The 144,179-nt window shown below is 44.2% G+C and overlaps 1 protein-coding gene across 2 annotated transcripts; it reads right to left on the minus strand.

The window, feature by feature from the left end:
- Window positions 1-357: 357 nt before the first annotated feature.
- SNAP25 (synaptosome associated protein 25) lies at window positions 358-75,289 on the minus strand. Of its 2 annotated transcripts, none has more exons than XM_081906606.1 (8): window positions 75,138-75,289; window positions 23,107-23,243; window positions 21,333-21,374; window positions 15,941-15,989; window positions 9,644-9,761; window positions 5,195-5,320; window positions 4,250-4,394; window positions 358-2,030 (listed from the first exon to the last, which is right to left on the minus strand). In XM_081906606.1, the coding sequence occupies exons 2-8, from the start codon at window positions 23,176-23,178 to the stop codon at window positions 1,962-1,964; spliced, it is 621 nt and encodes a 206-aa protein (XP_081762732.1). In that variant the 5' UTR covers window positions 23,179-23,243; window positions 75,138-75,289; the 3' UTR covers window positions 358-1,961. The 2 variants fall into 2 exon arrangements, with proteins under 2 accessions (XP_081762732.1, XP_081762731.1); XM_081906605.1 differs by lacking the exon at window positions 9,644-9,761 and adding an exon at window positions 9,374-9,491 and having other exon boundaries at window positions 75,138-75,281.
- Between the last annotated feature and the right edge of the window lie 68,890 nt (window positions 75,290-144,179).

Here is a 144,179-nt window from a genome sequence, read left to right on the forward strand (position 1 = left end):
TTAAAAGAAGCACCTTGCATCTGGCAAGACATCTCCTGGCACACTCTAGGGGAGAATCCACGGACATGGCGAGGAGCCCAGGGTAGCAGCATCTCCCTCTCTCTTTCTACCCTCACAAGAAGGAGAACTGAAATATCCTAGGGCTGCAGGAACGCCACAGATCTGCAGGGCAGGGCTATTTTCTCTGCTCGCCTCAAACACAAAATTTACATTGCGTTTCGGGAGGCAGGCTGCTTGCTCAGAATCACCTGGGCCACCTGATCAGCACAGAATCCCTTTTGTTTCCTGATGGGTGGGAAATAACAAGGTATGGGCAGCAAAGAGCCAACAAAAAACAGATTAAGAAAAAAGCCTTCAGAGGGTCTATAATTTTTAATATTTTTAAACTAGCTACAAAATGTCAATCACGTCACAAACTGACAGGAGACAGAAGGAATTTCATAGTACATGCGGCAACTATATTTAATCTCACAGTTTTATCTAGATTTTCATTCATGTAGGTTATTTTTTGTTTTTTGTTTTTTTAATTAATAACAGCTACTAAACATCGCAGTGATTTTGGTGTGCATAGCTCTAGATAAGCAAACAGAGAACTCTACCAATAACAAACCACATTGGGGAAGGGGAGAGAAATGGAAAGAGAGAGAGAGAGAGTAGCTAGAAAGATAGAGAGAGCCTTATAAAAATTACATTTCTCTGCAACATTTCATATGATAGCCATTCCCTCCCCCCCGAAAAAAGATAGTCTTTGAAAGCAGCAGACAAACTATATATATTACACTTATTTCTTATTTGTTGATGCTTTTTTCTTCATTTTTAAATATCTTTTTTGTCCTTGACAATAGTATCAGCCAAACATTTAATTTGCTGGCAATGGTTAAATGAGTGCCAAATCCATCTCTTTTTGAAATTAAAAGTAAGGGGAAAAAAGAAAAAGGGAAAAGAAAAGAAATGAACATGGCTCATAACTATATATATTTATATTTATATTTATAATATAATATAATATATATATATATTGACAAGAAGAAATAAATGGCACTACTGCAAACTTGCTGGTATTATAACATAGTCCTGACAGTGTCCCAATACGGAGCATGCTAATTTTAATTTTTTTCTTTTTGTTGTTGTTGATGTTGCTACTGCCATGGAAAAGTCTCACTTAAGTTAAGGAGTCTAAAAGTCTATTTCTCATGCAATAAATGCATAAAATCACGTCACTTTTTATTTATTAGTATCATTATTTTTTAGTGCAATGCTTGTTATAACTTATAGAATTCCACACTGTCTAATCAATGAACTTATAACGACCAATGGAGAGAGCGATGGAGAACCGAGAAAGAGAGAGAAAGAGAGAAAAACACCAAATTCTTAAGTGCTTAAACGACATGACACCCAAAGAAAATACTCTTGCGGGTGGCTCTGTGGAATGTTAACAGTTTTACAAGAACAATACTGTATAGTTAAAAGTTTAACAGCACGTTGAGCATTCCTACATTTGTTTGTCATTCAGCAAAAAACATCATAAAGTTGTTGTTGTCGTTGTTGCTGTTTAAAAAAACCTCACCAACCAAAAACAGACAGACAGAAAGAAATGCGGGGAGAGGGAGAGGGGAGGGAGGGGGCAATAGAAATCCAACAAATATATCGAACGTTGTCATGAGCTATAGCCATCGAATCAGTACTATATACAACCTTTGGAAAGGAAGAGATCTGGAAGATAATAATTTACAAGTATCGTTTTGGGAAAGCTGACAACCTACACAGGACAACATTTACAACTGGGATATGGGCTGGGCTGGGAGAGCAGAAAGAGAGGGGTGGGGTGGTTGTTGTTGTGTGTGGGGTTTTTTTGATATGTGCATGTGTGCAAACCTAGTTGGTAAATACCATGAGAAAAAAGCATGAAAGTGCTGCCCTTGCGGACAGTGTTTAGAACGAGAATCAGCACAGGGGCACATCTAACCGCTGCCCAGCATTTTTGTTGCACGTTGATTAGCCTCATCAATCCTGGTTTTGTTGGAAACAGCCTAGATGGGAGAAAGAGAGAGAGAGATGTAATTGTGGAATAGGTGCAACTGAGTTGGCTGAAGTTTATCCTGAGTAATATTCCCGTCCAGTCTATCTGGGGATGACCCAGGTTGCTTAGAGTGCAGCTGGGCACACTAAAAGTTCAGTGCTGGCGAGAAACGAACAAACCACCATCTTTATTTGCTTAGAGCAGCCTTTCTCAACCTTGGGTTTCGAGAAATTGCTGGGCTACAACTATCATTCTTTTCCTTTTCCTTCTGTGATGAAACCCCTATTTGGGGACCTCCCTGGCTTTTTTCTGGCCCATGTAGGACTAGTCTGGATAGTTGGCCTTGGTGAAGATTTGACGTTTTCTCCCCCCAAACAGTTTTTGATCTGGGCTTCCACTGAAATGAGGCTGCATTTTAAGTAGTATTTTAATCTTGTTTTTAAGTTCTATTTTAATCAATTGTTTTTATACCTGATGTTAGCCGCCCTGAGCCCGGTCTTGGCCGGGGAGGGCAGAGTATAAAAATCAATCAATCATTTCTAGCTAGTGTCATGGACGATGGGAGTTATGGTTCGAGAACATCTGGGAACCAAGATGAGAGAGGGTCTGGAAACGAACCCTGGTGAGGAACAGTTGAGGGAGCTGAGTATGTTTAGCCTGGTACAGAGGAGATTGAGAGGAGATGTGATAGCCATCTTGAAATATCTCAAGGGCTGTCACATGGAAGATGGAGCAAGCTTGTTTTTCCCTGCTCTGCTTCAAGTTACAAGAACAGAGATTCCGACTAAACACCAGGAAGAACTTTCTGGCAGTAAGATGCTGTTTGACAGTGGAACAGGCTCCCTCAGAAGGTAGTGGACTCTCCTTCCTTGGAGGTTTTTAAGCAGAGGTTGGATCAGTCATGGATGCTTTACCTGACATTCCTACATTGCAGGGGTTTGGACTAGATGACCAACTCCACAATGCTATGATTCTTTGATTCTAGATACATGCAGAGTAGACAATAAAGCCAAATTCTCATTCAGATGAGCTGAACTTTCCACTACTGTGTGCATGTGTAAAAAGGTCTTCTGCAGTGACGAGGAGTTCCAGAACTTCAGGATAAAGCATGATGCATTTTATATTTGGATTGAAAGGGGCCATTCCAGTTCCCTTAACAAATGGTACAGCTGGGCATTGAAAAGCTAACGTTGCTGTACTTATTCTCGAGTCCGGTGAGGATCTGTCACTACATTCAGTTACTGGATAAAGAAAATTACCTAGCTGCAGAATTCATTCCCTGAAGGTGTGCATTTATGGCAGTCTCAATCTTACATTCCTATCTTTTGCGCATGGTGAGATACCTATTTTTTTCTGATTTTATCTTTTGATACCTAGTCCTATACGCATTATGGAGGAATTATCTTTTGAGGCAACCAAAGACTCTCCTTTATTGGAAGTTTCAAAGCAGATGTTGGATGGCCATCTGTCATGGATGTTTTAGCTGAGATTCCTGTCTTGTAGGAGGCTGAACTAGAGGACCTCAGTGTCCCTTTCAAGTCTACAGTTCTATGATCTGGGAATTTAAGGTTGAGAAAGGCTGACATAGAAGTATCTATCTAGACCAGAAACAAATTTCATGCAAATGCCATGAGGCTTATGCCTTGAAGCCTTTATATACTGCTAAAAAGGAAGTCCCTGCATGCATCAGTTTAGCATAGAAACTAAATGCTTTGCCCCAAAAGGTAAAGGTGAAGGTACCCCTGACCATTAGATCCAGTTGCAGATGACTCTGGGGTTGCGTGCTCATCTCACTCTATAGGCCGAGGGAGCTGGCGTTTGTCCACAGACAGCTTCCAGGTCATGTGGCCAGCATGACTAAGCCGCTTCTGACGAAACCAGAGCAGCGCACGGAAACGCTGTTTACCTTCCGCCAGAGTGGTACCTATTTATCTACTTGCACTTTGACGTGCTTTTGAACTGCTAGGTGGGCAGGAGCAGGGACCGAACAACAGGAGCTCACCCCGTCACGGGGATTTGAACCGCCGACCTTCTGATCGGCAAGCCCTAGGCTCTGTGGTTTAGACCACAGTGCCACCTGCATCCCTACAACCCCTACAACCCCACAAACTGGAGGGGAAATTAAACACACTCTTAGTTTTTATCCCAACATTTTGATCCAGAAAAGAAAAACTTATTATCATGCTCAGAACAAGGAATATAGGGTACGAACAGCAGGTCAGCCCTTACCTTCTCCATGATCCTGTCAATTTGGCGGTTCTGTGTGTCAATCTCATTGCCCATATCCAGGGCCATATGACGGAGATTTCCAATGATGCCACTGACCTGTTCCAGATTTTCATCCATCTCACCTTCTCGGGCATCATTTGTTACCCTGTCAAGTAGTAAGGAGTAAAGGTGATCTGAACTGTATCATAAAGCTACATATTCATCCCAAACTGCTAGACTTCTTTGCCTGTTCAGAGCAATGCACTTGATCGCTGCTTACTGTCAGAAAGTCATGAAACAGGTGCTCATTTCTAAGCCACGCAGGAAAGATTTTATCCTAAAGTGTCATATATACATCCTTAAAAGACTGAGATAGTAATTTGCCACGTTACCCGAAGCATTCGTAAGGATGACGGTACGTAACCCAAGTTCCACTGTACTCTTTTAGTACAGTACAGTGGTACCTCTGGTTACGTACTTAATTTGTTCCAGAGGTCTGTTCTTAACCTGAAACTGTTCTTAACCTGAAGCACCACTTTAGTTAATGGGGCTTCCCGCCGCTGCCGCACCACCATCACACGATTTCTGTTCTCATCCTGAAGCAAAGTTCTTAACCCGAGGTGCTATTTCTGGGTTAGTGGAGTCTGTAACCTGAAGTGTATGTAACCTGAAGCGTATGTAACCCGAGGTACCACTGTACCCTTTTACCCTTTTACAAGTCCACCAACCTGCGGGCCAATCTGAAGTTTTTTCAGAACCCCTCCCACATAGGACATAGGATGTCAGTGGAAATTTACAAAAGACTCGGACTCATTTGACTTGGATGTTGTCAACTTGGAGAATAAACAACAGTACAGCATCACCACAAACCCTCTCCGTAGGACCATATGGTCTGAATGCGCCAGTTACAGGAAAGAAAGAGGAGTAAGAATGGGTTAAAAATAAGATTCCCAGAACAAGCCTCACCTGCGGATAAATCCACCGCTGATAGCCATCTGTTCTCGCTCATCCACAACGCGTGCCGGCTGGCTGGCTACAACCCCATCTTGATTATTCCCCCAGGCTTTTTTATAAGCATCACTCGATTTAAGCCTATGCAAAAAGAGACGGTGAGTAACGAAGCAGAAACTGGGCGGAAGCAACTGCAAGAAATGTGACAATTGTTATTTCTTCAAGCTAAGAGCCGAGTCAAGCTATTGAGCATTTCATACAAGGGGGTGGGACGGGAGAGTCTGGTATACCGATATATCATACAACTGAACAAAAGGATTGATTTCATTTTCATCGTTTTGCTGCCACAACAACTGCGATGTTTAGAAATTTCATTTCCAATCAAGTTGCCTGCGATTGCCAAGTCAACAAGAATTTGGGCTTGCGTTTTTGTTGTTGTTTCGTTTTATTTTTTTTTTAAAGAAATGAAACGCAGCTAGAAAACCTGTATTTCATGACACATGGGATATTTGGACATATAACACAGAGAACATACGGCCGTACAGACATGAAGACAGAAACCACAGAGGGGAGTGTGTACATCACAGCGACAGATTAAGATTAAAAGACACACAGATCTGGTCTCTTGAACACAAAACCATGGCCAACTTGCTTTTTTATGTGTGGCACAATAAACCTCTGTTTCCGCCAAACTTGTCAGTGATTTCCAGTGAAATCAATCTTGGCTTGTTTGCCTTCTGGGGTCATATATGGCAATTTAGATTAGATATTTTAATAATATATCGGTATAGTACTTGGAAAGAATATACATCCAGAGTTGATGCACAAACCTTTGTCCACAGAGACAAAAAGTAAAATTAGTGGGATGAGTGCGGGAAAAATGAAGAAACAGATAAATAACTATAATACAAGCATGTGTAGCAGCTGAGCATCAGAAAGGGAAATTCTTCTAGATATAATTTTTTTTTCATGCACCAGGTACAGGCATGAATAAGAAAGTGAAGCATTCTCCATAAAGCACAGCTAACCCCAGTGGTTCAAACATTCTCTTAATGCACTAGCAGTAACAGCCTACTCAGCGAGTGGGACACAGGCAAAAATGGATCTTCAGCTATGTTGCAAATCTTAAAACGTTCAGCCCTGGAAAGCCACGTCTTGGAGAGCCACGTTGCGAATTCAATTGCACAGGGCAACTGAGGAGCCATCTTTGACTGAGTCACCACGGAGAAGTTAAAATCCAGGCATACCAGGAGGCGACAGATAATATTAGCATGCGCAGCATTCCTTTGGGTTGTTTCAGAACAAAAGCTATCCGAGATTACAAATTGGACATGATGGAAGCTCATTGTCAGAATTATTTCCCTTTCAGGAAGTCCCTCTTGGGGCTTTAAACCAAAGACAGCTATTACTTTTATTAATGAGGTATGTACAAGTCTGTGTTTTAAATATGAAGCTCTCCTATCTGAGGGAAGAAAGGAGAATTTGAAAATTTGGGATGCCGTTAGTAAGAAATGTCCATTATTGCTACTTCGTAATAGTGGCACGTATGATCTGAACACTGTTCAATGTTTTCCATTTGGCCATAGATTTCAAACAATGTGCTAATCAACAACACTGTTAATGAGTGCTGTATTTCATAAATTGTGTGAAGAAAGATATTTTAAGTTGAGTACTTTTGGAGACTGAGTGGACTAAATGAAGAATCCTTACTACAGTCAAACCTTGGTTCTCAAATGGCTCTGTTTTTTAATGTTTTGGCTACCGAAAGCTGAAAACCAGGAAGTAACTGCTCTGGTTTTTGAACGATTTTCAGAAGCCGAACGGGCTACATGGCTTCTCTTTTGAGTTTCCCTATTGTATTGAGACTTCCGCTTTCAGTTTTCGGTTGTTGAACGTTTCAGAAGTCAAATGGTTTTCCAGAACGGATTACGTTTGACAACCAAAGTTTGACTGTAGTTCCATAAACTGCCATTGGACTTAATAGCACAAACATATACTTGCTGACCCAGGTGTTAGTTTCATTGCCCTCAATGTCAACACAGGAATGAATCCCGTTGAACTCAGTGGGTCTTCTTTATGGGTAGACATGCATAGGACTGCATTGTTAAGTTAGAAGTAAGTTGCATTAAAATCAAGAGGCCTTACTTCTGAATAAATATAGTTAGGGTTGTGCTGTCCAGCTGAAATCCTAGGGATATTTGGTAGTAGGGCCCATAAGACTCATTAGGGTGTGCTTCTTAATAACCATACAGATGAACAGGCTGCATACTAGCAGGGATTGTTAGAAGAAGTTGCTGTGTTGCTTGATAAGCAATCCAGAAATTTTGTGTTGTATGCTGTTGGTTATCTTTGGTATAAAGTGGCTAACAAATGCTAATAATAATGCTAATAATGCTAATAATAATAATGCTAACAATAATAATAATAATAATAATAAATAATAATGACTGAACAGGTAAACAAACAATTCTACCAGCCTGAATGCTAGTTGGATTTTGTTAGTTCAGGTGACTTTTTTTAGCACAGTAATTGACACTTGAGATTAGAATTTCCTTCAGATTGTCAGGTCTGCTTAGGATAATAGACTCTTTCCCCCTTTCAACACACACATACACACACACACACACACACACACACACACACAACTTTACCCACTGGTTGACTCTCTTATCTATGCAAAAGGGTAGCCAGCATAAAGTTCAGCCATCCAAACTTTCTACTGCCATTGCAGATTTTGGTATCTCCTGTTTCAATATTCTCTTTAAGTTCTGCAAGGGCTCTGGCTGGTTTTTGCTGCTTGCTTTGAAGGACTGATCCAGCCTTGCACATCAGAACAAGAAATATACCTTCCCAGAAATGTTTGGCAATTTATTCACCCAGAGGAATTATTATTCACCCCAGGTGACTAGGCAAATAGCCTACTGTAAAGCTGGAGTAATGAAATGCTGAAACAGATTACAAACACACTTGAACACACTCAGTCACTCGCTAACATACACACCATTTGGGGCAGCTTACTTATTAACGTACTTTTAGTAATTGCTTCATGCAGTGTCAGTGCATACTAAGTCTGCTATCCATCAGGAAGCCTGTTCTTTCATGTCTACTGCCTCCCTCCAAAGTCCAGACATCACATTTTTTAATGCTGCATTTTCATTTTGTGACAATAACATGCAAGCAAACCCAGCACATTTCAACATTTCTGCTTGGTGTACACTACCCAATTGGGGAATGACAGTTAGCAAAATGGGTCTAGTTTTCCTGCCAATATATAAAAATAAATTTAAAAACTCCCCATTTCTTGGGATCGAGCAAGAAACTACGGCACGTCTCCAGACCTCGCAAAGAGAGATTATCTGATTAAATAGGATGTTGGTATTGTTTTTGGCCCCAAATGGTCATTTTATTCAATTTTGGAGCACAGCTCATGGTCAAGAAAGCATTCCCTTTAAAGCTTGAGAACGAGAGAGAAGTCAGTATTCTGAGATAGCGCCATAATTTTTGAAGCTTAGGTTATTACGACATAGTACACACTCTGTAAAATGTTGAAATCTTCATCATTTAAAAGTGTCCACAGTGAAGGTTTCATTGTGGTATGCCTGATTTTAAATGCAGCTACGGTGATCTCACTGTTTTGCCAAAGATTCCCAAACGTTAAACCCATAAGCCACTCGTGAACTCTGAGATGATGGCAAGTGGCTCTCAAATAGCTAACGAAGCCACCATGATCTCGACCTCGTCTAGTTCCCATGTCACACCAGTGACCATCCATGGAGGGGAAGGGCAATCTGCCACTTCTTCTCCACTGGGACTGATGTGAAGCCACAACCCCGCTCCCCCGTGTCAACATTCAAGTTTCCAGGTAGCTGCTTTTGGAAATAAATGGTTGGATCCATAGCGCTTGGGAATTTGGATGCTGACAGTGGGGAGAAGAGGAGGAACCTGGGAGGGTTTTATTTATTTTTTTCATAAAAGCAGGGCAAGAGTGGTTTGTCGGTCCCTAAAATTTGGGAACCTCTGGTCTACGCTATGAGATGAACGCATTGGAACCAGAATTGTTCTCTCTGCATGCCACATGCTCATCCTGCCCAGGTGCCTTAAGCAAGGATGAGCATCACAAGGCTTGCTAGCTTGCGGTCAGCCTTGGGTGCTCAAGATTTCAGGCAGGCAGGCAGGCAGGCAGGCAACACCTACTTGTTGCATGGACAGGCACAAAGACCACAGAATTTTCCTAGGTCCGTCAAATTCTTTTCTGCTTCTTTCATGTCCTTATTGATTTGGTCCATTCCCTCTTCGATGCGCTCCAGTTGTTCTGATTAAACACAAGTATTTTATCCCCACAGTATGAAGCAGATGGAAAGGGACAAAGAAAAGAAAAAAGACAAAAAAGAAAAGAAAACTTCAGACATTCACTCATGACAAAGAACTGGACATTGCAGAGCAGAGCTGGTACCCAGTACCTACTTGTTACAAGGACATATGAAAAGCCCACAGCATTTCCCTAAATCTTTTAAATTTTTCTCGGCCTCCTTCATGTCTTGGTTGATATGGTTCATGCCCTCTTCGACACGATCGAGTTGCTCTGGTCAGGACAAAGGGATGACAGTATGGAATGAATTGTACTTTTGTTTTATTTCACGGTTGCAGCTGTTTGTCTTCAACAGAACATGAAGAAATGATTTGATGGAGAAACTGAATCGTGATGGGGGCATTTCAATGCATTAATTGCAAATGATGCATTGAAGCAAAGATGGAAGCAAACCTAGAGGCTGAAGAGTGAGGCCCTTTGCTAATATGGTAAAGCACACGCACATTCACATACAATGAAAATAAAAATAAAATGAGATCTAGTCATTTGAACAAAATGTAAACGTGGAGGTGCTACCAAATACCTCAGTATCCAGAAACATAATACTATATATCCAGATACTAAGACATCAATGGCATCCAAGAGAAAGAAAGAAATGGGGTTATTACCTTGTATGTATGTACATTAATTACAAAAAAACTCCAACACAATTTAAATGGTGGCCTTCCATGGAAAATATCTACAGTACTTCCACTTATGAGTTTGATGGTGGTTGAAAATGTAATTGGTATGACTTGAGAGTTGGTGGGAAAGCAGACAGTTAATAATGGTATTAAGAATGGATATGAGGAGTTGAGTTAAGATCCATGTCTAGATACAAACTTTTTCAAAGACTGAGGCTCTTCAGATCTGATTTTTTGGCCGTGGTCCATCTCTAAAGAAGAGAAGACCATGGGTCTTATTCCTCTGTCCGTGACATTGTTATACTTCAGGAGTAACCCCACTGCAGTAGGAGGAACTACAAGAATCGGCAGACCTAGTTTGATGCCCAGAGAAGCGGATGAGAGGACTTCTATTTGCTCCAAAGTAGCTTCAGAGCAGATGGACTACATAAGGATACAAACTGTTGCATTTTCCTGTTCTTGACTAGCATAATTCCCTATTCTTGCTGCTTACCTCATTTTGCCATGACTTCCAGGACATGATTAGGCCAATGTAATTCCTTTTACTTCAGTGGAGTTACACCTGTTTTTTCATCATAACAGTTTAACATAACTATCCGGCCCATCACAGTGGATTCACATGCAAACAATAAATGACTTTCATGAACACCCACAGCCTGGTGCTTACTTAGGGTAGCACAAATTGCACCCCCCATTTTCTCAAGCAGGAGACAGTGGTTCCATGCCACTATTATATCTATAGCAGCAAAAATAACCCACTCCAATGTAATGATATGCACTGAGATTGCAGAAACAACCGTGCAGGACAATCTAAGCATGGGTAGAGTTGCCACCTTACTGACAATTTCACTCAAAGTAGACCCACTGAAATAAACGGCCCTAACTTAGGCATGGTCATGAATCTCAATGGGTCTACTGAGTAAAACTTGGTCAGACACCACCCTCTTAGTCAATTGTTTCAACACCAGTGTAGACCAAATCACTTTGCTGGCCTATCCCAAGTTGGTTCTCCTTAAGAGAACAATCTGATTCAGAGCCCAGCTTTCAAGCACAGTGTGTTAGCCAGTTATAGGAAAGAAACATTTTAATCCAAGGAGGAAAAATCATCGCAGCTACTCAGGGAAAAGAAATGAAATATTAGAATCCCGAAGCAAGTTCTATTCTTATTTTCTGCATTGGAACGAAAATATAGATGCATGTTTCAACAGATTAGCAGAAGAAAAGAAGAAATCGATTCACAAACAACAAATACAAGGCTGGTTCCTGAAGTTAAAGAGAAGAGAGAGAGAAAAGAATGTTTTGCATACTGTTTCAGAAAGCATTAATTGGATAGATTTGCATCAACAGCCTTACGGAACCAAATTCCTCCTTCGTTCCTACCCAAGACTGAACATAGGGTCTAATGCATGCAGAGCACCTGCTGGTCTAGGCTACATAAACTAGGACAGGGGTAGCTTATGTGGTGATCCCCAGATGTTCTGGATAACAACTGCCATCACTCCTGATCATTGGCCGTGCTGGCTGGCGTTGATGGGAGTGGTACTCTGCAGGGCACTATATTGTCTACTCCTGAACTAGGATGCACAGCTCATATCAGCCCCAAACCACATAGCCAGTTGTTAGTGATTATGAGAGTTTGAGTCTGGAGGCCTTAACTATCCATGGAACAGAGGAAGACATGAGAACATAAAGAGAAAACTCCATCCATGTTCATAGCGGAGGAAATCAAGGCCCCTGAGCTTTTACAAAGTCCTCCTCTGTACAATGAGCACTGGTAGACTGGTTTGTGGGAGAGGGGACAATAGTACTTTGTGACTCCTATACTGTCGTACCTTGGATCTCAAATGCCTTGGCTCACAAGCAAATCGGCTCCTGAACGACTGAGACCCGGAAGTGAGTGTTCTGGTTTTTGAATGTTCTTTTAGAAGCCCAACGTCCAATGGGGCTTCGATGGCTTCCGATTGGCTGCAGGAACTTCCTGCAGCCAATCGGAAGCTGTGCTTTAGTTTCTGAACGTTTTGGAAGTCAAATGGACTTCCATAATGGATTCTGTTCGACTTCCAAGGTACGACTGTAATAAGAATTTTGTTGTAATTGTGCTGTTTAGCTTATTTTTTAGGTGTTTTGCCAATAGCATGATTGGGACAGATTGCAATTGTTTTACTGATGATTTGTCAGTCGTTCTATACGATTTACATTGCATTTCCGATGTTCTGTTCTGTTACAGTTATTGCTTGCTTGCAAGCCGCTTTGCGATTCACATGAATGAAAAGCAGCGTAGAAATATAATGCGTAAAATCAAATAAAATCTAAGTTTCAGGGTCCTGGTTTGAGTGAGCTTGTGGAATGGGTGAGAGAACAAGAGAGGAAGAGTCAGGTACGTCAGGACAGAGTTTGCTTGCCACGAGGGCAGCTTTACATTGCTCTGCCCGTGCAAATCTTCCAGGAAGCCAGCTTAGTTAGCCGCAGGAGGATGACCTCAGTGTAGGGCAATGTTCAGGTGGCTTTGGAGTAGAAGCAGCAGCTGCCTGTTTCTATTTCAAGACTTGAGCAGCCGGCTAAGGGACAATTGCCAGGAGTAGAGAGAATGCGCAGGAAGAAAGCCTGATGCAACAGACAATTAATTTTGCCGCACAGAAAGGTGCTGTGGCTCATGCATGCCTGGAAACTCTCCTGCATGACTTCCATGTCCTTACTCACTTTAACATTATTCAATTACTAAGGCTAAGCTCTCTGTACATGCTCAGAGGCCTTTTGTTGTTTACTTTGTATGTTGTGGGGATGAGCCTAGGACTGAAAGTGTGTCCCAGAATTCAGCAAAACCAAGACCTGCTGCAAGTTAAGACCTAGTAAACTCCAATTAACCTAAAGCGCTTGGACTTAATCCAGTTTTGACCCCTAATATAACTCAATGTAACATAGCCACAGTGACTGAATTATATGTTTTTGGAATGGGAACCTATGGCTGCAGTACCGAACACACTTTTTACGGGATAAAATCTATTGATTAGTGGGACTTACGGTACTTCTGAGTAAATGTGTTTAGGACAGAACTGCATATTATGCTCTCTCTAGCACAGCTACACTAGTGGCCAAAATTGCGGAAACCTTTTGGGAAAAGTGCATTTCCGAGGTTTGATGGCTCATATCACCTGATTGGCTCTCTAAACACTCATGCTCATTCGCTACATTCACATGAAGGAAAGCTAATGCATATCAACCTAAGCAAGCTGTACTTCTTTTTCTGGTTATTTGGCTATAACCTTTGATAGAATACAGATAATTGAACAAACTTTGTTGCATTACATTCTTCATTAAATTATCTTTCCATTGATATATAATTTTATGGCATTACTCTAAAAGAAAATGGTGTTATGAGCCATCAAACCTCAGAATTACACTTTTCCCAAAAGGTTTCCACAATTTTGGCCACTAGTGTAGTCTTATCATTTTGGGCTTGGTTTTACTAACCATTGATAGGCAACCAAAGCATATAGAACTGAAACTGGATTTTTTTTCACCTGGACCAGAATTAGATACATGGGACATGCCAAAACGTCTCACGAAAACACACCCTTTAAATGTGCTTAACAACCCTTCTAATGGCGGATCGTGTCCTCCATCATGGAGGGCATGTGTTGCGGTGAGATCACCTAAACTGCCTCCCTGTTGTGGGGTGCGACTGTCTGGATAGCCACAACACCCCATTGGTTGCCCCTCGGTTGCTGGGGCAGAAATTTGGCCTGTTGGGTCATCTATTGGCTACTGAGGGGCTATTTAAGTTGCTGCACGTTGCTGGGAGCTTTCTCTTTCCTGCGACATGCATCGGATCACCCACCCTCCCACCCTATATTTAGGGCTGTTCTTTGGCCTTTCTATGCCTGTGTAGGGGTCGTCTGTTTTGGAGCAGGGGCCCGGTAGGAATTTTGCCATTTGGCTGATTGGCTGTTGCCATTTGGTTTCTGCCTACCGTGTAGCAAATCGTCACAACTTTGTAAGGTTGGCGGTTAGGCATTGGTTCAATGTTTTGTGGAGGGGACGTGGTTGGCTGTGCCTGCCTCTCCATCACTGCTGCTAGGGAATTCCGTTAAAGGAATCCAGAGGCTCTCCTTGCTTTTGTCCGAACCCTGTCCAGGGGCTAGGGCCACACCAGATCCCCTGGAAGCATCTGGGGTGAGCTGTGAGATGGAAGTCAGCTTCTTGCTCCCCTTTCTCTTACTGACATATGGTGGTGCCCAGTCTCAGTCCTGTTCCTGCCACTGTGCAGGTTCATGTAGTCTGCAACCAATGCCTAAGCAACCACTCACATGCTGTAATCAATTCAGTTGTGGCCAAAATTAATGCCAAAAACCTTAAACTAAATTCTGTGTCTATTGTGTCTTTATTTTGGGGATCTTCACATGCAACTGAATTCCTCAAGATATCAGCAAGAGAACCAAGAGGCTTCATGGAGGTGCTTTGTGATTTGCCATGTGGGCTACACACTCAGCACATCACGTCACTGCACTGATGACCTCAAAGGCACTTGCTTTCTATACCAGAAATAAACCCTTATTCTCCTATATAGCGCTTTCACTGAAGTTGACTCAGGAGGCTTCTGTCTTGCAAATTACTCGCAGCATCAAAGCAAACAGGTGCCTTATGAAAACCGGGCAGGGAAAAGGGGTATGGCACACAAAGGAATGTGATACTCTTTGTCATTTGCACGTTCCAATGATTCATATCAGAATCCTCTATATAACACCTAACAATCCTAAGTAACTTCTGCTGTCAGGGTCATCTGGGAAAAGATCACATGGCAAGGTTAACAAACGGTTTCATTAATCGGATCATCTGCCGAGGCATACATTGCTAAGGCACAAATGACAGGAGGGGTCCCCGAAGACAGCCAGAGGCCCAGCTGCTCCAACTGCACACAATAGGCAAATCACATTTTCCCCAAGTCGTATTTATCCAACCTGCACAACGCTTTTTTTAAAAAAAGTGATACAAATTTGGTTAAATAACATTGAAATCGGTGCGGTGATCACTTTCAAAATCTTGTCACCTGCCTCTGCAATATGGTTGCATGCTCTCTATAACCAGCTTTGCCCTTTAGGTCTCAATGCTCAATAGGAATTGAGTATCAAGATTACTTCTTAAATCCAGAGTTTAGAGAATTTGATCTCCCAGGTAACCTGTGCTTAGGAGTGAAACTGATGTTGAACTACTAAGCACCCTTGCTCAATTTAACTACTCTGGAGAGAGCTCTACTGAGCCAACAGCAAGGTGGATGTGCCCCATTCTGTTCAATGTTGTCCATGTTCCATGTGTGCAAAGGCTTATGTTTGTTGACTTCAAAGATGATAGGGCAACGTCAGGTTGTGCAGAGTTCTGTAGGCGCACTGCGGACTTATAGAGCTTTGGCTTACAGATCCTTTGTGTAGATAAGCATGGGCAAAATGGAAAGGCTACAGTCTTCAAACCACACACTCTAAAAAGCAGTGGGGTTATTTTGGAAATGTTGGGTTCAGGAATTCCTGTTGATTCTGATGAGTGCTGGGAAAAGACTTTTTCAACTTTCTGTCACTGGTAACCAGGTTCGTACATGCATGTGTTACTGATACCTTTAAAAGATATCTACAGTTAATCATTCACTTCATTGAAAAGATGCTTTTGACTTCTAATCTTTGTTGGAAGCTGCCCAGAGTGGCTTCGGTAACCCAGTCAGATGGGCGGGGCACAAATAATAAAATAATTATGATGATGATGTAAATTATCTGAACTTACCTCCTTGCTCATCCAACATAACCAAGGTCCTGATACCAGCATCTTTGCTCTACATTCCAGTAAGAATAAGAGGATGAAACGAAGAGACAGAGATAGAGAAAGAAAGAAATTAGTGGGAGAACAAGCAGCCCTAGATCTGGAAAAAAATTAGAAGCTCAAAGATCAACAGTGAAAGGAATGGCAAGGGATAAGGGAATCAACAGGAACCCATCACATGAGAGATGATGAAGCTGTCAGTTGCTTTCATTTAGTTTCTCATTTTTCCAGTCTTAAATTTACTTCTCCACATTTCTACATTTGCTTGCAATGTTTGTAAAAAAGAAGTCATTAGCATTTTAGTGAACATTTCCCAATATACACATTTTCAAATGCAATTTCGCCTAATATAGACATTTTTTCTTCAGTATTTCTATTTTCCCTAATATAATGCATTTCCGCATGTTATTGTCACTAATATATGCATTTTAATGCATATTTTACCTTGGCGTATGCGTATTTGAACACATTGCTCTGCTGGAGAACTCCATTACAAAATTCAGAAAAATGTGAATTTTGAGGGATTGCTGTGTTTGGGTTTGCATCTCGTTTTGGGGGAATGTGAATCAGGTAGGTTCAGCTTTACATGCTAAGTGAATCTAATTCCTCAATCGCATCCATTAACACTATGAAATAAATGGAAGATTCTCTATTGCATTAGTATTCATTGCAATACTTGACAGTTGGAGAAGGAGCAAAAGGAAAAGCGAGGCTCGTCTTAAAAAAACTGGATGTGTGAACCAAATTTTGGGGCTACCTACCAAATTTCTGCCACCTACCACTGACATGAGACCCTGCTTCAAGTTTTTAATATTCTGTTGGAACTCAGGCAGATGTGGGCAGGGTATAAATATTATTATTATTATTATTACTACTACTTCTGTATGCATATGTGGCCAGTCACTAAGGTAAAAAATGTTAAAGTTAAAGGACCCTGGACAGTTAAGTCCAGTCAAATTTCCATTGAACTCAATTAGTCTGTTCCGTTGGAGCACAGGATCAAATCTTTGATTACTCATAACTCGTGTAATGATGCTATTGTTGATGCGAGCAGCAATTTTGTCATGGAGTCAGTGGGTGATATTCTACAGGTAAAAAAAGGTAAAGGACCCCTGGACAGTTAAGTCCAGTCAAAGGCAACTATGGGGTTGCTGCGCTCATCTTGCTTTGAGGCCGAGGGAGCCAGCGTTTGTTCACAGACAGCTTTCTGGGTCATGTGGCCAGCATGACTGAAACGCTTCTGGTGCAACGGGACACCGTGACAGAAACCAGAGCGCACGGAAATGCCATTTACCTTCCCACCTCAGTGGTACCTATTTATCTACTTGCACTGGTGTGATTTCGAACTGCTAGTTTGGCAGAAGCTGGGACAGAGCAACAGGAGCTCACCCCATCAGGCGGATTCGAACCGCCAACCTTCCGACTGGCAAGCCCAAGAGGCTCAGTGGTTTAGACCATAGTGCCACTCGTGTCACGATAAGGGTAAATAAATACAATATTAAAAAACCAGAAATTAAGATTAAGGTGAAGGAAGGCAGAGGCAGGAATGTGGAAAAGAATAGTCTCTGCTTGAGTGAGAACCGGAAACAGAATCTGAACCTTGGTTAGTGAATGCCACACATAGCTTGACAGAGAATGGGCTTCACAAATACCCATGCTGAGTCAAACAGGGATAGGGAGTGGAGGATTTGACTGAACAGTCTCTTTTGAGGGAGGCAGAGTTTCCCCAAAAGTGAAGAGGCTGCGGGGACAGGGGAGCTCTCGGAAAAGTTATGAGAAGATTCTCTCTCTGAGATGTTATGGTTTCAGCTTGGTGGGTCAAAAGTTGTCTAAGCAAAGAGAAAGGCTTGAATCCTAAGAAGCAAAGTGGCGGCACCTACTGCAGGTTCTGGCAAGGTCTTGCAAGATCTCAACAAAATCAGTGTTGATGGTGGCACTGCTTCTCTGCCACCAGTGGAGACAGGGGGACAGTGGGGCACCCACAGGGGTACCACCTTGGGAGCTTCGGCCGCCCAAGGCAGCTGCTTCCCTCTGCCTGATGGGTGGGCCAGCCCTGCTAAGAAGAGCTCATGGATGGGGGATGGTAGAAGAGGACTTGTCCATCCCTTGTTCCCACCTGCTCATGGATATGAAAAGACCCTCCTGAACAGAATGGGCTGTGCAGCAAGAGATTGTGTGTGAGAAACCACTCCAAACACTTGTATGTCATCATGTCCCATAAGCACTCCTCAAGATCGAAAGGGAACATATCATGTCTGCTTGGAGGAACATAGCACACAGTCTAAAAGCAGGCAATTAAATACATTTCATTTCATTTACTCTGGGGTAGCAACCTTGTTTTGATTGAGGTAGGAGAGACATTAAACTACTAGGACAGCCTGACATTGCCAACAGTTAGAAGACACTAAAAGGATGTGTCAGTTGCCTAAGGACACAGGAATGGCTGCAGAACCATTTCTTAGGCATGAGTTACAATTTATTTTCTCAGTCCTGTGCCTCCCAGCTGTACAAGGAACTCCTTATTTACCATTTGCGTGTGTTGACACCATCCTGTAGCCCAGCCTTAACCACCTAGGTGCTCTCCATATGGTTTGGACTACTATGTTTTGGAGTTGTAGTCTAAAAGATCTGGAGAGCACCAGGTTAAAGGCTGGTGTAGCCCAATGGCCCATTAAAATATGGAAAGGTAATCACTTGGAAGGCAACCATCTCCCTCTAGATGCCACCCACTCCTGCTCATTTCTTGACTCCTGCAAAAAAATGGAGCCCCTTTTTAGAGAACCTTCCCCCATCATAAAGAAACCTTTTCATTTCCACTGGGGCATGCGAACATGGGAAAAAATCTTTGCCATAATGTGTGCATTTGTGTGTGTGTGTGTTTCAAGAGAGTCATGACTTCAGAGGAAAAGGTGATGTGCAGCACTAATTAGGCATATAGGAAGATTTCTTACATAATAATAATAATAATAATAATAATAATAATAATAATAATTTTTATTTATACCCTGCCCTCCACAGCCAAGGCTGGGCTTGGGGCAGCTAACAAGCAATAATAAAAACAAGTTGAATGAATACAACTTAAAATACAACATTAAAATATTGAAACATTAAAATATTAAAATGCAGCCTCATCATAGGAGGAGAAAAGAAAAAGAAAGAGGGGGAGGGAATCAAATTGGCTCCAAGCCAAAGGCCAGGTGGAACAACTCTGTCTTACAGGCCCTGCGGAAAGAAATCAGATCCTGCAGGGCCCTGGTCTCATGAGACAGAGCGTTCCACCAGGCCGAAGCCAGTGTTGAAAAGGCCCTGACTCTGGTTGAAGCTAATCTAAAGTCTGAAGCTAATCAGACTAATGACTCAATCTAGCTCATTATTGTCTACACCGAATGGAAGTGGCTCTCCATGGTTTCAAGCAGGGAATACTAACAGCCGCACCTAGAGGCACCAGGGTTCAAAGCAGACATCTTCTGCATTCAATGTTGATGCATGCAGACTCCTGAGCTATGGCCCTCCCAGTGGCCAATGAGCTTACTCTCTTAAGTAAATGTGCTCAGGACTGCAGCTTTATGCTAGGACAGTGCTGATCTTTGGGAGAAGATTTCATACATGCTTTCCCTACCCTCCCAATTGTTATCACTGCAAAAATAAACCCATCCCTAACACCAGTAGTTCACGACATTTCCCTTGATAGCTGTTCTTTTCTGAAAGCAGAATGCTTAAATGCCAAGCTGATTTATCATGAGAACTGGCCTTTTCCTTCATGTTTTTCTCCTCCAGACTTGGCCCAGAGGTCAAATGTTTCAATAGGAAAGGATGTCTGCTCCAGATTTGGTGACACTCACCTATATGTGAAACGTCCCTTCTTCCCCTTTGCAAAAGGCCTTCATTCTGCCCCAGTGCCCTGTTATAGATTTGCTTCATGATCACAGCCAAGACATCACCACCAACAGGGGAGAGGCTCAGTACTAGAGCAAATAGCTTGCACTGAGCTGGTATCTGGGCTCAGTCAATGGCATCTCCAGTAGGAAAGAGCAGAAAGCAGCTGATGGGCATGATCCTCATCTGAGAGCTGCTGGTGGGCAGAGTAGCTCAGGGGTCGTGAACCTTTTGGGCTCCATGCAGGCCAGGGTCTACTCTTGTGGCCCAAATTTGACGGGGCAGGAATGCCCACCTTGTTGCCAAGCAATTAGGAGTTTGGAAGTCTCAGGACTTCAAAACACTCTGCCCAGCCCAGGCACAGGGTATGTGACCACCAAATCCAGCTCTATTGCCTATCAGTTGATGAGCAGTAGTGCTGGAGCCTATTTTATGCACAATCTGGAGTGCACTTGTAGGCTTGGGTTGCATTTATTCTGGACAGCATAGCATTTCAAAGGGAGGGTGCAATGAGAGCTATCACCTCCATCCAGAAGTGACAGCATGGACAAAAAGAGCTCTGAATTCATGACTCACCACAGAGAAAGCCAACTTTGATACCTGTCAATCTGACGGATTCATACTGATGTCAAATTGAAAGTTGTTGGCTCTATCCATCTTAACAGGACAGCAGTAACACAACATTTCTGGTATTATGTATTCTTCTGCCACACCAAAAAGCAGCTGCAGGAAGCTTTCCGTTGTGTGGCATTGCAGCAATGACTCTCCGTCAGTTTTTTGTATGTTTATTTACAAGATAAATATCCAGAGCACGGCCCCTGCCTGCTTGCATTAACAGTAGCTGATCAGTTTGAATGATCATCCCTCCTCCAACAGGAAGGACGCCAAAATCCCACTTTTCTTCTCCTTCCCTTCCATTGTTCTCTGAGCTTCTCCAGTCTCCTAGTACAGAGACTAAACGGCTGGCCTGTCTCCTCCCCACTCCCAGAAGACACAGCATCAGACACTGGCTTATCTGCTGGCTGCCTGGCAATGCTCTGGCCGCCTTCTAACTCTCCCTCTCCTTGTGAGATAACATCTTCCCTGGGAAGGAGGGGGGCTGGGCTGCCCTTTCTAGACTCTGACAGCCAGCTTTCATCTGCAGAGTTGGCCTCTTGCTCGCTTAGCTTAGTTTCTGAGGCTGACTCTTCCGCTGCGCTTTGGGGGGTCACGTTCCTGACAATGAGCATGGAGGGGGAACCACCACCTGGCTTAATGTATGCTGGATGAGCATGTGCATGCACCAAAAACTGTAGAAGTGCTTTGAAAGAAAAACAAACCACTGCATTTAGAGAGGTCATTCCATAGATGGGACAATCTCCAGGAGGCAATGAGTGGGACCTTCGTCACCATGCGCATCATGGGCTTTGAGATGGGTCAACTCCTGCAAACCATTCAGCATTCCCGAGAAAACACTGAAGTTAAACCATTGATTCCTTACCTCTTCCACAAGTTGCAGCATACGACGAGTGCTTTCGAGTGACTGAGAAGGAAATGGGGGGGTGGGGACAGAGGAAGAGAGTTAGAATTGCTAAACAGTTTCAGCTCAGAAACATGCAGAGCATAAGTACATCAAAAATAAATAAATGATGACATCTGTCTTATTTTAATTTATTTACATGGGTCTCTCCCCCCCCCCACTTTATTTCCCCAACAACCCCATGACATAGGCTGAGCTAAGAGATAGTGATTGGCCCACAACCAGCCAGTGAGCTTTGTGAAGCAGGGCTTTGAATCTGGGTCCCTCTAGTCCTAGTCTAACACTATACCACTCTAACTCTTCTGATTGTTTTCCAACTATACCACACCAGACTATGGCTGCTTCAAGTGAAAAGGACAAGGTTCTTGTCCAGGTTCTAAGTAGAGGAAGTCATGAGAAACTTACAACCAAAAATTTGCAGGTTACTTGAGAGAAGCATTGGTGATAAATGTATCGCCAATGGGGGAGAAGCTTCATTCTAGAGTTCTTTGTGATGGCGGCATATCATGGACTAAACCCCACAAGGAGCAATATACCTTCAATGAGCAGTACATGTGTGGTTGCTTATTTAGATAATTTATGCCACCTTTCCCCACCCAAAATACTGCTCAAAGAGGCTGCCCAAAGAAACTTGTTAGATCTGTACCTAGCTAAATGCCCTAGCTTGTTTGTTGGTTGTAAAGCCTAGAACAGAGAAGAGGAACCTATAGTTCTCCAGATATTGGTGGACTACAATTCCCACCATCCCTGGTCACTGGCTATACTGGTTGGGGCTGATGGGAACTGAAGTCCAACAATTTCTAGAGGGCCACAGGTTCTTCTTTGCTTGCCGAGGTGCATCAATGAAAGGCACAGAAAAATGACTCAATGTGCACTTTCTGGTATGTATTAAACAAACAGAAGACACTTAAAAAATTAAGTCACCAGAGGCATTCTCCCTTCCTACATGAAGACTTCACAAAGTCAACAGCAGAATCTGGGAGAGGCCTTGTCGTTGGACAATATTTTGACCCCTCTGGAATTACTCTTCTGCATTCTTTCATGAGCTCATTTCACAGCTCATTAGTAGAGCACCTGGTTTTTCATGCAGAAGGCCCTGGGTTCAAACTCTTGCTTCTTTAGTTGGTGGGGAAGCCATGGCTCTCTGCTTGCTCTTGGACTCCAGCTCCCATCAGTCTCAGCCAGCATGGCCAATGGCCAGGGGCGGAGGAAGCCACTTGGGCACCTAGGGCAGCACGCCTGGGGCGGGGCGAGCTGCCCATAGGGGCGGGGCACACCACGGGGCCTCCGGAGTCTGCCTGCCTCCTCCCACTCAGCCGCCCTACAGCGGGGGGGGGGGAGGCAGCGGGCAGACCATTTGGGCAGCACGGAGCCTGCGTGTGCCCAAGCCACAGCCTCTCTCCCAGGAGAGATGCATGGCTCGGGCACGCTGCAGGCCCCATGGTGAGTGCCGCCTGGCATTTTGTCACCCCCTCAGTGGTGGCACCTGGGGCGGTCCGCACCCACCGGACCCCCTTCCTCTGCCCCTGCCAATGGCTAGGGATGGTGGAAGGTGTAGCCGCAGCTTTCTCATTTCTGAGTTCAGAACATCAAAATGATGGAGCTGAGAATGCAGGAACCAACAGAAAAAGTCTACATTTATCTGGGTGAGGATCTTAGCTTGCAGACAACAGGCTGCAGGAGGAGGCTGTGGTGTTTTTTTTCCTGCTTATCATTCCAGCCACATTTCCCTCACCTCATCGGTCATCTGGTCAGCACGCTGCTGCATTTCTTCCAACTCGTTGCGCATGTCAGCATCTTCGGCCATTTTGGCTGTGGGTGTGTGGGCTGGCCCTCTGCGTCAAGCAAATTTCCTTGGTCCTGCCACCAAGCCTAGAACACAAGAAAGAAAGAAAGAAAGAAAGAAAGAAAGAAAGAAAGAAAGAAAGAAAGAAAGAAAGAAAGAGGAATAAATTCAGTGAAGCGAAATCAAACCGGTTTCACTCTGGACATTTGCGTGCTATGATGATCATTTTGAAAAGCAACATTAGATTAGTGGCCTCACACAAACAATTCTCTTCTGGATTATATCCGTGCGTCAGTGCCAGGTAATTTCAAAGAACCCTCTTAGATTACTGCTCTCACCGTCAAATCATTTAACTGTGCCAGGCAATTCTTATGAGCTAGAGAACAGTCATAGATTGTTCCCAAGGTGATGTTGTTCTATTTCTGGGGTATTAGTCACCCTCTTCAATAGGAACCCAAATGTTTGCTTCCTTGGTGCAATCACGAAGAAGAACTGATTCATTTCTGTTTTCTAAAGACACCAAGTCAGCCTCCGTGGAGCTGCTAATCCGATGCAAAGTGACTGCAAGGAAAGATCTCACAAACAACGTTTTACCTCAGATGGTCAGAACTTTATCCAAAGTTGGTGACAGAATTAAAACAGCAATTTATAAGGAACAGAATGTACCACAAAGCCCCAGCTGTTCCCTTTCCCCAAGCTTCAAAACTTGAGTAGAAATGGTTGGACTGTGGGTTGGGTCTTTGTCCTGCATGAAAGTTGTCTTCACTGAAAGAAGAAATATAGGGACATGGCTTTCTCTGTTACCCCCTATGCCCTCAGGAAAGGATAAAGCAATGGAGCTTGATAACTTATTAAGTAATAATACTAATACTAATTTATACCCCACCCATCTGACTGAGTTTCCCCAGACTACTTCCAGTCCATGTCAGTCGCACATTTTAAAGTCTGTTCCACACACCCCATTCCATGTTATTGTGCAGATTTTTAGAAACTCTCAAATCCATGTGAAAATGTGCATTGAAAAAGGAGGTATGGAACAGGTCCATACACACTGGAATACAAGCTGAACATATTCCTTGAGCATCATTGCCATGCTTGCAAAGCTGGTTTCCATAATGCCATAATGCTTTCTGATCATGGATGTCGTACAGCACAAAATGTTCCCCACCTCACTTCACACTGAGGAAGAACTTCTGAGGAAAAGCAGCAAGGACACCCTTCTTTTTTCTATGACACACCATGGGAGGTCCCATAAATGGTGACATTTCACTATTGGCATAAACTGATGAAGCACACCTGTTGTCAGGGATTGTGCTGAGGAGGGCTGCACAGATGAGGAATGGTGGGAGTCTCCCCCTCACCCTGCTCCTGATCAGGATCTTGAATCTTCCCAGGGACAGTAGGACAATATAGATTTGGAACAGTGGCTTGCAAAGGGGCATAGTTCAGAAGACAGAAGTTGGGAAGAACTGGGTGGTGAACAGCTAGGAGAAGAACTGGGGCAGAGAGTTAACAGATGTACTTTCGCTGGAAAGCGCCCATCTGCTCAGCCCAAGGTCAAGGAGAGCAGATAAGGTGGCAGCACAGAAAGCACAGAGGTTGCAAGATCAGGTTGCCAGACGTAGAAGTGACGTGGGTGACTAGGGGGGAAGTGGGTGAAACCCTTAATTGGGAGCACCTTCATCCCTTGGAATGGATTCTTTGTTCTCTCGCTGTGATCATTAAAATTTCTAACTGGTAAGAGACTCCTTTCGCTTTGTTCTACTTATCTACATCTACTGCCAAAGCGTGGGGGGGGGGGGGAGCTGAGTCCTTGAACTGACACCTGTCTTCTATAAGGACTGAAGTCCATCAGTCATAATTTACAGCAGTTAAGGCTGACCCAGCTTTCAGAGAGCATCTAAACTACTTTGTTGTTGTTGTTTAGTCGTTTAGTCGTGTCCAACTCTTCGTGACCCCATGGACCAGAGCACGCCAGGCACTTCTGTCTTCCACTGCCTCCTGCAGTTTGGTCAAACTCATGCTGGTAGCTTCGAGAACACTGTCCAACCATCTCGTCCTCTGTCGTCCCCTTCTCCTTGTGCCCTCCTTCTTTCCCTACTTTAGTTGATAGGATGAACTTGGCATCAGGGAACTCCTCCGAAACCTGGGCCCCTTGACAGTGAGAGGATTTCAGTTTATGAAATCGCTTTTCCTCGATGACGCATCACCACTGTGGGAGAGAGGACTCTTCTCACTGACATGCATCTGTTAATTAAATCTGAACAAGAGGCAATTGCCTGGATGTTGACATAACCGCTATCTCGCAAACATGACAAACCAAACAAACCTTAAATAAGCCATCAAGCGTTATATCGGAGACTCAGATTGTCAAAACTGTATTCCACATGAATGTATTTTCAGTGTCTCCTCCACTTCAGAAATACAGTGGTACCTCAGATTAAGAACTTAATTCATTCCAGAGGTCTGTTCTTAACCTGAAACTGTTCTTAACCTGAGGTACCACTTTAGCTAATGGGGCCTCCCACTGCCGCTGCACCACCACCACCACGCAATTTCTGTTCTCATCCTTAAGGAAAGTTCTTAACCTGAGGTACTATTTCTGGGTTAGTGGAGTCTGTAACCTGAAGCGTCTGTAACCCGAGGTACCACTGTCGTTGTGCAGCAATCTGGCTGTTAACAGGAAGATTGACTTGGAAGTGAGGGGTAGGTAGAGATTGGGGGAGCATCTCGGGAACCCACCAGAATATGAAGAGGAAAAACAACCAGGAATGGCAATGAAGAGGGACTAGACATGTGCAGATGGGTGGAGCAAAAAAATGACAGACACAGAAATGGCCAGTGACAGAGTTGGCACACATGACATTTATGTGGAGGAATATCAGTTGTGGCTCCTGATCTCCTTGAGATCCAAGATGGCTTATTTATTTTTTAAATTTATAAATCGCCCTTCATCCAGAAATGGATTTCAGGGTGGTAAGCTTAGACATTTCAGATAAAAATAAAAATAAAAATAATTTATTATCTATACCCTACCCATCTGGCTGGGTTTACCCAGCCACTCTGGGCGGTTCCCAACAGATTAAAAACATCAAATATTAAAAACTTCCCTAAACAGGACTGCCTTCAGATGTCTTCTAAAAGTCAGATAGTTGTTCATTTCCTTGACATCTGATGGGAGAGCTTTCCACAGGGTGGCCACTACCACCGAGACGGCCCTCTGCTGGTTCCCTGTAACCTCACTTCTCACAGGGAGGAAACCGCCAGAAGGACCACAGAGCTGGACCTCAGTGTCTGGGCTGAACGATGGGGGTGGAGACGCTCCTTCAGGTATACTGGGCTGAGGTCATTTATACTGGGCTGCCCAGCCACTCTAGGCAGCTCCCGACAGGGCTGCCTTCAGATGTCTTCTAAAAGTCAGATAGTTGTTTATTTCCTTGACATCTGATGGGTGGGGGGTCCACATGGCGGGCGCCACCACCGAAAAGGCCCTCTGCCTGATTCCCTGTAATTTGGCTTCTCGCAGCGCAGAAGGCCCTCAGAGCTGGACCTCAGTGTCCAGGCTGGATAATGGGGATGGAGACACTCCTTCAGGTATACTGGGCTTAGGCCATTTAGGGCTTTAAAGGTCAGCACCAACACTTTGAACTGTGCTCAGATATGTAATAGGAGCCAATGTAGGTCTCTCAGGACTGGTGTTATATGGTCTCAGCAGCCACTCCCAGTCACCAGTCTAGCTGCCACATTCTGGATTAGTTGTAGTTTCCGGGTCACCTTCAAAGGTAGCCCCACGCAGAGCGCATTGCAGTAGTCCAAGCGGGAGATAACCAGAGCATGCACCAGTCTGGCGAGACAGTCCGCGGGCAGGTAGGGTCTCAGCTGGTAAACAGCTGCCCTGGACACAGAATTGACCTGCGCCTCCATGGACAACTGTGAGTCCAAAATGACTCCCAGGCTGCGTACCTGGTCCTTCAGGGGCACAGTTCTCCCATTCAGGACCAGGGAGATTGAAAATACATGATGTAGCTACAATAAAATTGAAAGGAATAAAGCCATTCAGGCAGCTAAAAAGTAGGTTTCAGGAGATGGGACAATAATATTTCCTAATATGCTATGAGAACTTATTTCTATGCTACTTCTGCAAGACAGGGCAAAATACAAGGACTACAGCCCAGGGCTATGCATCTCCTCTTCACAGTAAGCTGATATACTTTTTCACTCATTAAGATTCACGTTCTGCAGACCAATATCTTGCAAAAGTTACAGCAACTCCCGTAAGCTGCATCTTGGTGACTTATCTAACAGCAATTTATTTATTTAGCTGAAAGTTTTACCCCACCCTTCTAAGTGTCAAAACACACTCAAGGTGGCTTGGGACAACATAAAGTGCTTTTGTAACATAGTATAAAGGGGGGGGGAAGTAGGGGGATGCAGTAGTTTAAAGAAATAATAAAAACACAGTCTCATAAAATGAAAGCTTTCTAGAATAAATAGGGTTTCAGTAACAAGAGAAGAACATGTGAGGGACCTGCACTTCCTAGAGCAAAGTGTTTCATTCCTACATGGGGCAACCACTGAGAAGGCCCTGCCTATTTTCCACCCAGCTGTGCTTTGGAGAGACACCGAGAAAGGCCTGTTCTTTGGATCTTAGGGGAGCAGGCAGGATGGTATGGGATGAGGTGATCTTTAAAGCATCCTGCACCTAAGCTGTTTAGGTCTTCTTGTGGTAAGGATGGATCTGTGCAGGGAGAAATCAGCTCAGCTCACATTTTAATGAGAAGCAACCTAATTTTAACTCACTGAAAAACCGTGAAAACTGAATTACAGCTATCCTTTCCCATTTGCACTTCTCCACATTTTTGCTGTGCGGTGCTCCAGACAGAGAAATGTGCAGAAAATGCATACATTCATGAAAATATTCAAAAATATCACCATCTATTTACCAAATTTATGCAGCATTTCAGAGCATGATGCCATCAAAGGAGTGCATGAGATGCAAATAGAATAAAACACAAAAACACAGGGTCCTAAAAGAGTAGATTCATTTCAAAAAACTAAAAATGAATTGTTAGGGAAGTGTGTTAGCCAAAATGTGTATGTTAAAAGGTGTATATGAAAAGGTCTACATTAGTAGAGATTGTTGACAGCTTTGCACGAGGACTTTAAAAAATGCGAATTGATGCAGAAATGTAGCGAACTTAAGATCGGAACAAAGAGAAACTGAAATTGTCTTTTCCTATTTGGTTGGGATGCTATGTCACAGCTTATATGGTCTTGAATCTGCACAAGGAGTTATAAGAAAAACTGCTCCCTTTCCCTTATGGGGTATTCCAGAGCCCATATAGAGTCCTTACGTGGGTTCCCTATAGGTAGGAGAAAATAACAGGCCAACCAGAGTATATTGAGAAGCAAAGCGGCTAGTAAGCCTGATCTTTATTAAAGGAAATAAACTGTTGCAACAGAGTCCCCACTCACTACATGCAGGAGGGAGAACCCAGAACAATGGTGTGTGAGCCCCTATATAGACTTTTGAAATTGCTCCCTCTGTAACCCAAGACCACCCCCTCCAAAACATACATACACCACAGAAGGAGGAGGTCTGCAGCGGAAATTTGAGTGTTCTTCTCTCCTGTCTGCCGGGATACCTCATAATGCCTTACTTGGTTGCATTTTCTGGATAGCCTGGCCATTCCTTTGAGATGGTAAATACAGTGGTACCTTGGTTTTCAAATGCCTTGGTACTCAAATGCCTTGGTTCCCAAACACCGTAAACCCAGAAGTAAGTGTTCTGGTTTTCGAACATTTTTCTGAAGCTGAACATCCGATGCAGCTGTCGGCTATTGTTTCCGAGGCTCCTGCACCAATCAGAAGCTGCGCCTTGGTTTTCAAACATTTTGGGAGTCAAACGGACGTCTGGAGCAAATTAAGTTTGAGAACCAAGGTACCACTGTATTTGGCGCTTTTGTTTTTGCTATTTATTTTGCTTTTTTGCTTTTGAGGCTTTTTCACTTCATTTGTTTTTCTGACTGTGTGGAACCCAGTTCAGCTACTGATTGATTGATTGTGTGACTGCGGAAATGGATAAAAGCCCCACATCCAAACAATGACTATCATCTGTGCATGTAAGAAAAACAATTAATTTTAATTTTTATCGTATACAATACTGTCTTATTTATTTTATAGTACAGCACATTGATTATTGATTTGCTTTTGCTTTTTGTTAGATAGTCTTGTCAGATAGTGAAATTCATGTTAAGTTGCTGTTTTAGGGGTTGTTTTTAAAAGTCTGGAGCGGATTAATCCATTTTGCATTACTTTCTATGGGAAAGCACACCTTGGTTTTGGAACACTTTGGTTTTGGAACGGACTTCCGGAACGGATTAAGTTTGACCACTGTGGTTTAGTTCCTGAATTTCTTATGCATATTGATAGTTTGCTCAGCTTAACAGATACTTACCCGACTGTATTTGAAAAGGGAGGTGTAAGCCCCTACAGTCCAAAGAAGAGTTTGGATTTGATATCCCGCCTTTCACTCCCTTTAAGGAGTCTCAAAGCGGCTAACATTCTCCTTTCCCTTCCTCCCCCACAACAAACACTCTGTGAGGTGAGTGGGGCTGAGAGACTTCACAGAAGTGTGACTGGCCCAAGGTCACCCAGCAGCTGCATGTGGAGGAGCGGAGACGCGAACCCGGTTCCCCAGATTAGAGACTACCGCTCTTAACCACTACACCACACTGGCTTTCCAAAGACAATTGGAAAGCTTTTCCCATTTCCTTCCTCCTTGCAGAGAAATATTTGAGGTTGATTTGGGAGAGTCAAAATGGCTTCAGGATTGTTCTCCTGTACTGTTTCAGACACGTGGTTTATATGCTTGTGTAAGTGTGTTTGCCTTGTACGTTTATGCAGTACTTTTTTCTGGGGCTATGCAGGAGTACAAATACCCCTAAACATTTTGTTAATCATTGTACTTTTGTCCATTTACTGTATTTATTTTTCTCAATCTGAACTATAAAGTGGTGATTTTCTTGAGTCAAAATGAGAGTACCCCTAAACATTTTTTTTTAGAAAAAAGCACTGCATTTATGAATATTTATTTTATATTTGAGATTCTTATAACAGTTGTTGTCGTTGTTTAGTCGTTTAGTTGTGTACGACTCTTCATGACCCCCTGGACCAGAGCATGCCAGGCACTTCTGTCTTCTACTGCCTCCCGCAGTTTGGTCAAACTCATGCTGATAGCTTCGAGAACACTATTCAACCATCTCATCCTCTGTCATCCCCTTCTCCTTGTGCCCTCCATCTTTCCCAACATCTTTTCCAGGGAGTCTTCTCTTCTCATGAGGTGGCCAAAGTATTGGAGCCTCAGCTTCAGGATCTGTCCTTCCAGTGAACACCCAGGGCTGATTTCCTTCAGAATGGATAGGTTTGATCTTCTTGCAGTCCATGGGACTCTCAAGAGTCTCCTCCAGCACATAATTCAAAAGCATCAATTCTTCGGCGATCAGCCTTCTTTATGGTCCAGCTTTCACTTCCATACATCACTACTGGGAAAACCATAGCTTTTACTATACGAACCTTTGTTGGCAAGGTGATGTCTCTACTTTTTAAGATGCTGTCTTATAACAGAGGTTTTCCTTATTCCTAGAAGTGTAGCCTCCGATATGCTGTACCACCCACATCCAGCTCCTCAGGGGTCAGAACAGCTAAAGTGTTTTGTAATATGTGGATTGCTCTGACAAGGTCATCCGTGTTTGTAAAGCACCGCAAATGATTTCTTTAAGAAAAGGGGATTGTATACCAGTATTTAGTCATAATTAACGATGCCCCCCAGGAGGCCTGGCTCATCTTTATTTATAGAAACAGCAGAGCAATTCAACAAGGTTACTCATTTGCAAAAAGTACGTTGCACAGAAGAATAATTCCAGATTTCCAGCTACGGACCCTGCAGAATCTGCACAATTTGCTACTAATTGATATCTTTGCAATAAATTGTCTTAATTGCATACAATTAACGTTACAGCTGTGTTGTGGTGCATAGGCTAGAGAAGGGAGAGACAAAAAAATGTCTCAGGTAATGATTCTGAAGCTGTTTGATGCTCAGAGCCTCAGACAACCACTCATTGTAGCAGCTAGAAAAATAGTTTCTTGTAGCGTTAAGCCAAATATGAAGGAAGGATGGTGACAACATCTTTCAAGATCATTTCATCATCCATGAATTAAGCCCCCAGGTTTGGGATATTTTTAAAGTGCAGAGGGGTGTGAAAGTGTAGTGGAAATGGTTTATTGAATATTTACAGATAAATTGTAAACAGATAAGAACATTGGCAGGAATGGGGAAAATTTATAACTTATCTTAAAGACCATTGTAAACAGTTAAAATCATTAGTAGGATATCACTTGTAGTTTAAGGTTGGATTCTGGACATAATGGGAGATGTAAAAGATTTGGATTATCATAAAAGATGCAGGAGGAAATGATTAATAATAGGACCCAGAAAATGTTCAAACAAATATTTGTAAAACAAAACAAAACCCAGAAACCTTCTATCTAGGTATTTTGTCCACAGACATCCCAGGTGATAAGAAAAGGATATTTTTATATGCAACAGCAGCAGTGAGAATGTTGGTTGCCAGAGATTGGAAGGGAGAGAAAACCCCATTGAATGAGGAAGGCAGATAAAAATGTTTGAGTATTTGGAACTTGCAAAAATGACAGAAATATTCAGGAATCAAACAACCCAAAAGTTTACAAAGGGGTGGGAATGTTATAGAGGGTATTTTAAAAAAAACATTGTTCCCAACTAAAATCTTTATTTGCCTAGACTAATTTTCGCAAATTGCATGAGTGATAAATATTATATTAGATATAACATAGATGATGGTTAAGGTGATAAAGGACGCAGTCAGCACCAACACTTTGAATTGTGCTCAGAAACGTACTGGGAGTCAATGTAAGTCTTTCAAGGCCGGTGTTATGTGGTCTTGGCGGCTGCTCCCAGTCACCAGTCTAGCTGCTGCATTCTGGATTAGTTGTAGTTTCACCAGTTCTGCCACCAGGGCTAATTAATAGTTTAGCCAAGGGTGATTTGAAGTTTGTTTAGTCAAAATTGGTCGCTACTTTTCTGCTGAAGAAACAGAAATTCATTTTCCACTGGGAAATGAAGACTCTCCTCCCTGGAAGAGAGGGGAGTGGTTGTGGGCGGGAGCCGCTAGCAGGGGGCGTTAGCCCCCTGCCTCCCCCATTCACCTGGCTGACGCCCACGCCCATCGGCAGGCACCCAACCAGGTGCCTCCAAGGGGGTGTTTACAGCAGTCTAAATGCTGCGGCGCCAGCCCCTCCTTGGCCTCACTCTCCGTCGTTCCATCGCGAGTCACCCACCCTCCACTCCCTTTGAGCTCAGGGTCTTAGTTTTCCTTGGCCTTGCTATGGACCTTAGGTTGGTCGCCCTGGTTGTCTGGGGGGCCTGGTAGGAATTTTTCCATTTGGCATTAGGCCTTTTGGTTTTTTCGCCTACCTCGTAGCAATCGTCACAACTTTCGTGGTATTGGTGGGTAGGTTAGGCATTGGAATAATGTGTTGTGGTGTGTCGAAGGGCTAGGTGTGGCCATCACCTATGCCTTCAATTTTTTGGGTATTCCATTTACCTTATATCACGTGTCCTTGTGTATTCATTCCACATTGCGGGGGTCGGGTCCTCGAACCACAATATACAGTAATACCTCCGCTAACATCCGCCTTGTCTAGCATCCATTCCGGCGAACGTCCATGGCAAACCCGGAAGTACCAGAATGGGTTACTTCCGGGTTTGCCACTTGCATATGTGCAGAAGCGCTAAATTGCACTTCTCGCATGTGCAGAAGCACAAACCGTTCCACATGCATGCGCAGATGCGGCGCTTTGCCCTGTGTCCTTTTCGACTAGCGGCTGGGGCTCTGGAACAGATCCTGGTTGCAAAACAAGGTATGACTGTACAATGAAATGAAATGAATGTTTAAAATAACTTTTGAAAAACAAACAAACAAACATCAGCTTTCTTTTTGGGAATTATAGGGACAGAACTACCTAAACTGTGTAGAAACTTATTCATGTATGCGAGTACTGCGGCAAGAATGTTAAAGGTAAAGGTAAAGGTACCCCTGCCCGTACGGGCCAGTCTTGACAGACTCTGGGGTTGTGCGCCCATCTCACTTAAGAGGCCAGGGGCCAGCGCTGTCCGGAGACACTTCCGGGTCACATGGCCAGTGTGACATCGCTGCTCTGGCGAGCCAGAGCTGCACACGGAAACGCCGTTTACCTTCCCGCTGGTAAGCGGTCCCTATTTATCTACTTGCACCCGGAGGTGTTTTCGAACTGCTAGGTTGGCAGGCGCTGGGACCGAGCAGCGGGAGCGCACCCCGCAGCAGGGATTCGAACCGCCGACCTTTCGATCAGCAAGTCCTAGGCGCTGAGGCTTTAACCCACAGCGCCACCAAGAATGTTACTTGCCCCAAAACAAGAAGAAGTCGCAGCAAAGGAAAAATGGATACAAAATCCTATAGAATATGCAGAAATGGCGAAACTTACCAGAAGAATAAAAAATCAAGATAACAAACTTTTTTATAAAAGAATGGAAATGGTTTATTGAATATTTACAGATAAATTGTAAACAGATAAGAACACTGGCAGGATTATTGTAGTAACCTGCAGTTTCAGAAGAGTATATATTTAAAGAAGATGAATAAATGAGCAAATTAAGTTAATTTGGATATGCAGAAGATATTAAGAATAAATTTAAGGAACTGCAGAAAGAGGGGAAGGAAGTCAAGTTTTGAAATGTCAAAATGATTGTAAAACTAGTGAAATGAATAAACTTGAAAAGTATATATATTTTTTATAAAAGAAACATATGTTCAAGTGGGTGTGAAACTCATTTGCAAGTGATGTCGCCAAGTTGTCTTTACATGAGAAGAACAACCCATTGTCATGTGATACATAGAACCCTCAAGGATAGATTTTTGGAAGAGAGGTTACCTGAATTCTGGCTTCATGTTACCAGAATTACTGAGTTTCTACTGACCTTGCCGATGAAGCTACATTTGTGCTGCTGCCATTTGGTGGTACATATTTTTGCAAGACAGATTTTTCAGCAACGACTGCTGTGAAGATGAAATACAGCGGCAGGCTACATATCAATAATGATCTGAGACCATGGGCGACAGCCATCAAACCCTGCGTTGACCTACTTGTTGGCAAAACGCAAGCTCAGCTATCCCGCTGATACTTGCCCAAATGGGACTTCATTGTGATTTTTTTTAAAAAAAGAATATTTATAGTTGGTTATATATAACATTGCTTGTGTAACCATTTTTAGAATAAACCATTTTTAGATTAAATCAATTTTATAATAATATTTTATAGCTTACAAGGCAATATCCTGCAATTGGGTGATTGGGGTTCTGACATTCCCATCAAAATAAATGGCAAATAGCTTTGTCAGTGCTGTGCATATTTCTTTTTCTTTTCTTTTTTAGTGTTCTATACTATCATTCCTTCTCTCTTCTTTTTTTTTTTTTGCTGATAATAATTTTTATTAATTTTCAATTATAATCCAATAATAGCCTCATTATAATAATACCAATTAATAATACAATTAATAATACCAATCATTCAAATACCAAATTATATAATTTAGATAAGGTCACCCCCACATAATAATAATAATAATAATAATAATAATAATAATAATAATAATAATAATTTGTTATTTATACCCCGCACTCTGGGCGGCTTCTAACAAAACACTAAAATACAATAACCTATTAAACATTAAAAGCTTCCCTAAACAGGGCTGCCTTCAGATGTCTTCTAAAAGTTTGGTAGTTATTTTTCTCTTTGACATCTGGTGGGAGGGCGTTCCACAGGGCGGGTGCCACTACCGAGAAGGCCCTCTGTCTGATTCCCTGTAACTTGGCTTCTCGCAGTGAGGGAACCGCCAGAAGGCCCTCGGCGCTGGACCTCAGTGTCTGGGCAGAACGATGGAGGTGGAGATGCTCCTCAGGTATACTGGACTGAGGCCGTTTAGGGCTAGAATTGATGATTTTCTTTATTTCTGCATTCTAAAATCTTATTGATTTAAATTACATTACAGTCAGTGCTGTGCACATTTCAAGAAATTCCACATTAATAGGGACGGCAAGAAAATTGTTGCTCAGATGCCTCAAACTGATGGCTGGCAAAGACCTAAGGTGCACAGTTCATGGGACAATAAATCAACTGGCTTGAAATTTGGACTTGGGGGTTGCCATTCCGAAAAGGTTTGGAGCCACTTGGTTCAAAGAACTGCCCACCACAGCAGGAGTGAGGAACCTTGGCTGGCCAGATGTTGCTGAACTACATTTCCCATCAGCCCTAGCAAGCATGGCCAATGGACTGGGATGATGGGAGTTGTAATTCTGTAACATCAGGAGGGCCAAGGTTCCCCTATGCCTGCACTGCAGTGTAAGCTCCACCGTGGACTGTAGCCAAAGTTTAACAATGACCGCTCCCCGCTTAAAACAGGGGGCGCCCTTTGTGTGGACGCGTGCAGCCCCTAGATCTGGAGCGGCTCCAACAGCATAGGCTTGGCTTTGCCTTCCCTCAGGTGGGATACCTGGAGGTCTCTGCCTACCTCAGTCAGTTGTCCAATCCCACCTGGGGGAAGCGTTGCCAAGGAGACCAGGCCAGGTAGGGGAGGGATTACCTGCCCACACAATAGAGGGAGGATCTTACCTGGGAATCCTCACTTGGCTCCAGAGCTTCTCCCACCCTACCCACCCTCAGTTAATGTCTTATTTTGCAGGTTAACTTTTCTTCACAGGTTTTGCAGGTTAACTTTTCTTCACAGGTATGCGGGCGCTGCTACGTTAAGGTCGCTGTTAAAGGGCCGGAAAGGAATTTCCCTGCATTGGCAGGTTTCGCCTTTCCCGAAGCAAAACGTCACAACTTTGGCGGTATCAGGCCTTGGGCGGAATCCTTTTGTCCACCTTCCTCTTTGTGGCGGTGATACCAGGGTTCCCCGTTAAAGGGGTTTCTGAAGGGAGGCTTTGACCGTACGCCGAAAGGTCGTCATTGCTCTCCCCTGTGGCGGCGGTGTTACGGGGGTGGCTATCTCTGCTTGAACATATGTTCTCTACACTGGATAACCCTGATGCTCCCTAGGTCCCCGGCTGGGGACTGGGGAGGGAGAACGCCCAATGCCTGAGCCAAGGTCTACCCACATTTGAAATTTAATAAAGTTGTGGCCAATTTAATCCCATAGCACGTTGTCTTGAGTCGTTATTCCACATGACGGGGGGGACCGCGCGGGATCTGGGGACTCCACCTGTCCACACAATGAAAAAAATATTCAGATTACTGACTTCCCTAATCAGAATGACACAGTGAACATAAGCCAACGAAAGCTGTTTGCCTGTAATATCTTAAATAATGCTTAAATAATAGAATCATAAAATTATAGAGTTGGAAGGGACCCTGAGGATCGTTTAGTTCAACCTCAGGAGTCATTTGCCTAACATGGGGCTCAAACCCATGAGCTTGCGATTAAGAGGCTCATGCTCTACTAACTGAGCTATCCCAGTTAGATCTATCTGACTGAAATCAATGGGCTTGAGAAGATTGGAAAACGTTGCTTAAATATATGGGAAATGACTGCGTACAGCTGAAAACGCTGGATGCATTGAGACAAATTCAACAGCGTGAACAAGTTTTGATGGATGCAATAATGGAACACTGAGTGGTATATTTTTTGTAAAATATGCAGGGATCTATGATATGTAAAAGGAAGCAAGGAAAGAGAAGAAGGGAAGTCATTGATATCTTGAGGATGTAAAAGGAGTATTTTAAATTGTAAAACAGAAAACAATATCTATATATATGCAGTGCTTTTTTTCTGGGGGGATGCAGGGGTACACATACCCCCAAACATTTTGTGAATCTAAGTTTGGCCTCATTGAGGGGCATTATTTATTCTTGGGAGAAAAGCAATGACAAACCTAGACAGCATCTTAAAAAGTAGAGACATCACCTTGCCAACAAAGATCCGTATAGTAAAAGCTATGGTTTTCCCAGCAGTGATGAATGGCAGTGAGAGCTGGACCATAAAGAAGGCTGATTGCCGAAGAATTGATGCTTTTGAATTCTGGTGCTGGAGGAGACTCTTGAGAGTCCCATGGACTACAAGAAGAACAAACCTATCCATTCTGAAGGAAATCAGCCCTGAGTGCTCACTGGAAGGACAGATCCTGAAGCTGAGGCTCCAATACTTTGGCCACCTCATGAGAAGAGAAGACTCCCTGGAAAAGACCCTGATGTTGGGAAAGATGGAGGGCACAAGGAGAAGGGGACGACAGAGGACGAGATGGTTGGACAGCGTTCTGGAAACTACCAGCATGAGTTTGACCAAACTGCAGGAGGCAGTGGAAGACATGAGTGCCTGGCGTGCTCTGGTCCATGGGGTCACGAAGAGTCGGACACGACTAAATGACTAAGCAACAACAACAACATTTCAATATGAGTAGGAAAATGAGAGTACCCCTAAATATTTTTTTTTGAAAAAAAAGGCCTGTACACACACAGAGAGAGAGAGAGAGAGAGAGAGAGAGAGAGAGAGAGAGAGAGAGAGAGGTACCTTGGTTCTCGAACGTAATCTGTTCGGGAAGTCTGTTTGACTTTGAAAACCAGGGCGCAGCTTCCAATTGGCACAGGTGCCCCGGAAACAATAGCTGACAACCGCAACCGTTTCAGGTTTTCGGCATTCAGGAGCAAATTTGTTCATCAACTAAGCCATTCGAGAACCAAGGTTCCACTATATATGTAAATAAAGAAATCAACGGGATTGAAATAACCCTTAGTATTGGAGGGGAACCTGCTGTAGAATCTTACTCCACACATTAATTCTGAATCACACTAAAATTGCTGAGTTTCATCTGGTTCATACCAGATGGATCTACCCATAGATAGATGACCGTTCCCAAGTACAGTGGTACCTCAAGTTACAGACACTTCAGGTTACAGTCGCTTCAGGTTACAGACTCCGCTAACACAGAAATAGTACCTTGGGTTAAGAACTTTGCTTCAGGATGAGAACAGAAATTGTGCTCCGGCGGCGCAGCAGCAGCAGGAGGCCCCATTAGCTAAAGTGGTGCTTCCGGTTAAGAACAGTTTCAGGTTAAGAACGGATGTCCGGAACGAATTAGGTTCTTAACCCAAGGTACCACTGTACTGGAAAGAACTTCTAAATAGTGCTGCACGCCTTGCTCTCTGCAATTTTTCCTAGCTGGAAAGAGTTTTCAAGGAGCAGATGCCAAGCCACTGGGGGCAGAAACTAAGCCAGAGAGAAGATCCGGCGTTGGGAAATTCATTTCCCACCCTCAGGGTAGCTGTGGTGAAGTCCTATGGCTCAGAAATACTCAGAAGCACAATCATTTCTGTTCTGCTCAGTCTATCTGTGCAGAGATCCAAGGGAAAGTATAAGAAGTCTTTTCTTGGTGAGAAATATCCTTTGTTCACTTCTCCGTCTGTGGAACTACAGGCTGTGGGAAATTTAGGTCCTTCTTTTCCTTGTGTCTCTTCCTGGGGAATAAAAGGCTATGATGCACACCACCGTTCGAAGCCACGATTCCTTTTCTCCTCGGCTCAATAACCCCTGGTCAAATTCAACAAATAAATCTATGCAATGGATCCATGGTTCAAGCGCTAAGCCAGGGATAGCTAACCAGATGTTGCTGCAAAACTGTTTCCATCTCCTCTGACCCTTGGTCATGCTGGCTGATACTTATGGGAGTTGACATCAGGAGTGCCTCAGGTTAGCTCTCAAATGCTTGCTGCATCATACATATTAGGTCAGGTGCACAGCTCTTTTTAAAGAGCTCTGGGTTGGGCTGATGTCAATGTAATCTGACCTCTCCAAGCACAGGATCAAATCTTTGATTACTCATAACCCTTGCAATGATGCTATTATTGATGCAAGCAGCAATTTTATCATGGAGTCTACTGTAAAAGTAAAGGTAAAGGACCCCTGGACGGTTAAGTCCAGTCAAAGGCGACTATGGGGTTGCGGTGCTCATCTTGCTTTCAGGCTGAGGCAGCCGGTGTCTGTCCACAGACAGTTTTCCAGGTCATGTGGTCAGCATGACTAAATCGCTCCTGGCGCAATGGACCACCATGACGGAAACCAGAGCTCATGGAAATGCTGTTTACCTTCCTGCTGCAGCGGTACCTATTTATCTACTTGTACTGGCATGCTTTCAAACTGCTAGGTTGGCGCGAGCTGGGACAGAGCAATGGGAGCTCACCAAGTTGCGGGGATTCGAACCGCCAACCTTCCAATTGGCAAGCCCAAGAGCCTCAATGGTTTACACCCAGAGCCACCTGCGTTCCCTACAAAGGGCTTATCCAAACTTACTTTTCCTCAACTCTTTCCAGGTGCAGGTCGCGCTTTAAAGCTTTGCGTCTGAGTGCCCTTTTTTCCTTTTGCTCCAGAGTGTTCCCCTCAAAAGCCCACTCTTTAAAGCTCACTTGGCACAAACAGCAATCTGCAGGAATCCCAGTTTGACGTTTGCTCCAATTGAATGCTAAAGAGTGAGCTTTCATGGGGAAAGCTCAGGGCAACACACACACACACACAAAGCATACACTTTTAAGTGTGGACCCGCCTGGATAGAGCAGAGTGTGGATAAGCCATAGGTTTTAGTCAGAGTAGACTTGCTGAATATAATTAACCTAATTTAGGCTAGTTCATTAATTTCAGTGAGTCTACTATGAGTAAAACTCAGTTGGTCCACAGTCCAAATCCCAGTGTACCTTTTTTTAGCTCATGCAACTGGTTGGGAAGACCACAGAGCTCATCTGTTCTTACTTGATTCAAAGAATGCTCTGGCCCTCATTCCGCCCAATAGTTTTGGATGGGGATATTCTCACACAGCTGCATCAAATGTGTTCAAGGCCACTGAGATGTAATGCACTTGTAATGCGTATCCAAATGTGCAAATTTTTCAGTGTTGGTTGTATGTGCATTGAAGGCATCTTCCACCTGCAGGAAACGGGGTTATATCTGCAGCAGTTCCAATCTGTTCTCTCTCCTTGAAAACCCCCAGCAACAGCAAACCCCAAACTTTCCTGAATGTTGTATGTACACAGATAAGAGGGTTCAGGCAGAAGGATGCAACACACCCTAGATGCCCTGAATGTCTCATAATTGCTTTGTTTTTCTGCTTTTCTGCTTTTGTTTTTAGCATCCAAGTGTTTCAAATGTAGATAAACCTGCAACCTTACAACTATGTAAGGCAAACAACCATTATCGGGCCCATATTGCAGACACCAGACTGAGGCTGAGAGAAAGAGACTTGCAGAGAGTTCAGGACAATGGCAAGAGTCAGTGGCGTAGCTTGGGGGGTGCAGGGGGGGCCGGCTGCACCGGGCGCAACATCTGGGGGCACACTCGCAGCTCTCTGCCCCTACCTGGCTCACTCACTCACTCTCACTGCAGTGCTGGCTGTGCGAATCCGATCCAAGCCGCCGGGTTGCCGCCCACTGTGGAGGGGGTGGGTGCCAGGCGTGCGGTGCGGAGAGAGAGCGAGGGACTATCTGGGGGAGGGACAGTGCAGCGGCCGCCCAGCGCAGCACTGAGCGCGGGAGAGAACCACACCAGACCAGACCAGGCAGCAGCAAGAAGAAGCTGGCAGCGGCGGCAGGTTAGGGGTTAGGGGGCGCAAATTACTTGCCTTGCCCCGGGTGCTGACAACCCACGCCACGCCACTGGCAAGAGTCAAATCTGGAACTCCCTGAGTCATATGCTAAACTGGTTAGCATGTAGTGTTAAACTATGGCTCCATGTGGAAGAGCAGCATGCAGCTGCACCGAGTCAATGCAACGCTTGCTTCATTCTTCCCTTGATCCCATATGCCTCCGATTGTTTATTTTATGGCTTGGTCACAAAACAACGTACGCCATGTCCCCAGTGAAATTCTATAGAGGCTACTCATCAGTTTTCAGACTTCAGCCTAAGAACGAAAGGAAGTCAAACAAATACAGCCCAGCAATCGAGTGCTGCTCCTTTTATTATGAACTTGAAATTTGGATAGTATTCTATTAATGCTCAGTTTTATTCCTGCCCAGATGCCGTGCTGTTATTCCACAGTTTGTCTCTCTTCCCATAACAAAGGAAAACTAGAATTAACAATCTTGGCAGGGTAACCCAGCGGAAGTGTCCGCATGCCTTGCAGGAAAGTCAAATAAAGTACTGTAATTTTCCATAGCAAAACCAGCACAATGGACAGACAAGGTTCTCTTTTAAAAGTTCGGCCCCTTTCAAAGCATGCACACAGGGGCAGCATCAACAAGACAGAGCTGCCTTGGGGGTATTCTGTTAAAAGGCAGTGAAAACCAACTCAAATACATTTTAGCTCTGTTGCCTGAACAAACAGCGGATATTTTATTTGTGTGCTTTATTTGCCCCCGATGTTAAGTTTTGTTATTCTTTTCAAGTGCATGCGTTGCAAGCTAAGGCAGTGCTTGTTTTTTAAAACATCGTTATCAGCATCAGCATCAACAAGAACAAAACAGAGGCCTTGGTTATGTAAAAATATGATTAACTTCTACCCTGGTAATCTATTGTGGCATGGCAACCCAATCGCTGAGCAGTGGGAGATTCCAGGGTCTGTGTTTTCTTTTGGAGTACCAGAAACTGTGGTGTCTTGAGGATATATGGTTTATTCACACAAATATGCAACCCGAGCCAGTGATGGAGTGTTCACAGCATTAACGCTCCAAGTGGGTCCTGTTTCTCCCATAACTGTCTGCAGCCTTGGATTCAAACAGAAATCAAACGTTATGCTCTCTCTCCAGCTTGCTGCTTTCTCTCTCATTCACATCACAGCCCCCAAACTCTGGTTTTGTCTGTTAAGGGAGGGAGCCCCCATCCATTTGACATCTAACACCAAGCCCCTTAACCCTTTGTTCTCTTACTGGCCCATCGCCCAGGTGATTGGCTCATTAGAAAGCCAGCCTGGTTATATTTTAACACTGGATCCAGGAGTTAGAAGGGTATTGCAGACAGCCTACTCCCCACCCCATTCCCCCACTCATAACAAGATAATTCCAAATTGACAACAACAGAGAACTAGTATTCTGCTCTTGTATTTCACAGAACGGATGATTAACAGCTCTCCTTCTCTCTCTTTTCTAGTCTCCAATTCACTACCTGATGTTCTGGCAGTGTGCATCTCTTTATTCCTTCTCGGCCCTGAGTAAAAGCTAAGCAAACAAAATATCATTGCAGAATGGCTGCTGTATTTTTTTAATAAAATAAAAAATGCAGCGAAGAGAAGAAATCACCACCACCCTTTACGTTTTCTGAGCAGCGGAGACACTAATGTTATGATGTAAGCAGAAGGAGCTGCTGTCAGTGGAAGTATCTGATCTAGCATGCAAAATAATAATAATAATAATAATAAATTCACCAGGAGAAAACATGCACGCAGCCTTGCATATGAACACACACATGCTTGCGCATATACATGTGTGCAAACACACACATGTGCAAAGATGCACACACAGAGGAGGCTTTCCACTAACATCTGATGCATACCCACACATGTGTGCTAATGCATAATACTGGCTAACTGTGGTGTGTGTGTGTGTGTGTGTGTGTGGAGCTTAGGAATGGTAAACAGCCATGCAAGTCCCCGCCCACCCCTCCATGTTAACTGCTGTGCATAATGCGTGCATGGAACGCACACTCTGCCCTCACCATCTCCCTTCAGCCACCAGATATGACTGTGTTTTAATCGAGCCTTGTCATCTTATGAAGCCAACTGATCGAAGCAGCCTACAGTCATGACTAATAAGCAGGATCTGAGCGGCTCTGTGGCAAGCCCTGAGGCAAATGAGTAAGCACTAAAGGGGAGGGAGGGAGGAGGGAACAGGCAGCTTCCACCCCCTCGTGCCGCCTGCACAGAGGCCTGTCACATGGACCTTCTCCGTGAACTGTGAGGAGCAGCTCCCTGAATCCCTCTGGAAGGCGAGATCACATGCCAGACCTTTCACAGAGCTGATGTGCAGATCGGCAGACAAAGTCAGCCTGCAGAGTTTTTCCCCCAAGCTTTTTCCTAAATCCTGCAATCGTCCCGTCCCCCCACCACAACCAACTGAGTAATCGTTGGCTGACCCACACAAGTGTGTGTCTATTCTTGATGGCAGAGGCAAAACAGTGGTGCCCTCTGTGGGATAAATCCAGCTTCATTTAATCAGCATGCTTAATTCATGCATGACCATAGACTAAGTTGTCCTGCCAGGGTTAGCTAGGTCACACCTCCTCTCCTTGGGACAGGAAGGGTTACCAAACTCTTTGTTCTCCTACTTCCACCATGTGAATCCCACCAGTAAGGAGGTCTAATCTAGAGGCTCCAAGCTTAGACCGTGTGGCTTTAGGGAAGTCATCTTTGTGTTTCAAATAATTTAGAAACATTTACTGTTTTAGAACCTAAGTTCTACTGCCTGTCTTTTCTTGCTGCTGTATGGAAAAGCACATGATTCTGACCTTTGAGGAATTTGTAAGTAAACTTTTTTTTTTTAAAAAAAAAACTTACTAAATGGGTCATCTCTCTTTATGCTAAGGGAACTGGGGAAAATTGGGAGCAATTTAGAAGGGGATATTTTATGGATTTAACGGTAAATTAGGCTTTATGTTGCTGCATATTTTGTGATTTTAAAATAATCTCTGCTGGAGTTTTCTAACCTGGCTCTTGGCATCCGAGGATTTCCCCTTTTTGTTAACCCCTCCTAGAGGTGCTGCAATAAAACTACTAGCACACTTGCAAAGCTAAGCAGGGTCTGGTATGGTTTCAAATTGGATGGGAGACCATGTGCTGAGATTCCTGCATTGCAGCGTGTTGGACTAGATAACCCTCGAATCCCTTCCAGCTCTCAAGTTCTGCGATTCTGTGATATTACCCTAAAGTATTTTTCCCATTTAACCAAAATGCAAAAAACAACCCCCACTCCAGATGTGACATGGGATCACATTGGTTTGGTAGTCTACCCACCTGACTTGAAGTGGATCACCAGAAAGCAGAGGACTTGCATTTAGCACTGAATATAAACTGTCCTGAGTGTGCAAAGGAATATTTGGTAATGCACTTCTTATTGTTGCTGGGCAGTTGTAGTTTGAGGTGGTCTTTTTTTACTCTCTTTCCAGAGGCATCCCTCCACTCCCTTCCCTTTTGTATTTAACTGAACTCTCTCAAATACTCCTTTAAAATTAGGAGTTAGGCAGTTGAAACAATCTCAGGCTACCATTTCTAACCCCACTTAGCTGGGAATAAGCCCTGTTGAATTTAAGAGAGCTGGCATGGTGAGGATTGCACTATAAGTTATTAAATTGTTTTAGCGTTAGGCTCCATCTGCACTGTAGATTTTGAGCAGCGTCATGCCACCTTAAATAGTTACGGCTTCGCCCAAAGGATCTTGGGAACTGTAGTTTGCTAAGGGCGCTGAGGGTTGTGAGGAGACCTCCTACTCCCTCCGCCCATTTCTCAGAGTTGCCAGGAACAGCAATTGGGTTGCTAAACTGTACTGAGAACTGTTGCTCTGTAAGGGTAATAGGGGGACGCAGGTGGTGCTGTGGGTTAAACCACAGAGCCTAGGACTTGCCGATCAGAAGGTCGGCGGTTCGAATCCTCGCGACAGGGTGAGCTCCCGTTGCTCGGTCCCTGCTCCTGCCAACCTCGCAGTTCGAAAGCACGTCAAAGTGCAAGTAGATAAATAGGTACCACTCCAGCGGGAAGGTAAACGGCATTTCCGTGTGCTGCTCTGGTTCGCCAGAAGCGGCTTAGTCATGCTGGCCACATGACCTGGAAGCTGTATGCCAATAAAGTGAGATGAGTGCCGCAACTCCAGAGTTGGTCATGACTGGACCTAATGGTCAGGGGTCCCTTTACCTTTACCTTTAAACGACTCTCAGCACCCTTAACAAACTACAGTCAGCGGCGTACGAAGGGGAGGGGCGGGGGGCGGTCTGCCCTGTGTACCACCCTGGGGAGGGTTGACAAGATGGCTCACTGCCTCCCCCCCCCCAGCTGTAGAGCAGCCAAGGGTACGGGCTGCCGCATGTGTGCTATCTGTATGGGCGTCTCACGTACGCCGCCTGGCGGTTTGCCCCGCCCCTCGACGCCCCGTCCCGGGTGCCAGAGAGGCTTCCTCTGCCACTGACTACAGTTCCCAGGATCTTATTGGGTGAAAGCCATGACTCTTGAAAGTGTTATGATGCTGCTTAGTTATGAATCAGTTGGTGAAGACTGCATAAATTTGCCTATGTATCACACATCTGGAAAAGGGGAAAAGGGAAGTTCTTTGATTGTAGCTCTGTGCTGTGTCTTCCTTATCATTTCCCACCCCTTGACATCTGACTGGAATGGTCCCAAGAGCCTCAGAACCCTAGATAGTCAACACATTTGCCCAGTGCTTTTTTTCTAAAAAAAAATATATGTTTAGGGGTTCTCTCATTTTGACTCAAGAAAACCACCATTTTATAGTTCAAATCGGGAAAAATAAATACAGTAAATGGACAAAAGTACAAAGATTCACAAAATGTTTAGGGGATGCATACCCTTGCGACCCCCGTCCCTGGAAAAAAAACACTGTATTTGCTCATTCCATTAGTTGTTGGCCCAGGCAAAGTAAGCAAACATTCACCAACGTCAATGGTTCCCAACGTGATCATTAGACAGCAACGGCTTGACGTTGGAAATAAAATCCCTGGGTTCTCCAGGTGTGACTCGTTAAAGAAAAGGTACAAATGATTTGATTTAGGCTTGCCACCATCCCTTTTGGCAGGCATATTCATCCACTTGAAAGGCAAAATCATATAAGCATTCACGCCAATCCGTTAATTGGAGGTCAAATTGCTCCCGCGATAATGTTTCGGAGCCGAGGCCGACGACTGCATAAAAACCCGTAGCTTTGCTATTCATACACATTTGATAGCGTTTGACATTTGTAGGCTGACTAACAAATTATATTAGCCACAGGAGTGTTCAACAGAACCCCACAGACGCATACGTAATTCTTATTTGCTCGTTTCCAAAGCACGGTGCCGGTTCACTCCCCAATTTCTGGTCCTGAGCTACGGCACGCATCCTGCTCAGTAATGTTATTATGAAGAAGCCCCAAGAACCACACACCTGTGTTTTGTTAGCCCCAACATGCAAAATGAGCGAGGTCCCAACTAAAGAAGAATGGCAACTTAAGGTGATGGAATATGCACAGCTTGCAGATTTAACATACAGAATTAGAGAACAAGAAGAACATTTGTTTAGAGAGGATTGGAAAACGTTTATTGAATATATGGGGGGGGAATTGTGTTCACCTGAAAACATTGGCAGCACTAAGATAAATTCAACAGTGTAAATAACATTTGATGGCTATATTAATGGAATGTTGAGTATTAAACAGCCCTGTTTAGGGAAGTTTTTAATGACTGATGCTTTAATGTGTTTTTAATCTTTTGTTGGAAGCCACCCAGAGTGGCTGGGGAAACCCAGCCAGATGGGCTGGGCATAAATAATAATAATAATAATTATTATTATTATTATTATTATTATTATTATTATTATTATTAAATGGTTCAGTTTTTGTAAAATATGCAGGAATCTATGATATGCAAAATGAACCATGGAAAGAGAAGAAGGGAAGTCCAGGACGCTAAAGTGGTTGCACATGTCTGGTTTGGGAAGCCAGGATAGAAGAACGTGAACACCAAATTTCGTTTTCACCCCTCGGAGTACTTAACACAAACCAACACACAAACACACAACCTTTGTGTTTCCAGCGATTAAATCATAGCTTGGCAGGAGAGGATTTATCTTGTACTAATACAGGCATTGAACTTGCACCCCCCCCTGTCTCCCCGTGACCAATCAGCAAGGCTTCTAGGGCACCAGCATGTCGCGTGAGCAGCAGATTAATGGAAAGATGCAGCAAGCTAAATCCTTTCTGCTCAGACTGTTTCTATCCAAGGATCAAGCCCTTCCCCTCTGCAGAAGGTTTTATTGATTTCCTTCTTTAGGTTTGTTTTGCTGCTGTGTTTTGGTGCGGGTGCTGATACAGAACTACGGGAAGTGGCACAAGACGGGCTGATCTTGTCTTCCACCATCATAGGCTGAATAATGGATTCCATTAGTTAAAATCATTGGCAGGGATACAGTGACACTTGTAATGTGAAATGAACTTTGGAAATTATGAATCTATAACAGATAGATAACAGTAAAAGAGGGACGTGGGTGGTGCTGTGGGTTAAACCACAAAGCCTAGGGCTTGCCGATCAGAAGGTCAGCGGTTCGAATCCCTGCGACGGGGTGAGCTCCCGTTGCTCGGTCCCTGCTCCTGCCAACCTAGCAGTTCGAAATCACATCAAAGTGCAAGTAGATAAATAGGTACCAATCCGGTGGGAAGGTAAACGGGGTTTCCGTGCGCTGCTCTGGTTCGCCAGAAGTGGCTTAGTCATGCTGGCCACATGACCCGGAAGCTGTACGCCGGCTCCCTCAGCCAATAAAGCGAGATGAGCGCCGCAATCCCAGAGTTGGTCACGACTGGACCTAATGGTCAGGGGTCCCTTTACCTTTACTAACAGTAAAAGATGCAGAGAAAGAAAAAAGAATTTATTTTCTTTGGAAATGGAACCCATTGGAGGGAGGGGAGGAGTTACAAAGGTTTGAAAGAACCTTTTTATTTTAATGTTCTGAAACGGTTAAAATTATAATGTATAAATTTATGTGATATATATATATATATATATATATATATATATATATATATATGATCTTATTTCACAAAGCAATTGTCGGCAGAGCTCCCCGAGTTCCCGTTTGCTGCTGCAAACTTTGTAAAATGACAACACTCACCAGAAGTCCCTTTCCTCAAGAAATGAACTGTGTCTCCAAATTCTTGTTTATTATTTTAATTCTTCTACCCCTCCTGTATCAGTCTCTACAGCCACAGCAGGCATTACAGAAGGTCCCCCCTTCTATTATCTCCCGAGACAGGCGCATGCCCACAGCTTCTCCCCCCAGTCTTCAATGAAAACAAATACTCAAAGCAGCTTACAAAAGAAACCGGAACCCTATACAGAATACTAAAACCACAAAATGCAATCGTTAAAAGCAGCACTCATTAAGAGCGGCGGAAAAACAAGCATTACATTTCTCTATTAGCCTATACAGAATTGCACCCCCCCCCCATGAAAAGGGTAGGTTGGACTGCACACAAATGCTCCGTTGGCTACATTTGTTCTTATTTACATGGCTAGGAATCCAAAGTAACCTTCAGCGGAGCCACATTAGGCTCTTGTCATTAGGAATTAGAGGCACATTGGGCCCCAGGCCAAGAGCCATGTTAATAAAAGTGACTCCACAGCAACATATTAAAAAAGCGGTGGGGGCCAAAGGGGGAGGAATGACTCAGAGCCAGCAGCCATGCTCGAAAGCAAAAAAATAAAAAAATAAAAAAAATAAAAATGGCCTTAGTCACAAGGCTTTCTGAGTCTTGCTGACCACAAGGTGGCACTGAGGATGCCAAGCTTTGAATTCATCCTGCCTTATAAGGTGCTGGCCTGATGAGGCAGAGGATTTGACAAGACCACCGAGGAAACAGCATGCGGGCACAAATCAGCATCATCATAGCTACAATGCTACAGGGAGGCCTCTCTCAGAGAGCCGGGCTGCATTTCAAGGCAAGCATGAGTAAGACAAACGCTGCGTTTGACATCCACTGCGGTAAGCACAGAGGGGAACCAGACACCACTGCAGATTCCTGGAGAACGGTGTAAAAATTGATCTCTCTGGGTGACAAAGCACTTTGCGCCTTTCTGCCTGTCATCTGCAGGGCTCTGGCTCGAGAGCTCTAAGTTCTCAGAGAAAAAGAGGAATTTTGAGAAGAGCTGCTGTTTCTGCCGCCACAGTGGTCTCTCGCCCGTTGCCTGGCGTGATCCCTGGTGCGCTGTGGCCTCAAATGGAGTCAGGACTCTACAACGCCTCTACCCGCTCAATGCCACTAGCTTGCTGCAATGCAGGTTCACAGGACAAAACTCTGAGCAGGTGTTCTTCCTTTTGCTGCCAAACTCATCTCGTTACCTTCATGCGCCAAGGACTGAACCGCAGGTGGAGGCAGTGTCCTTTCTGTGTCATTATAAAGTGCAACACATCACTTTAGCCGGTGGCTTGCAAGCTGCAAAACCCTCTAGCTGGTTGGCACTTGGTACATCTCAGCAATGACCGCTCCCCACACATTAAATGTGGGGTGCCCTTTGCGTGGTCGTGCGCAGCCCTCTGGACCCTATGCAAAACAGGCTTGGCTTCGCCTTCCCCAGGTGAGATACCTGGAGGTCTCCGCCTACTTCAGCCAGCTGCCCAATCCTGCCTGGGAAGGCATTGCCAAGGTGATTAGGCCAGGTAGGCGGAGGGACCACCCTGCCCACACAATAGGGGGAGGATCTTACCTGCCTCCCCCAGGCCAGGGGGCAACAAAGCCCACTGACCTGGCCGACAGCAAGGTTGGTGTCAGAACATCCTTAACCCCACCCCAGCTCTGCCAAGTGAACTATTTCCTGTCAGGCTCTCTGGTGATTCACAATACAGTGGTACCTCGGGTTACATATGCTTCAGGTTACATATGCTTCAGGTTACAGATTCCGCTAACCCAGAAATAGTGCTTCAGGTTAAGAACTTTGCTTCATGCTCCAGCGTCACGGCGGCAGCAGGAGGCCCCATTAGCTAAAGTGGTGCTTCAGGTTAAGAACAGTTTCAGGTTTAGAACGGACCTCTGGAACGAATTAAGTACTTAACCCGAGGTACCACTGTAAGGCTATTTAAAACCAGAAATACAAACAACACATGCGCAATAACCAGAGTAAAACAGCACGGGAATAAATACCTACAATAGAGACGACAGCAGGGCAAAAAGACCTTAAACCCACTGAAATCCACACGGGGTCAGGCGTGCTGCTTTGGGGAGGGTGTTCTACAGTTGGGGTGCTACTACCAAGAAAACACTCTGTTTCTCATAGCCACCCATCATCATTTGGCGATAGCTCTCAGAGAAGCACGTGGTATAGGTATAGGCTTCAGCTCTAAGTAATTGTTAGCACAAACCATGGCTTAGTGTGATGCCTGAATCAAGCAAGCATGTCAACTTGGAAGCAAACAATTTGAAAATTGCAGCCTGTACTTCCCCCTCGACAGCCTTCTCCTTTCTAACAGCGAACCTGAATTCCCCATTCCCCCATGACACTCCCGCCAAGGGAAAATCCAACTGCAAGCTAACTGCTTGAAACTAATTGTTACGTTAACAATCTTTGCCTTGCTTTATTACCAGGCGGCAGGAGAACTATAAAACAAGCTGATTCATACAAGCTGAGTCTTTTTCTTTCATTGTTATTCTGCTATATGAGAGGTGAGGTGGGGGGATTGTGTGGGTGTGCATATAGAATCTACAGGTAGAAGCATAGAAACATGAGTAAAATAAGATTTTGGGGGGCGGGGACGGGAGCTGGGAGTTCAAGAAAGTGATGTTCATGTTCAGCTGTGCCTCTTTCACAAATCGATGGCTTCAGACAACCATTCATTGTACAGTTGTACCTTGGATCCTGAACGCCTTGCGAGTTGAACGTTTTGACTCCTGAACGCCACAAACCCGGAAGTGAGTGTTCCGGTTTGCGGTCGTTCTTTGGAACCCGAATGTCAGACGCTGGTTCTGATTGGCTGCAGGAGCTTCCTGAAGCCAATCAGAACCTGCACCTTGGTTTCCAAATGTTTTGGAAGTCGAACAGACTTCCAGAACGGATTCTGTTCTACTTCCGAGGTACAGCTGTAATTGCCGCATGATAGCTGAGCAGTGCACTCCTAAAGATGCCTACTCAGAAGTAAGGTCCCTCGAGTTCAATGGGGTTTCTTCCCAGGTTAACTGTGCATTGCAACCTTAACTTCCTTGGCCTGAAAAATCTTCTTGTGATGTTCCTTTTGTTTCTCCAAAAGTGGCAGCAACGAATGGGGAGTAGGCTCCAGTGTGAATGGCTGTGTTTAAAGATCCTCTGGATTTACCAGTGGATATCTAAATCCAGCTCCTAGGAAGGTTCTGTTTACTTCCATGCACCTTTGATGTGTTTGGGGCTGGTCTACTGCACTTTCAGTTTGGAAATAAAGTGGCCTTGCAATAACTTAAACACCCTCTGTTTGGCTATGAGCCAGGATTGGATGCATGGCCACTTCTGGAGAAAAGCAGTTTCTCCAACAGTCTGGCAACAAAGCTACACTATAAAGCATGGGCAGGCAACATGATGCTCTCCATATGCTTGTGCTCTCTAGCTCCCATCAGTCCCAGGCAGCATGATCAATGGTCAGGGATAACGGGAGCTGAGGTCCACTGGAGGGCACTGTATGGGCAATCTATCTGGAAGATAAATTGTATTTCGAGGAGTTAGTGATCTGACATGGTTGCCCTTACTGCCTCTGTTCCTTCCCCTTCTTATCTCTTGTTAAGTTCTTTGATGACATGAGAACAGCCTTTAATGCCCTAATCAGTTGGAAGGAAGGGGTAGTGCTTGGTGCCTTCTTTGATGTTGGACATTGTTTTGAGAAAGGGAGGCATTGGGAGGAGGTGACTAATGAATGATCTGCACATAGCCAGTAATGAATAATCTGCACATATCCAGTAATGAATGATCTGCATGTAGTCATTTGGGCAAGCAACATAGGCTAGCTATGCCTAACTTGGATGGTTTTGGGCGGAGTTAGGGAGAAGCTTGTGCACAGATCAATCGGTCGTGGGGCCATGCAAACTGTGGCTACCTGGGGGAAGTCACTTTGCCGCTTCTTGAGGGCTTCCAAGTGGCAGTTTGAAGCGCTTGCTTGGTATGTGTATATTGCTTGCTGTTTTTTTTTTTTTAAAAAAATTAATATTCTCACTCACTTGTGTTTTGTATGACTACTGAATCTCATTTTAAAAGAACCCTACCTGCCCGCAGACTGTCTCGCCAGAGTGGTGAATGCTCTAATTATCTCCCGCTTGGACCACTGCAATGTGCTCTACGTGGAGCTACCTTTGAAGGTGACCCGGAAACTACAACTAATCCAGAATGCGGCAGCTAGTCTGGTGACTGGGAGTGGCTGCTGAGACCACATAACACCGGTCCTGAAAGACTTAGATTGGCTCCCAGTACATTTCCAAGCACAATTCAAAGTGTTGGTGCTGACCTTTAAAGCCCTAAATGGCCTTGGCCCAGTATACCTGAAGGAGTGTCTCCATCCCCATTATCCAGCCTGGACACTGAGGTCCAGCTCCGAGGGCCTTCTGCACTGCGAGAAGCCAAATTACAGGGAATCAGGCAGAGGGCCTTTTCGGTGGTGGCGCCCGCCATGTGGAACCCCCACCCATCAGATGTCAAGGAAATAAACAACTATCTGACTTTTAGAAGACATCTGAAGGCAGCCCTGTTTAGGGAAGTTTTTAATGTTTGAAGTTTTATTCTGTTTAATATTCTGTCGGGAGCTGCCTAGAGTGGCTGGGGAAACCCAGCCAGATGGGCGGGCTATAAATGATGTGGGCAGCAGCAAACAGGTCTACCGAGGCTGGACACTGCAGCATCTTTCCCTAGAAATCAATAAATAGCAGGATTTTGCATATTTGGAATATGAAGATAGAATACAAGCTGCAGAGGAATTCTTGAGCTAGCCTACGTAAAACGACCTGGCCAAGCAAGGGCCATTAAGAAACAATACAGGGCCCTTGAGAGCCATTGGCAATGCAGGAGAACTGCCCTTCCCCTTTGCCCTGAGATGTGAACAGAGAATGGGGATTGGGAAGGCTGCCAGGCTAACTGGGTGTGAGGTGACTGGGAAAGGGAGTCTTGCTGGGGAGAAGGAGGAGGAAGAAAGACTGGGATCCAACTTGGACAGGCTGTGTGAGGACTATCTGGAAGATATGGCTTGGAATTCCATGGCTGCCCTGCTGTGGAGGGCAAGCCCCTCTTGAAATGTTCATGCTATGAGATCTGGACTCCCTCCATGCAGACTGAAGGTGTAAACAGGTGAATAAACCATATTTATTAAAGCTACAACAGTCTCTGTCATGTCCCAATTCTCTGAAGGAACCTAAACCCTGGAACCCCCTGGGATCTTGCTATTGCTTGGCAGAGAATGGAGGTGCCTCCCAACTTTTGTAACAATATGTATATATGTCAGGGGAATGGCTAGTACATGTTTTGAGACGCTCATGGTTTTATTTTTACTTTAAAAATATTCAGCAAAGCAGTGATTTTCCCTAGCAAATGTGCTAACCACCACCGCAGCAGAAAGCAAATCTCATCTTTATTCCCTTCGTCACGATACTGCTATGATTCAATTTATATGCAAAATTGTGCATGATTGGAGCATTTGTTTTCTTTTCATTCTCCCCCCCAAATAAAAAAAATCAAGATTGGCAAATGTTTTCTTTGCTAACTTGCTCTAAGAAATCAGGACTGTAGACACAGTTGCAAGGCATGAAACTGCACCACTGTTTTTAATGATCAAAAGCAGCTACCTTTTGGGGGGGGGGTTCATTTTTTTAATAACATTTTTATTGGTTTTACATAATTTTATACATTTTAACTTTGACCATTTCAAACATTAAAATAAAAGGTTCTTTTGAACCATCGAACCTCCTTCCCTCCCTCCATGGGTTCCATATTTAAGGGTTTCTGCATCTTTTACCATTATGCATCTTTTATATATCCATAGTTACTATAATTAGTTCCACATTAGAAGTGTCATTACATCCCTGCCAATGATTTTAACAGTTTACAGTGGCCTTTTAAGTAAATTAAGAATTTACTCCAGTCTTTTTAAAAATACTTGAACTTCCTGGTTCCTGATCTTCTCTGTCAGTTTCGCCATTTCTAAAAGCAGCTACCTTTTACTGAATCAGAGCAAGCATCCATCTTGTATAATACTGTATACACTGAATGGAGAGGGCTCTCTAGGGTTATCTTTCCCTGCCTGGAATGCCAGGGACTGAAGCATGCAAGCAGATGGTCTACCTCAGGGCTATGACTCTTCCCATAAATTCCCCTAGACTGTGGGTATTCTATCCTGGGAATGATAGATACGTCCAAGAGCTCTCCTGTCCTTGAGCATGGAGACAGAGGGCAGCACCATTGTATCAAAAGCACAAAATATTTATACTCTTGCATGCTGCCTTGCTGCAAATCTAACAGACTCTGGAACTCTGCTTTGGTGTCTCATTACCGATACTAGAATATAATCCTAGCTAATCACGATGCACAGAAGTAAACATCTCTCTTTATTTACAGTCAGGTGAAGTAATATTTAAAGAGATATAATCAACGGACAACTCAGATGACAAGAAACACCAGGAGTGAGGTTACAGGGAACCAGGCAGAGAGCCTTCTCAGTAGTGGCACCCTCCCTGTGGAACACCCTCCCTTCAGATGTGAGTGAGATAAAGAACTACGTAACTTTTGGAAGACATCTGAAGGCAGACATGTATCGGGAATTTTCTAATGTTCAGTGTTTTATTATGTTTCGATATATGCTGTAAACCGCCCAGAGTGGCTAGGGAAACCCAGCCAGATAGATGGGGTATAGTAATAGTAGCAGTAATAATAATAATAATAATAATAATAATAATAATAGTAATAATAATAATAATAATAATAATAATAATAATAATAATAATAATAGTAGTAATAATAATAATGGTGATTGTGAGGCAACCTAGCATTGGCCTCAGAAATATATGCACTCTGAATATATACTGCATTCTGAGTACATGTTCCAAAAAAACAGGTTATTTAGTCAGCAAACCCTACTCACAGAGGAGTAAGCACCACTGAATGCAACTGGACTTACTTCTGAGGAGACATGGTAAGGATTGCACTGCAACTCCTTTTAAATAATGCTGGAAAATCAGCTGCTTTTTAAATATTTAATGCTAACTGCCCTTTTGCAACACATGGATTGTGCAAGGATTTTCTGTCTGCTGCACAATCCAGCTCTAGAATGTTACAGTCGTAAGACAGAAATGCTGAATCCTCTTTCATTGCTGAAGACTGACAAAATGAGGTACGAGATTCAGTTGGGCCTCTGCCTAAGAAAGGGAGAAGTTGCTTCCTCTCACGCTTTGGCTTTGTGCTTTGTGCTTCATTTTGTTGTTATAAAACACTGCTTGGAATTTGGGCAGCCTTTTTTGGGGTGTCGACCATTTTGTGAAGCAGCATCTTGCGGAAGAGCTGACTGTCTCCTAAAGCTTCTCCTTCACCATCCTATTTGCACACTCTAGTATATGTGTAACACATAAATGGATATAATACTCTAGTACCTAAGTGCCATGATTCTTCTTCTTCATCAGGGGTGAAGTCAAAGATTCAGAGTGAAATTGCTCTCAGGGTGAGCCTCAGATGTGTATACTGAACCCAAAGCACTGGTGTATTACCCTCCTCTGATTCTGAAGACTGTAACTGAGCTCTGCCCCGTTAGATGAAGAGATTTCTCGCATGGAAAGCAGTGGTAGCTACTGAGACAGAGTTTCAGCTCTTCAGGTCCAGCTTGAGGATGCCTGGTGCTGAAACAACATTTGAGCCCTGCTCTTATGGAGTCTCTGCATGGAGCTGTCCAGGGTGCTACTGAAACCAGGCCAAGCCCTGCCTGCTGCTCAAAACAGAACACCAGGGAGCAATGCAATAATGCACATGTGTAGCTCTATTAGCTTATGTGCCGGCCAGACCACAAAGTGGCATCCAACAGCCACCAGGGAAGAAAGGGTGAGTAAAGATCTAATTCAGGAACAAGGGAGGAATGAAGATCTACATTGGGAGCAAGGTGGGGAATCAAATCAACCTTACCCAACAGTTGAAGTGGAAACCAACGGCTGTTGTGGAAGTGAAAGGCTCCTGTTTTGAATCACATCAGCCGGGTGCAGAGCCCAGGAGAACCCATTGTCAGTTTGCATTTCTTAGGGCAGAAAGTATTGATCTGATGTGTAGCGATCTTTCCTATTCTAATTAATTCAAGAGGGTTCTGGAAGCTTCTGGAAGCTTCTCTGTGTGAAAGAAGCAAGCAGAAGGTTCATGATGTTTCATGATCTGCTGCCCCTGTGGATCCTGCCACCTGAGGTAGCTGCCTCACCTTGCCCCATGGGTGGGCTAGTCATGTGCGCCAACATTACATGTTTGTACAGAACCCCCAGAGAGGAGATTAGCTTTCCCACAATACTCATCAAGAAATCTTATGAATACCAAACCAATTTCAAATTGAGCTGAACAGAGCTCATTCTTGGACTTCGAGTACCTTGACTTAACTACTCAGAGTTAACTACTTATAGTTAACTACAGTGGTACCTCAGGTTAAGTACTTAATTCGTTCCGGAGGTCTGTTCTTAACCTGAAACTGTTCTTAACCACTTTAGCTAATGGGGCCTCCTGCAGCTGCTGAGCTGCCAGAGCACGATTTCTGTTCTTATCCTGAAGCAAAGTTCTTAACCTGAGGTACTATTTCTGGGTTAGCGGAGTCTGTAACCTGAAGCGTATGTAACCCGAGGTACCACTGTAGCTATCAGATTTTGCTGTGCTGCATTTTATGTAACTCTGGGTGTACTAAGAATGTGAGGCAAAGTAAAGAAATAAAACATATTTGCAGGAGGAAAAATACAAAACCTATACATTTCTCAAAGGATTTTCACATGCAAACAACATTTCTAAGGTAAGTAACTAAGCAAGTAAATAAATAAATAGAATGGTATATGTTTGATATGACTCCCATTTGTAAACAAAGCAGTGCAGGGTTAAAACTTGGATATCTGCAGTCAATTCATAAGAAACCCAGAACATAAGGCAGTAATTATTTGTAGAAATTCAGCAATTAATTGTAAGCAGGTTACCTGTCTTGGGAACATGCTAATGGAATATCCATGAATGAAAAAGAGAGGCCACATTCCATTAGAAATGACTGGATGCAAATTATCATCCCACATAAACAGCTGAGTCATACTTCAAGTGTTTCTCTTTAGATGGTCAGACAGTTACTGAACTGCTGGTGAGTTGGTTGGCTCCCTGTGACATTCTGCTTGATATTTCATTTTCCGTGCTAAATAATTAGTGCAATTGAACCATTTCTGGCTTGATATGAGAAGTAAATAAATAAGGAAGTCTGAACATGCTAGCTCTTGCATATAATGTTGAAAATCAAGGCACTTCTTTTTTATGCATTATTTTCTAATGATTTCAAAAGTTTCTTTTCTGGGCTAGATCCTTAGGTTGGACCCAAATACAGAGGCTTTCTTAGACCATAAACAATGTGTACCATAATTATGGGTTGTTATTATTATCAGTATGGGTGCTCTTGGAGGTAACTGATTTTCTAGATCCATTTCAATTGGGATTTAGGCCTGGTTTTGGCACAGAAACTGCTTTGGTTGCCCTGGATTGTGATCTCTGTCAGGAGACAGGGCAAAGGTGTCCTTGTTAATTCTCCTTGACCTTTCAGCAGCTTTTGATACCATCAGCCATGGTATCCTTCTGTAGTGGCTGTCTGTGTTAGGGGTGGGTGGGACTGCTTTGTGGTGGTTCTGGTCCTACTTAGATTGTTGTTTCCATAGGGTGATGCTTGGGGAGTGCTTTCAGCCCTGTGGAACCTTCAGTGTGGGGTTCCTCAGGGTTTGAATCCCCACCAGCACCACCACGGTGTTTAAGTTTTGGAGTATGTTGTCAGCAATATGCTGATGACACAAACCTCTACTTCTCCTTTACAACTGCAACTGTGGCAGTGGGTGTGCTGGACTTTCCTCAAGAATGGACTGGATGAAAGCCAATAAATTGAAGCTCGATCCAGATAAGACAGGCACTTATAGTGGGTGGTTCTCTAGACTGGATAGACGCGAGGTTGCCTGCTCTTGATGAGGTTGCACTCCCTCTGAAGGAGCAGGTATGCAGCTTGGGAGTCCTTCTGGAGCCATCCTGTCACTGAAAGCTCAGGTGGCCTCTGTGTCATGGAGTGCCTTCCACCAGCTTTCACTGGTGGCCCAGCTATGCTCCTATCTGGACGCAGAAAGCCAGACTTCTGTTGTCTATGCTCTGCTAACCTCTAAGTTAGATTACTAGAATGTGTCTGCCTCTGAAGATAGTTCAGAAACTTCTGTTGGTGCAAAATTCAGCAACTGGGTTGATCACTGGACTAAGACATTTTGCGCATATAACACCAATCCTAGCCAACTGCACTGGCTGCCAATTAGTTTCCAGGCCCAATTCCAAGTGCTGGCTTTGACCTATAAAGCCTTAAATGGCTCAGGACCACAATACTTCAAGGGTAACCTCTCCCCATATGAACCGACCTACATCCTGCAATAATTATCAAAGGTCAATTTTCATGTGCCTCCTCCACAGGAGGTCTGGAGGGTGGCAACACAAGAATGAGCCCTTTCTGCCCTGACTCCTCATTTGTGGAATGTTCTCTTCAGGGGCAATTATTATTATTTTAAAAACCTTTCAAATATTTGCTGAGGATGCATCGTTTCAGCTGTATCATCTCAGAAATATTCCAGTCCCCTCTCATGAAACCCACTGAACATTTGCTCAAACATTCTACACCTTGAGTCAGTCCAAAACATTGATATGCTGCTGGCATGCTGTGAAAGTCTCCACCATGCATTTCAAATGCCACACCCAACTGTGTGACAATATTTACTGCTTTGTTCACAGGCCTGACTCTCTGATAAGATGCCATCTGAGCTGCCGTTAAAATACCCACCCTCTGCAAACATTGCTTTCCTGCAGGCATCTGGGCACATGCAAGCTGGTACCAGCTGTGCTGTTAGCTAACAACAGGAAAGCTGATTTGTGGGTGCTAGATTTGAAAAACGAAGAAACATTAAAGAGATGCAATAATTGGCCTACACATTCCCCACGCAAAATCTCTAGAGAGTTAGACTGCTGAGGGTTCATCACTGAACTGCTGGACCTGTTCAGAAGAACTAGATTTGGTGAGGTGGAGATAGAGGTCAAGAGGTTTCTTTCATCCTCTGTTGCACTAGACTCACAAACACTAAAGTTGTACAGGAGGAAGGAATTACAATGTCATTCACTCTTTGCACTGAGGTTGCCCCAAGGCCTGTGTTCTCCTACACACAAATGCATATAATTACACACACAGAGAAAGGAATGAACTGGGCTATACAAAGAGATTGCCATAGTGATTCCTGTGGTTGCAGTCTAGATGGAGTCAGTTTCATGGATAATTCTGGGTTTTCCTCTATAACTCACACTTACCAGATGGATGAAACATGCCAGAAAGTTTTACGCTAATGGGGTGAAGGGGGCTTAGAGCATACTAATCTTTGCGTCTTGCCAGTCAATGAACCATAGGTTGCAACCACCATGCAATGGCTTTACTTTATACTTCATCAAGTGCTCTCTCTATCTTCTTTTCATCGCACACAGGTGCTAATGTAAGAGAAAAACACTTGTCCACAATCATCTAAGGGGCATGTCAAAGTTCTTTGTAATCAAATCAGTTTCATATTGTTATAGATGTATGTCAAGGACCAAAGCACCTAAAAGGTTTTATTTGCGCAAAGTTTAGAATGTCTAAGATGGCCTGCCCACAGTTATTCATAACTTCCAGGCATGATTACCACAATGTGTTCTACATGGGGCTACCTCTGAAAAATGTTGGGAAATTTCAGTGGTTCTAGAATATGGCAGCCATAGGAGCCAACTCCTAGGGGCCCTTTGGCTCCCCCAATAAAATATTTGAGGAAGCTGCCTGCCCATTTGATGGGGCTTGCCATTCAAATGGTGTGCATGCACTGTGCCTTGTGATATGGGGCAGGTAAGGCACCATATTTTATACAAGTTGGCACCCCAAGTTGTTTGTCATGATGAACATATTCCACCGGTACTTAAAGATCTTCATTATCTTCAAGCTGGTTTATAGGCAAAAATCAAACGAAGTGCTTCACTTGATTTTTGGAGACCCAATTAAGGTACCCAAAAGACTCAGCCATGAGTTTCCAGTGGCTCACTCTGTCCCCACCGTTTTTGCTGAAACTATTAAACTTTGGCCGAAGGATTCCAGATCAATCATTTTTAGAGTAGCTTAGGAAGGTCAAATGATAAAGCTGAGAGAATGTTTGACAAAAAGCCAAATAGAATGAGAAATATGGAAGAAGAATTGAGGACGGAAAAAACCATAACTCCCATCCCAGTTAATCAATTTAGGACAAATAGATCTGCAGAAAGACTGTCAATAGATTCTGCATCTACCTTCATCACTGTAAATGGACTGTAATATTTTTTACACCTGACTTTATAATTCATTGCATTTCCTTTGCTACATTGTGCTAGATTGCATTTTCATAGTAGTATATACACACACAATTTTTTCTGGACCTCTTCACACATCTGGCAAAGTAGGCTGTTGCCCATGTAAGGCCAGCCAGAATACTCTTCAATATGCCATGAGACTACTTGCTATTTCTGGCTATCATAACAAGGTATCATTAGTTCTCTTGCTCATATCAGTAAGTGTCAAAGAGTGAGCTGGCAGGAAATCACACCGTTCAAAGTTGGAGTTAACTCTTTATTAACAAAAACACATTTTGCACAGGCTTGGCAGAATGTTAGGCCTAATGAGCACAGCACCTCATTCCTGTAGGGAGTGCTATTTTTCTAGAAAAAGAGGTGCCGGAACTCACCACAAACACCTCCTTTGTTCTCTTAGAATGGCAATAGTGCCCACCTGAGAGGTTCCAGAACTGAGTTCCGGCTGCAAAAAGCCCTGCTGAGGCTGAAAGTCCCTGTCTCCTCACAGTCATTTAAGTCCCCTCCTCTCAATGGCTTTCTCCTTGGCTCAGTATACCTGAAGGAGCATCTCCACCCCCATTGTTCAGCCCAGACACTGAGGTCCAGATCCAAGGGCCTTCTGGTGGTTCCCTCACTGTGAGAAGTGAAGCTACAGGGAACCAGGAAGAGGGCCTTCTTGGTAGTCCCATCAGATGTCAAGGAAATAAACAACTATCTGACTTTTGGAAGATATCTGAAGGCAGCTCTGTTTAGGGAAGTTTTCAATGTTTGATGTTTTATCATGTTTTTAATATTCTGTTGGGAGATACCCAGAGTGGCTGGAGAAAACCAACCAGATGGACAGTGTATAAATAAATTTATTATTATCATCATCATCATCATCATCATCATCATCATTATTATTATTCAAAACAAAAAAAATTCCTTCCAGTAGCACCTTAAAGACCAACTAAGTTAGTTCTTGGTATGAGCTTTCGTGTGCATGCACACTTCTTCAGATACACTGAAACAGAAGTCACCAGACCCTTCTATATAGTGAGAAGGTGGGGAGGGGTATTACTCAGAAGGGTGGTGGGAATGGGTGATTGGCAGATAGCTGTGATGAGCCTGTTGACGACTCTTAACGACTGCAATAGGTCTTACAGGAAAAAGCAAGGGGTGAGAAGCTGAAAAATGGCTTTGTCATGTATAATGAGATAAGAATCCAATGTCTTTGTTCAGACCAGGTCTCTCCATGGTTTTAAGTTTGGTAATAAGTTGCAATTCAGCAGCTACTGGAAGGAATTTTGTTTTGTTTTGACTATGGCAGACCAACACGGCTACCTATCTGTAACTATTATTATTATTATTATTATTATTATTATTATTATTATTATTATTAGCGCCCACATGCAGCCTGCTGCTGCTCTGATCGTTTCAGTCACCTTCTGGTTCTGGAAGACAGTGGGGAGAGGAGCTTGTCACAGCAGGAGGGGGATACATTTGTGACTCTTCACCAGCCTGACTCATATCTATGTCTTGTTCTTCCTCCTTTCCTACTTCAGCTTCTACCTCTGATTCTAGACTTCTCTCTGCCATGGACTCTCCCAGCTCACTAAGTCCTGTCTCTTCATCAGCTTCCAACACCTCCTCTTCCCAGTCTTCTCCCTCTGACTACTCATTGTTGTCCCACCGCCACTCCCTGGGTTCTGAGCCTTCTTCCCTTGGTGGTTCCCCAGCTGGTTCCTCCCAGCATTCCTCTGTGTCCAGCCAGTCATCATCCAAATCCAGAGCAAAATGAGAAAACTGATAATTATCAAAATATTGGCCTCATTTCCTGGGTCCCAAATATTTACTGGTATGTGTGTGTGAGAGGGTATCGGTATGCATGCAGTCTTTGTATATTAAATCTATATTAATAAATACATATCTACAGATCCATTGAATGCTACCAGCTTGTTCTGCAATGCACTCAGATTGGCCCTGCCATTAGACAGAGTAAAATGACCACCTCAGGTAGCAGAGTTTGGGTGTCAGGAGGGGGCAGCAAAATGTTAGTTATGTAATTTGTTTTTATTGTGTTTTTACTGCTAGGGAGTAGGCGAGGTGCTTGTTGAATGTTCTGCCTCAGATGTCAAAATAACTCGCCTGCTTTTAGTATTATGCTTCTTGACTTTGGAATGGGGGCACCATTTGCTGTTCTGACCCAGGGCATCAAAAAACATTGTGTCTGCTCTGAGTATCTAGCAATGGCTAAGGTCCTCCCTTCAGAGAGCTAGTACTTACGCACACAGACACATACAGAGAGATAGATGAGTGTTATTACTCTGTTCTGCTGCACAGTAAAAACTGCTTAGCTCCACCCTTCATGTACCCAATGTAGTATAGGTACTTGAGCATTGGATTTTTAATTAGGAGATTTAAATCAAATACACTCTCAGTCATGAAGCTCTCTATCTCAGTTTGGACCAATCACAATATAGCAGTCTAACCTATACCCAATGGGAGGGAGGTTATGTTCACCACTAAGGGATAGAAGGGTCTGTTAATTTCAGTTCTCTAAGATTCTCACTTTCTAATCATAATTTCTGTTCTTCGTGTTTCTGCAGCAATTTGCATATAAAAAAAATCCTCATGAAAATTCAATATTTTAGTGTGAATTTCACCTAAGAAATAGGTTTTTCCCTGTGGTTTTGACTAATATGCACTTTTTTTGCAAGCAATGCATTTTTGTATATTATTTTCACAAATATATTCCTTTTTGCACACATTTCCCCTAATATATGAATTTTTATAAACACTGCTTGGCTGGAGAACTGCATCACAAAATTCAGATAAGTGTGAATCTTAAGGGATGGCTGTGTTTCGAGGCTCATATTGTTTTGGAAAGCACAGATTAGATATATTCAGCTTCATGAATCTGAACAGAATCACATTTATTCCCCATCTCCAGACACCACCTTTATCTTACTGAGGGAACGGTGGTACACAAATGTGATAGATTCAGTAACGACAAATGATAATTTCCCCAGGCACCGTTTTTCTCCTTGACAACAGTAGGTTGCAATGGATTGTCACTTCTTCCGTGGCCATAAATATAGGGGTGTACTTTTTTATTAATAAGTGAATGGGACATTCTCAAGGTCAGAACGTGTTCTCAGGGCAGGGACCGAAACTGTGAAATTTGAGATACAGAATGGATGGACACAATAGCCTAATAGGCTTCTGCCACCAGAGGGGAGGAGAGAATATTGATGTCTTAGAAATCCCTGCACAGTGTAGATTTTTTTTTAAAAAAAAAATTGTTAAGCTTTCCCTACAGCACAACATGAAAGATGACATCTATGTATCAGTGCTCAGTGACTACTCAGAACCCTGGAGGTTTTTCCATTCCGTTTCATTATGCTCTCCTTTTCTAAAGGGTACCGGACGAACAGACTTTCACAAACACTAACTGCTACCACATCCAAAATCCATCTCTCTCAAAGCCATTTACCTGTTTTCAAAAAATATACACTGGATAACAACACTAGATAATGACGATCAGCATCTTAAATAGATTGTGCCCTGTATGATGAGAGAGGAAATGCTTTCTAGCTGGTGACGCAGTTTATTTGTGGAGTTAAATACATGTTGGGCAGACTCTACAAGGCACTTCAGATGATTACATAACCAACCCATATTGTTTCAGAGGGGCTCCATGCGCCAAGTCACAGCGTGATAATGTGACAACTATAGGTAGGTGGATTGTCAAGCCCTTGGAAGGGCAGTGTCAGTGGCGATCCCACTGCTTCGCCCCCCCCCAACCCTAAACTCACTGTTCTTCTTTTTCTTGGTATTAAAAGGCTGGGGAGGCTGTCTCCACCACTCCTCCTCTGCCCATTCCCTGACGTCACCACATCTCAACCAGTGCAATATGTCAACAGAGTATGCAGAACCCCAGCGGAGTCTTCCAGAGATTCCCTGTCACCAGCAGACAGCTTCTCCCAGAGTCCCCAATTACAGGGGGCGAGGACGCCTCTCCCGCACAGTTCGAAGTAAAAAAGTGTTTCTAAGATGCAGCAAAACACTACTGTCTACTATATATTGCATTTCTTCTGGCCTTTGAATATACCTATGTGCAGGAAGATCCCCTAACACTATCACCATGCTAGCAAATGCTGCTGTGTAAAACGCTGACACAGGTGGCGCTGTGGGTAAAACCTCAGCGGCTAGGATTTGCCGATCGCATGGTCGGCGGTTCGAATCCCTGCGGCGGGGTGCGCTCCTCTCGTTCGGTCCCAGCGCCTGACAACCTAGCAGTTTGAAAGCACCTCCGTGTGCAAGTAGATAAATAAGGACCGCTTACCAGCGGGAAGGTAAACGGCGTTCCGTGTGCTGCGCTGGCTCGCCAGATGCAGCTTGTCACGCTGGCCACGTGACCCGGAAGTGTCTGCGGACAGCGCTGGCTCCCGGCCTATAGAGTGAGATGAGCGCACAACCCTAGAGTCTGGCAAGACTGGCCCGTACGGGCAGGGGTACCTTTACCTTTATGTGCAGGAAGATCCCCTAACACTATCGCCATGCTAGCAAATGCTGCTGTGTAAAACCCACAGCCTCATCTCCTGACTCTCGCAGAGTCAGCCCCTGACAGCAAAGAGGACAGGACATAGATGTGCAACAGGACAAGACGTAATGAAAGCAATGCCCTAGAGACTACTATGCCTGCCTCCACGTGCAGGCTTAATTCCTGAACCAATGGGAGGCTGAATGATACAACAAGTCAGACATTCAACCTTGCTGGTGTTGCTATGGTAACCCAGTGCACCTGGCACCCTTATCTCACAAGATCCAGGCATGGGGAATATGCTAGAGCTCAAGCTCAAGCCTGTGCGATTTAATTCACAGTTCACATCACACCAACATATAGTCCTACTGTACAAAAGTAAGAACCACATCCTTTGCCCTTCCCACTTTTGACTCTGGTCCTGCTCACCATTGGCATTAATGTTTGATGTTTTATCGTGTTTTTTAATATTCTGTTGGGAGCCGCCCAGAGTGGCTGGGGAAACCAAGTCAGGTGGGTGGGGTATAAATAAACTGCTGCTGCTGCTGCTGCTACTACTACTACTACTATTAGGCCTCCAGAATGTAGTACTGGAGAGAATATAGCTCTGGATATGGATTGCAAAATATTCCCTGCCACTGACTTCCTACTGGTCTTGATATGGCTAGGGAACTTTTTTTTTAAGGTGGGGTATGCTTGTGTTGAAGCCTACTGACTACAAACAAGCCCAGCTAATAGTTATTGATCTTGTTGCTACGATTCATGAGAAGTTTTCCTTTTGTTTGTGGCTCTAATGGGGCATTTCTCAATTAGACAATAGGCTTCAAAGGAGAAACCAAATACAAGGCATTCATGTCAGAAATCACATATAAAGAAGCATCTTTTTGTATTCATGGTTAATGATGGAAGTTGCCAGTTATTATCAGCAGTTATGCTCAGCTACAATCATTCTAAAGTTATCCAGTTTCTCTAGTAGTAAATAGTGGACGTTAAAAATTTGAAAAATGAAAACGATGTGCAAAACATAATTACTTGTACATGTATACAAATGGTCCCTCCCTCCCTTGTTAGAAGTGTACTTTCAATGATAGTTCCTCCCCTCCACCGTGTAAATATTCTTATTGCTGAGTCATATCCCAGGCACAGTGAAGAACAACGATAGAATGATTTGTGTGTGTGTGTGTGCATTTAAAAAATGTTATTCTTCAAGACAAAGACATATAATTTTGAAATTTCTATACTGCCCTGGAATCTGTGGATGAAGGGTGGTATACAAAATTAATAAATTCTGAAATCCAGCCAAATTTTAACATCTGCCTCCCCATTCCAGATGTTCTGGACAACAACCCTCATCGTCCCTACCAGTTGAAGTCCAAGACATATGGAGGGCACCAGGTTGGGGAGGGCTGACTTACTTGCAGACATGGTAAGGCAATGATTGCAAGCAAAATATGCTGCTCTTTTCAAAGTTAAGAGATTTGCTTTCATCCATTAGTTTTATTTATTTATGCTTAAGATTGATAGATGCATTTCTTCGTAGCCCACAAGGTCCCACTATCTGCACTTAAGAGGTTCTTGGGTAGCAGAAGGGTTTGAAAGGATGTCTTCTGTTGAGCCTGATGAGCCAGTGTTTAGGGCTCAATTTTCATATATTCAAAGCAGTTTCATATTTTCAAATTGTCAACATCAGCACTAGATTCTTATATGTGAACCCGTCAACTGAAAATTATTTTTGCTTGCTAGAAAGGGGAGATTCTGACCCAGAATTACCAGACTCTTGGCATAAGGTTTGACCAAAAATGATTACTTCCAGGAGTGCAACAAACCCAGTTCCAAATATTAACCCTCTCCCTGTTTAGCACAGGGCTATATATTCTTTCTTTAGCAAACCTATCAACTACGCCATCACTTTCACAGTTTGAAAGAAATGCATTTTGGTCGGGGTAGGAGAAACTATTTCACCTATTCACACAACAGTTAAATCTCTAATACCTCAAAATCTATGAAACAATGAATGCATAAAAGAAGAAGAAAAATCAGATTTGCAATCCTGAGATTAAATCACCAGTCTGTATGAATGTAGTGGCACACATATAACTGGAGAAAATACCTGATGGGTGTAAATCAACATATTCCCATTAGGTGTCATTAATGTGGTTATAAATGATTTTGATGCCCAGATCTCAGTTTTTAATGGGGGCTTTTTTAGAACACAAAACACACATGGCTTGGGATAGTTCCAGCTGGAAAGCTAAATGCATTTGATAGCTGCAGCCAGCATGAATTCAATTTGGTCAATGCCAGATGAGAATTCATCATCCAAAGTAACAGTGAAACATTCAGGACAAATTGCTTCTGGTCTTTCTTTCCCCTTGGATTAGAAATTCAGCTTCTGCAACTGGGAAAGATGAGATACCGTATCTACCACTGCCAAAGAAGGGACACTATAAAGCTATGATAAAGGGGATGAGGCATAACAATATATTTCACCCATGTGCGTGCATGGGTAGCCTCTTAATGTTTAAACTGCAGAAGGTTTCCAAAATTTGCAGTGGAGGTAAGCTGTAGAAAATTGGTTGTATGCGTCATTCCCAACTGGCTGAGATGGGAGAATCAACACTGCATCTTGGAATTGCATGTCCTGGAATTATATAACATGCTCTACTTTGCACATTCCTACTGCATTTATGACAGAGAAGCAATGGTGTAACACTCACCCCTAGAGCAAGAAATAATTGGGTGGATGATAGCCCCCAGTGTGGAAGATCCTGCCAGCAGAGCCTTATACATGCCTACACAGAAGCAAGTCCCATTACGTTCAAGGGAACTAACTCCCAGATAAATAGGTACAGTGGTACGTCGGGTTATAGATGCTTCAGGTTTACAGACGCTTCAGGTTACAGACTCCGCTAACCCAAAAATAGTACCTCGGGTTAAGAACTTTGCTTCAGGATGAGAACAGAAATTGTACGGCAGCAGCAGGAGGCCCCATTAGCTAAAATGGTGCCTCAGGTTAAGAACAGTTTCAGGTTAAGAACGGAACTCCAGAACAAATTAAGTTCTTAACCCGAGGTACCACTGTATAGAGTCAAAGCCGGAAAAGCAAGGTCTTCTGCATGACAGGGGTTTCCCCACATGAGCCATAACATTTAAATGCTGCTTACTAAAGATCTAGCTGGTGAAATGCAGATATATAAATACTGCCCTCCCAGTCCAGTAAATTAGAATGCAAACAGTTTAGCTCTGTTCAGCAGAGATGTTCATCAATGTAAGTTAAATTCAGCTGCCAAGGAAGATTGCTCAGGCCATTGTCCAGCATCAACACCAGAAGAAATTAATTACAGTAGAATGAATTCACTTCAGCTCCATCAATTTATGTCAGTAATGATATTTCAAGACTCTGTCAAAGGATGTCAGCTGAGCCCTAAGGCTCGGGTTCAACAATGCGGCTAAGAATTTGTCTGGGCAACCAAGCTCCACAATCAGCAGCTCCATGCTATAAGATGGCGGCCAGACTGTATGGCCAATTCGGATGGGACAGAAGAGGAATGGGATGGTGAATGCCCGCAATTTGTTGACTCAGAAGAAGGCTATATATGGAGTTTGGGGGTGGGTAATGGCATGTCAGAGAGAATGATCTAGCTAGGCACATGCTAACTTTGATTTGCTTTACGCAGCAGGGGCATTCAACCATTCAGTACAGTCTGATGTGGTGCAGTCCAACCACAGATACATCACATGGAGCTGCTGCGGTTGTGTTTTGTCTCTCTTGCTAAGCTCCCACTTCCCTATTGTGAAACGGAAAATGTTGCCATGCAATTTAGTACATGCTTAAATTATTTCCTAAGTGCATACAGTATATGCTGGCTGCTCCAGGGGTAGCCAACAGGGTGGCCTCCGATGTCATTGGACTACAGCTCCCACTTGCTAACAATTAGGGCATTGATTTTTGCACCATTAAAGCAGTCCCACCCACCCTTCTTCCTTATGGTGTCACCTGCAGAAAGCCGCTTTAACCTGCCCCAACCCAAAGATTGAATTGCCTTCCTCTGTTTTTTGTCACACAGAAAAGGTAAAAAGGTAAAGGATCCTTGGACAGTTAAGTCCAGGCAAAGGCGACTAGGGGGTTGTGACGCTCATCTCACTTCAGGCTGAGGGAGCCGGCGTTTGTCCACAGACAGCTTTCCGGGTCATGTGGCCAGCATGACTAAACCGCTTCTGGCACAACGGAACACCGTGACAGAAACCAGAGCGCACGGAAATGCCATTTACCTTCCTGCTGCAGCGGTACCTATTTATCTACTTGCAGTGGTGTGCTTCCGAACTGCTAGGTTGGCAGGAGCAGGGACCAAGCAACGGGAGCTCACCCCTTTGCAGGGATTCAAACCACTGACCTTCTGATCAGCAAGCTCAAGAGCTTCAGTGGTTTAGACCACAGTGCCACCAGGGGCAGTCACACAGCCAGGGGTAGCCAACCTGACACCTTCTGTGCTATGCTATGCTAACAGGAGTTGAGAACCAGCATGACATAATGGACCCTGGAGCCCAATCCCAGCTCAGCCATGAAGCTCATTGGATGACCTTCAGCCAGTCACCTTCTCTCAGCCTACCCTACCTCACAGGGTTGTTGTGATGGTAAAATGGAGGGCAGGGAGAACCATGTATGCCACCTTCAGCTCCTTGTAGGAAAGGTGGGTGAGAAACTGAATAGTAACAAATTATGAGAACTTCTCGTTGGCACCCTATTGACCAGGCTTCCTCCAACTCAGGCCTCCAGATGTTTTGAGACTGCATTTCCCATCATCCCTGATCACTGGTCGTGCTAGCTAGGGATCATGGGAGTTGTAGGCCAAAAACATCTGGAGGGCCGAGTTGGAGGAAGCCTGCTATTGGCTATCATGGCATGAGTCTCACAAAGCAGCACAAGTTTTTATTTTTGATTTGAGGATATTTATGATGATTTTTGATGTGGCCAGTTCACCCCTTGCTAGTTTATCTTGGCACTGGAAGTAGGTCTGAGAACTGAAATGACCAACAGGCAAAACACTACACTACATGTGGGACACAATCTAAACAGTCTATGAGAAGCTAAAAATTGCTATCCCTAGATTGGAAAAATGGTTCAAATGTCAGATGGTTCCCTGCCTGGTATTATTTTCAGTTCCCAACCCAATCCACCTACAGTGGCAAAGGAATATCACAGAGGAAAAGCATAAAGTGGATGGGCAGCTGAGAGCAAGGCATAAATGTAATATAAAAAACATATACTATATTCAAATATGCATTTGCTCATATCAAAACATAAAGGGAGCAGGAAATGTGAATGAACAGAAGATCAGGCCAGAGGTCCATCTGGTCCAGCACATTGCTTTCACAGTGGCCTACCAGATGCCCATAGCAAGCAGAACCTAAGCATAACATCACTCTCCCCATCTGTGAATAATATTTAAAGACATACAACTGTTCAAAGAAAACAGGAAACCCAAAGCAACACTGCATCCCGTTCGCCGAGCCCTAAGACTTTCTTGCAATGCTGCTGCATCAGACAGGGAAGAGGCGTCATTGCAAATTAAAAAGGCATATCAATCATTTATTCTTCTTCCCCACTGCAGCGCTGGAGTAAGAAAAGAGACTCCTAGCCAGCAATGGGCAGGAAAAACACTCTGCTGTGGGAATGTGGTCCATATGCATGTGTGTGTGTGTTGGAGGTGCATGCATGTGAGTGTGCATTGACCACACCTACTTCAGTTCATCACTGGCATATAACCCTCTGAGGGGTAGCCAATGCTCAGGGCAAAAAAGTTAGCTGCTCCAAGATATAAAACTAAACATTAAATCCTTGCCATAAATCCTTGAATGAGTGAGAAACTTGGGTGTTAGGAATGGGCAAAACCATTGCCTGAGTCAGCTTACGACCAGCCTGGACTAAACAAATCAGTGTTCTGACTCAGGAGAAGGTAGTTTTGAAGGGTTAATAATAATAATAATAATAATAATAATAATAATAATAATTGTTATTATTTATACCTTACCCATCTGGGTGGGTTTCCCCAGCCACTCTGGGCGGCTTACAGCATATAAAAAAATAATGGAAAACATCAGACATTAAAAATTTCCCAATACAGAGCTGCCTTCAGATGTCTTCTAAAAGTTAGATAGTTGTTTTTTTCCTTGACATCTGATGGGAGGGCATTGCACAGGGTGGGCACCACTACCGAGAAGGCCCTCTGTAGTGGCGCTACAAATTTATTACACAAATTTAATAAACAACAACAACAATAATAATCTTGACACACATGGGCATGCATTACTCATTCTTTGGGATACCCTCTCTGACAGCTCTTTGGAACCAAAGGCCCAAAGTCATCTCAGTTGTTGCAGTCTGGAAATATCCTCCTGGCTGATTTGCACTCTTTGCAAAAGCAGCAGCCATCAGCTCCATCCAATTCCCGCTGCCTGCAACATTTGGCAATCAAACAAGCCATTGTGGAATTATGCATTGGCAGGTCCTAATGGAAAGATTTTGTTCAGGTTGTTCCCTAAGAGATGGTCTCCACTTCTGCTTGTGTTGGCTTGTTTGCTTCCAGGTCTGCATTGCTGGTTGGTTGGTGCACCCTCTGTCTCTGTTCCACATGCCAGCCACTGCAAGGTGACGCTGTCAGTTCTTTTAGGGTCCATCTTCTCATTTGTTTGATATCCAGGCACCTGGAAGTCATAGATGGAGAACCTTCCTGGACCTGGCTGTTGCAAGAAAGGCATTCTGCCCATGCTTAGAAATGCTGTTATTGCTTCATAGGGATATAAGAAGATTCCTGCTCCATCAATGACCCGTCATCATGTTCTTATGGGGGACCAACCAGGTGCCTATGGGAAAATCTCAAGCAGAATCTGTGCTTCAGAAGCAGCAAGACCATGATGGGCTTGGCATCGAAATCAGGTTCTGGGGTTACAGCCTGCCCCTCATCCCCCCCATCGGTCCTCTTCTGATCTACCAGCTGCATTCTCCACTCCCACCTCGTTTCTTCTTCCTACTGCGAGGCACGATTGCTCGGTCTTGGCTGCTCGCGGTTCCTCGAGATTATTCTGGGTTCCCATTCTCTGAGTCACGAGGCACCCGAAGGACATTGCTGCTGCTTAACGTCGTGAGCCCGAGGAAGACACCCTTTGCTCGCCTTGTCTGCTGCGACAGCATCCTTCAAACCACCCCCCTCTTCCCCTCCCTGCTTTGTCCAGATGGACCTGACCAGCCCACACCTTAAAACAAAACAACAACAACAACAAAAACACGATAACAACAATCTCATGGAGGGGTTAATTTGTTTAACAAATCGATTAAGGGAAAGGTGTATCAGTCGTGTTTAGATTGTCACGTGGTAAGTCTCGCTCGCTTCTGTTTTGCTGCGTAGAGATCTGCTGGGAGAGCTGGCCTTGGGCAGCCGTCGCCAGCTAGATTAATAATAACCCCACCTGATTCTTATCGCCAAGACCAGGACCCGAGCGGAAAACAAGCTCTGCTCAGTAGAGCCCCTGCGATTTGGAACTGAAAGCTTTTTAGACAACCGAATGGTGGGGTGGGGTGGGGGGTGGGAGACAGGAAGAAGTCACCGCACCTCTCCACTCCCAGCTAAGTAGCCTCTTTTCGATGTAGGCACCCCTTGATACAACGTGCTTCCTCCACGCCAGCAGTTAATGCAGCAGATGGACGCAGAGGCCAGGAAACGTGACAGTGGGAAGCAAACGTCGGGCTGGGCGCATCAAATCTGGTGCTTGCTGCCTGATCTCCGGGAGTTTTCTCAATCAGCCCTCTTAATCCGTCAGCTGAGCTGAGCTGACGCGTCTCTCTCTCCTTCCACCCTGCAGCCATGAATGGGCGCCACCTGAGATCTCGCCCCGCATCACTTATCCAGAGACGCTGCTAAGATGGAAACAAAGCCTCATGGTCCCCTGGTTTTCCTATCAGTCTCAGACGCAAGGATTTTTTTTTCCGCCCCCGCCCCCTGTAACACTGCAGGCTTCCTCTCCTCCCGCTCGCTTTCTTCTTCTTCACCCCTTCGCCTGCGATGAAGAAGAAAACCACCAGGAATCGTTTTTACTGGTGATTTCGCACGTAAGAGCTTTCCTCTGACGCAAACATGTGAAGCGCTCTGGGGCCCGGAGCTCCGCGGAAGCGCAAAGCTGTATTTGTGAATACCCTGCTCCCCTCACACTTAAGTAAACAATCTCCCTTGAAGCTTCCTTGCTTAGGGGCCCCCGGTCCGCTGTCCTTTTCTCTCCTCTCAGTGCAACCCCTCCCCCATGACAGGAAGAAGCGTCGACAGTTCTGAACCCCGCATGTTCTATGTGGGCCAGGAATGTTGCTTTAGACATTCCAGCAAATCGGTTACATAAGATACACGCGCAGTTAAGGGAAGCTCTGCGGTGCACACGAGACCAGAGTCCTCTTCGCTCGGTTCCCCTCCCCTCCGGTCGAGGGCTTGGGAGTGGGTTGGCCAGTTGTTCTTGTTTTTTATTTAAAAAAAACCCCCACATCCAGCACCGATCTCCCTACTGCATCCCAGAGGCTCTGGCCCCATTGCTTCCCATAGCCTCGTAGGAATGGCCCTCCGACGTGTACTAGCAAGGAAAAGATGAATGAAGGTGCCCAACCCAGTCTATGGGAAAATTACAGGGCGCCGGGCTCACGAGTGGTTTGTTTTCAAACCCAATGGAAGTTTAGCAATTTGGCCATTGCAAACGTCGTCATTAAAGTGATGAGGTGGGCGGGGTGGGTGGAGAGAGAGGGAGAGACATAAAAAATACCCGATTTTTTTTAACTTATTGAAAACAGAGCACACAACGTGACAAGCAAATAATACGAACTTTAATATTGGAAAGTGAAGGCACCAAAAGCTATCTTACGCCCCTTCCCCCACCGCCTTCCCCTCCCCCGTCACCTTTTAGAATTTATCTGCTTAAACACAGGCTTTCCTCGCAGGAAAACGAGGATCCACGGGGGGGTTTTTTGTTTTTTTGGGGGGGTGGGCGAAAAGCCGAGGTTTCGCAGCTCTGGACTCTGCAATACGGAGGTTAGGAAAGGCTTTTTGCTTTTTGCCTTTCCTAAGTGGCGATGAATGCGGATATTCTGAGATGGAGAAACAGCGTGATCTCGGGTGATGGCGTGTAAACAGAGGCACCGCTGGGCATTGTTGACAAAAAGACGCAAAGGAGAAGCTGGAAACTTGGAACTAGATCGGCGTAACCTTTTAAAGATTTTAATGTGCCTCTACACGCGCACATACAATCTGTCTGACATATTTAAGTTTGGTTTCAGTCCCCTGCCTTCTAACTCCCCCCCACCTCACTTCACGTTATCATTTTGCAGTTATTTGCAAGTCGGGGTCTCTGCAACCAGGCGAGAGCTGTCCAAGGTGCTGACCACGACCCTACGGTCTCCATGCAGGAGATTAGCTGTCCGAGGTGCTGAATCGAAGCCCACTGCTGCAGTGAAGCTTTTCGCTGCGCAAGCTGCCCTGATGGATTTCTACCGCCGCTGCGACGCAGTCCGCAGCCGTAGCCGCTATCCAGGGTGCTGAACCTCTATCTGCCATTGAAGGCTGTCGGCCAATGTGGAGGGCGGGAAGGCGGGAAGGCGGGGGGGGGGGGCAAAACAACCGAAAAGAAAACCCCAACCTCCGCCCGATATCGTATCCCACCTCGACACTCCAGCGCCAGATACGCAGACGAGAGCCATGCACGACAACGCGGGAGAGAGAGGTTGGTTGTTCCCAGACAGGAAAACAACCACCATCTCTTAAAAGAAGAAACGATATAGGTTTAAGTATTCTCTCCCTAACCCGTCCCCTCACGCACAAAGAGTTAAGGCTGCAGGAAAACTCTTAAAACGCACAGCGACATAAAATAATAAGAATAATAAAATCGGCCATGTGAAATAGGGTTTCATTTCTTCTCCTTTCCTCTTCTTTGCTCAGTCAGAAAACAACAACATGGTTGGTGAGATTACAGCTCTCCCAGCAATATATTTCCTCCACACCTTTGCAAGCGGGGGAAGCGGGGGGAGAAAAGGCTTCCTTTGAGGCTTTTATCCGGTGCTTCTCTTACCTTGGCTGCAGAAGAGCTCTGTCCGGTTGCCTCCGACGAAGGTTGTGAGACTGGGGTGCACTGCTGCAGTCGGGAAGTAAGCACAGCCGCGGCTGACCTCCCCGAGTCTCCTTCTTCAATGGAATGGGAGCTGTGCCCTCATCAAAGATGGCCGTTGTTTCCAACGTCAGCAGCTTTTAATAGACATCTATTGAGGGGAGGAGGAGAGGGAAAGGAGGGCTCGCGCGGGTGGGGGCGAGGGGAACTGGAGAGGCAGGCTGGCGTCTGTGGGAGCTTGACTCATCAGAAGCTGCTGCTGTTGCTGCACTGTACCGCAATCCTTTGCATTTTCCTCCACCGGTTATTAAAAGTGATAAATCTGTTTTAAAATTATTTAAAGGAAACACGACGGGGCGTGACCTTTCCTAGTGCATACCGTAGCCTGAAGATATCTTGTTCACCTTTGCAGGGCATTTGTTAGCTGAAGCTTTGGTTGGGGGCGGGGAGGGAGAGCAATAATGCGGTAATGATTTGTTTTCGCCAAAGGGGTGGTCCGAAAAGGGTATCCCTCTGAAGTCTCCAGTACTCCATATATGGCCCGTCGACGTGGGCTTCTATTTTTATGTAAGATTTCTCTCTCCTTCTCTGTGTTGTTTTCTGTGCCCCCAGCAAGCAAGCCAACTTTGCATAGGGGCTTTAATTATGCCAATCTGTCTGGTTGGGACCCCTCCTCCTTAGCAAAGGGGACGCAAACAAAATCGCCTTGTTGTTTTGTTTTTACATTCCTGTCGACAGCTTTACACTGTAGAGTAGCTGTTAAAACCTCAAAAGTTATTTTTTATATTTACAGTGTATAAAAACTCTAAAGAACAGCAGTACACGGATGGAATGAATCCAAATTTCTCAGATCGTATCTATTTTGCTCATTTTAAAAGCTTAAGCTAAACTCTGAGAAGGCTTTCTTGCTCTTATCTGCCCAAATGCCACATTCTATTTAATCCATATCTAATGACATACGTAAAGTATTACTCCTAGATTATTAAGACAAGCATCAATCACACCATTGCATGCTTACTTCAGTCTAGCAGAATCCTAATGAAACTAAGCTTCGTTATGTGTTGAGACTGAAATGTATCTTTCCCCACTAAAAAAACATTTCTGGCTGGATTCATGGAGCCCTCCAGGAGAGAGATCAAATACCGTGCAAAATTTAAAAGTGTGCCTGTCAAGCACTGAGCTTGTGTGGAACATGGAGAAAAGCAGAAATACAGATTATTTGGCCCCCTTTGAGCATTGCTGATTCTCCTTCACCCCTCCCTCCCCACCAAAACCTTGATAGTTAATTGTGCACTGAAAACCCAGGAAAGGATAGCTCTCCCACCCAAAAACAAACAAAAAACCCCTCATTTAAATACAGGTGTTCTAAAACGAGGAAAAGGAGGTCTGTGACAAGGAAAGGAAGAACAAGTAATAAAGAAGACTCTTCAACAGTCTGTGTGATCTGTACTGCTGCTCCAACAAGAGCCTGATTTTGCCAGGTTTTCCGGCTTACGTTAGCTGTGAGAATAGTCCTTCCTTCTTTTGATTGCAGCAGCACAACTCCCATTGAATGAAATGAGATAGGATGACACTTTTGGAACAAGTTAAACATAACTTAGGCCCCCTAACTTCACCTCCCAAAAGATACGTATTTGTAAGGACAGCCCATGATAATCTTTTTTTAGGTGCTGTCTTTGGAGATCTTTGAGGCGATTGTGCAATAATCCAGAGCACAAGGCCACACTTGTGAACCATAGTGTAACGGCCATATGGAGCAAGGGGGTGTGTGGTTGCGCATGGCTCCATAGTACAGTATCATGCCGCTCACGCTACTGAAAGATTTGCAAACACAGTCGATGCAAAGGGCATATGCTGCATGCCAGTTCTGCATTGTCCAGGGGAAAGCATTAGCAAACTATATTATGACATTATATGGTTTTATGACCAGTGTAGTGTAGTGGTTACAGTAGGGGACTAGGAGCTGGTAGACCAGGGTTCAAATCCCCACTAGGCCATGAAATTCACTGGGTGGCTTTGGGCCAGTTACAGTCTCCACCCCCATTGTTCAGACCCGACACTGAGGTCCAGCTCTGAGGGCCTTCTGACAGTTCCCTCACTGTGAGAAGTGAAGCTACAGGAAACCAGAGAGACGGCCTTCTTGGTAGTGGCGCCCACCCTGTGGAATGTCTTCCCATCAGATGTCAAGGAAATAAACAACTATCTGACTTTCAGAAGACATCTGAAGACAGCCCTTTTTAGGGAAGTTTTTAATGTTTGATGTTTTATCATGTTTTTAATATTCTGTTGGGAGCTGCCCAGAGTGGCTGGTGAAATAAACTATTATTATTATTATTATTATTATTATTATTATTATTATTATTATCTCTCAGCCTACCCTATTTCAAAGATGAAATGGGAAGGACCACATATACCATCTTGATCATCTCCAGGGTATTTTTTAGCAGAAGAGCAAGATATACGGTAAGTAAATTATTATATCATTATTTATATAAGATGTGCTGAGGTTCCTGTCTAACTCCACTTCCCCCATTCCCCACAGACACATTGACCCATGTACTGAAGTCCACCTGATCACTTGCGATATGGTGTTGCGGTTCTTTTGCACCACATCTCCAATCTCCATTTGAAGGAAATGTTATTAAATGTATCATTCCATCTGGCTCTCGATTCGATTGCTAGTTGTTGTTGTTTCAAAAAAAAAAAGGCTGAGGATGTCTAACAGATGTGTGGGGGTGGCCCTGAAGCTGAGTTTGGGAGGGGAATGTCGGCCGCGTTACCAGGCAACAGAGACAAGTTCCCTGGTCTTGTGGGAGATTACATCATGAGGGATGTGGGGAAGAAACAGGAAATGGACCTTGCCTGGTAAGGAAGTGGGTTTTGGCGGGCGTTGGCAACACCAAGCATTTAAGGCCTAGAGGCAGCCAGGTCAAGTAAGGTTTCCTTCAGCGTAGAAATGACAAGTGAAGGGAACAAATGTTCAAAAGGTTTTTGCATGCATTCCACTAGTTGTGCTCTGTGCATGTTACAGCTCCAAGAAAGCCAGGTTCATGCCACATGAGGCAATGTGGTGTAGTGGTTAAGAGTGCTGTACTAGGAGCTGGGAGACCAGGGGTCATTGGGTGACCTTGGAGCAGTCAAGTGTCTCTTAGCCTAACCTGTCTCACAGGGTTGTTGTGAAGATGAATTGGGAAGGGGGAAAACCATGTGTGGTGCTATTTGAGCTCCTTGGAGGAACGGTGGGATATAAATCTAATGAATAAATAAATAACCCAAGTGCCTAGCATTTGAGCCAGGAAAAAAAGAAAGAAAGCTACGGGCTATTTTTTGTCCAAGATTTTTCTTTTGAATCCTTGTACACCTGACATTTCATCACAAGCCATTTTTATCCTGTAGTTTCTTGATACAGGTAAGTAGCCGTGTTAGTCTGCCATAGTCAAAACAAAATAAAAAAAACCTTCCAGTAGCACCTTAGAGACCAACTAAATTTGTTATTGGTATGAGATTTCGTGTGCATGCACACTTGAGAAATAGTATATGAAGTGTTTCCCCTCAAACCAGCTTCCATCAGATTTAAAAATGTAAGCCATGTTCATTTTGCAGTTAAACTGAGGTGTGTACATTTGAGATGGCCATTGCACATGCATGGATGACAGTGCATGAACAGATGACACCTTAATGATTAAGAGTTCTGGGGTGGGAGGTTAAAGGGGCAGGGAAACCAAACCATCCATTCCCTAGATGCCAAGATCCAAGTTTGGAGCAATTTGAAAGCCCTTGCAGAGCTAGTCTGAGGCGTGGGAGTCTTGTTAGAATAAAGTTATAAACTCAAACAAAAAAGCAGATGGCAGGACCCCCTACCCTGCCCCAGCCACCTTAGCCCTCCAAATGTACTTGGCTGTTGCCCTCTGTGTGGGCAAGTACGCTTTGGTGAAAGAACCCCAGCAGAGATTTAAAGTCAAAGAATGTGCAGCAAAGTACAGTGTGGAAATATAAGCTGTTAGATCATTAAAATATGCCCTTCCAAGTTCTTTCCAGAGTTTCCCACTTCCTCCAGCATAGGAAAAGACTACACATTTGGCAAGATTAAAAATGCTTGACTTACAAACTCTTCAAAAGTCTGATTCTTGTGTTTTTTCATACATCAGTCAGAAATGTTGCACAGGCAGTAAAACTTAGCTTAGTTACAAAGTGGTGAAAATTCCTAAATTATTGATATAAGAACTCAAGAGTGGCTTGTGAGAGTCATGCGGTTGAGCTAGAGCAATCAGCTCAAACCTCTTTGCACACTGAGCTTCTCAGCTAGACAGTGGTGAAGCCTAGCAAAGCAGCTTACTCTATGGTATTAACTCGTCCATGCATCAATTAGACTTAAGCATATTGGTTATATGAGGCTGTTTATCCCACAGCATTTTAAGATGCCAATGTGTGCATGGCCTTACAATTCCTTCTGAGTGCTGCTGCCATCTTCTACACATCAGAATACAGATTATTTCTAATATATTCAAACTAAATATTCTGGTGGCACTATAATAATCTCAAAAATCTTGAGCTATGTCTGGATGCATTTCTAAAAAGGCACTGGGAAAGAGATTCAGCCTACTGAAATAAGCAGATAGGGACACGGGTGGCGCTGTGGGTTAAACCACAGAGCCTAGGACTTGCTGATCAGAAGGTCAGCAGTTTGAATCCCCACGACGGGGCGAGCTCCCGCTGCTTGGTCCCTGCTCCTGCCAACCTAGCCGTTCGAAAGCATGTCAAAGTTCTAGTAGATAAATAGGTACCACTCCAGCGGGAAGGTAAACAGTGTTTCCGTGCGCTGCTCTGGTTCACCAGAAGCGGCTTAGTCATGCTGGCCATGTGACCCGGAAGCAGTACGCCAGCTCCCTCGGCCAATAAAGCGAGATGAGCGTCGCAACCCCAGAGTCAGTCATGACTGGACCTAATGGTCAGGGGTCCCTTTAACCTTTACCTTTAATGTGGCACATCATATTCAAACTGGATTTGAAAACATCCACTTCTGAGGGCATGAGAGGAAGGGAGTATGACGTACTATCATGGACAGCCTTCAACTAAGTAATTGTGCTAGTGCAAGGATTAGCACTTGTGCAACAGGACTTTACCCCTCTCCTACCCCTGTACATGTTGTGTACCCGCTCCCCACAAAGATATTGCAAGCATCCCTGTGGGAAGGCAAATGTTTTCCTGTTAATATATGTTGATTGGTGCCCTAGGATACTTGTTTTTATTTTTTGTTAAATTCCAGTGTAGCCTGTCCTTACTGGAAATTCTTGGCAAGTCATCTCACTTTCAGTTCTGGTGTCTATTTCCACTATGTGAAATTGGAATATTCCTTGCTGGCATCATAGAAGCTGAGCTGGTGGATGAAAAATGCCAAAATCCAAGAGGACTGCACACAGCTGGATTTCTGATATCCCCCAAAATAATACTCTTTCCATCCTTATGTCACAGAAGGACTGTAGCTGGGGAAAGGCAATGGCTCACTTGTAGAGTCTTGGTCGTGGATGCAGAAAGCCTCAAGGTCAATTTCCAGCATTTCCATGCAAAGACGGGATTGTCCCCTGCCTGAAACCCAGGAAAACTGTGGCCAGGCAGAGTAGACAGAACTGAGCTAAGTGGACCAGTGGTTTAGTACCAGGCAGCTTCCTATGTTCCAGAAAGCTCCTTCTGAAAATGAGAGCAGTTTGAAATGCCGCACAAGGGAGGGAAGGATGGGCAGGTGGTCAAAGAAAAACAATCATGACTCCCCCTGAGTCCACACAAATACCTAGTAACAGCTGTGGGAGCTGCCAGGGTTACAGCCATAAAGATCATAAAGTACTCTGTTTCATTAAATAAGGGAAACACGGCTGGTATGAATTTGTGCTGCAGCAAAATCAGGTAGTACAGTGGTACCTCGGGTTAAGTACTTCGTTCTGGAGGTCCGTTCTTAACCTGGAACTGTTCTTAACCTGAAGCACCACTTTAGCTAATGGGGCCTCCTGCTGCTGCCACGCCGCCGGAGCACGATTTCTGTTCTCATCCTGAAGCAAAGCTCTTAACCTGAAGCACTATTTCTGGGTTAGCAGAGTCTGTAACCTGAAGTGTATATAACCTGAAGCGCATGTAACCCGAGGTACCACTGTAGTGACATATAACAACACGGTTGCCTGGCTCTGTTATGTGGAGTGGCCCCTAGAATCAAGGGGAATAAGATTGAACTTTTCTTGGATTTAAGTGAAGAGAAGTGCAGGGCTAAAATGCACGCCTGACGTTGTCAGCAGGCAACAGGGCGAACTGCCATGGCCCCAAAAGGTGGCTTCTTCTTATGGACTTCCAATTAGTAGGACCACATTTTGGATGGGATCCATTTTGTTTCGGTGAAAAAATAAAATAAAATAATGGGGGGAAATCAGCTTACCAACTGCTGTGCATATGTTCAGTTATGAAATCACTACTCCCTTGTAAGGGAATAGCTCTGAAAACAAAGCAGGAGAAGAAGGCTGTGATTTGATTTTGTAGAGTTGCAGTTTTCCTGTTATTTCTGATCATATCTTCTACAGATTGTACTTGTGAGGGACTGGGCAGAGGAGGAATGGTGGAGACCGCCTCCCCAGCCTGACCCTTCCAGAGAATAAGAAGACAGTTCAGAATTACAACAGAGGTTTGAGGGAGGTCACGGCTCAGAGGAAGATGAGGGGGACAGCTGGGGAATAATGGGAGAGGAGGAGGAGGAAGAGGAAGAGGAAGAAGAAGCAATACCAGGGGAGTGACAGCTGAAGGACTCAGTGTCTTTAGAAAGCATCCCAGAACACGGTGGGCCTTGAAAGTAGGAGAGCAAAGAGGTCAAAGGCAGAGGGAACTTTTCAGCACCTGTAGTGATGAAGCTATGGTTTTCCCAGTAGTATGGGAGTGAGAGCTGGACCATAAAGAAGGCTGATCGCCGAAGAATTGATGCTTTTGAATTATGGTGCTGGAGGAGACTCTTGAGAGTCCCATGGACTGCAAGAAGATCAAAACTATTCATTCTGAAGGAAATCAGCCCTGAGTGCTCACTGGAAGGACAGATCCTGAAGCTGAGGCTCCAGTATTTTGGCCACCTCATGAGAAGAGAAGACTCCCTGGAAAAGACCCTGATGCTGACAAAATTGAGGGCACAAGGAGAAGGGGATGGCAGAGGACGAGATGGTTGGACAGTGTTCTCGAAGCTATGAACATGAGTTTGACTAAACTGCGGGAGGCAGTGGAAGACAGGAGTGCCTGGCGTGCTCTGGTCCATGGGGTCACGAAGAGTCGGACACGACTAAATGACTAAACAACAACAGTGATGACTCATGAGGAAATGGGAGACACAGAGGGGGTGGAGATTCACTCGGGGCAATGCTATTATTCCAAGAGGCTGCATTCCAAGCCTCTCTCTGTAAATGTTGAATAAAAGCAGACGGTAAGGACTTTTCCTTTTCTTATCTGTTCCTGGCAACCTGCCATGGGGGTTGGTTCCTATGCCACCTGACAGTACTGTACACCCCAATCTCTGAGTGGTGAGAGATTCCACAAAGGCCTGTGCCCAACCAGGGTTTGGTTTCCTTGAAATGAAGGCCAACAGAGACTGTGATGTATTTAGCATATCTGGTTTTATTTACACATATATTCAACCTTGACATAGGATGGAAGCAGCAGAGTTAAAAGGGCTTCTTTGCGGCACTGAGAAGACAGCCAGGTAGGTGCCTCTGGAGAGAATGTTACAAAGCTGACACCATCACCAAGAAGGCCCTGCCTCTGGAAAACCACCTGTCTTATTTCAGATGGCAAGGGCACCTACAGGAAGCCCTCTGTTGAATATCTTGTATGGCCAGTGTTAACGGAATTTATGGAAAGGTTGGGGGGTTGCCCCTCCAGCGGACATCATACACCCCACCGACTCCTGCAAATGTCTCCACAAAACACTTCATCATACAGTATTTCCCCCTATCTCTATTCAAAGGGCCTCTGCTGCACATCATCAAATGTAACAATTCACTGACAAATGTATCTATGTACTGGCTCAATGGGAAAACTTTAGGAAAGTCATATAAAAATCGCTCCAGTATCAGATCTGTGCCATTCCAACTTTGTTCTGCTCAGGAAAGGAATGGCTACCAAAGGGGGGAGTCTGGGATGTGGGCAGCCATAATTCCTCAAGCCTGATACCACATAGTCAGCAGTCTTTTGCATGGGAGATATTCACTGGAATCCTGGCCCTGAGTGCCAGACAGGTAGCCATTCCAGAGACAATAGTAAAACCCAACCTCAGTTGATTAGGATCTTGGTGAAGACAAAGGGGTGTGATTAACTTGACTGGGAGGACAGGAACATATACCTTTGTTTTACTTAATGGGTGTGAAGTGGAGGTCAAGGGAGGGATGGGAGCAAACCTGATGCTCAGGTTTCTGCCAGAAGACCCCTCCCAGATTATGACATAGTTGTGAGGTATATATGATGTATGTGTGATGCTTCACTAAAGGTGTTGTGGGTAAAAAGGGAAAGTTATTTTAAAAAGGGAGCCATCCTTTGTTCGGAGCTTCTTCCTGCTTCTTCCATGTGGTGGGTAGAAGTCCTCTTGCAACAGTTATTTTAATAAAAACCAGGCCTACAGGCTGCTGTTTTGCTCCTATATTCCTGGCTGGCATCTTTGTTTGGCAGCCCAAGTGAGCCCAAGGATTTTCCTATAACACCAGATATATATAGATCCAGGCGATCTTTCAAGTAAGCTGCTCCTAGGCTGGGAAGGTGTTAAAGGTCAGAACCAGTACTTAAAACAGGGCCTGGAATGAAGCACAGTTTCACCGAAATAACTCATGGAATTAAAGAATATGCACAGATCCCGAGAGGGACAATTTTAACCATGCAGTGAAGGACACTGTGGTTTTTTGTATGTGTGGTTTTTTTTTATAGGCTAAAGATTTCAGAGATACAGATCGAAAAACAAATCAGCAGCCATTTGATAAAAACAATATCTCCTCGCAGCTCTGTAACCAACAATGCCTTCTGCTTGCTTCCATTTCACATTCTGTTTCTCTAAAATAGCACTGCATTGCAGCACTGAAACCTTCACAGAAACTCTACAAACGATGGGAGATTTTCAGCTCTTTAGGAAAACTGGACTCTGACATTTTTTTGCTTCTCTTTGGAAGCTTTTTATACTATGGCTGCCGAGGCTCTTTAAAAGCACCATCCTGTACATGTCTGCTCAAAAGTAAGTCCCACTAGGGCTTGCTTCCAGGTAAATTTTGTATAGACTTGCAGGCTTGCAGTACAATCCTATGCATGTCTCCTGAGATGTCAGTCCTACTGAGTTTAGTGGGACTTGTTCCCGGAGAAGTGAGTATAGAATTACTGCCTAAAGGGTTTAAAGCTCTTGAATAACACAAAATAGTCTCTCTCTCTCTCTCTCTCTCTCTCTCTCTCTCTCTCTCTCTCTCTCTCTCTCTCACACACACACACACACACACACACACCATAGCTGTCAACTTACAGATTTGAAAATAAGGGACCAGCAGCCTCGAAAATAAGGGATCAGCAGCCAAAATAAGGGATCAACAATTACTTTGATAAAATACATATTTTGTTGCATGCAAAAGGCTTTAGATACCTATTAGGTCCATAAATTACCATATAGCATATATTCAACACAAAAAGCAACAATTTGTTGTTGACAAAGGACAGCTGGACATAGAAAGGGCCCCATTACCTTCAGTAGCTTATTTAAGGGACATCATCAATAAGGGACAGCAGCGGGACATGGCGCTGGGATAAGGGACTGTCCCGCCAAATAAGGGACGCTTGACAGCTATGAAACACACACTTTAACCCCCCAACCCCCCCGAATTTAAGGAGCTCACAGCATGGACTATGCATCATATGTGTCCCCACAATAGGCAGAGTACCTGTTTCATGCAACGCCATATAAACACATGTACACAGTGTAGTTTATGAGCATTTAAGTATCTATGGAGAACCAACCATTCAATTGCACTCATGGCCAGGCATGCAAGGGAGTTATAAGTACAATGGGAGACTATTGGGCTCATATCCCTTAAAAATACCTGTTTTGGAAAAGCTTTCCCGCAACATGAATGCTCCTTTTACAGGCCTTTGATATAAATAAGGAAACAAATATCAAATATCCTATACATGACTGCTCAAAACCAGAAGGCTTGCTCCTTTGTAAGTGTGTATAGGATTGCAGAAAAAACCATTTACTGTGGAAAAAACCACACAATCACTATGGCGATTTAATTAACATGGCAGCAAATTGTACTCTCCAGGTTTGCTACTATAATGCTTCTCATTAATATCCCTATGGCACAATGGCATCTGGTTCCTAGGCAGTTGCTTTGGATGCTGAGTAGCACTGCTGCAAATATTGCCCTGCTGAACCTCTCCCTGAATTTGGGAATTCTGAATGTCTAGAACACTTTCCCAGAGTGGCATTGACAATGTCGAAACCTGCCGCTTCTCCAGAAATCCTCTCCCTTAAAGCCTATCATTACATTACAAAGGTGTTGGTTTTTTAAAAAGAACAACTTAAATGACAGGACATTGATCAAAACCAGGAAACATCTACCCTTGACATGAGATGATTTTTGAAGCCTTTATTTAGCCCTGCTTTTTGAATTTATATTGCCTTGATATTCCTCTCAGATATAAGAAAAGCAATGCTGCTGTCTGTCCGACTACTTAAAATTCTAGGTAACACTCTGTGACTCAGCAAACAGAAAATAATAATATTTTTGGAGTCGGGAACCCACAAAACTTAAACAGCTGTGAAGATGAGTTATTACCTAAGTGTGGACTCAGGTTGGAAAGGGAGCGAGGGAAGCTCTCTGCTTCTTATTTTAAAATAAAAAAAGAAAGGACAACCAAGGGGCTGGGACGCTTTTCATATGATGAAAAGATTAAGCTCTGTGCTTTTTAGTTAATAATTGGGACGCAGTTGGCGCTGTGGTCTAAACCACAGAGCCTAGGGCTTGCCGATCAGAAGTTTGGCGGTTTGAATCCCCGCGACAGGGTGAACTCCCGTTGCTTGGTCCCTGCTCCTGCCAATCTAGCAGTTTGAAAGTACGCCAGTGCAAGCAGATAAATAGGTACTGCTCCGGTGGGAAGGTAAACGGCATATCTGTGCACTGCTCTGGTTCGCCAGAAGCAGCTTAGTCATGCTGGCCACATGACCCGGAAAAACTGTCTGTGGACAAACGTCGGCTCCCTCGGCCAGTAAAGCGAGATGAGTGCCACAACCCCAGAGTCGTCCACGACTGTACTTAACGGTCGGGGTCCCTTTAGCTTTACCTTTTTAGTTGATATAAATAGTATATATAAATTTTTGTTTTACATTTTAGAAAATTCACTTAAAGAACCTTAAACTATCAATGACCTCCCTTCCTCTCTTTCTGTGGTTCATTTTGCACAACATAAATCCCTGCATATTTTATATAAACTATTCAGTATTCCATGATTACATCCATCAAAACCTATTTACACTGTTGAATTTATCTTAATGCTGCCCACGTTTTCAAATATACACAATTTCCCTCCATATATTCAACAAACATTTTCCAATCTTCTTTAAATGTATATTCTTCTTGTTCTCTTATTCTATATGTTAGATCCGCAAGCTGCATATATTCTATCAGTTTATGACTGATTCTTCAGTTTATTCTTCTTTAGTTGGGGCTTCTCTCATTTTCCATTTTTGGGCTAATGGCTTAAGATGATTCTCAAAGGGGCTTGACCGCTTCATTGCAACAATCTGCCTTTAAAACTAAATAGAACTTCCATTTGCACAGGGAATTTATCTCAGAATACCGGCAGGGAAAGGTTGCTGTGCTCAGGCCTTGCTCATGGGAATTTTCCAGAAGCTTCTGGTTGTTGGCTGCTGCTGGAAACTAGACTAGATGACCGCTTGTTTGCATCCAGCAGAGTTCTTCTCATTCTTCTTAGAGAGAGGGCATGAAGTATGAATCTGAAATCAGGGGAAGGGATTATCAAGCCAATTATCCTGACTCAAATGTGCTTGCACAAGCTTTATGTTCCCTTCATTTGGATTTTGTCCAAAATTCTCAGTGTCAGATGCTGTTGGCTCCAAAGCCTTTATAAGGAACAGGGAAAGACTGTCTTAAACTCTTTTAAGGCTTCAAGATGATCGGCGAGGTTTTCGATTTGCGGTTGGGATGTGGGGATTTTGTGTTGCTTTTGCTACTTATATGTTGCGAGATTACTTGAAAACAACGTCTAAGTCAATACTAAATACAAATCTTATACTAATCAGAACCTATCTCAAGTACTTATATCTCATATGCATACACTAATTAGGTTTCGTATTATAGTAAATTACATTTTAAATAAATAAATACACTTGTGCCCCCCATTATAAGCGTGAGCCACTGAGCCCATATTGAAGAGTGCTGATACTTGCCCCTGAGTTACAGAGCTTCAACTTAATGCTGGCCATTTAGTGTCACTGGTCCCCTACTGTGAAACACTCTTTGAAAATTGTTACCGTCTTTTTTTGCTCCATAAGACTCACTTTTACCTTCCTAAAAAGTAAGGGGAAATGTGTGTGCGTCTTATGGAGTGAATGCAGGCTGTGCAGCTATCCCAGAAGCCAGAAAAGCAAGAGGGATCGCTGCTTTCACTCCGCAGTGATCCCTCTTGTTGTTCTGGCTTCTGAGATTCAGATTTTTTTTCTTGTTTTCCTCCTCCAAAAACTAGGGGCGTCTTATGGTCTGGTGCGTCTTATAGAGCAAAAAATACGGTAATTCCAGTAGGGATTTGGCAGGTGTCCTCACCTTTGACTTTCAGTTCTCTCTTGAATACCTTTTAATGCTTATTATTGATGGTTTTTTTGATTAGCCAGTCACTTTAATGTTTATCTGGTTTTGCGTGTGTGTAATTTTAAAAATGGTGCTTTATTTATTGATTTCATTCAGAGCCCTACTTTTTCTCCACGGAGCTCATTGTGGCTTATCTGGTTCTTCCCCCTCTCCAGTTAATCTATAAAACAACTCTTTGAGGTAGGTTAGTCTGAGATTGAGTGGCTGGCACCCATGGTCAGGAGAGAAACAGCAATAAATGACACAGAGTAGAAGTTAACTCTTTCTTAGAAGAACCAAGGTCTTCTGCTCAGGAGTTCCAGGCCTAATGAGCACAAACTCTTCTCAGTAGATCTTTCCCCTATGAGGCAGTTGTGGTGGTTGAAGGTCCCCACCTTCCTGCAGCTGTCACAGTCTCATCCTACCCTGGGTCCTTCCCAAGCAATTGGAGATTATGCCTGTGTGCCTGTCTTTGCTCCTCCCGCTTCATACCTCTCTTGGTCCTGGAAGACAAGTGGGGAAGGGAGCTTGTCCAGCAGGAAGGAGAAGACAGGCTGGCTTCTACATCAGCCTGACTCCTGTCTGCCTCTTGGCCTCCCTCCTTCCCTGCTTTAGCTTCTGCCTCTGATTCTAGACTTCTCTCTGCCACAGATTCCCCCAGCTCACATCTATATGAAACTGCTGGGTGGGGTTATCCGGAGGTTTGGAGTAGGTTGTCAGCAGTATTCTGATGGCACTCGGCTCTGTTTCTCCTTTCCATCTGCAGGTGAGGCAGTGGAAGTGCTGGACCAGGGTCTTGCCTTGGTAATGGACTGGATGAGAGCCAGCAAACTGAAACTCAATCCAGATAAGTGGGTGGTTCCCTAGACCAGATGGCTGGGAGATCACCTTCTCTTGGTGGGGTTACACTTCCTCTGAAGGAGCAGGTTTGTAGCTTGGGGGTCCTCCTGGATCCTTTGCTGTCGCTCGAGGCTCAGGTGGCCTCAGTGCCTTCCATCAGCTTGGGCTGGTGGCCCAGTTATGCCCCTGTCTGGACAGGGATAGCCTAACTACTGTTGTCTATACTCTGGTAACCTCAAGGTTAGATCACTGCAATGCGTTACACATAGGGCTGCCTCTGAAGATGGTTTGGAAACTTCAGCTAGTGCAGAATTCAGCGGCCAAGTTGCTCACCAGAGCAAGTTGGTTTGAGCATATTACACTGATCCTGGTCTGACTGTACTTGCTACCAGTTAGTTTCTGGGCCCAATTCAAAGTGTTGGTTTTGACCCAGAAAGCCTTAAGCAGCTCAGGACCACAATATTTCAAGGACTGCCTCTTTCCATATGAACCTACCCAAACCTGAGATCATCTTCTAAGGCCCTTCTTCGTGTGCCTCCTCCTCGAGAGGTCAAGAGGGTGGCAACATGAGAACAGGCCTTCTCTGCAGTGGCTTCCCATCTGAGGAATGCCCTCCCCAGGGAAGTTTGCCTGGTGCCTTCATTATACACCATTAGGCACCAGGCAAAAACGTTCCCTTTTAACCATGCCTTTGGTTTATTTGATTGACATCCTATGCCCTTTTAAAATGTGTTTTTTTTGGGGGGGGGCTATTTTGTTGTTGTTTTTATTTTTATTAGGTATTTTGTGGTTTTATTTCTTGATTTTATTTTGTGAAACGCCCTGAGATCCCTGGGTATAGGGAGGCATATAAATTCTAATAATAATAATAATAATAATAATAATAATAATAATAATAAGCGTAGTTATCCCATCAGCTTCCAAAAACTCCTTTTCCCAGCCTTCTCCCTCTGACCACTCATCGTAACCAATCCCCAGTCTCTGAGCCTACTTCCCTTGGGGGTTCCCCAGCAGATGTCTCCCACCATTCCTCTGCGTTCAGCCAGTCCAGGCCAGCTTCATAGTTGAGTAGGGACTCCAACCCTGGTCCTAGGTCATTGTTCTAACCACTGCAGCACCCTGGGTTTCTTGCACAAAACCCATCTCCCATTGCTTCATAGAAACCCGACAGTGCAATTCTATACAGGTCTACTTGGAAGTAAGCCCAGCTCAGTTAAACGGAGCTTACGTCTCAGCAAGTTCCTTTTTGGATAGCAGTCCCAAAGAAATGTTGTCTCTGCACAGCATTGCACAGAAGCCTTTCTAGGTTTGAATGCTGCTTAGCTGATTAGCCTGCTTGAAGGAATTTCTTCCCTCCCTCCCTCCCTCCCTCCCTCCCTCCCTCCCTCCCTCCCTCCCTCCCTCGACTTCTCCAGAAATAACTTGAGCACTTATATAATAATGGTAGGTCCAAAGCATGCAATTTCCCATGCATTCCTCATGAGCGATTTGTTCACATGTCACATTTTTACTCCACCATCACTTTACAACCTTATTAAGTGTGGCTTTATTATTGTTATGTAATGATGAAATATCTATAATAAACATGGCAGTGCTTTGCCTGTCCCCTCCTTCAGCATCGCTTGATGTAGGCAGCCTGGGGCGCCTGCATTAATGTATCAGCTCTTCCCACCAGAAGAAGTCTAGGATATGAGCTTCTTTCTTCCTTTCTTTACCTCCAATAGCGTTTTCACTCACTTGAGTTCGCTGCATGCTTCCCTCATCGTTTAGCAAGGATTCTAGGTCAGTGCTTTTTGAACTATGTTGCAGGATTCACATGTAAGAAGGCTGAGGATGATGGACAGGCTCCCCCTGCAATTTTGGGCTTCAGGGAAATGTTGGATGCCATCTAAGGTGGATTCAGCTGAGGCAAGGAGTCAGTGAGACTCACAATGAACTGAAAAGCCCCCTTTCAGCCAATTTGTAATTGAATAGGATGGTGATTTAGGACCTTGATCAGTGCTATAGTATGCCTTCCATCTTGGATAGCCATTCTTTTTTATCCTCATCTCCTCGGTCCACAGTTTGGGTTTTTCAATTGGCAATTCAAGAGTGTGCCCTCAGGATCTCTCGACACCTGAGGCAGAGCTAAACGGAAAAGGTAAAGGTCCCCTGACCATTAGGTCCAGTTGTGGACGACTCTGGGGTTGTGGTGCACATCTCGCTTTACTGGCAGAGGGAGCCAGCGTTTGTCATGTGGCCAGCATGCTGGTCATGTGGCCAGCATGACTAAGCCGCTTCTGGCGAAACCAGAGCAGCACATGGAAACACCGTTTACCTTCCCGCCGGAGCAGCACCTATTTATCTACTTGCACTTTGACATGCTTTCAAACTGCTAGGTTGGCAGGAGCAGGGACTGAGCAACGGGAGCTCACCCCGTTGCAGGGATTCAAACTGCCGACCTTCCAATCAGCAAGCCCTAGGCTGTGTGGTTTAGACCACAGTGCCACCCGCATCGAGGCAGAGCTATTTTGTGTTAAATGATCCTAAGTAGGCATTCATGTATTGATTTTGGTTCAAGAACAGGAGAAAGTCCTTGCTGGCTAAGACTGTAAAATCCCACCAAATCACATAGCTGAAAAGGGAGCTTGAAGACCACCCATTCTGACTCCTCTGCTCAGTGCAGCATGCAACTGAAATTGCCAGTGATCCACCAATGGGATCACTGGGATTCATCCAGAGACGCCAAGTTCTCAAGATGTTTGAGAGGGCTCAGTGCGACATCCTGACATCACGCACACGATATCACCAGGGGGTGGAGCCAAACACCCTCTGAACATTGAAGGAGACCACCCCCTCCCCCAAAATTGGGACCCCTAAGGAGCTGGCACCTATACCCTAGACCAGCGTTTCCCAAACTTGGGTCTCCAGCTATTTTCAGACCACAGTTCCCATCATCCCTGACCACTGGTAATGCCAGCTAGGGTTGATGGGAGTTGTAGTCCAAAAACAGCTGGAGACCCAAGTTTGGGAAACAGTTCCCTAAACAGAAGAAGTCCAGACCCTGCCCTCACTTTTTTTTTTAAAGCATGCAGGGATTCCTCAGAAGACCTGTCATTACTCTCAGGTGTCTATACAACACACTCACAACTTGAAATGGACATTGTCCTTTAAGGGATGGTCAGGGCGCCCTTAACCCTCTGAGACCAGATGAAAGAAGGTTTAAATATTCCATGCAGATGTACAGATTTCCTAAGAAAGCTGACTGCACATAAAGAAGGGCCTGGCAATGCTAATAAGATCTGACTCTAGACACCAGAGAAACCACACGGTCTGCAGAATGTGATTCCATAACAAAATACGTGTACACTCATCAATGCCACCTCAGCACAGAAGCACACGAGCTCCCTGGACATTTTGCTATAATGGAATCGACTGTATACAGCTCATGACATGTTCAGTAAAATGTATTCATTACAGCATGTTTCTCATTGGGGATGTGTGAAGAGGTTGCTTGAGGTCCTTTAGGAAAACAGTCCCCGCTTCACAACTCTCCTTTCTAAAAATGACAACACCCCCCCACCCCCGCAACACTCAGATTTAATTTTTAGTGAAAGAGAAGATGTTTTTAAAAAATCCCCTGTTATAAAAAAGCAAGGTGCGAGATTGGTTACACTATGCTCAAACTCAGGAGGTATTTAAATTGGATAAAAAGGTTGGGTTCCAGGTGGAAAAATCGAAACTAGAGACAGAACTCTTAGAACCAAAAGACAAACTACTTTCGAGAATGTACAACTTGCTGCTTAAGTGGAACACACAGGACGAAACAGTCAAATCCGCCATGATAAAATGGGCACAGGATGTTGGGCACAACATCATGTTCGAAGACTGGGAAAGGTTATGGAACACCGGAATGAAATTTACGGCGTGCACCGCCTTGAAAGAAAATATCATGAAAATGATATACCGGTGGTACATGACCCCAGTCAAGTTAGCTAAGATATATCACCTGTCTGACAATAAATGTTGGAAATGCAAAGAGGCGGAAGGGACATTCTTTCACCTCTGGTGGACATGTCCGAAAGTGAAGGCCTTCTGGGAGATGATTCATAATGAACTAAAAAAGGTACTTAGATTTACCTTACCCAAGAAACCGGAGGCCTTTCTCCTGCGCATTGTGGACCAGAGAGTGTTAAAGAAGGATAGGACTTTCTTTATGTATGCTACTGCAGCAGCAAGGATATTGATTGCAAAGCATTGGAAGACACAAGATTTGCCCACGCTGGAGGAATGGCAGACACAGTTGATGGACTATATGGAACTGGCCGAGATGACTGGCAGAATCCGAGACATGGGCGAAGAAACAACTGAGGAGGACTGGAAAAAATTCAAGGACTATTTGCAAAAATACTATAAGTTGTATGAATGTTAAAATGCATTTTCTTTAAGAAAGTACAGCTTCAGAAATAGTAAATTAATGAAATGGAAATTAAGGCGCAAGGAGTCAGAGATAGAAAATGAAACAACTTTATTATGTTAAAATTAGAGCATACAAAAATTGGGTTATAGGATATAGGATATGAGGTAACATGATAAATGAAAGTTACATTAAGTTCGAAAATAAGTTAACACATTGCTGAAGTTTGTACTATAAATAATGCAGGGTCGGGAGGATGTGGGGAAGTCCAGTAGTTATGAAAAAAAGGATCATGAAAAATGAAAAATTTATATTTCTTTTTTTTTTCTTTCTTTTCTTACTTGTTTTTCTACCTGTTCTTATACAATATGTAAAACTAATAAAAATATATTTTAAAAAAATAAAAAATCCCCTGTTATATCATCCGAATTTCCAGGCCAGCTTAAAAGAGAGAGAGTGAGAGAGAGCGTGCAACTGGTGAACTAAAATGTTATTTCTAACTTTAATATGACTGTAATTGTGAAGAATTAGGTATTATTGAAAGCGAGAGAATGGCACATCAGGTTTCAGGAGATGTGATAAATATTATTAGAGGAATGGATGAATGAGTCTTAATATGCGAACCTCTGCATATTTACCCAGAAGTAAGTTTCGCTGTGTTCAGTGGGGCAAACTTCCATTTAAATAGGTTTGTTTTTTTAATTAATATATTTATTTCATTTCTATCCCACTTTTTTCTCCAGGCAGTTCAAGGTGGCATACATGGCCACCTTCTCCTCATATAATCCCACAAGGTGGTTTAGGCCATGGGTAGGCAAACTAAGGCCTGGGGGGCAGATCTGGCCCAATCGCCTTCTAAATTTGGCCTGCGGATGGTCCAGGAATCAGCATGTTTTTACATGAGTAGAATATGTGCTTTTATTTAAAATGCATCTCTGGGTTATTTGTGGGGCATAGGAATTCATTAATTTTTTTCCTTACTTACTTATCAAACCTTTATTAGGCATTATGCGAATAAAACCATAAAAGAGAAAATAGCATATAAAGGCCTTGAAATATATATAAAAGGGCAGCAGTTGGCTACATACATATATATATATATACATATAGAGTCAATGGTTTTCTTTGTTAACCTGCTCCTTGGAGGACTGCTACCAAAAACTCGGCTACCCCCGCCGTTACCCTTTGGTCAACGTCGGATAGGTAGAGTCCCACACATTCACCTTGCTGGGGTTCCAGACCACCCGAGAGAGGGGACAGCACGCGTTGACGGAGCATACTGTACAATGGGCAATGAAAGAGAATATGCTCTACAGTGTCCGGGACATTCATAGAACATCTGCAGAATCTCTTGTTTCTAGGAATGTTTTGATATCTTCCCCTGACAAATGCTGAGGGAAAAACATTCAAACGGGCCAGCATAAAAGCCCTACGTTGGGCTGGGATTATTAATTTAGTGACGTAATTGGCTCTGCTATCTAAGATATTTAAATCATAGAATATGGGGGAGCAAATTTTGTTTACAGCTGCCATAATATTTTGTCTCTCGACATCCTTTAGTCTAGTTAGGATATTATGGAAAATGTATTGCTCATTAGAATTGTACAGGGGCTCCAGCTCGATGCCTAAAGATTCAATCTTTTTTTCGAGGTGCTGATACCATCTTGATTTATAGGAGTCATTGAGCAAATCAGCGAGCAGACTTGATGGAGGGCAGCGAAAATGGCAGCATAACCAGTACTTTATTGAGGTGGACCATACCCAATATTCCATTGTGTGTATGCCTATTTCTGCACACATTGTTTCATATTTGATCATAGCTGGGAGTCCAAGAATACGTCTCAGAAAGCTGGAGTGAATCTTTTTTAAATCACTGTTATATGCTTGGACCCATAGCGGGATTCCATAGAATATCTGGGATTGCACTTTTGTTTGAAATATCTGATTGGCCGCAGGAATAAATTGATTACCTTTCTGATAGTAAAAACGGGCAACTGCTGATGAGGTGCACTTTGCCTGTTTTATGGCGTTTGTGCGATGGGTTGCCCACCCTAAATTGCTCTGGAATAAGATTCCCAGATACCTATAGATTTTCACTTGTTGGATTTCTTGCCCTCTTATTTTCCATTTCTCTAATTTCCAACCATTCGAGAAGACCAAAATTTTTGTCTTCTCATAATTTATAGAGAGTTTGTTGCATTCGCAGTAAAGGATCAGTGAAGATATAAGACGTTTCAGACCCAAGCTCGTTAATGATAGTAGGACAGCATCGTCTGCATATAATAAGAGAGGAACTGGTTTCTGATTAAGTTTAGGGGCATGTGATTCTATTTTTTGAAGGTAATCTGGCAAGTCTGATAGAAATAAATTAAATAGAAAGGGGGCAAGGATACACCCTTGTTTTACCCCTTTCGAGTTAGGGATGTCTGATGAAAGGTGACCTTTGGTGTTAAGTTTGACTTGACAGGTATTGGAAGAGTGTAGATTTTGCATTAGAATCAATAAGCGCTGATCAATTTTTAATTCTGCGAGTTTCCTCCACAACTTTGGGCGGTCAATTGAGTCGAATGCACCACGAAAATCTACAAAAGCAGCATATATCTTAGATTGCCTTTGGAATCTGTATTTTTCAACCAAGTGCATAAGTATAAGACAGTGGTCTAGTGTAGAGCAACCTTTGGAGAAACCTATTTGTTCTTTCCCTGGTAAATTTAGATTTTTCATCCAGGTAAGGAGTTTAGATAAGAGGAGCTTGGCGTAGATTTTCCCTATCACTGATAATAGGCTTATCGGTCTATAATTCCTTGGTTCTTTTGGGTCGCCATTTTTAAAGATTGGAATAATTATTGATCTTAACCATATCTCAGGTATGATCCCATATTTATCTATGAGAGTAAACAGTTGAGCTAAGGGTTCTGCCCACCAATCTATATAGGTCTTAAATAATTCTATTGGTAGACCGTCTGGCCCAGGAGATTTCCCCGATTTGAAATTTTTAACTATCTCTCTAATTTCCTCTTCCTCTACCCTTGGCCACTCCTGGAGTTTATTAATTTTATTTTTAGTGGTTTCATTTCCTTTAAGTTCACTGTGTAGATTGTTAAATACAGATGTAAAGTATTGGGACCATTTGGATTCTTCAATTGGTGGTAGAGTTAGTTGATTTTCGGCTTTCAATCCTCCGTACACTAAGTTCCAGAACGCTTTGTTGTTTTTACTCTGAATTGAGTCGAATAATTGTAGCCATTTTTGGGTTGCGTATTTCTGTTTCTTTTCGGCCAGAATGTAATGATATTTTCTTTTTTCATCAAGATAAGAGGGCTCTTTTTCCTTCAAAATATAGTCTGGCCCCCGACAAGGTCTGAGGGACAGTGGACCGGCCCCCTGCTGAAAATGTTTGCTGACCCCTGGGTTAGGCTGAAAGGCAGTGAATGACCTAAGGTCACCCATTGAGCTTCATGGCTAAGTTGGGATTCGAACCCAAGTGCATCCAATGCTTGAGCCAAAATTCCACCTGGATTTGTAATCAATAAAGTTGTGGCCATTTGGAATCCAGATCATTGTCTGCTTGATTCCATTTTATAACACCTCACTACCTAAAATAACCCCTTCATGGATCACTGCCTTGCCATGGCTTGAATAACTCAGAGAAGCTATGAGCTATGCCGTGCAGGGCCACCCAAGATGGACAGGTCATAGTGGAGAGTTTTGACCAAACGTGATCCACCTGGAGCAGGAACTGGCAAGCCACTCCAGTATCCCTGCCAAGAAAACTCCATGGACAAAGACAACAGGCATATACAGTGTTCTCGAAGATACCAGCATGACTTTGACCAAACTGCGGGAGGCAGTGGAAGACAGGAGTGCCTGGCATGCTCTGGTCCATGGGGTCACGACTAAACAACTAAACAACAACAACCTAAAATAAAATAGAAACTCATTCATGTATGCGACTACAGCGGCAAGAATGCTCCTCTCCCCAAAATGGAAAGAAGCAGAAGTCCCAGCAAAGGAAGAATGGATGCAAAAACTTATGGAGTATTCAGAAATGGCAAAACTTACCAGAAGAATGAGAAATCAAGGTAACATTTTTAAAAATAAAATAAAAGAATGGAAATGGTTTATGGAATATTTACAGATAAGAGATAAGAACATTGGCAGGATTATTGTAATAACATGCAGTTTCATAAGAGTATATATTTAAAGAAGATGAATAAATGAGCAAATTAGGCTAATTTGAATATGCAGAAGATGTTAAAAACCAATTTAAGGAACTGCAGAAAGATGGGGAAGGAAGTCAAGTTTGAAATGTCAAAATGATTGTGAAATTAGTGAAATGTCTAAAATTAGTTAAATGTATAAACTTTTAAAGTATAAATTATATATATATATAACCTATATATATATATAAATATATATAATTTATATATATATAACCTACTTCATAACAATGCTAAATTGTAACTCGATGCGGTACCCTGTACAAAATGATTATGTGACCACACTGTTCCTGGATAATGCTATTTCAGACTGGAAACAGGCAACAGCCAATCTGAAAGCTTTCTCGTACTACAAATAAATAAATAAATCAAAATCATGTGGGCGGCAAAACTATTATATGCACAAAGATGGAAAGACTCATCATTACCAGCAATGAAAGAATGGTTGTTAAAATTAGCTGAGATTGCAAAAAAAGAGAGACATGTTTAATCAGAGAAAGTCATTGCTAATGTTTATTAAAAATTAGAAACCTCTCATAGACTTTTTGCGTGAAAAACAAAGTGAAATAATGACATTTGGATTTGGGGTTTTATATTGGAGTGGATGAAGTGTGTATTGATTATACAGAACAGACAAATGAAGAATTTGAAATCTTTTCTTTTTTCTCTTTTTTTCTATCCCTTTCTTTGTATCTCTCTCTCTTTCACTTTTTCTCTTTTTTCTTTTGCTATTTTTCTAAATCTTATTTAGACTAATGTTGGATATTTGATATTAAGTTTTGTATTTTTCTTTATAAACTCAAATAAATTTTATTTTATTTTTTTAAAAAAATATCCTGCACATAAACAATCAATAATTTATGACAGGTGTTTTTTTTTAAAAAAAGACCACCCACCTTTCATGACGCCCCCCTCGTGCAAACCCTGACCGTGTCACGCTTGCCTGGCCAATCAGGGCTGGTGAGGGGGGCATGGTTGCAGGTGTCTTAAACCATGGCATGGCTGGGGGTGGGGTTCTCTCTCTCACCTAGGGCTCTCCCTTCTGGTGGTTTACCCTTAGTTAGACTCCCTGAAGAAGGGCAGGAGTCAAGATATAGCCTGGTTTCACCCAATGCCTAAGCCAAACTGCTCAGATCTGTAACCAATAAAGTTGTGGCCTGTTTTAGCCCATAATCCTAAATGCACGTGTTTGTGTGTTTATTGGTCGATGAGGAACTGCGGGCCACGGGGCTTTTGTACGCAAGTTAGTCTGTGTGTACTCAACATTTTAATGGAGATTGATTCTGGGACAATGGGCAATTTACAGGGAATTGTTGCATTTCACAGAGAAGGAACCTAAATTGTTGTTGTTTTTTTTAACTTACACTCAATCCCACAGATAATTCCTTTTCGCATCACCACCCACCACCCCTCACCCCACCTTTGTGTTAGACTTCCAATCTACTCAATTGCAATTTCTTTCCACTTCTATTACTTTCTTTCACACACCTTTAACTTAATTTCATGCTTCTTTTTCCATTACACATTGTTATCAATCTTATTTAGTATTCCAGTATTTAAAACAGAACTTGTTTATTCTAATAGGAGCTCTGATTTTTCAATATGGTTTTGCAAGTAACCTTTAAACACCTTCCAGTCCCTGTCTATCTTCTCTTTTGAGATCCTTCCAATTTCTCCCATTGTTTTGGATATATTGTAGTACTCCAATAATTTGGCAAGCCACTCTATTTTTGTCGGTATAATACCACTTTTCCAATTTTTCGCAGTCAGTAGCCTTGCGGCTACTGTTGTGTATAAATATAATGTCTTGTCTTCTTCCTTTAGACTTCCTGGTACTATTCCTAATAGAAAACCTTCTGGTGTTTTCCTAAATGAATATCTGAACTTTTTTCCCATTTCATTATATATTGTTTCCCAAAATTGGAGGAACCTAAACTGAAATCAATGGAAATTGTAAGGATCCATGTTACAGACTGGCTACAATATCATCAGTTACATGAAATGTTTAAAATAGATAACAGACCAGCAAAATTAGCCAAAATGTACAAGAATAGGTCAGAGTTATGTTGGAGATGTAAAAAAGGTATTGGAACTTATATGCACATGTGGTGGGAACGTGAAAAGATCAAAGATTTTTGGGACATCATTTATAACGAATTAAAGAAAATGTTTAAGATCCCATTCCCTAAAAAACCTGAGGCATTTCTTTTAGGACTTATGACAGTAGAAATGAAAAGAAATTTAGACCACTATTCATGTATGCATCAACTGCAACAAGGATTCTCACAGCAAAAAATTGGAAGAGCGAAATCATCCCTTCAAATATTGAGTGGCAAGCCAAATTAATAGAGTACTTATAACTAGCAAGGAGAAGGGGGACAGTGAAAGGAAACTCAACACAAGAAGTAATAAGGAATGGATATCCTTATTAAGGAATATCTCAGAGGGTAATGGAACAATAAAAGCTTCCTGGCAGATATTGAATGAGCCATGCAATATAAAATATTTGTTGGAAAATGTCAAATTAAGTCAAAGAAAAACAACTTTATGTAACTGTGTAAATAATAGTTTAAATAAATCAGTACAATGGGCTTAGTCGGAAGTTTCTTTTCTTCACTGATTCACACATCAGATATAATTACATTCTTTTTCTATTCACACCTTCATCCCTTATCTTCTCTTTCTTTTTTCTTCTTCTGTTCTTTTTTCTATTTATACTCTTTACAATCTCTACAATTCACTGAATGTTTGTATGTCGGTATTGTATGTATTTTAAGGTTTTTCTTGTTCAATAAAATTTAATAAAAATTTAAAAAGAGATAAGAATAGATAAGAAAAATGGTTTCTCGGACCAAAGCTCACAATTTAAAAAAGAGCTTATAAAAAACAAAGAAAAACTTTTATCTAAAATGTACAATCTGTTATTAGATTGGGAAACAAAAGTCAAGCTAGTCAAAGCCTCTATGACACACTGGACAATAGATATAGGACATGATATAGATTTTTATCTCTGGGAAAAACTTTGGAAGAGCGATCTGAAGTTTACAGCATGTTATTCCTTGAAGGAGAACTACTTGAAAATGATTTACAGATGGTACATAACTCTGAGTAGGTTTGCTAAGATGTATAAGACTGAATCAGATAAGTGCTGGTGATGCAACGTTGAGGGAACGTTCTTTCATATGTGGTGGACTTTTAAAAGGGTAAAAGAGTAATGGGAAATAATTTATAAAGAATTGAAAGAAAGTTTTGTGTACTTCTAGAAATATGGTGATCCTAGTAGCAACCAGTGCTGGTTTCCTAATCTAAAACTATGCTTATATGTCCATTGTATTTGCACAGTAATGTCTTGTGTGGAAGTCGGGTCCTCTTAACTGAGGGTCCGGGTTGCACGCTGGCCGCAGGACACCCTCTCTTTAGCACTGATTGGGGTGGTGTCCTGTCTTGCGATGGAGTATGGCTCCACGGTCACCCCAGGGAGGTGCTACAATGGGAACGTGGGGGGCATGGTCGTGGGGCCCATTTAAACTATGGCCCGATGCTGGGAGGGTGGATAATAATAATAAAATAATAATAATAATAATAATAATAATAATAATAATAATAATAATAATAATAATAATAATATATTATTTATACCCCACCATCTGGCTGGGTTTCCCCAGCCACTCTGGGCGGCTTCCAACAAAATATTAAAACACAGTGGTCTGTCAAACATTAAAAACTTCCCTAAACAGGGCTGCCTTCAGATGTCTTCTAAAAGTCTGGTAGTTTTTCTTCTCTTTGACATCTGGTGGGAGGGTGTTCCACAGGGCGGGTACCACTACTGAGAAGGCCCTCTGCCTGGTTCCCTGTAACTTGGCTTCTCGCAGTGAGGAAACTGCCAGAAGGCCCTCGCCGCTGGACCTCAGTGTCTGGGCAGACCAATGGGTGTGGAGACGCTCCTTCAGGTATTGTGGCCTTGTCGCGCAATGGTGGTGGGATGAAAGCTACTTAAGTCCTGGTGGAACTGCATTTCTCAGCAGGATCAAAAGGTTGTAAGACCTGTTTAGCCTGACATTTGAAGTCGTCTTATTTTGCGCTCAATTAGTATGCAGAAATGATGAGCCTGTGCAGGCAAAAGCATTCTGTGTGTATTAATAGACCACAGACCATTATGGAATGGCAGGTTCTGTCAAGCTTACCTGCCTAACAATTGCTTGTCCTTATCCCTCTGGCTTCATCCTATTTCTATTGGGATCCCTGCCATGCAATGCACCAGTTCTATTGCTTATTTGGTAATTATAGCTTCTTCTCTCGTGTGTGTCTGTGTTCTCCTTCATGGCACAGAGTATAGATCTGCAATAGAAAGAAAGTCTCCCACACAGGAGCAACTCCCCCACACTGGAAAAACAAAGTCAGACTCGCTGCTAAAGTGCTATGTGCACCTGGGATTGTTTTTTCAATGTGCATAACCCTTTGCACAGGTATGACACATTGCAATAAAAATGCCATGCTCATGTTTTGAATAACTCCGGTTTTGTGACCAAAATGTTTTTGCATTTCATCTAATCAGCCACAGATAGGCATATGATCTCTGAGTCACTGGGTTCAGATCAACAAAGCAAAGCGGTTGGATGTAATGACAGTGAGATGGTTTCTGCACAACTCATTTTAACTTCTTCTTCATGTTGTTTAGTCCTTTAGTCATGTCCGACTCTTCGTGACCCCATGGACCAGAGCACGCCAGGCACTCCTGTCTTCCACTGCCTCCCGCAGTTTGGTCAAACTTAACTTAAAGTCCCCTTTCACTTTTTTGCAAGGATAAAGCTTTCTCTGCACTCTCCTGCATGAATGAATTGAAATAATTTAATTTCTCGCTCAATTCCCCTGTCCCAAAGCAGTGGATTTTCATGGGAAAACAATCCACAGCTTCTAATATTAGTTATGGTTGCATTTCCACTCTCTCATTCCCTGCCCCTACCCCACCCCCACCGATCAGGAAACTTTCACACTTGAAAGCGGACCAATGCACCAGAGGGTTCAAGCTTTAAAATATATAGAAATGTGTATCCACTTCCACTCACACTTGCACTGCAATGTTGGTTTTTGTAGTCATAACCAAAGTCTTGATGGACCATGGTCTATTTCTCTCCAGCTCTGAGATCCCATACATGACATTTTCATGAACACACACAGAGTAGAAAACAAAAACAAAACTATGTTAGGTACAAAAATAATGTGTGAAATATTACAAATCCTAGTGGAACATCATCTACGGTGCTTTCCTTGAAGCAAAGGACTCTCACAACCCAGTTTTCCTGTTGTCTATCACAAGTCCCTCAGCACTGTCAGGATTGGGATTGGGAAGAAGAAACATGGAGGTGGCTGAACTGCGTTGGAAGAGGGTCTTCTGTTTCCACTCCAACTTCAGTTGATTTGGAAGGGGGAGCATGGATGATGGTTCTCCCCTTGAAACTTTCTGTGAATGCAGAGGGCTTTGATCAATGAAGTGGGGTGGGATGGGGGCTAAACAGGAAGTGACAGTGACTGAGCAGGATGTTGAATCAGAGGGTGCAGTCATCTCACTTCAAACCAGGCACTGCCTTGGTAGGTATGAGCAGATCCACCTGCTGCTACAGAACATTTTCTTGAAGTCTTGCTATTCTCACAAGGCAAGGGAGCCTTGTGAGAGATCATGCCATGCCTCCTCTTTAGAAGCTTTGTAGAAGGGGTTGGGAAAACTTGTTCATACACCTTTGTCACTTCCTTCCGGTTCTGACCTTTTTGCCCTGCTCCTGAACTCCTGAATCGTGACTCCTTGGGCGCAGTGCTGGTCCACCCGTGAGGCAAGGTGAGGTGGCTGCCTCAGGTGGCTGGATCCATAGGGGGAGTGGATCCTGATGTAGATCTTTATTCCCACCCCCTTTGCTCCTGATGTCAATCTTTGCTCCCAGCTTCTTCCCTGGTGGGGAAGGGGGAGTCACTTTGTGGCTCGCCTCAGGTGCCAGAATTTCTTGCGCTGGCCCTGCCTGAGAACTGTATCTGCTGCTGAATGTGTACCATGGCTTGCCTGAATGAAGACCTGTTCCTTACTTCCAAGTAAGGGCTTCTGTGTGTGTTTGGGCAGAAGCCAGGATCATTTCTCAAGGATAGTGTGTTGATCAACCATTTCATTCTGAATCACTCTAATGCAGGCAGGCAGGGAGGGAGGCAGGCTATGTGGTTATTTATTATATACTTCCTTTCATCTTGACAGGCAGTTCCGGCAACCCAGTGTGACAGTCCCTCTGTCTCCCTCAGTATTTTAGCTTTCCCTTGAGAATCTTTGATTAGCCGGCACTTCCCTGTTCCCAGCTACCTTTTTCATCCCTGACCTGGGTTGAGAAAGCTTGAGTGCAGTGAGCCAAGCCATGATTAGGTTGTGCTTACATTCCTTTCTTTGTCCTGAAGTAAATACATCCCATATTCCCCCCTGCATTCACTCGTTGTCATCTCCTTTGTGCTGCTATGTTTCCTCCTCTCAAGAATGAGTAATATACTCACTCTGGCTTTGAAATCTTTTGTGAGATCTGACCCCGCACCTTCATATTGAGGAGCATGAATGCCCCACATCCAGTTTTGAGTAATGATGACAATATAAAAGGGGTATCAACAAACTAAAATGCTTCCAGAGGAGGATGGCAAAAACGGTGAGGATCTCAGAGACCAGGTCTTAGGAGGAAAAATGGGAGAAGTCAGGTATGTTTAGTCTGAAGAAGAAATGATTATACCCTTCTTCAAGTATCTCCTGGGCTATCACATAGATGATGGAGCCAGTTTGTTTTCTGTTGCTCCAGGGCAGGGATTGTCAACCTAGTACCCAAGAAGGAATTCTCTGGTGCTTTTGAATACCATTTGCTGAAAACCAATGGAAAGGAGAGTGCTTTTGTGCTCAGGTCTTGCTTGCTAGCCATTGTGAGAATAGGGACTTGATGGACCATTGACCTAATCTAGCACCTTAAGTTCTTGTGTGCTCATTCAAAGGTAACCAAATCCCAGAGTAAGCAATTAAAACATCTGAAATCACTGGGTTCAGATAATTTAACAATACATTCTTTTGATTAAACATCAAACCTGTTATTCTGAAATGGTTCCCACTTTTTTTTTTAACCTTAGGGAATCAGTTCCAATTCTGGTTCTTGGCAATTCAGAGATTTACAGTTCAGCTTTTACTAAAGCTAGAAGAAGAAGAAGAAGAAGAAGAAGAAGAAGAAGAAGAAGAAGAAGCAGCAGCAGCAGCAGCAGCAGCAATTCAGTCCTATGTGGGTCTACTCAGAAGAAAGCCCTGTTCAGTTTAATGGAACTTCACACTGGATTGTAGACTAAATTGCCATGAGCTTTCAAGCTCTGATTCAGTTTTATTTTCATTTGGATTAACTCCCTACCCCCATGGCATCTCATATCTGGAACTGAAGCAAACAGTCTCCCAACAAGCTAGATCCAGTCACCATTTATTTCTTTTAGGTCAGTGATGGGCAATCAGTGGCTGTAAATGTGGTGCTCCCTCTTTGCAGTAAAACTTCAGCACACACAGTGTGATATTTACAGTCTTTATTACATATATACAAAGAACAGCTGCAGTTCAAAATCATGCATCCGAAACTGTCGAGTCAGATTCGGAGAGTGGCTTCCTTTGATTTCAGTGCCAACAAAGTAGGTGTGGAAACCTCGCGATACGTCTTTGCTCTTTAAGTTTCATTTCCCTCCTGGAATGTGCTGGTGTGAAAGCCCCCTGCTGGCTCTGGTGGGTTGTAGGGCTCTTCACCATCCCTGACCCCTTGCTCCTCCTGACTATGGCCCACCCCCTGCTCTGCTTCATGTGTCAGTTCCCTGTCTTCCTCTTCTGCCAGTTCCTGCTCAGAAGCCTCCCCTGCTACTGACGAAACTGCACATTCTGGCTCTTCCCTGACATCGGCCCTCCATATTGTTGCACAGCACCCAACCTCCTAGTGGTATGGGATACCAGGAGTTACTCTTTTGCTAACCCAGGGTCCATGCTTCCCTTTGGAAATGAGGTACAGCACAGACTGCGGTGTCTTTATGATATATGGTTTATTTACACATATGTGCAATGGAGGGGTTCACAGCATTAACACTCCAAGTGTCTTGCTTCTCCCATAACTGCAGCCGTGGATACTAACACCAACCATGGCTCTGTCTCTCTGCAGCTTGCCGCATTTAACAGACTGCAACCTCTTCTAGGTCACATTCAGCGTCACTGCAATCCTAAACTCAGTCTTAAAAATCTGGCATTGTCTTCTGACTATCTGTTGAAGGAGGAGCTGACACCCATCTGCCGTCCGTCACAGAGTATTTGCTTTGTTAATGGCCTATTACTTTCCATTCATTCTCCGTAATGGTTCTTCTCCCAGGTGATTTCTTGAACTCAGGAAGCTGGCCTGTCTTATATTTTAACACTCGCCAAATTTGCCACCCATGTTAAGACTCCAGGTATTTATTTGATTCTAACCTCTACCAGACCCAGGCCTTTAGGGGAGTCTAGCACCCTTGAACTCATATCACTATGATGCTTGACTCCCACCAGTCTCCAGCTAGAATGGTCAGTGATGATGGGAGTTGTAGTCTAACAGCATCTGGTGGTCCACTAGTATTTTAGGTCTTCATATGCCATTGACAAACTCCTGCATAACTTATAACTTCTTCCTTCCTTCCTTCCTTCCTTCCTTCCTTCCTTCCTTCCTTCCTTCCTTCCTTCCTTCCTTCCTTCCTCTCTCTCTCTCTCTAGCCTAAGGCTTTTCATATTCTTCACTAGCTATGAAGAGCTTTGAATGCTTGACCTCAAAAAGACTGGAGCAGTCTTAAGGGGCCAGAAACAGATGCCACCCATTCAGTGTAAATAATTCCCTCCCCCTTCTATATGAGGCCATGTGAACAGAAACGGAATAAACACAGCTTGTCAGCCTATCATACCATAATAAAATATTTATTTACCAAAAATAGGCTAGCAAGAAGGGTGCATGGTTAGAAACATTTGGCCTGAGAGGTACCGTTAAAAGGTGGGGGGGCTACCTTTCTGGAAGGGTTGGTTCGTTAACATAAATAAAGCAGATGCCAAGGACTGGGTTTGAATGCAAATCTCCAGGCCAGAATTTTCACCTGAGGGATGCTCAAAATATCACAATGAGAATTTTCCTGCCGGGTAGAGAAACAGCCCTGGCAAGACTGATGGAGAAGAGACAGTATGCAGAGCAATGCGGCACTGAAAGGGAAGCAGGAGAGGAGGAGAGCTAAAAATAAAAGCCAAGATGTGTGATTGCCACAAAAGCTTCTCTCACTTTGCTGATTGTGTGTGTGTGGAGGTGAAAGATGCAGAATTGTTGCTCTGTGCATACTAAATCTGGGCAGTGGGTGCGGAAGATCTACAGAAATCTACAGGCAACTGGGTCGTGTCTGGCTCAGCGGAAGGGGCCAGGTGAGCCAAGATGAGAATGAAAATGAGATGGGAGGGGACAAACAGATGAGGAAAGGTTTTGGGGTGAAAGGAGCTATTGTCCATGTAGCCCAGTGCTATTCCAACCGGCAACAGCTCTCCTCTTGCCAGAGGAAAGAAGCAGGCAGAGCAACCAATGTGGATTTTACTTTTTTCCCCCTGTGGGCTACATTCTACACCCACACCCACCCTTTCTATCCTGCCTCCAGGAAAGCAAAATGCTTGATCAGAGTTTAAGGACAACATCGCAGGTAGGCGAAAGCATTTGTGGGGTGGTATTCAACTGCCAAGGGCCGCCGGTGGTGCTGTGGGTTAAACCACAGAGCCTAGGACTTGCCGATCAGAAGGTCAGCGGTTTGAATCCCTGTGATGGGATGAGCTCCCGTTGCTCGGTCCCTGCTCCTGCCAACCTAGCAGTTCCAAAGCACATCACAGTGCAAGTAGATACAGTAAATAGGTACCGCTCTGACGGGAAGGTAAACGGCGTTTCCGTGCGCTGCTCTGGTTTGCCAGAAGCGGCTTAGTCATGCTGGCCACATGACCCAGAAGCTGTACATCGGCTCCCTCCGTCAATAAAGTGAGATGAGCGCCGCAACCCCAGAGTCGGCCACGACTGGACCTAATGGTCAGGGGTCCCTTTACCTTTATTCAACTGCCATGTCCCCTCAATGCAGAGATGTCTGCTTGCACAATGGGGTTTTCCCCCTCTCCTTCCCTGTTCAAACCCCATGCCCTCCCCAGATCTGCTCCGGAGGGTCAGGGGAACCCCCAGGAACAGATCTGGGCTGGGGGAGGGCATGAAAAGAGGTGAAGGAGAAGGGGCAAACTTCTCATTGTAATAATAATAATAATAATAATAATAATAATAAATTTTATTTATATCCCGCCCTCCCCAGCTGAAGCTGGGCTCAGGGCAGCTAACAACAGTCAAAATAGTTCAACATTGTAAAAACATTCATTATAAAATTAATTAAAATCAAATTAATGGCAACCATCAAGCAAAATCCTGTGCAGGTTGCCAGAGGAGGGGGTCAGGCTGCGCCCTGACCAAAGGCCTGGTGGAACAGCTCTGTCTTGCAGGCCCTGCGGAAAGATGTCAGGTCCCGCAGAGCCCTAGTCTCTTGTGACAGAGCGTCCCACCAGATTGGAGCCGCGGCCGAGAAAGCCCTGGCTCTAGTTGAGGCCTGCCTAACCTCTCTGTGGCCTGGGATCTTCAGGATGTTTTTATTTGCAGACTGTAAATTTCTCTGTGGGACATACCAGGAGAGGCGGTCCCGTAGGTACGAGGGTCCTAGGCCGTGTAGAAGCAGAAATCCTTGCATTGTTGGAATGGAAGATTCAGTGTCACATTGGAGTGCATTTGTGAGGTGGGGGCAAAGTGGGGCTGCTATGGGGCGTGGCTCAAGGTGGCATGAGGAGAAGGGGCAGCTAGAGAGGCCTGGAGGGATACATTTGCTTCCTGCTCTCGAGGGTATCAGGTAGAAAGATGGCTTTCACATAATCTGAATAGCCCCATCACCTGTTACCTGATGCTTCATATACTGAAGAAGGCAGAGCCCCTTCCCCCCACAATCCAAGCTTTAAAATATATTCCAAATGAATGATCAGGCATCATTCTTTAGGGTCTCCACCCCCATTGTTCTGCCCGGACACTGAGGTCCAGTGCCGAGGGCCTTCTGGCGGTTCCCTCACTGCGAGAAGAAAGGCTACAGGGAACCAGGCAAGGCCTTCTCGGTGGTGGTGCCCGCCCTGTGGAACGCCCTCCCATCAGATGTCAAAGTGATAAACAACTACCTGACATTTAGAAGACATCTGAAGGCAGCCCTGTTTAGGGAATTTTTTAATGTGTGACATTTTAATGTATAATAATAATAATAATAATAATAATAATAATAATAATAATAATTTATTTATACCCTGCCCATCTGGCTGAGTTTCCCCAGCCACTCTCGGTGGCTCCCAATCATGTGTTAAAAACAGTACAGCGTTAAAAACAGTATTTTTAATCTTTGTTGGAAGCCGCCCAGAGTGGCTGGGGATACCCGGTCAGATGGGTGGGGTATAGATAATAAATTATTATTATATCATTATTATTATGAGATACCTTGAATGCAGCACCTCTGTGCTGCAAAAAAGGCTTTCTGTTCAAATCAGACTACTTTCGCAGCCCATGCTCAGACTGCAATAATGACTCAATTTGTCATTAAAGATGTATATTGCTACAGGGAAAAACATTATATTTAAAATAATTCCAAATTAACATAACCCCCATCTTAAAAACCATAACAATTTCAACCAGTGAATTCTAAACCCAAGAAAGATATAAATAGCCATCATTTTATTTTTGTTGTTGCTGCTTTAATGAAGGGAAAGGCTCTCATGCATGGTCATAACTGATTCCTCCCAGCTTTCTAATTCCAGATGTTCCAACATTCCCCCATGTATTTCAAGCGATACAGCAGCAGCCTGCCCAAATACTCTCAGTTCCAAAGAACTGCTCAACCAAGTCTGCATGCCAAAAAGGATTTTGTGATTGGTGTGTATGTGTTTGCTTTATGTAATGCCATGTGGCAAAGACAACACAGAGGAAATGTTCAAAGAAAGAAAGAAATCCAGACTCCCACTGAGTGTGGGCAATCATTTGGGAATGCTTAAAATAGGTATTTGGAGCCAAGATCCCCAGCCTTAATATTTAACAAGAGATCCACGGGATTCAATTCAGAATTCAGAAACCTGGCTTGAATTCAGGATTCTTAAAAGATGGGAGCATGATTAGTGATCATTTTCCAGAGAATTTTACAAATTTGGAACAGTCTTCCCACCAGAAGAACAGCATCAGCTCATGAGTCAGCCTAGTTGCTAGTCGTACAGGTCCTGGCGATGGCTGGATAATTGCCTTGACAGCTTTGCTTGCCATAGGCTAGATCATGCCATGTACGCTCCAACTCTTTTGCCTGCTTCAAAACTTGGCGAGGGGGCAGAAATGTTTGGCTGCGAGCCACAGGCCCTTCCCTCCAGAAGATTCATACTATTTTTTTTTTAAAGGGAAGCTGGACTGCGCCAAAGGATAGGGATGGAGGAATCTGACATCTTATTAGAACCCCTGACAGTCGGAGGGGTTGGTGGTGGTCATAGATCACAAAGCAGACCAAAACATTTTGCTGTCTGAGACGAAGAATCAAATGCTGCCCCACAAGTTAAGGTGCTCAGTATTTGAGGCCAGTCAAGTTATCTTGAAACTTGAGTTTTAAAAAAGCAGAACAATTCATGCAATCACCTCCCCCCAGTAGTCAAAATAATACAGTCTTATTTTGATTGTATTATTGAATCATCATATTGTACCCAGTAGGTTAGCAAAAGCATATTAGACAAGTACAAATATCTGCTGGAAATGTAAAGAAAAAGAAGGTACCTTTTACCGTATGAGGTGGTTGCGTAAGGTTATAAAAGCATTTTGGGAAATCATAGAAAATGAATTGAAAAAAAAATGTTTAAAATAACTTTTGCGTGCTGAGGTCCCCCAAAACACCCCTTACCCCAATAACTCACACATCACACATAATTTTTGTTTAAGGTTTTTGGCATAATTTTGGTCACAACTTTATTAGCATACAAATTGTGAGTGGTTGCTTAGGCATTGGTTATGACTATCTGTCCCCCCCCCCACACCTTGGGGACAGCACTGGCTCCCGGATTCCAGCGAAAGCCAGTGTGGAGGAACAAGATCAGGGATAACTGGAGCTGCGACACAAACCCTCAGCTTCTCCCCGCATGCTCCTAGGGGCTTACACGACCCAAACCCAATTCCAGGGGTTTGGACGAAAGGATGGTAAGCCCCTGAATTCCTTTTACGGAATTCCCGTGCAGCAGCAGCATTGGAGGGGCAGCCACAGCCAATCCATACCCCTCCACCAACCAATTTAAACCAATGCCTAACCGCCAACCTTACAAGTTGTGACGATTTGCTAAGCAGTAGGCAAAACCCAAAAGGGACACACTAATCAGCCAATTGGAAAAATTCCTACCAGGCCCCCGCACCAATGCGGACGACCCCATAACAGGCATAGCAAGGTCAAGGCGCAAGCCCAAGCAAGGGAGGGCGGGCGGGTGATCCAATGTCCTCAGAGAAAGAGAAAGTAGCCTGCAGTGGACCCTGCTTAAATAACCTCTGATCCCACCCCTAAATTTGCAACATCAAATTTGCCCCAGCAACACCAAACATCAACCAACGCTAAGCCCCTTAATTCCAAGCTGCCTATTTACTACAGGGTGCTTTGACCGGCCCCATCCACAACACGTGCTCTCCTTTGGTGAGAACACGCTTTGTAAAAAAACAACAACCCAGAAGCTTTTGTATTAGGAATTGTAGGTACAGACATCCCAAAGGAACAGAAAATACTTTTTATGTATGCGACCACAGTCGCACAGATCTTACTAGCCCAGAGACAGAAAGAAGACAAAGTCCCTACCAGAGAGGAATGGCAAACCAAGCTGTTGGACTATGCCAAAATGGCAAAACTGACCAGAAACCCAGGAACCAAGAAGATCAAAAGTTCAACAAAGAATGGAATTTTTTAAAAAAATTATCTAGAAGACTACTGTAAGCAGATGAAAACATTAGCAGGATTTTAATAACACTTGTAATGTAGTGAATATTATGGACAATATGGAAAAATATAAAATATGGATTCAAATTATAATTATAATTTTATTATTATATCATATTATAAAAATCATATTGTATATTACATTGTATAATTATATTGCATATCATTGTATACAATACAATTGATAGTAACAATAAGAAAACAACAACAGCAACAAATAAGAACTTGCTACTCTTTCATGATACTCAGAATCAGCTGAGACGGCTGCCTCACTTGGCCTAATGGTAGAGATAGTTCAGCTTGTTAGGTTTCTGTTATTGCCACTGTGCAGTTCTTGGAGTCATGAGACTCTGTTGACATTCCAGGCTGTTGGAAATCTCTCGGGAGATGGGAAACGGATGCTGAAGTTACTGGTTTCCTGTTTCTTTGTTCCTGTTGTTTTCTGTCTCTCACAGAGAGCAGACCAATATTCTTTTCTGTCTTGCATAGTGAGAAATAAAGCAGCAATGTAGTACATATTTCTGTCTCCTTCTGCTGTTGTCTGGGTACTCTGCAGAATGGAGAGCGTGCCTGAAGTCTCATTCAAAGGCTTAGGTCATTGATCACCGTCGGAGGAGAGCCGGAGGAGTTGCCTTCACAGCTCAGTCATACGGAGGCTAAACCACTGAGCCTCTTGGGCTTGCCAATCAGGAGTCCTTTACCAATCAGGAGTCCTTTACCTTTACCTTCATAGGAGTGACAGGCCAGAGTGAAGACAAGCTGAGACTTCAATGTGCTGAAATTCTCAGCTGCAAGAATTTGGGCACCCAGAAGTCATTGGCAAGGAATATAAATGTGAGCCGCCTCCAGGTGCACAGCTCAGTGGGATTCCAGGTGGCTGAGAGGAGAAGGCCACCAGAATACCGTGCCATATTTTGCTGTTGCCCCAAAGAAATCCCTTGTAATAGGGGGTAGAGTCAGGCCACGTACAAGAGGTGGCATCTGACCACGCAGAAAATCTCACCGTGTGAGCTGAGGCTGGCAGAGTCAGATTTGCCTCTCCATACCCGGTTTCTTTGCTGACGTCGTGCAGCAAACGGTCATCTGCATCCAGCCCCCGAGTCTCAAAATGCCTTCCAGGATATTGCAGTTGCGCTGAGGAAATAAATAGTGCAGAAATAAAACAGTGCCTTTTCAGATGGAGCTGGCATGTCCCCATGCCTCATCTTTCCATAGTGTCTGAAGCGGCTCTTAAAAGCCTGTAAGAGCAGTTGCCAGGGAGCGTTGCAATATGGCGAATCAGGAACCAGCAGCTGCCTTGTCACAGGAGAGATGAGAAACCTGGGAGGTGAGGTTCAGGTCAAGGGAGAGGAGCATTATTTAGGCACACAGACCAGGCTCTGGGTGAGAACCCCCGGTTTTGTTGCTTCTTTACAATGCTAGATTATGCTTAAAGGGGTCAGTCCTAGACGATCCAAATAGCTGAAAGTATATGCCTCAGTTAAGGAAGATAACAACAAACAAAGCTATGGTCACATAAAGCATCCTCAATAAACACACAGGATGTAACTGGCTGTGTTCTTAGATTCATAAGATATACTATTCATTATATCAAATTGTAAATTTCAACAGAAGTACAGTGGTACCTTGGGTTACGAACCTAATTCGTTCTGGAGGTCTGTTCTTAACCTGAAACTCTTCTTAACCTGAAGCACCACTTTAGCTAATGGGGCCTCCTTCTGCCACTGTGCCGCCGCTGCACGATTTCTGTTCTCATCCTGAAGCAAAGTTCATAACCCGCGGTAATATTTCTGGGTTAGTGGAGTCTGTAACCTGAAGCGTATGTAATCCGAGGTACCACAGTAACTCATAAAGTTCAAAGCAGAAGACCCAGTGGATCAGATCATTCTCTAGTCAGTTCATGTACAAGGTCCATCTGTGTAATGGTGTCTTTTCCACCTGTCTGTTTATAAAGTCCAAACTATCCACATAAAATGTTGTTACAGTTCCACAAAATGATCGGGGGTCACATAACTAGTTAGCGTGCCAGAGTCTCGTTCGTTATCGGAATTAACGAGACAAATCGCTCCACCAACTGCTTTGTTTGTTTGTTGAACTTTATGGGTTACTTCTGTTGAAATTTACAATTTGATACAATGAATAGTGTATCTTATTTCTCTAAGAGCACAGCCAGTTACGTCAGTTAAGGAAGATGGCATTTGTGCCAATTAATATTTACAGTAATTTTGAGAATATGATTTCAACGTGTCTCTGGGTTGCTTGGCCACACATCTAAGGGCGATGTGCAATCAAAATGTTTTGCAAAAGCATATATATATATGTAGGACACCTAGGCTTTTCTCACCCTGTGCTATGCTTCTTAATAAGCTACATATTTCAATGAGCATGCAGAGAGTACTCATTTCAGTTGGCAAAAATGGGTCGTATGGATTTGAAACTACTAGGTAAGAGAGTCAAATATGTGTTTGGGGAGTCTTTTTTTATCTTCTATATTGCTAAAAGCTGCCAACAGACCATCTTTCCTCTACGCAGATCACCTGATAAACAGTTCAGCATGATCAGCAGATGTTTCATCGGTGGGAGCGAATAACAAATGATGGCCTCCTGATAGCTGAAGATATCTCTCGAGCTTCTGGAATGAGATACCCATCAGAGCTCAAAGATGGTGACAGTCCTCCGCTTGGGGAGAATGGATGAAGAGATAGCAAAATGTTGTTTCATCCTGCAAAGGAACTCAGGGAGTTGTGAGGACTTCATTAGCTGCAAACTTTGGCAGAACTTTGTAAGTTTCTCTTGGGAAAGCTGGTGTAGGCTGTGCTTTCTCCTTAATAGTGCATCCAATTGTCTTCACTGTGCCAGGATTATAGGTTTAAATACAACCAGAGTTACAAAGATGCCTTCGTTCTTCAGGGCACTCTTTTAAAAAAAGTTTTTATTTATACTTTTCAAATTTATACATTTCATTAATTTTACAATCATTGTAACATTTCAAAGTTTGACTTCCTTCCTTGTCTTTCTGAGGTTCCTGAAATTATTTTTTGTAGTATCATCTGCATATCCAAATTCATTTGATTTGCTCATTTAATAATCTAATTTAAATATCTACTCTTATACTGCTGCAGATTATTACAATAATCCTGCCAAGGTTTTTATCTGTTTGCAGTTTAATCTGTAAATATTCAATAAACCATTTGCATTCTTTTATAAAAAGTTTGTTACCTTGATTTCTTATTCTTTCAGCAAGTTTCACCATTTCTGCATATTCCATAAGTTTTTGTATCCATTCTTCCTTTGCTGGGACTTCTGTTTCTTTCCATTTTTGGATGAGTAGCATTCCTGCTGCTGTAGTCCCATACATTAAAAAATGTCTATACAATGTAGGTAGTTCTGTCCCTATAATTCCCCAAAGAAAAGCTTCTGGTTTTTTTTTTTTACAAAGGTTATTTTAAACATAATTTTCAATTCATTATATATCATTTCCCTGTAAGCTTTAACCTTACTACAAGACCACTCAGGGTCTTGAGGGTACTCTCAGGCAACTAAAGCCTCTTCTCGTATTGCACCTGGAACTCTCTACCACTGGGAATGTGCTGGAGGGGAGGAGCTCTATAACAGTATGCTTGCTTGAAGCAGGTAAAATTTCCATATAATATTAATTTTATTAATTGCCCCAGTCTGGGCAGCTTCCAGCATCTACAAATGCATAATAAAGCACTAAACATTAAAAGCTTCCTCATACAGGGCTGTCATCAGATGTCTTCTAAAGGTTGTACAGTTACTTATCTCCTTGACATCTGATGGGAGGGCATTCCACAGAGTGGGTGCCACCACCGAGAAGGCTCTCTACCTGGTTCCCTGTAACCTCACTTCTCACAGGGAGGGAACCACCAGAAGGCCTTCGGAGCTGGACCTCCGGGGTGGAGATGCTCCTTCAGGTATACTGGGCCAAGGCTGTTTAGGGCTTTAAAGGTCAACACCAACACTTTGAATTGTGTTTGGAAACGTACTGGGAGCCAAATATAGGTCTTTCAGGTGTTATATCGTCCCAGCAGCCGCTCCCCGTTGCCAGTTTAGCTGCAGCAATCTATTAAAGCCATCCTCCATCCTTATATACCAGGCATAAACAAACTTAGCCCTCCAGAAGTTTCGGGACTACAATTCCTATCATCCCTGATCACTGGTACTGTTAGCTAGAGATGATGGGAGTTGTAGTCCCAAAACATCTGGAGGACCGAGTTTGCCTATGCGTGTTATATAAAGGTAAAAGGACCCCTGACCATTAGGTCCAGTTGTGGCCAACTCTGAGGTGTGGTGCACATCTCGCTTTATTGGCCGAGGGAGCCAGCATACAGCTTCCGGGTCATGTGGCCAGCATGACTAGGCTGCTTCTGGCGAACCATAGCAGCGCATGGAAATGACGTTTACCTTCCCGCCAGAGAAGTACCTATTTATCTACTTGCACTTTGACGTGCCTTCGAACTGCTAGGTTGGCAGGAGCTGGGACTGAGCAACGGGAGCTCATCCTGTCGCGGGGATTCAAACCGCCAACCTTCTGATCGGCAATCCTAGGCTCTGTAGTTTAACCCACAGCGCCATGCCTGTTATATACTTATCAGCAAAAGTTACATAAGAACATTGGGAGCTGCCTTTTGGTCTATCTTGCTCAATGTTGACTACACTGAAAATAGTAGTTTTGTAGGAAGAATGAAATGTCATGTTGGATAACTTTTTTTTTTAAAAAGCAACAATTATAATGAAATTTGTACAACATACAGTGGTACCTCGGGTTAAGAACTGAATGCGTTCCGGAGATCCATTCTTAACCTGAAACTGTTCTTAACCTGAGGTACCACTTTAGCTAATGGGGCCTCCTGCTCCTGCCATGCCACCGCTGCACAATTTCTCTTACCATCCTGAAACAAAGTTCTTAACCTGAGGTAATATTTCTGGGTTAGCGGAGTCTGTAACCTGAAGCGTCTGTAACCTGAAGCGTCTGTAGCCTGAGGTACCACTGTACTGACCAAGCCTCTGACCTTCAGATGTTTAGCCACAAACAAAGAGATGAGTTAGCAATATCTCGATGCGGCTGCAGCCTGAAAATGAGCCGTATCTAAGTGTGTTTTCCTGCCGAGTAGCTCTGAATTCTTCCAGACACCTGCATAGATTTTCTGGGCTTCTCTCCTCTCTGCCTTCTGTGCCTGGAGTGCCACAGAACAAAATGCAGCAGGAGCGAAAAGGCATGCCCTGGAATACTAATGAAGCCAGAGCTCTCTTTCCTTCTCCCCATTGATAAGATTCTGGAGACGGGAGAGTGTAGATGCAGCCCTTTCATCTCCATCCATTGAGGGGAGGAAATATATATATATATATAGAGAGAGAGAGAGAGAGAGAGAGAGAGAAATCAAATGTTTATGGCTGCAAGGACTTGGGTCACGTGGTTAAACGAGACAAACAAACAGCAGTATGCTTTTCTGCAGCAATCCAGCTAACCCCCACACAGGTGGAGGGGGGTTTAACGAATCGCGGCCGAGTGTGGCAGAATCTATTCATTGCAGCAGTGGCTTGGCACAGACAAGCAGGAGAACTCTGTATCTCGCTTTCCTATTGCAGCATTCGGCACAGAGGACTTTTGACTCGTTCACCCCGTGCTAAGGAGCGTGGAGGGGGAGATGGAGAGGGGAAGAGAGCGTGGCTCCGTTCGAAGGAAGAGATGCAGCGGGAGCAATTGTGGAATATGGATGTAAAATTTACAGCATGTTACAGTTTAAGAGGAAATGATATGAAAATGATGCATAGATGGCACCTAACACGAAGTAAATGGGCAAAAATGTATAAATCTAAACTGATTAAGTGTTGAAAATGTGAAGAGAAAGAAGATTCTTTTTATCATGTGTGGTGGTCTTATGTAGTAAGGTTAAAGCTTGCTGAGAATTTGATATATAATGAATTGAAAAGTTTAAAATAACCTTTGTAAAAACAAACAAACCCAAAAGCTTTTCTTTTGGGAATTCTAGGGACAGAACTACCTAAACTCTATAGATTTTTTTTAAAAGTATGCTACTACAGTGGCAAGAATGTTGTTCACCCTAAAATGGAAAGAAGCAGAAGTCCCAGCAAAGGAAGGATGGATACAAAAAGTTATGGAATATGCACAGATGAATAAGAAATCAAGATAACAGATAGAATAAGAAATCAAGATAACAAACTTTTTGTAAAAGAATGGAAATGGTTTATTGAATATTTACAGATAAATTGCAAACAGATAAAAACATTAGTAGAAATATTGTAATAACCTGCAGCTTTATATTTAAAGAAGATGAATAAATGAGCAAATTAAGTTAATTTGGATATGCAGAAGATATTAAAAATAAATTTAAGGAACCGCAGAAAGAAGGGGAAGGAAGTCAAGTTTTGATATATCAAGATGATTGTAAATGTGATGAAATGAAATGTATTTTCAAATTAATACATTAATACAAGTATAAATAAAATTTAAGGAGGAGGAGGAGTTTGGATTTGATATCCCGCTTTATCACTACCTGAAGGAGTCTCAAAGCAGCTAAAATTCTCCTTTCCCTTCCTCCCCCACAATAAACACTCTGTGAGGTGAGTGGGGCTGAGAGACTTCAGAGAAGTAACCCAAGGTTACCCAGCAGCTGCATGTGGAGGAGCAGGGAAGCGAACCCGGTTCACCAGATTACAAGACTACTGCTCTTAACCACTACACCATACTGGCTCTTGAGGAGGAGGAAGAGATGCAGGTATGAGGCACTCTGGGTTTGATGCATACAAGTTCTCTTGCCTTTCAAACCCCTATCTACACAAGGGACAATTTCAGGCAGGGGAGGAAGAAAACACACGAGCGTGTGATAAGCCACAGAGAGGTTCTGCACACTCAGCAGCCAGTCACACATTATGGCTGGTTGACTTCAGTGCAAGGAAGAAGAGGGCAAGAGAGGCCTTTGATAAAATAACACCCACCCATCGATTCTTTACTTTCTGATGGTGCTCCGTTTACTCTTTTAATGTCAAGCATACTAATGTACTTGCGGAATGGGGGGTTAATTGTTGAGAATCAGTGTAGAATCACTTGTTGTCACGTTTATTATCTACTGTATGTTGCCTTGAGACCCAATAGAGATGAATTAAACAATTTGATTAATTAGCAAAGATTGAATAGAGAGAAATAATCACCTTCGCCCATTGGCAACTGATCAAGAGGGCATGGAATTGTTTTTACCCCTCATAAGGAAAGGTAAATTGGGGAGGGGGAGAGAGGTATCAGTAATGTATTTAGGAAACCAGACAAGGTATTAAATAGAGTGGTTGTTTTCTTTTTGGGTGGTTAGATAACTTCCTTAGTATGGCACATTCTTCATAAAATAGGGCCGCTTGATCCTTAAGTTCTCAGGCAGCCAATCCTATTTATTTGTTTGTCTATTTTGAAAAATTAAAATAGTGTTTCGTTGTAATAAAACCAGCAGTGCCATCTCAATGGCATCCCACAAAGTAAGCACAAAACTCCAACAATAATGGTCATAGAGTCCACACAACCTGTATAGCTCTTTGCCGAGGAATAATAATAATAATAATAATAATAATAATAATAATAATTTATTTGTACCCCACCCATCTGGCTGGGTTTCCCCAGCCACTCTGGGTGGCTTCCAACAAAGATTACAATGGGTTTTCCCCAGAGTTAATTCTCCTCAGAATAGACCAACTGTAATTTAGGGGCCAAAATGACATTTGGTTCCTTAATTTCAATAGATCCATTCTGAGTACATGTATGTTGGACTGAACCCAGCATCATTCTTGGGTGACTTCCCTAATGATCACACACAAGGAAAAGTATAGCTACCCCTTTGGCGATCACTCGTAGCTAAGATTACCTTCCATGAACACGGTTTTAACAGTAAGTCCATAGGTGACTTCAGAGGCCAATTCTGGATCCACACATCCTTCCACAGTGGGGACATAGATTTCCAAGCAGGAGTTGATCACAGTGAGGGTTTGCCAAGCGTGCCTTCCTCTTAGCACGTTTCTCCCTTTCGTCCTGAGTTCGAGTGTCTTCAAAGCCCATGACACCTTTGGTAAAGGCTGTTCCCCAATTGGAGTGCTTGCAGCCATTGTTTCCCAGTTGTCGGTGTTTATACTGCTTTTTTTAAAAGGTTTGCCTTGAGAGAGTCTTTAAATCTCTTTTGTTGACCATCAGCTTTCCATTTTAAAGTTTGGAATAGAGAAGTTGTTTTGGAAGACAATAATCAGGCATCCACACAACATGATCAGTCCAACGAAATTGATGTTGAAGGATCATTGCTTTCTCACTTTCGTCCTGAGTTTGAACATCTTTAAAGCCCATGACACCTTTGGTAAAGGCTGTTCTTCAATTGGAGCGCTCGCAGGCCAGGGTTTCTCATTTGTCGGTGTTTATACTACATTTTTATAGATGCCTTGAGAGAGTCTTTAAACCTCTTTTGTTGACCACCAGCATGACGCTTTCCATTCTTAAGTTCGGAATAGAGTAGTTGCTTTGGAAGACAATAATCAGGCATTCGCACAACATGACCAGTCCAACAAAGTTGATGTTGAAGCATCATTGCTTCAATGCTGGTGATGTTTGCTTCTTCCATTACACTGACATTTGTTCGCCTGTCTTCCCAAGTGATGTGTTACATTTTTCAGACACACCGTTGCTGGAATCTTTCCAGGAGTTGGAGATGGTGTTTATAAGTGGTCCATGTTTCCCAAGCATACAGTAAGGTTGGTAGTACAACAGCTTTGTAAACAAGCATTTTGGTTTCCCTGTAAATGTCCTGGTCCTCAAACACTCAGTGGTTCAGTCAAGAGAAAGCTGCATTTGCAGAGTTCAGGTACTGCTGGATTTTGGCATCAGTGTCAGCCCTTGTGGAAAGATAACTGTCCAGATAGGAGAAGTGATCAGACTATAACTACCCACCATAAAGCAAATGTGGTACTTCAATTTCTGGTGACTTTTCAGACACACTCTCTGCAGCACTGCTATCCATACTATGACACGGGGAAGAAATCAGAATTGAAATGTTCACACATCCATGGAAGCAGGACTGAAATCTAACTAGTCCTACTAGAAATGGTGTGAGAAACTTTGACCTTCCTGATATTGCTGAACTACAACTCCCATCATCCCTAGCTACTGACCATGCATATAAACTGCTGTTGAAGTACAACCTCCAATCTGTATCTTAATCAACCCAGCAGATTGGAAAAAGGGATGATTCCCCTAACTACATAATCTCTGGCCACGAGATCAATGCAGTTGACTTTACACTGATAATTTGGAGTAGATTTATTCACCAGCTTTTTGTTTTGCTAAATAACACCCCCCACGCAAAATTTCATATTTCAACACTGTATTAAGTTGTGACAACAAAAAAGAAATACTCTCAAGCCTTCTTTGTGCATGACGGGTTATGTACACATCTATACAGTAATACCTCAGGTTAAGAACTTGATTCGTTCTGGAGGTCCGTTCTTATCCTGAAACTGTTTGTAACCTGAGGTACCACTTTAGCTAATGGGGCTTCCCGCTGCTGCCGCTGTGCAATTTCTGTTCTCATCCTGAGGTAAAGTTCTTAACCTGAGGTACTATTTCTGGGTTAGCGGCGTCTGTAACCTGAAGCGTCTGTAACCTGAAGCGTCTGTAACCCGAGGTACCACTGTACAGAGATTAATGGAAGAAAATATCATTTTGGTGGGGGGGATTAAATGGACATCTCTTAAACACACACACACACACACACACACACACACACACACAAACCACCAATAGCCTATCAGTGGCAACAACACTGTAGACAAAAATATTGCTTATTTGTATATAATCCCCCGGCTTTGAGGATACAGTAAATCAGCTCCCTCAAAGTTGAAGCCGGCTCTTTTGCAGTAGAAAACACATTCCATTTCCTAGCACGTATTTTCTTCTGATACCGTGACCTTAGTGCAAATATAATATATATTTTGGTTGTCACAATATAGCCTCTGGAAATTACACGAACTTTTTTTTTAAAAAAAAGTTTTCTTTGCCGCCATTCATTTAACTTTCATGCTTTATCTCCTTTGATCTGTACATGTTTCAGACGGAGAGAGCGAAATGCCTTCCTTTTGATAGGAAAGGCCATTTATTTTGACCAAATGGTCCCTTGCTGATTGTGCGTCTCATTGCATGGAGGTTTATTTTAAGCCAGCTCATTTTTAATGACACTTTATGTATGACTGCAAATTCCATTAGCCATGGATCTTAACAACCAATACGTTAAAATATGATGTCAGTGATTTGATCCCATTTGACAGTCTGGAATGTTAATAAATCACATAAGCAAATTTACTGCTTCTTTATTTTTTTGGGGAAAAAGCATTCCTTTGTTCACCCCACTTACAAATACATTAGGGGAAAGTATGCATAAAAATGAAGATATTGGTGAAAGTAACTTACATAACTGCATTATATTAGGGGGAATTGTTTGTAAAAATGTGAGCATTAGTCCAAACTACATATGCAAATAAGTTAATTGGGAGAAATTGCACTAACATGCTGAGGAATTTTCATGACGGCTATAATTTTTAAAACACGTGAATTGCTGAGAAATGTGGAGAACTGAATTGAAGACCAGAAAAATGAGAAACTGAACGAATTGAAATGGACAGATCCTTCCTTCTGAAGATGAGAGCTATGATTTCCAGAGTGAATCAACCCCTCTTCCCAGGGATCTCTGGAGATTGTAGCCCTGTAGGGGTCTTTTAAACAACTCTCAGCACCCTTAACAAACTACAGTTCCCAGAATTCTTTGGGGCAAACCATGACTAATAAAGTGGTAGAAATGTGCTTATAGTGTAATCAAATATTAGTCCCATTGGAATTAATGGACCTAAGTTAGCCATTTCATCTCAATTGAGTCAGACTAGCATTGAATACAACCCATTGGTTCCCTTTGGAAGGAAGTTAAAGGTAAAGGACCCCTGACCATTTGGTCCAGTCGTGACCAACTCTGGGGTTGTGGCGCTCATCTCGCTTTATTGGCCAAGGGAGCCGGTGTACAGCTTCTGGATCATGTGGCCAGCATGTCTAAGCCGCTTCTGGTGAACCAGAGCAGCGCACGGAAACACTGTTTACCTTCCCGCAGGAGTGGTACCTATTTATCTACTTGCACTTTGACGTGCTTTCGAAGTGCTAGGTGGTCACAAGCTGGGACCGAGCAATGGGAGCTCACCCCGTCACGGGGATTCGAACCGCCGACCTTCTGATCGGCAAGTCCTAGGCTCTGAAGTCATAATGCCATTTTGTACTGTTTATGTATTAATTACAAATATGCCAGCCGAAGTTGTGGTGGAACTAAGACACCTGATCAGACAGTCAAAGTCCACTGATTTCTCTTTGCTCTCAAAGTAGAGATGACTCCTCAAATTTCTACTACCTTCCAGGGCCCAAACTCAGCTCTATCTCTGTTCAAAACTGTAGACTTAAGATCCTTTTTTTTTGGACTAGTTCTCCTGGCCCTTGGCTTGGAGGTGGAAGTTGGGTGGGTCATCTCCTCTGACCATAACCTAGTCTTTTTTAGGGTTTTAAACCTTTTCCCCCCTCAAATAAATAAAGCAAACAAATAAACATTTGGAGGGCCACAGGTTCCTCACCCATAAGCTAAATGTCTTCCCTAGATTTCTATATCCAGGCTACATTTGTTTGATTAGCATTCTTAAGGAAGCTAATAAGATATACTGGCTGAGATACTTTGATGAGATGGGACAGAGCAATGAAGAAATTTCTGAAACAACAATGGGATATTAACTCCGCCCAAGGAATGATGGAGAACAGCAACAACTGGGAACATAACATAACATTTTTCAAGGACAGAAAGAAACATCATGGACAGAATAATTGCCACACATAGGAAGAACAAGAATATCGTTTGAGTGCCTCACTTGTAAATTTATAAATAATTTAATGTGTCAGTATGAATATAAGTTATTAATATTGCAGTTATTTATAAGGGATTATTATTTTGACCAGAATGAAATTGAAATTAATAAGATTTTGAAACGCAGAAATAAAGAAAATAATCAAACCGTCAATTCTAGCATGTGGGGGGGTGTACCTAAATTATATATTTTGGTATTTGAACGATTGGTATTAGTAACTTTATTATAATTTGACATTGTTATAATGAGGATATTATTGGATTATAATTGAAAACTTATAAAAATTATTATCCGAAAAGAAAAGAGATACTTTGATGAGATGTCTCTTGTTGGATCACATTGCTAGCAGAAGTAGCCACACACATGGCAGAACATTTACTTATGTGTGTGCATATGTCTGTCTTTTAATGATAAACATAATCTACTGGACTCGAACCACCACCAGTTCTATTGTAAGGCAAGCTTAAAAGTTCACGGGACATTTCCAATTCAGCATTTCATTACCCTTTCCCTTGCTTTCTCCAAAAAGACACTAGCTACAACAACACAGAATATGTCCCCTAGATCGTTTCACCATGTTCATTTTAGCCCCATCGAGACCACATCTACCTTGGCATTTAAAAAAACAACAGTCTAATCCCAAGCAGTCTTTTATGCCCTTGGTTCGAGGTCAAAAGCAATCCAACTGCTTCTGGATCTTTAACATGATACTCAAGTGGGAATAAAGTAACTCTGCTTACAACAGCCTAAATTCTTTTTCTAATTCTCTGCAAAACAAGGGAAATATAATTCTCTGATCTGTTCTCTGTTTCTCTGAACATTCACCTTGGGTATTTGCATAAGATGCAATCCCCACCATCACCGGTCCTAAGAAGCAAGCTTTCTATTGTGGCTTTTTTTTATAAATAGGGAAAGCAAACAGAAGTGTTCCATTTATTGCTCTGGGCTTCTCAACTCTGAAGACATGTGCAGGATGGGTCCTAAATTTCTGCACTGTGAGAAAGGATGAGACATCCCCTCTGCTCCCTGAAGACCCCGAGAAAGACAACGATTCCAACTATGTGTCATATTCCTAACAGTATTATTCAGAAAGTACTAGCAGTGCTCTGGAGTCAGAAGGCAGAACAGCTCTTCCCTAAATAGAGAAGCCATCATTCACAATCAGCTAGCTCCAGCTCCTCAATTACAGAGGAATTCATGAAGGAAAAATAAAACATTCTTTAGGAGGAGTTGGTAAGGATGCGGAACACATCTGAAAATGCTGACACTGCTGTCTAAGATGAAAGAAAGAGATGCATTCTGCCACACACACCCCGCTAACCAAAAAGGATGTTTTGAAACCCATCGTACTAAGTGACAGGAGATGGGGAGACTGGCGGAGGGGGGGCGGGGAACAGAGATTTCTATTCTACTCTGCTGGGAATAGAAAATGCTGCTTTCTGGCTGCCTGTTTATGGCGTGGGGAACCTGTGGTCCTTTAGATATTCTTGGACTATAACTCTCATCATCCCTGACCACTGGCTGGAACTGATGGGATTTGGAGTCCAACAGTAGGTCAGAGGTTCCCCAGCTCATGCTAAAAGCTCAGTCCCTAGGAAAGGCCAAGCAAACTCCGGGGGTGTAGAGGACCACCAGAAAGATCTCAGTGATCTATGTATACATGGTGACTGGGCAGCTGAACCCTACTTCAACCCATATATAAAAGGAAAAGGGACCCCTGACCATTAGGTCCGGTTGTGGCCGACTCTGGGGTTGCAGCGCTCATCTCGCTTTATTGGCCGAGGGAGCCGGCGTACAGCTTCCGGGTCATGTGGCCAGCATGACTAAGCCGCTTCTGGCGAACCACAGCAGTGCACGGAAATGCCGTTTACCTTCCCACCAGAGTGGTACCTATTTATCTACTTGCACTTTGACATGCTTTCAAACTGCTAGGTTGGCAGAAGCAGGGACCGAACAATGGGTGCTCACCCCGTCACGGGGATTCGAACCGCCGACCTTCTGATCGGCAAGTCCTAGGCTCTGTGGCTTAACCCACAGCGCCATCCGCGTCCCTTCAACCCATATATGCAACAACTCGAAAAGCCTTGCCCAAGCCATTTTCTCTTGGCCTTCTTATTTAATTCCACTTAGTCCTTATAAGGAAGTGGTTTCCAAATCTCCCCACTCCCCATGAATCACCTGAAAGTTGCTGATGGACTTGCACTAACTTAGTCATGCCAATTGGGTGAATTCAGTTTAAACAGCTCCAATCATCCCTGAGCATTGGCTTCACTGTCTAGGACTGATGAGAGTTGGAAGTCCAACAATACCATGTACAAATTAGGGTATCTTCTTCAGGTCCTTAAGGGGAAGTAGTTTCCAAATCTCTCCGCTGCCCATGGATCACCTGAAAGTTGCTGGTGGTCTTGGGGGACCACTTAATGATTTTTCTGCCTGCCATAGCAATTATAGTGCACTGTGCCAAATGCCGAACGGTTTTCCATTACATTTTTATTGCTTATTTTACTTCTTATATATTGCATTGAATTGTATTCCGTACAACTCAAAGTGCAATACACTCAAATACAATATAAGAAATAAAATCAGCAATAAAAATACAATTAAAAATCAATATGTCTATTTAATGTGTCGGGTGGGCCATCTCCCATTTTCAGCCACAAATCCACGGTTATGCCACAGATCACCTGAATAAAACTCACAGACCACTGGTGGTCCCTTGTCTACAGCTTGAGAACCTCTGTAATTGGGGTTTTAATTTTCTTTGCATTTTGGAGGGTTGGCAGCACTGCGAAAATCTCACATAGCAATCAGCCTTCACTTCTAAAGAACAGAACATTCGTTGCCAGTGACTTTCCATGTTTGATCTTCACAGTGCTAATGAGAAATTCGCTAAGGATTTCCCTGCCTCCTCATCTTTTAAGTGTCTGGCTGGCATGATTAAAGCGACTCACATTTCTGCCAAAGGCCGGTTCATGAAAATAACTTCCATGCCCTTCACTGAAGACAGTGGAGGAGTTCCTTGCTATGACCTCAGCGCTACCCCTTGAAAAAGGACAGCAGACCTATTTTCCAGGGACAGTCCCAGATTTACAGAAGCCATCCCAGTTTCTGATATTCCACTTTTCCTTAGGATGTCCTTATTTTCATTGGATAAATGTTGGAGGGCATGGAGTTATGTGACCCCCAAGCTAAGGAGGTAAGTAACTATACAACCTTGAGAAGACATCTTACGTTATGGTGGACTTGTAAAAGGGTAAAAGAGTATTGGGAAATAATCATGAACTGAAATAACAATGAACTGAAAAAAATGTTTAAAAGTACTTTCCCCAAAAAACCCAGAGTCCTTTCTGTTGGGAATAATTCAGATGGAAATTCCCAGGTGTCAAATAAGGTTATTTATGTATGCCACTACTGCAGCCCGTGTTTTGTTAGCCCCAAAATGGAAAATGAGCAAGGTCCCAACCAAAGAAGAATGGCAACTTAAGCTGACAGAATATGAGCAGCTTGCAAAACTAAGATATAGAATAAGAGAACAAGAAGAATATACATTTAGAGAAGATTGGAAAAAGTTTATTGAATATATGCGGAAAGAATGTGCACACTTGAAAACGTTGGCAGCATTAAGATAAATTCAGCAGTGTAAATAAGTTTTGATGGATGTAATAATGGAATACTGAATGGTTTAGTATTTGTAAAATATGAAGGATTTATGATATGCAAAATGAACCATGGAAAGAGAAGGGAAGTCATTGATATTTTGAGTATGTTTAAATGAGTATTTTAAATTGTAAAACAGAAAATTTAATAAAAAGTGTTTACAAAAATAAATAAATAGAAGATATCTGAAGGCAGCCCTGTATACTGTAAGTTTTTTTGGTTTTTTAATGTAATGTTTTATTATGTTTTTATATATGTTGGAAGTCACCCACAGTGGCTGGGGCAACCCAGTCAGATGGGTGGAGTATATGTAGTAGTAGTAGTAGTAGTAGCAGTAGTAGTAGTAGTAGTAATGATGATGTTAGAAGGAATGGACAAAACATTGAAGGGGTCAACTCTTGCATGGGTAAAATGGCTGTTTCACTCTGTCCCTTCAATTTAGCTAAAGGCTGTGTTGCCAGAGTTAAAGTATGTTTCCTTTGCCTACACTGCAAACTGACATAACACCATTCGCAGGGCCCACATAATTGTATGTGGAATGTGCGACACAAGAGCAGTCAAGTACAACATTCCTAGAGTGAACATGTTTACACATGGGGAGGAATGTTTGTCCAGCCAGCAGGTAAACTTTCTGTTTCCTTCTGGGCTGGGACAGACTTCCTCTGCATGTGACTAGAAGTGGGCGTGGCCTCACCTGTGCAGGTAACGACAAAAGCACAGGGCAGGGCAGCCATCTCTCTCTCTTTGACTACATGCATTGAAGAAGCAACATCTGCTTAGCCAAAGATGCCCTCTTGGCTTCCAGCTAAGAGAGGACAAAGGGACTGTCTTCTTATGAGATAGTTTATAGATATATGTTACTTTTCTAAGCTAAGTCTGCCTTCTGGGATCCTATTGTGAACAGAATGATGTGTGAGTAAACCTTTTTATATTTTTGTAGAAGACTGTGTTGTGTCTTATCTTTTATGAGGGAATAAGGGGGAAATACCAGAACAGTTATTATAGAGGCTTTAGTGAGCCTGAGCAAACGCATCCGCTGCAAGTTTTAAAGGTGGAATGTTATTCTGCTAAATTGTGAACTTATTAACACAAGTTGGAAAGATATTGTGCTGGTCCCAGGGGGGATGAGGTATTATTACCGTAGGCCAAGATCAACAGGGAGCTGGGCAGGTCAGCAGGAACGGAGGTAGGGCAGAAGCAGGGGTCCAGGTGGGGAAGCAGGAACACTGGTAAGGCAGAAGCAGGAATCCAGGCGGGGAAGCAGGAACACTGGTAAGGCAGAAGCAGGAATCCAGGCAGGGAAGCAGGAACACTGGTAAGGCAGAAGCAGGAATCCAGGCGAGGAATAGGCACACTGGGAGTGCCAAACAAGGACTCGGTTAAGCAGATACTTCACAACGACGTTGCTCCCGCAACCTGAGACCGGGCTGCCTGACCTTTATCTTCTTCTAAGGCCGGGGGCGGTCCCGGCCCCCAGAAGCCCCGCCTCTCTTGGCCTTAAGACGAGCACTCCTCCTGGGAGACACCAGTTCCCTTCGCCTCTCTGCCCTAAGCCTCTGCAGATCAGGAGAGGCCGAAGGGTTACTGGGTCCTGGAGGAGGCTCACCTGTAGCCACTGAGTCTTCCAGCACCTCTGGGGCCTGAATGATTTCACCTGGTGCCTGCTCTTGAGTTTCCTCAGCAACTAGGCCTTGCCCCAGTTCAGCCGGCCCTGGAGGCGGGGACTCCTGTGCCGGCTGGGGTTCCTCCGGATCGCTCTCAGACTCGGAATCCCAGGCCATCACACCATCCCCCCTCCCAGGCCCCCCCCCTTACTTGAGGGCCCGGACCCGGCTTGCTGGGGTACGCTGCATGAAACTCCCGGATGCAGGCAGGTGCGTGGACGTTGACCGCTGGTTCCCAGGAGCGGTCCTCTGGCCCACACCCCTTCCAGTCAATGAGATACTGCAGCCTTCCCCTGCGGTATCGGGAGTCCAGAATGCGTTCCACCTCGTACTCTGGCTCTCCCTGCACCAAAACTGGCTGCGGTCGGGGACGGTCTGGGTGGAACTCGTCGGGTGGGGCCACCGGACTCAGAAGGGACCTGTGGAATACCGGGTGAACCTTCAGGTTTGCTGGCAACTGGAGATGGAATGCCACAGGCGAGACCTGGTCCACAATAGGGAACGGGCCGGTGAACCGGGCGTCCAGCTTCCGCGAAGGTCGAGAAGGGTGGAGGTGGCGAGTGGAAAGCCATACCAAGTCACCGACGTGAAGTTCCGGCCCCACCTGGCGGTGGCGGTCGGCCTGGACCTTGTACGCCTCCTTGGCCTGGCGCAGCTGCTCCATCAACAGCTGTTGCTGGGACTGGAGCTCCTGAAGCCACTCTGTCACCGCAGGGACCGCAGATGCCGGCAGCACATCCGGAAACAACCGTGGGTGAAGGCCATAACTGGCTTGGAACGGGGTCTGCTGGGTGGACGCATTCACCGCGTTGTTATAAGCGAACTCCGCCAATGCTAGGTGGTCGACCCAGTCGTCCTGCTGGTAGCTGCAGTAACACCGGAGGTACTGTTCCAGTACCGCGTTCGCCCGTTCTGTCTGGCCATCAGTCTGTGGGTGGTAAGCAGATGAGAGACAGACCTCTGTTCCGAGGGCCTGGTGCAAAGCACGCCAAAACCGGGACGTGAACTGAACGCCGCGGTCGGATACTACACGCTCAGGTAGGCCATGCAGGCGGAAGACATGCTGAAGGTACAGCTGCGCGGTTTCCTTAGCTGAGGGTATGGATGGGCAGGGGGCACAGTGCACCATCTTCGTGAAGTGGTCGGAGAAAACTAGAAGGCAGGTGCAGCCACGAGACGGGGGTAACTCCACTACAAAGTCTAGAGAAACTGTGTGCCAAGGACGTGGTGGAACCGGCAACGGCTGAAGAAGGCCGGGGGGTCGCCCGGTAGGCCCCTTGGCCCGCCTGCAGACGTCACAACCAGCGACGTAGCGAGCCACGTCAGCCTTCAAGCGGGGCCACCAAAACTCACGGCTTACCAGATGGGTGGTCCGATACCGCCCAAAGTGCCCCGCCGCTGGAGCGTCATGGGTCATCCGGAGAACCTCAGCCCGCAGCGGCCCTGGTGGGATGTACAGGCGCCCGTGGTGCAGCAGAAGACCCTGATGCGAAACCAGCCCTGGATACTGAGGGCATGATCCTTCGGCCAGTTCCCGGAGTCGTTCCTGGGCCCAAGCGTCGACCCGTTGCTGTTCCCGCACCCGAGCCTGCAGTGGCTCAACCTCCTGGGTGGCCAGGAATGCAGCTGGTGGTAGGATCGTGGTGGGTGCTGCTTGCTGAACCGTGTCTGCGTTCTCTTCAGGTTTCCGGGACAGGGCATCCGCCTTCTGGTTTTGGGAGCTAGGGATGTAGCGGATCCGGAACTGGAACCGGGAAAAGAACAATGCCCACCGGATCTGCCTTTGGTTCAGCTTGCGGGTGGTCTGGAGGTATTCCAGGTTCCGGTGGTCGGTTCTCACCTCCACCGGGTGTCTTGCTCCTTCAAGATGGTGGCGCCAAACCTCAAAGGCCACCTTGATGGCCAGCAGTTCCCGCTCCCACACGGTATAGTTACGCTCCGCTGGAAGGAGCTGGCGGGAATAGAAGGCGCAGGGTAAGAGTGGCGCTTCCGGTTCGTGCTGCTGAGACAAGACGGCACCGAGAGCCATACTGGAGGCGTCAGTCTCTACCACAAAGGGTCGAGAAGGATCCGGATGCTGCAAGATTGGCGCTCTCTGGAAACAGGCCTTCAACCCTTGAAATGCCTCCTCCGCCTCCTTGTCCCAGGAAAACGGCGTCTTGGGGCGCAGAAGCCGGGTCAACGGGGTGGTGCGGTGAGCATAATCCGCAATGAAGGTCCGGTAATAGTTGGCGAACCCCAGGAAACGCTGTAGGTCCTTGCGGTTCCGAGGTGCCGCCCATTCTCGAACCGCTGCCACCTTCCCAGGATCCATCTGCACCCCCCCTGGTGAGAGTCGATGACCCAGGAAGTCCACTGACTGCTGATGGAACTCGCACTTGCTGAGCTTTGCATACAGACGATGCTCGCGCAAGCGCTGCAGCACGGTCCGGACATGGCCCTCGTGGCACGCCGGGTCACGAGAGTAAACCAGAATGTCATCCAAGTACACCACCACGTACTTGTCTAGCAAGTCCTGAAATACGTGGTTGATGTACCGTTGAAACACAGCAGGCGCGTTGCACAAACCAAAGGGCATAACCAGGTATTCAAACTGTCCGTACCGGGTCCCGAATGCTGTCTTCCACTCATCCCCGGCGCGGATCCGAATCAAATTGTAGGCTCCCCGGAGGTCTAGCTTGGTGAACACCTGCGCCCCTTGCACCCGCTCCAGTAACTCCGAAATAAGGGGCAAGGGGTACCGGTCCGGGATGGTAATCTTGTTCAGGGCCCGGTAATCATGGCAAAGGCGGAGCTCCCCACATTTCTTTTTAACAAAGAGCACTGGCGCAGCAGTGGGCGAGGTAGAAGGTCTAATGAACCCTCGCTCCAGGTTCTTGCGCAAGAAGTCCTGCAAAGCCTCGCGCTCTGGCTCTGTTAACGAGTATAAGCGACTCACCGGTAGAGGCGCTCCGGGCTGGAGGTCTATGCCGCAGTCAAAGGACCGATGCGGCGGCAGCTGGTCTGCCCCCCGTTCCTCGAACACGTCGTGATAGTCCCGGTACTCCGCGGGGAGCGTTGCAGCAGCCTCCTCAGTGGGCGCAGCTGCTAGCACCTCAGTCTCAGCAGACGAACTGGGGTCTGGGAAGTGTACAGTCCGTTTGACCCAATCAATCTGCACATTGTGATCCTCTAGCCAGTCCATCCCAAGCACCAGGGGGAACCGGGGCATGGAGGCAATATCCAGAGTTCGCATCTCACGGTGCTGCTGGAGGCACAGGACCAGGGGCTGGGTCTCTCGAGTGACGGCGCCCGAACGCAGTGGCCGTCCGTCGATTGCCTCCACCTGTACCGGTTCTGGCTTGTTCCGAAGTGGCACCCGATGCTGGGCAGCAAAAGCAGCGTCCATATAAGAGCGGGTTGCCCCTGAATCCACCAGGGCATGGGTAAGAATCCATGGCCCTCCTGGAGGGTATAGATGTACCGGAACCATAAGGTGTTGTAATTCGATTGGTGCGGTCCCATTCTGTGCTGTTTGGGACCCCAGGGAGCCAGGGCCATCAGCTACTGGGGTTGGCGGTTTCTCAGGACAGGATCGTGCATAGTGTCCGCTTCCGCCACAATAGAGACATAGATTCCCCTCCCGACGCCGCGACTTCTCTGCGGGGGAGAGGCGTGGCCGCACTGCCCCAAGCTGCATGGGTTCCTCCAATGACTCAGCTGGGCCTGTGGGGCTGCTGGTGGACCCCGGGGCCGAGAACTGGAGGCGCCGGCAGCCCCGAGCCTGACGCCGGTCCTCTAGCCGATCGTCTATCTGTAGACTCCGCTGAATAAGAGCGTCTAGCGTGGTGGGGCGTTCCATTGTGGCCAGCTGGTCCAGTATCTCATCTGAAAGCCCCTCGAGATACTGGTCCCGAAGAGCAGAGTCGTTCCAGGTCAAGTCCTGTGCCAGCAGCCGGAATTCTGTGGTGTATGCGGCCACCTTGGACTTGCCCTGTCTCAACTGCCGAATCGCCCGGTTGGCTTGACTCCCCTTCAAAGGGTTGCCGAACGCGGCCTCCAACAGATTGCAAAACCCCCCGTAGTCTGCCAGCAAGGGGGAGTCTTGCCTGAGCAGCGGCAACGCCCACTTGGCCGCCTGGTCCTTTAACAAACTAATCAAAAAATGCACCTTGGTGCGGTCGTCGGGGAAGTTCCGGGCGCGTCCCTGAATATACAGCTTGGCCTGGGCAAGGAACATGGGAAAGCTGGCCGGAGCCCCATCAAACTTCTCAGGCAAGGCCACTGGGTACTTGCCAGAAGCCGGGGCGTCGGCCCCAGGAGCCGGTAGGGCGTCCAAACGCTGCTGTAGTGCCGCAACCACGTTACTGAGCTGCTGCACGGTGTGCGTCAAGGCCTGGTTCTCCTGGGCTATTGCCAACAATGTAGCCGCTTGGTCAGCCATGGCCTCTGAATCTTCCCGAACGCACCCCAACAAAGAGGGAGTGCGGGTGTGGCGGGAGCAAACTGTGCTGGTCCCAGGGGGGATGAGGTATTATTACCGTAGGCCAAGATCAACAGGGAGCTGGGCAGGTCAGCAGGAACGGAGGTAGGGCAGAAGCAGGGGTCCAGGTGGGGAAGCAGGAACACTGGTAAGGCAGAAGCAGGAATCCAGGCGGGGAAGCAGGAACACTGGTAAGGCAGAAGCAGGAATCCAGGCGGGGAAGCAGGAACACTGGTAAGGCAGAAGCAGGAATCCAGGCGAGGAATAGGCACACTGGGAGTGCCAAACAAGGACTCGGTTAAGCAGATACTTCACAACGACGTTGCTCCCGCAACCTGAGACCGGGCTGCCTGACCTTTATCTTCTTCTAAGGCCGGGGGCGGTCCCGGCCCCCAGAAGCCCCGCCTCTCTTGGCCTTAAGACGAGCACTCCTCCTGGGAGACACCAGTTCCCTTCGCCTCTCTGCCCTAAGCCTCTGCAGATCAGGAGAGGCCGAAGGGTTACTGGGTCCTGGAGGAGGCTCACCTGTAGCCACTGAGTCTTCCAGCACCTCTGGGGCCTGAATGATTTCACCTGGTGCCTGCTCTTGAGTTTCCTCAGCAACTAGGCCTTGCCCCAGTTCAGCCGGCCCTGGAGGCGGGGACTCCTGTGCCGGCTGGGGTTCCTCCGGATCGCTCTCAGACTCGGAATCCCAGGCCATCACAGATATATTGTCACACAATATATCCTCTCCTGCATCCCCGAACATTCCCACAATGTACAACGTTTGTTTTCAACCCGCTTGTGGAGACTATCAGAGATCACAAAGAAAGGAATATATGATAACAACAAGAAGATGAGGAAAACAACAAAGAGAAGGTACATCAAAGCAGCAGCAGGAGAGATGTTTGGATCTCTTTCGGAGCACGAAGTATGGGTACCCCCAACAAAAATTTAAAAATTTGGCTGTGTAATTTGGAATTAATGTGATTTGGAATTAATGTGATTTGATTGGCCTGTTAATAAAAATTATTTTTTTAAAAAAGAACATTCCCACAATGTAGAAGAAGAAGAGTTTGGATTTGATATCCCGCCTTTCACTCCCCTTCAGGAGTCTCAAAGCGGCTAGCATTCTAACATTCTCCTTTCCCTTCCTCCCCCACAACAAACACTCTGTGAGGTGAGTGGGGCTGAGAGACTTCAGAGAAGTGTGACTGGCCCAAGGTCACCCAGCAGCTGCATGTGGAGGAGCGGAGACGCGAACCTGGTTCCCCAGATTACGAGACTACCGCTCTTAACCACTCCACCACACTGGCTCTCCAGTGTGTTCTGTTCCCCCAGCTGCTTTACCTTTGCCCTTTTAAGATTACGATAGGCAACTTGGACAGTCCAGGCCATCCTGCTCTGCCAGGAGAAGAGCAGCATGACCCTGTGATGGCCGCATGGACTCCCACATGCACAAGCACTCTCCCTCCTAATTTTAAAGGGCCACTAGTCCTGGCAAAGAGAGGACAGTCGCCATAGCTTGGACTGTGACAGCCTCAGCATTTCAGCATGGTCAAGGCAACCTGAACTAACTTCCCCAGTTTTAAAGGGTCATATTTATGAAAGCAAGAAAGTAGAATTTTATAGATCAGGCTGTTTTCTGAGTTAGGGTTTTTGGTTTTGTTGTTGTTGTAATTTTGAATGTAAGCACTGGGCTCAAGAATCTGGCCCAGAGTCATCATTTTAGAGGAGAGATGCCCACAACTGCTAGATAAATATTCATGAGTCTTCTTTTTATTTATTCAAGATGAGATGGCAAGAGGTTTTCCCCTTTCCTTTTGAACATTGCCAACATCAGTCCATTGCTGTTCCTCCTTCAACGGCTGGCATGGCTAGCCTCTGCAGAATGCTGCAGATCAGGAGAAGTCAATATGGTGCCTTCCAGATGTTGGTTGGACTGCAACTCCCATCTGTCCCAGCCAGCATGACCAATGGTCAGGAATTGTGGGACTTATAGTCCAGCAATGTCTGCAGGTGATCACATTGCTTACATCTGGACCAAGGGTATGATGTTCCTTGACACTTTGGTCCTGTGAGAGTGGTGCTGGTGGTGATGTGGATATTTGGCCCACAGAAGCATTTATTGACTTGAACAAGCCACCTTCAGTTTTGTGCCTGGGTGATAAGACAGGATCTAAATATTAAAAATGCAGAAATTGAGTTTTCCATCCATTCTGGCCCAGAGAGCAAGCACTAACTACAGAGTTCCAACTCTGATGTCACAATGAATTATGGTGAGCACTAAACTGCAAGTAAAGCAAATCCATGAGCGTGTGGCGTATTTCAGCATCTCCAAACCATGGTTTGGTTGTGGGTCTGAATTGAGCTATTACATTGCTGCAATATTTTCAAGAATCCTGAAATGTAGAACCCCATATTGTTGGAAGAGGCAGAGGGTGAGGAAGGCCGCAAGCTGTGTTCCTGGTAGAGGCAAGATTTGAAGTAGGACCATTGTGATTCATAGCTTGGTCTCTTCTAGTACAGTTCTATCATGTCTACTCAGAGGGTAGCCAATGGGTCTCGGTACATTAGGGACTTCCCTAATAGTGGGTCCAACAGTCAAGAAGGGAAGTGAGGGGCAGGTGGACCTCATCAACCTGGGAAGGTAGAAGGGAAACTGTGATCCTAAATCTCTGCTGCTCTGAGGAATATTTTGGGAGAAGAAAGGGTTAAGAAGTTAACCCTACACAAATCCAGAGTGGAGTTTCTAAGATGGTTGGATGGCATCTTGCATGCCTCTTTCTGGCAACTCCTGCAGCACAACTGGTTTCCTTTGGACCACATCAGCAAGGCCAAGATCTTGTCCTCTTGGTAGCCCAGGACCTCCGTACACACTGCTCAGACTTGCACCCTGGGGAGGTCACTTTGGTGCTACTAACACAGCAGTTTGACTTCACCCCTGGAGGTGCACTCCAGTCTCTCTCTCTTGAGATGGATGACGAGAACAAACTCAGAAATGAATTTCAGTTGGATTTGTTGTTGTTGTTTAGTCATTTAGTCGTGCCCGACTCTCCGTGACCCCATGGACCAGAGCACGCCAGGTACTTCTGTCTTCCACTGCCTCCCACAGTTTGGTCAAACTCATGTTCGTAGCTTCGATAACACTGTCCAACCATCTTGTCCTCTGTCGTCCCCTTCTCCTTGTGCCCTCAATCTTTCCCAACATCAGGGTCTTTTCCAGGGAGTCTTCTCTTCTCATGAGGTGGCCAAAGTATTGGAGCCTCAGCTTCAGGATCTGTCCTTCCAGTGAGCACTCAGGGCTGATTTCCTTCAGAATGGAGAGGTTTGATCTTCTTGCAGTCCATGGGACTCTCAAGAGTCTCCTCCAGCACCATAATCCAAAAGCATCAATTCTTCGGCAATCTTTATGGTCCAGCTCTCACTTCCATACATCACTACTGGGAAAACCATAGCTTTAGCTATACGGACAATTATACAATTGGATTTACTTCCAAGTAAATATCTATATGAACACAGCCTTCATTGCCACTATACTATGCCAGCTAACATTTTTCCTCTTTATGCTTTATTACCTGATTTCTGCAGAATACTGGCCCTCTCTGTTGCAGTGCTAATCTTTTCTGCACCGTGACAACATGCCAAGCTATTTACCTGTCCAACAGAATCTGACCATTGTGTGCCATGATACAATGTACCAGCTGCTCCTCTAAACACTTTAGTTTTTCCTGGATTCCAATCAATGTCGAAGTTGGTTTAAAATGATCAGCACTGTAGCATTTCAATGCAAGTGCTAAACCATGACAGACTTTCAAGTATTCCTTGGAAGCCTCAGCTTCAGCAATGGAATGCCTTGAACTCCTCCCAATTTGGGGCACGGAAAATTGTTGGCATTTTCTTTGGAAGAAGTTCCAGAAGCCAAATGCATTAGTATTAACATTTCCTCAAGCATCGGATCTTGGATTGCTTATGGAAGCATGAAGCTATTTAAGGCATCTACAAACACTCCCTACCCTTCAACAATATTGTGGTGGAGTAAAAACCAACCAACCAACCAACCAAAGATGTATATAAAGTTAAGTTGGTAATGGGTATCGGTCCATTTGGCCCAGGACTGTCAATTCTGATTTAGCTATTGCTCTGGGTCACAGGCGGGATGTGGGTGGTGCTGTGGGTTAAACCACAGAGCCTAGGGCTTGTCGATCAGAAGGTTGGTGGTTCGAATCCGCATGACGGGGTGAGCTCCCATCCGAAAGCATGCCAGTGCAAGTAGATAAATAGGTACCTCTCCAGCGGGAAGGTAAACGGCGTTTCCATGCGCTGCTCTGGTTCGCCAGAAGCAGCTTAGTCATGCTGGCCACATGACCTGGAAGCTGTACGCTGACTCCCTCAGCCAATAAAGTGAGATATACGCCACAACCCCAGAGTCGTCAGCGACCTGACCTAATGGTCAGGGGTCCCTTTACCTTTACCTGGGTCACAGGCAGAGGTTTTGCTTCCCCATGCTGATATATTATTATTATTATTATTATTATTATTATTATTATTATTATTATTATTATTAATATACCGCCCTATACCCAGAGTTCTCAGGGCAATTCACAGAAAAGATCAACATAAAAACCACAATATATATAATCAAAATAAAACAACGACCCAATAACCCCCCCCCCCTGAAAAGAGTGACATTTTAAAAGTGTATAGGTTGTCAATCAGATCAACCAAAGGCCTGGATAAAAAGGAACTTTTTTTCATGGCGCCTAAAGGTGTATAATGACGGTGCCAGGCAAACTTCCCTAGGGAGAGCATTCCACAGATGGGGAGCCACTGCAGATAAGGCCCATTCTCGTGTTGCCACCCTATAGACCTCTTGAGAAGGAGGCACATGAAGAAGGACCTCAGAAGATGACCAGGGTTCGGGTAGGTTCATATGGAAAGAGGCAGTCCTTGAGGTATTGTGGTCCTGAGCCATTTAAGGCATTATACTGTAGGTCAAAACTAGCATTTTGAATTGGGCCCAGAAACTAATTGGTAGGCAGTGCAGTTGGACCAGAATTGGTGTAATATGCTCAAACCGTCTTGCTCTGGTGAGCAACTTGGCCGCTGAATTCTGCACTAGCTGAAATTTTCAAACCATCTTCAGAGGCAGCACTGCATTATAACACATTGCATAATCTAACCTTGAGGTTACCAGAGCATAGACAACAGTAGTTAGGCTATCCCTGTCCAGACAGGGGCATAGCTGGGCCACTAGCCGAAGCTGATGGAAGGCACTCCGGGCCACTGAGGCCACCTGAGCCTTGAGCGACAGCAAAGTATCCAGGGGGACCCCCAAGCTACGAACCTGCTCCTTCAGAGGAAGGAATAATATCTTTTAGGTAAGGATGCCGGAAATTCCACATGCAAGCACGTCCTCTACCACCAAGCTTATAGTTCAACCCTTTCCTGTTTGCCCAGAAGAGGAAACATCAGCTATTAGGTACACTTTCACCTCACAGCCCCAGGTACACTACTGTGCTCCCTGCAGAGCAGTGGACATGATCCCGAGAAAAATCAATCACTTTAAAACGCCATTGATTTCAACGGGAGAAGTATAAACATGTGCTTTTAAATTCTAATGATTTCCATTGATTTCAACAGGAGGGGTATAAACATGTACTAAAGTCTCCTACTCAAATCAATGAGATCCAAAATGCATCAATTTTGGCTGGATCATACCCATAACTCACTTAAGTATGGTTAGAATCATGTTTAGCAGAATTAAGACTATACAGTTGTACCTCGGGTTAAGAACTTAATTCGTTCTGGAGGTCTGTTCTTAACCTGAAGCACCACTTTAGCTAATGGGGCCTCCTGCTGCCACTGCACCACCCCTGCATGATTTCTGTTGTCATCCTGAAGCAAAGTTCTTAACCCAAGGTACTATTTCTGGGTTAGTGGAGTCTGTAACCTGAAGCGTATGTAATCCGAGGTACCACTGTACCACCCTTTGCAGCATTAACATGGAAACTTGGGACAAAGCTGTGTGGCTTTCTATCATTATCCAGGATGCCTTTCCAGACTAGATCGTTCCCTTTAGTAACCCTCTCAACAAAAATGGCAACACAGAAGTCTGCAATGTAATCATACAAAAATACTGTTTAGTTACATAAAGTTGCAGACTCGATTCAAATAGAAAGTAGAAGTGAATTTTTTAATAGAAAATTAATAAAAATATATATTTAAAAATAAAAAATAGAAATTGCAAGAAAAGCTACAAAATGGATTTGGTAGGGAAGCTGGGGGTCATCAAGTTCAACCCTCTGCAATGCAGGAATCTCAACTAAGCCATCCGTGACAATGGCCACCTAACAGCAGAAATCTAGATGCATTTTGCCGGCCACTGTGAAAACAGGATGCTAGATGAGTTGGGCCATTGAGTGTGATCCAGCAGGGCTTGCTTCATGCTCTTATGATGCTGTTGAAGAAGTTGCCTGCCATGATGCCACCCTGGAGAAAAATGTTGGGATAGAACATGCACAAATACCTGCTGGAAATGTAAAGACAAAGAAGGTACCTTTTATCATATGTGGTGGTTGTGTAAGATAATAAAAGCTTTCTGGGAAATGATGTACAATGAAATGAAAAGAATGTTTAAAATGACTTTTGTTAAAAAACCAGAAGCTTTTCTGTTCGGAATTATAGGTGCCGACATTCCAAAGGCGCAGAAAAGACTTTTTATGTATGCGACAACAGCCACATGGATGCTATTAGCCTAGAGATGGAAAGAATAAAGAAGAGATGGAAAGAAGAAAGAAGAGAGGAATGGGAAACTAAGCTGATGGACTACGCTGTAATGGCAAAGCTGATTGGAAAGTTCAGGAACTAAGAGGACAAAAACGTTCAAAAAGAATGGGAAAAAATGATAATCTGTTTAGGAGACCACTATAAGCAGATGAAAACATTAGCAGGATTTCACTTGTACTGTAACAAATACTATGGATAATATGGATGGATATAAAACATAGATTATGGAATAATATGCAGTTGTAAATGTTGACAATAGGACCCTTGGAAGGTTTGGGGGAAAAGTCTGGAGATTCAGAGAAATCTCTTTGTATGGATATGCATTTGGTATTGTTATAATTTGCAAAAACAAATAAAAATGATTTTTTAAAAAACAAAGAACATGCATTTCAGTTCATTTTATTCCAGAGAAATGGGCAATAATCTAGGGAGAAAGAGAATATCTTGCTGAAGGTCAAGATGAGGAGGAGTCAACAGATGCTGGCAGAGGTATGGGGAGATAAGAGCCAGTCGTCTGTCCCTGATAAGCTGGAGAGCATTAATGATCCTGAAAATGTTAGCTCACAGAGGCAGTGTGACGAGGAGGGCAATGGAGCCCTCTTTGTATTCAATCTGCCTCCATATATTCTTTTACAGCAGACAGGGCTAATTGAGGGCAAAGTCTCGGGTGCAGCGCTGCTTTGGAGAGCTTGCGAACATGAAAGAGGAAGGCGGCAGCACAGTAAGTGTGCGCACATGGCAACTGCCAATCTTAAGGCTCAGCTCCAAGCCTCTGTAGTCTCTTCGAGTGCTACTTGGCGCAACTCGTTGGGGGAGGGCAAGGCCTCCCTTTGAGTTATGGCTTCATGGCAAATCCCCGCTGCCTGGCGCAACCTGAGGCTTAGCAGGTTAATCACCGGGCTGATTAAAGGTCCCTTGTTGAGTCAGGAGCCGGGGGCAGAAGTACATGATGCGTCAGAAAGCACATGTTTGCAAGTTAATTGGAAAAGGGGAGCGGGGAGTTGGGGGCATTTATCGGGGAGAAACAGCAGGTGGGAGGGGATTGCTTAATCCTTGCAACCTGAAACTCACCTCTGTAGGACTTTCCCAAGGTGGTGCAGGAAAGAAAGGGTGCCTAGGGTGAAGCAGTGTGCTGGATTTAGGGTGGTGCATATAGGTTCTCCCCCCAGGGCTCTGAGACAAGGAGCTGCAAAATTGAGAAGATCCATCATCATCACCATCATCATCACCATCATGAATGATAATTTATTTATACCCCGCCCATCTGGGTGGGTTTCCCCAGCCACTCTGGGTGGCTCCCAACAGAATATTAAAAACATGATAAAACATCAAACATTACAAACTTCCCTAAACAGGGCTGCCTCCAGATGTCTTCTAAAAGTCAGATGGTTGTTTATCTCCTTGACATCTGATGGGAGGGTGTTCCATAGGGTGGGCGCCACCACCGAGAAGGCCCTCTACCTGGTTCCCTGTAACCTCACTTCTCACAGGGAGGAAACCACCAGAAGGACCACGGAGCTGGACCTCAGTGTCTGGGCTGAATGATGGGGGTGGAGACGCTCCTTCAGGTATACTGGGCTGAGGCCGTTTAGGGCTTTAAAGGTCAGCACCAACAGAAGCTCAGAAACATACTGGGAGCCAATGTAGGTCTTTTGAGACCGGTGCTATGTGGTCACGGTGGCCACTCCCTGTCACCAGTCTAGCTGCCGCATTCTGGATTAGCTGCAGTTTCCAGGTCACCTTCAAGGGTAGTCCCACGTAGAGCACATTGCAGTAGTCCAAGTGGGAGATAACCAGAGTATGCACCACTCTGGCGAGACAGTCTGCGAACAGGTAGGGTCTCAGCTTGCATTGCACATGGTCCCTTCCAACTCTCCAAATCTATGATTCTATGACTGAGAAGATTCATTTAAAGGTAAAGGTAAAGGGACCCCTGACCATTAGGCCCAGTCGTGGCTGACTGGGGTTGTGGTGCTAATCTCGCTTTACTGGCCAAGGGAGCCGGCGTACAGCTTCCGGGTCATGTGGCCAGCATGACTAAGCTGCTTCTGGCGAACCAGAGAGGCGCACAGAAACACCGTTTACCTTCCCACCAGAGTGGTACCTATTTATCTACTTGCACTTTTGACGTGCTTTGGAACTGCTAGGTAGGCAGGAGCAGGGACCGAGCAACGGGAGTTCACACCGCCGTGGGGATTTGAACCGCCGATCTTCTGATCGGCAAGTGCTAGGCTCTGTGGTTTAACCCACAGCGCCACCCGCGTCCGATTCATTTGGGCACACCTAATTATGGGCTCATTCAGTGCATCATATGACCAAGGATTACTATATTCCACCCCTGGCTGAAGCCCGGAGTCTCATATCCTTGACACATAGACATCATGTGAAAAGTGACAGATGATGAAGAGAGCATCAAGCAGATCTCACTTCTGCAACTGAACATGCCTGAACCCAATGAGACTGCCACAGGTCACTGCAGCACCATCCCACCCTTTATTATTTTAAAAACATTTTATATTCCGGGGTGGGGTCATGGACTTGATTACAGATGCTCATTCTACTTCTTGAAATAGATATTTTTCTTTTCTTTTATATAAAAAGACAGGCAGCGCAGAGAGAGGGAAAGGAATCCACGATGGATCAACTTTGTGGAGGATACACGGAGGCAAGAAATCGAGCAAGACAACACTGTCACGAGAAAGAGCAAAGAAAGCAAGGACATGATTGCCGAGGAAATATAGCAGCCTCGAGCGAAAAGCGAACGCTAACCGAAAAAGGTGTGTTGATTTGATTCAGAATAACTTTCAGGGATGGCTCTAGGTCTGGAGAAACCAAGGCCTTGAAAGCATCTCTCTCTTTTTGCCGTGTTACCTGTACAGACAGCAGGAAAACAATTGCCACTTATTAGATGATGCTATTTTCTTCATACACCTTGTTGATTCGGGTCCCTAGCTTCTCTCTCTCTCTCTCTCTCTCTCTCTCTCTCTCTCTCTCTCTCTCTCTCTCTCTCTCTCTCTCTCTCTCCTCAAGCAACAACGAAGCTTTCTTTAATATTTTTTCTTGCCTCTTGTGCCATTTCCACACTCTGGGTGTTTTGAGGTTAACACAGATTAAGTGCAAACATTGTGGTGTCTGTCTTAAAGGAATCCAAGCTGCTACCCGCTGCCCAAGGCTGTGAAGGCAGAGAGAGAGGGGGGGGGAGAGAGGGAGAGAGAGAGTACATTAGCAAAGTTTGCTGCAGTATGGGAGGAGGGTTTAAATCAACAGAGGTTTAAATCAAGATGACATTTCTTAAAAGATCAGCAGCAGGCTGTATTGTGTTGGCCTCCTTCCTCATACACAGATGCTAAATCAAGAAGTGCTCACTACAGCAGCTTCTGGTGGATTCCTCAGCATGGCGTCCAGGTAACTAATACACAGAAGCAATTTTTAGTGGTGCAACAGGGGTAGGATAGCCATCTCCTGGTGCATCAGACGCCGATGCTTATAGTGTCAGGGGGAAACTCAGCAGGTACACTGCAGAGCAGACCTGCAACAGAGGAAGCTACACCTAGAAACAGATTTTTTTTTTATTAAAGGAGGTCTCTGTGTCTATATATTTTGGGACAGAGAAATATGCCAATTTCAGTATTTCATTTTTCCAACCTTAAGTTCAGTTTTTCACATTTCCACATAGTTTGCAGATTTCTTTTTTTTTAAAGTCCTCGTGACAATTTATCAGCATATTTTTTTATATTGAAATACTTTATTGTCACTTGTACAACTTGTATACAGTGAGATTAAACGAGCACCCCCCCACTCAGCTCTTTTAGTCTTAATTCCCCTCGTTTACTGACGCACACCCACCAAACCCGAAAGTCAGTTGCCCTGTTGTTATCTTTTCATTCGGCAGCCTAACAGCCCACAGATAGAAGCTGTTCTTTACCCTGTTGGTGCGACTAATCATGCGCACACTCTATCCTAGAATGTGCATTTTTTTTGTATGCTTTTACTTGGTTGGAGAGCTGCATTGCAAAATTCAGAGAAGTGTGGGTTTCAAATGACAACGTATTATTTCAAAAAATGTGGATTCGCTCCATCCCTACATTTATTTCAACTCTTTTCCAAAGCAATT

Source organism: Podarcis melisellensis (assembly GCF_964234715.1).
Source record: "Podarcis melisellensis genome assembly, chromosome: 3".
Classification (NCBI taxonomy): domain Eukaryota; kingdom Metazoa; phylum Chordata; class Lepidosauria; order Squamata; family Lacertidae; genus Podarcis; species Podarcis melisellensis.

Coding starts and splice junctions, on each gene's coding strand:
- SNAP25 (XM_081906606.1), bottom strand. CDS start 23,178: ATGGCCGAAGATGCTGACATGCGCAACGAGTTGGAAGAAATGCAGCAG. Junction 9,762..15,940: donor TATGTTGGATGAGCAAGGAG/GTAAGTTCAGAT, acceptor TGTCCTGACCAG/AGCAACTCGATCGTGTCGAA. Junction 5,321..9,643: donor TTCATATGTCCTTGTAACAA/GTAGGTACTGGG, acceptor CTTTTTGCATAG/GCTTAAATCGAGTGATGCTT.